Here is a 121,896-nt window from a genome sequence, read left to right on the forward strand (position 1 = left end):
TGGAGGGGGTACAGCGCAGATTCACCAGATTGTTACAAGAGCTTAAAGGGTTAAATTATGAGAACAGGTTGTATAAACTTGGCTTGTATACCCTTGAGTTTAGAAGGTTGAGGGATGATCTGATTGAGGTGTTTAAAATGATAAAAGAATTCGAAAGCTGATACAGAAACTATTTCCTCTGGTAGAGGAATCCAGAACAAGGGGGCACAATCTTAAAATTAGAGCTAGGTCAGAAAGGAGTGAAATCAGGAAGCACATTTTCACATAAAAGGCATTGGAAATCATAGTATCATAGTAGGAAGCCAATTGGCCCACCGTGCCTGTGCCGTCTCTTTGAAAGAGCTATCCAATTAGTCCCACTCCCCTGCTCTTTCCCCATAGCCCTGTATTTTTTTTCGCTTCAAGTATTTAAGTTACTATTGAATCTGCTTCCACCACCCTTTCAGGCAGTCCATTCCAGATCATCATAATTCATTGAGTAAAAAAATGTTTCCTCATGTCGCCTCTGGCTCTTTTGCCGATCACCTTAAATCTGTTTCCACTAGTTACTGACCCTTCTGCCGCTGGAAACAGTTTCTCCTTATTTACTTATCAAAACCGTTCATGATTTTGAACACCTCTACCAAATCGCCCCATAACCTTCTCTGTTCTATGGAAAACAACCCCAGCTTCTCCAGTCTCTCCACATAACTGAAGTCCCTCATCCCTGGCACCATTCTAGTAAATCTGGAATTTTTTCCCCCAAAAAGCTGTGGATAGTAGATCAATCGAAATTTTCCAAGACTAAGATTGAAATTTTTATTCGGTAAGAATATCAAGGGATATGGATTAAAGGCAGGTAAATGTAATTGAGGTACAGATCAGCCTTTGGAGCACTGGAACTGGACAGTAGGTTCTATGGTCTAGGAGCACTGGAACGGTTTGAGGATCTGGCAGTAGTAGGGGTGCTGGAGTGTGACGATTCTTTGAAAGAAAGGATTCCTGGGGGTAGTGATTCCTGGGGATTGTCCACATTGGAGGTTGGGGGGGGGGGGCAGTTCAAGAATGTCAAAAAAAGAAAGGTGGGTCTAGAATTACTGGGGTGGTCCGAGAATCTGAAAGCACTGGGTAAGTCTGAGAACTTTGGGAAGAGGTATCACAGTCGCAGTATTGTGAGCAAAGGGTCCTGGAGTGTAGCAGCAATGGTGGGGGGGGGGGATGATAGAATGTGGAGTACTGTGGGAGGGCAAGGGTGTAGCAGTAATGGAGGGTGTCTCAGTCATGCAGAGAGAGAGAGATACAAGGATACTGTGGAGCGGGGTTGTTGGATATGGATGTGCTGGGAGGGGGAGTACATGGTCCGAGATCACCGTTGGGTTTGTTTGTTCTGCTTTCAAAGAAAGCTGCACATAACCAAAAGCAGAAAATTTGCACTGGTGGCAGTCCAACCAACCTGCGATCCCTGCCTTGTTACAAGGAGCAGGTCCTCATACTTACCAAGGTGGAGGCCATTGAGGGAGTGGGCATAGGAGAACTTGCTGGCCTGGTGTCAGCCCAACCCAGTCGTCTTCTCTTCAACCTTTTTCCTCACCCTTTGAAATCAATCACAGGCAGGAACCTCTGCCCATCAGCAGCATGACATCACACTTGCTAAACCCAGAGGTAGCATTTAGGAGGAGCAGAATAGGAACTAGACAACACCCTACACCCTCATCAAGGGCAAGCGCTGAGAAAAGAAACATTAGAGCAGAGATATAACTTGTTTAGGATAAAAGAATGGTTGCACCTTCTTTGGAATCTGTGTAATTTTGTTGGCAGAAGGGAATTCTGATTGATGGTAGTGTGACAAACCTGGGTGATGAGGAATTAGACCAAAAAGAACAATAGGACTGTTACTGCAGAGCCATAAGAGAAGCTTTCAAGTGGAAGTATTGCCAATCAATGTTTGGCACATCTTCCTGGTTACATATCGGCATTACCCGTTTTCCTTTCCTCCTATTCCTCTGCCAAGACTCTAGATTCACTTTCTTGTTCATCCAGCTGAATGGGTTACCCTCCTTGTATGGGGAAACTATGCAGAACACAGCAGTCACGGATTATTTTGGATACATTCTCAGAGCTGTATAATAAAACCCTACCTGATGAGTCCAGACAGCCAAATCTCTGCTTCAGGATATCAATACTATATTCCCGTAAGAATTCGTGTGGAGGTATGAACCTTGTGTACTTACGCTTAGTTTTATAGTGGTGGCTTCTGTTTGGTAATAATATTAGTAGCTAGGGCTTCAGAGGATAACCCTGGTCTCTCAGCAGCTATCCATCCAGTAAGCTCACTCCTTGAAATAGCCCTGGCACTGTGGCTTGGTGCAAGATGAAAACATCATGGTTGCTACTGGGGTATCTTGCTGTCATCTGCGCTTTTCTGTTCTTCTGATTGAAGACCAGTTGGACATTAATGGAATGAAAGCCTTTCCTGATATATACCACAGTGTAATCAATGAGGTCTTGCTTGTTAGGGCAGCATGATTTCTGGCAAATTTGTCTGCCTGCTCAAGCTTTTGCTGTTTCCACTGCAAAACAAGGCATCTGTAACCTGCTTGATGCACTGGTGGACTGAATTCTGACTAATGAGGGTAATGTCACCAGTGGTGCCTTGAAAGGATCTAGTGTAAAAATGCAACATTGTGATGATTTTCACAAAAAAAGGGCAGATCCTGTAATAGATCTTGTCTGCAGGTCAGGATCCAGTAGATGGCACAATTATCACAGCCTCCCTAATAAATAGAGTCAAACTGGACTCCTCCAGAGGGTCGCTGCCCTCAGCTGGACATGTATGCTCAAGCTGTCAGGAAATGCGTCAATGCCAGATTCATCAGCCGCACTCAGAAGACAGTCCAGAATGTCACCCGAGCACAACGCAACGCCATCAACGCTCTCAAGACCAACCGCAACATCGTCATCAAACCAGCGGACAAAGGAGGAGCCATAGTCATACAGAACAGAACGGACTATTGCAAAGAAGCATACCGACAACTGGACAACCAGGAACACTACAGACGGTTACCCGCAGACCCGACCAAAGAACACACCCACCACCTCAACAAACTGATCAAGACCTTCGATCCAGACCTTCAAAGCATCTTACGCACTCTCATCCCACGTACTCCCCGCGTGGGAGACTTCTACTGCCTCCCAAAGATACACAAAGCCAACACACCCGGACGTCCTATCGTATCAGGCAACGGAACCCTGTGTGAGAACCTCTCTGGATACATCGAGGGCATCCTGAAACCCATCGTACAGGGAACCGCCAGCTTCTGTCGCGACACGACAGACTTCCTACAAAAACTCAGTACCCACGGACCAGTTGAACCAGGAACACTTCTCACCACGATGGACGTCTCGGCACTATACACCAGTATCCCCCACGATGACGGCATCGCTGCGACAGCATCAATACTCAACACCAACAACAGCCAATCTCCGGACGCCATCCTACAACTCATCCGCTTCATCCTGGATCACAATGTCTTCACCTTCAATAACCAGTTCTTTACCCAAACACACGGAACAGCCATGGGGACCAAATTCGCACCCCAATACGCCAACATTTTCATGCACAAGTTCGAGCAGGACTTCTTCACTGCACAAGACCTCCAACCAACACTATACACCAGATACATCGACGACATTTTCTTTCTATGGACCCACGGCGAAGAATCACTGAAGAGACTACACGATAACATCAACAAGTTCCATCCCACCATCAAGCTCATCATGGACTACTCCTCAGAATCAGTTTCTTTCTTGGACACACGAATCTCCATCAAAGACGGGCACCTCAGCACCTCACTCTACCGCAAGCCCACGGACAACCTCACGATGCTCCACTTTTCCAGCTTCCACCCTAACCACGTCAAAGAGGCCATCCCCTATGGACAGGCCCTGCGAATACACAGGGTCTGCTCAGACGAGGAGGAACGCGATGGACACCTACAGACGCTGAAAGACGCCCTAGTAAGAACGGGATATGACGCTCGACTCATCGATCGACAGTTCCGACGGGCCACAGCAAAAAATCGCATAGACCTCCTCAGGAGACTAACACGGGACGCAACCAACAGAGTACCCTTTGTCGTCCAGTACTTCCCCGGAGCGGAGAAACTACGCCATGTTCTCCGCAGCCTTCAACATGTCATCAATGACGACGAACACCTCGCTATGGCCATCCCCACACCTCCACTACTCGCCTTTAAACAGCCACCCAACCTCAAACAGACCATCGTTCGCAGCAAATTACCTAGCTTTCAAGAGAACAACGTCCACGACACCACACAACCCTGCCGCGGTAACCTCTGCAAGACATGCCAGATCATCGACACAGATACCACCATCACACGAGAGGACACCACCCACCAGGTGCATGGTTCATACTCCTGTGACTCGGCCAACGTTGTCTACCTCATACGTTGCAGGAAAGGATGCCCCAGAGCATGGTACATTGGCGAGACCATGCAGACACTGCGACAACGGATGAACGGACACCGCGCAACAATCGCCAAACAGGAGGGTTCCCTCCCAGTCGGGGAACACTTCAGCAGTCAAGGACATTCAGCCACCGACCTTCGGGTAAGCGTACTCCAAGGCGGCCTTCGAGACACACGACAACGCAAAATCGTCGAGCAGAAATTGATAGCCAAGTTCCGCACCCATGAGGACGGCCTCAACCGGGATCTTGGGGTCATGTCACGCTACACGTTACCCCACCAGCGAACAAATGTTATCTGTTTTTAATATAACGGGTCAGTTGCTGTCTTTTCTATGTTTCTACCTCTCTATCTCTGTTTTTTTTGTTTGTTGTTTTTTTTTGGTGATTTGTATATTTTGAGACCTGGCAGGTAACACCTGTCTGTCTGCACACTGATTGCCTTGGCAACGGGCAGTTGAAAAAACTGTCTGTAATCACCAAGCATTGTTCTGTGAATTATAAATGCGACTTCATTTCGAGGATTTCATTTCCACATCGTTCACCTGAGGAAGGAGGTAGCCTCCGAAAGCTTGTGAATTTAAAATAAAATTGCTGGACTATAACTTGGTGTTGTAAAATTGTTTACAATTCCCTAATAAACAGCAGAGACTAGTCTCCTCAGATGACATAAAGTAGGTGTGCCTGGGTCACAGAATATAGTACTTTGGCCGATGGCAGACAGACAGGCTGTAAACGCCAGAAGTGCAAGTGCACCTGACCTTACTCTACATGACCTCCTCTCCCTTCTCCAAATCTTGAACAGTCATTAGTGGACTCAAAGGAATGTCTCTGCTAAGTAGCCAGCATAAAAAGGAATCCAAAAGTCTTCTACAGGCATGTAAACAGTATATGGGTAGTAAGAGGAGGGGTAGGGCCAATTAGGGACCATAAAGGAGATCTTCTCATGGAGGCAGAGGGGATGGCCAAGGTACTAAATGAGTACTTTGCATCTGTCTTTACCAAAGAAAAAGATGCTGCCAGAGTCACAGTAAAGGAAGATATAGTTGAGATATTGGATGGGCTTAAAATTGATAAAGAGGTACTCGAAAGGTTATTTAAAGGTATTTAAAGTAGATAAGTCATCCGGTCCGGATGTGATGCATCCTAGGTTGCTGAGGGAAGTAATAGTGGAAATTGCGGAGGTACTGGCCATAATCTTCCAAACATCCAAAGATACGGGGGTGATGCCAGAGGACTGGAGAATTGCAAATGTTATACCCTTGTTCCAAAAAGGGTGTAAGGATAAACCCAGCAACTATAGGCCAGTCAGTTTAACCTCAGTGGTGGGGAAACTTTTAGAAACAATAATCTGGGACAGAATTAACAATCACTTGGACGAGGGTGGATTGATTATGGAAAGCCAGCATGGATTTGTTAAAGGCAAATCGTGTTTAACTAACCTGATAAGGGTTTTTGATGAGGTAACAGAGAGGGTAGATGAGGGCAATGCAGTTGATGTGGTGTATATGGACTTTCAAAAGGCGTTTGATAAAGTGCTGCATGGTAGGCTTATCATCAAGATTGCTGCCCATGGAATAAAGGGGGCAGTAGCAACATGGATACAGAATTGGCTAAGGGACAGGAAACAGAGTGTAGTGATGAACAGTTGTTTATCGGACTGGAAGGTGGTGTACAGTGGTGTCCTCCAGGGGTTAGTGCTGGGACCACTGTTTTTTTTAATATATATTAATGATTTGGACGTGGGTGTACAGGGCACAATTTCAAAATTTGCAGTTGACATAAAACTTGGAAGGGTAGTAAAAAGTGAGGAGGATAGTGATAGACTTCAAGAGGATATAGACAGGCTGGTGGCATGGGCGGACACATGGCTGATGAAATTTAATGCAGAAAAATGCGAAGTGATACATTTCGATAGGAAGAACGAGGAGAGGCAATATAAACTAGAGGGCATAACTCTAAAAGAGGCACAGGAACAGAGGGATTTGGGGGCATATGTGCACAAATCGTTGAAGGTGGCAGGGCAGATTGAGAAAGTGGTTAAAAAAGCATATGGGATCCTGGGCTTTATAAATTGCAGCATAGATTACAAAAATATGGAAGTCATGATGGACCTTTATAAAACACTGGTTTGGCCATAACTGGAGTATTGTGTCCAGTTCTGGGCACCGCACTTCAGGAAAGATGTGAAGACCTTAGAGAGGGTGCAGAAGAGATTTACTAGAACGATTCCAGGGATAAGGGACTTTCGTTACATGGATCGGCTGGAGAAGCTGGGGTTTTCTCCTTGGAGATTTGATAGAGGTATTCAAAATCATGAAGGGTCTAGACAGAGTAGATAGAGAGAAACTGTTCCCATTGGCAAATGGGTCAAGAACCAAAGGACACAGATTTAAGGTGACTGGCAAAAGAACCAAAGGCGACATGAGGAAAAACTTTTTTTTACACAGCGAGTGGTTAGGATCTGGAATGCACTGCCCGAGGGGGTGGTGGAGGCAGATTCAATCATGGCTCTCAAAAGGGAACTGGATAAGTACTTGAAAGGAAAAAAAATTGCAGGGCTATGGGGAAAGGGCGGGGGAGTGGGACTAGCTGGGTTGCTCTTGCTTTGCAGGCACAGACTCGATGGGCTGAACGGCCTCCTTCTGTGCTGTAACCTTTCTATGATTCTAGTGTGGTTGGCATTTGGTGGTTGCAGGTCTGTGCCTAAGAAGTCCCTAGATTGCAAAAATCCAGCCACAGAAAGTCCCAACGAATCCTGCACAAGCAATAATGAACAGAATGCCTACCAAAAGTTCCAAACATATCTGGTTCAGAAACAGTGTGATCCAGCTTTAAATTAGGCCTCTTTCCCATCTTGTTGAGTGAGGCCTCCCTGTTTTAAATGGGTGCACAGCTAGAGTTGCCAACTCTGGTTGGTTTATTCCTGGAGGTTCCATTGCATGACATCCTGCCTCCCACTGCCCCGCTTCCAACATGTCCATCCTTATTGCACGTCTTCCCGTGCCAATTGGAAAGCAATAACTCTTCATGACTCAATTGGATGATTTTTTACTGCCAAACAGCCTTTTTTTCCCCCAACTGCTACATTTTTATAACTAATAAATGAAAGTATTCAAGGAAAATGACAAAAACACACATTGTTTTTAATGCTCCTATGATTTTTCTCCTGGGTTGCTCGCAGCAATGTAGTGGAGATTAATGTTCAATTCCTGGAGAATCGAGGACAATCCTGGAGGGTTGGCAACCCTATGCACAGCAAAATAAGAGCAGAGCTGCAGCTAAAGAGGAATACATCGTGGGACTGACTTGGCAATCATTAATATAATTTTGGGAGCAGTAATGAGGCCACTGCATACATGCAGCACGGCCTCAACAAGATGTATGCTTCTGCACCAAGTGTGCTTAAGCCTACCTTCCAGAATCTAGGGCTTCATGCACTCCGAGCAAAACTGAGGAATGGGCCCTATTGTTTGCGCTTGCAAATAAGTTTTATTTGCAAGTGGTGGATGTTGGAAAATTGTGCCCGCTCAGACTGCACTGTGTAGTTGCTAATTCTCTTCACTTGTACTTGGTGTCTTTTAATACCTTCATTAAAGTGTTTACTTCAAGGCCTCAGCCTGTTTCAAAAGCCTGAGCTTCAATAGGATACTTGTACCTCAATACAGTTGCCCGAACCTTTCAACCACATCTATCCATTCTGAGCATGTGCAATTGATCAAACAAGTCGTGCATGACTTGCAGGGTAGAAAAGTATGTCACTTCATCTTCTGAGGATTTGGAAATTTGTTTTTTTCAAAAAGAATTTGAAAGAAATAAGAGATTGAATTCTCAAAGCTTTATTTCAGGCAAGTCTGCCGTTACTAATAAATGCTGTGATCTATTATGAACTGCTTAGACAGAAAACATCTCTGATGATCGACACCCACAAGTGTGGTTTCTTTGATGTGTTTTTTTTAAAAAGTGATTAATGAAAAAGGGATTTTTTTAGTCACACTCCCGTTTATTGATGTTGAAAATTCAGTTAGAAAAATCTCTCTTCTGAACCATTTTTGAGGATCAAAGAAATGTTTTTAAATACAAAACTTGGAAACCCCAATACCGCCAGATACCAGCAACTTCCAATACTCCAGAATTCCTTGGCCAATCCTGCTGGAGCCCAGGACCCCACTCCCAGATCCTGCTTGACTCCTTCCTCAGTGCTCAGAAACTCCTAGTTCACATTTCCAGTACATCTGATCGAAGAACCACCACTATTGCTTCCAGACTCCAGGGAACCACTCCCAGTGATCCCAGATCCTCCTGCTTTAGTATTCCCAGATCAAAGAGGCCACCTCCCAGTGCTCTCAAAGGGGCATCGTTAAAATGATACTAGACCCCACACACCTTTATAGATGCTCCCAGTTCCCAAGGGATGCCATAGGGTGAAATTCTGTGTATAGAATTCTGTATAATTTCATTAAATTGAAAGAACATGTATAATTATTCCAGCTTGTGATGCTGTTGCTTGTTGGGTTATTCTAATAGTCATGTGACATTTTTCATGCTACTGTTAAAAGGTGATATAACAAACTTATTGAGAAGAAAATACATGCGGGTGGCCCTCAAATTTCACCAAGTATCTCTGGGTTTCAACTAAAACATCCTCAGAGACTTTGTTGGAACTCCACGGACTTGCTCCCCCCCCACACACCACAACTTGACTGAGGCATAGCTGCTATCATCTAAGTACTATCACTTTCTGCATACCTATAAGTCTATTAGAGGGTACAGTGATATGTGACAACTCTGGTCAGCAACTAGTATATTTTTAGAGCCCTTTATGTCCACAGCAGAAATCCAGTTCACTTTCTCGCCATGTTCAATACTGAGTTTTGGTAAAATATGATTACTTTTATTTTCTTTGCAGTCTTTTGCACCACGGTCACTTCCTTTAAACCCGAGACCTTTCTTAGCAGTGGAGCCAACTTTTGATTTTTTCCCAGCTGATTTTGAAGGGCCTTTGCCATCAGTCAGGATTTGCTCACTGACATCCCACAGCATGACCATTGCATCATTCCCTCCAGAAATCAGCCAATAAGGATGGGAAACAGAGTTCAGAAAATGGACCTGAGAAACACCGAGACTGTGACCACGGAACCCATGTTCCAGATCAAACCTTGTTCCTGACACTCTGAATAAGCGTATTTTGCCGTCTTCGGCCCCGCAGGCAAATATGTTGCCACAGCTAGCAACTGTTGTGAAGTGAGCCAGTGGCGGATTGAAAAGCTGGCACCCAGCTTGCTGCTGCATCTCTTCCTCTTCTTCTTCTTCTTGTGCCAGGTCCTGAAGGTTCACAATCCAAATAGGACGAGCTTTCTGCAAGTTCCACAGCATCACCTTCCCGGAGAAATCAGAAAGCAAATCACTTTAGAAGTAAATGGCTGACAATTAGATTAACCGTTCTTACAACTTATCAACCAGGAGTGAACTAACTGAAAGGACATTAATGACTTTCATCACTTAGAGTCTTTTGGATGTAATTTATGTGTTGTTACTCCCATATACAGGAATACAATCTTAACAAATTGGTCTTTTTTCCCTCTAATTGACTGAAGTACGACAATATTAAGATTCTGATATTAGGAATCCAGGAAACTTTCGTATCTGGATTATCTACTTGGTAGTCATTAAGCCATACAGACCAGAGGTTACAGGTTGGGTCCCTGGTCTGTCATGAGTTGGCTGATCTCAGTCTGGGCAGCAATTGGGGAGTTATAATTGTCCTTAGGACCCTAGGCGAAGAAGAAAAAAGGAAGCCAAGATTTCCATTCCTGAGCATTATCTAGGAACCCCTGCTGGTAAGTGCATGCATGTGAATGTCCAGTGAGGACAAAATTAGCCTGGGCTGTGATGCCCCACATTCACTGTCTAGACTCACGCATGAAGAGTGGCTATCTATGGCAGTTACCAGAGGGCTACCACCACCTGTGGAATCTAACAAAAGTCAGCACCTTCAGAAGGAGAGAAGAAAAAAGAAAAATTGGGATTTAAAGAGACTCGATGTCCAATGTACAAGAGTCCAATATTGGATTAATAGTCTCAAAGTGGAGGAATCATACTGTATCCATGATGTCTTCTAGGTTTATAGTCTATTAGTATAAAGAACAGGAAATATTGCAGTTAAACCAATAAAATTTAAGGTTATGTGATATACTTGTGAGATAATTAATTACTTGAAATTACTCACACCACCAGTAACAGACCTGTAACCACCTGTATTTCACTCTAATGTTATACAGCACAAATGGTCATTACCCAAGTTTGGAAGGACAAAGGTTTTTCACAGTTCAACTGGAGATAGAATAAAATTTACACCCTGAAATTACAGATCCCCCCCCAATTATGCTTTACTGAAATTCTGATAACAACACTGAGCAGGCTTTGCAAGTTTGCTCTTAATCTTGCAAGTATATTTGCTAAGTATATAAGTATTTTTTAAAATCTTGTATAGAGTATGCACTTCTGGTCCACAAACCTTATTTCCAGTAGTTATGATTATTGGTTATGCTTTTCTGTCAACTTTTATCATTGTAAATTGCTATGCCAACATTTCCCTTTCAATTTTGCTATGTCAACTGTCATGATGTAGTTGTAGGCATTGGCCATTAGGTAGCTCTGTGGGGTGAATTTCTGATGTCCCTCTCCCAACTCCATCGCCACCTTGTGTGTGTATATTATAAATACCAACACACACACACATCAACTAACTGTGAGCAATGGCACTAGCAATTTACTAGTATGCTAGTAACATTAATTGCAGAACATCACTGCATGGATCTTTGTATTGATTGCATAAGCAGGTTACCCAATTTGAACACTTCTCATCCTTTCTACAATAGCTATTTAGAATGACATTTGGATATAAAACTGATTATTATTAAGTTTCAGATTTACTTCAACTTTCATTCATTGTAGAAAGTGTGTTAACTCTATTAACAACAAAAGCATATTAACACCAAAACGAAAACAGAACATTTTAAATTACTTGTTTTTTTTTCCCTTTTCTTTGCCAATACTGGAAAATGCAGGGCATTAATACAATGAGAAAGTTAGCTAACTCTAAATCCCAATAGCAGTGCTGAAATATTATCTGATCCTAAAGATTCGCATTACTATCTTGTCACCTGCTGAGGTAAAAATACAGGTCTGTTACTGGTAGTGTGAGCAATTTCAAGTAATTAATTATCTCACAAGTATATCACATAACCTTAAATTTTATTGGTTTAACTGCAATATTTCCTGTTCTTTATACTAATAGACTATAAACCTAGAAGACATCATGGATACAGTATGATTCCTCCACTTTGAGACGATTAATTCAATATTGGACTCTTGTACATTGGACATCAAGTCTTTTTAAATCCCAATTTTTCTTTTTTCTTCTCTCCTTCTGAAGGTGCTGACTTTTGTTAGATTCCACAGGTGGTGGTAGCCTTCTGGTAACTGCCATAGATGGCCACTCATAAGTAATGTTTTTTTTTAAAAAATACAATACACCATGAAATATTTTCCTGCACAGATAATCAGAGCTGAACGCATGAAAGTTTTATTAAAACTATCCCGTACACTAGTTACACACAGCATATGTGAAAGAAATGCCACCATCTTGCAAGTCTGCTGCTGACCCATGCTGATTGAATTTAGTTTTGTTTAAACATTCACCAGTGCACATTTCTACAGGTGCAGAAGTACAGGACAAGGTCCATTTAAGTTGTTTAAAAAAAACATTGTGTGATTAACTTTAAAAACCATTAGTGAGGGTGAAATTACTTTCGATGCAATACGCATTGACTTTTAAACTCTGGTATAAGTGGTATTAAAGCAGATGTGTTCAAATTATGGGCCCCAAGCGTAGGCCTACTTGAGTTTATATTTCTTATTTGCTGGTTTATTCCGTTTGAATTTTGTGGAGCTTTGTAAAATGCTATTTCTAGCACCGTTGCCTCACTGATGAATAAGTGCATCACAATACCAAGATCTGTTAGTGTCAGCAATTTGAGACCTATGCAAATGAATAGAACATGGATTGAACTTTATACATGGCCCCTGAAAGTTCACGGTATACAGCCCACAAAGACACGAAGTTCCTGTTTTAAGGCACTTTACACTGGTGCTCAGCAACAGGGGAGAATGGCACGCAAGCAGGGGTCCCTGACCACCAGAAGGCAGCCTCCATTTTTAGTGTACCTAGCTCTCTCCAGTCTCCACTGGAGAGCCAAGAGAAAGAAACACACCTTTTCTGTTTCCACTCTTGGGACCTAAAAAAATTGGGTCACAGGCAGCTATTAAAGGTGCAGACTGCCTTATTTGTTATCGAGTGCAATTGGTGCCAGGTGTGTTGTGCTCCAGTTGGCAACGAAAAGATAAAAAAAACTTGCATTTATATAGCGCCTTACACGACCTCATGGTGTCTCTGCACTTTACAGCCAAAGAAATACTTTTAAAGTGTAGTCACTGTGGTAATGTAAAAAACACAGCCAATTTGGCACAGCAAGGTCCCACAAACAGCAGTGAGATAACGTCCAGATAATCTGTTTCTTAGTGATGTTGGTTGAGGGATAAATATTGGCCGAGTGAAGCTCTTCTTCGAATAGTGCCATGGGATCTATTACGTCCACCTAAAAGGACAGACGAAGCCTCTCATCCAAAAGATGGCACCTGGCAGTGTAGCACTCCCTCAGAACTGTCAGCCTGGATTACGTGCTCAAGTCCCAGGAGTGGGACTTGAAATCACGACCCCCTGACTCAGAGGCAAGAGCTACCACTGAGCCACGGCTGACACCTAGTACAAGTCGTCTTTTTGAAAAGGTACATTTACTGGGTCAGTCAGAAATATTAACAAGCAATCTCCTCCTCCTTGGAAGATAAGAGTCTAAATGAGGTAGAGGCACAAAGGGATCTAGGGATACAGATTCACAAATCATTAAAAGTAGCAACATAGGTTAACAAAGCCACTAAAAGTGCAAATAAAGCACTGGGATTCATTTCTAGAAGAATAGAATTCAAAAGCAGAGAAGTTTTGTTAAACTTATATAGAACTTGGTTAGACCACAAGTAGAGTGATCAACAGATTTTAGTTTAGAACCCTGCATGGTATACACATGCTTGGATAAAAAAATAAACACTGGCCTCCTCTCACAGTTCCTTGAAGCTGTGTCAGAGCAGGAGTGCAGGAGGCCTGATCTGATGCAGGCCAACTGTCTAGCATCAGAGCCATGGATTGATAAACAAAGAGACTGATGCATGGGGACACCATAAGAGAAAGGGAAGAGGCTTCTCTTTCTGTCTCTCCAGTGAAATTTCTGCCCAATTACCTTTGTCCTTTTAACTATCACTTCAAAATTGAAGCCCAAAGGAATAATTTACAGGCGGAAATTATTTGTGTCTCACAAGGAGCTTCAGGTTCACTTTTCTTTCCTTTATACTCCAATCAATAAATGATTTCAACTCAGAATATTGATGGTGTGAAAGTGTTTAGATTACATAAGGCATCCAACATTTCATATAAAAAGGACATATTTTCTCCCAAAATAGATTCAAGATTTTTGCCTTCAGAGAACAAGCTGCTATGCTGTATGTTCTTGAACAGTCAGTACTAGGTGTTTCCAAACTGAAAACATCTGTCTGGTTATCAGCTGGAATAATGAAAAGTTGTCTCTAGAACTAGGATCCATTCTTTTCAATCTTTGTTGTGCCAAAGAAAAGACTGTTCAACTGAACTGAGGAAATTATTTCTGATCCTGTATTATGAAATCTTGCTTGAAAAACCACGCATTAAATGTCCTCCTGAACCTTTTCGAATTCATTATGTGACCACACAAGCAAGATGTTTAAAATACTATACACACCTGCATATCTAATCCACAGGAGAGTAAACTCTGTGGCCGGTGAGGTCGGAAGGTCACACAGGAGCAAATATTTGAATGTCTCCTCAGAGAGCGGCTGACCTTTTTGCTTGCCAAGTCTATGACCTTTATTGATCCGGAATCATCCGCAGCTGCAAGATGGCTGTCCGTTTCGTTAACGGACAAGCAGTTTATCTCGTCCTCATTCACGTGGAAGCGCTCAGTGGGTTCCTTAAGAGACCGAGTGTCCAGTACGCTTATTGCTTGGCCGTGAGATGCATACAGTGTGTTGGGACAAGTGTGCGAAAACGACACGCAGGTGACATCGTCGCCATCTCCTAGATTCAGGCAGCCGATGGCAGCGCCCTGGCTGTTCCAGACTGTAAGGGCTCCCTCCTCCGTCCCTGATGCCACAAGACCCTCACTGCTAACATCCAGGCACAGCACAGATGAATCCCCTGCAGTCCACTTGGTGGCCATACCTAAAAAAAAGTGCAAAAATAACATATAAGTGCCAACGTTTCCCTCACAGAAACCGCAGCAGATACTCAGACTTAGGGTGGCAGCAGATACTCAGACTTAGGGTGGCAGCAGATACTCAGACTTAGGGTGGCAGCAGATACTCAGACTTAGGGTGGCAGCAGATACTCAGACTTAGGGTGGCAGCAGATACTCAGACTTAGGGTGGCAGCAGATACTCAGACTTAGGGTGGCAGCAGGCAAGGGCCCAATCTGTAATTGTTAATCAGCAATAATGTACCCAGTGCTCCTCGCCAGGCCCAGCAACCTGCCTCCCTCTCCTCACCGTGCCCCACCCCACGGACCCAGTGTCCCCTCTCACTCTCGCCCCGCCTTCAGCCTATTCATTCCCCCCCACCGCAATTCGGCTCTCCAGTCCCGCTGTGCGGCCTAGGCCGGGCGCAGCGAGTCCGTCCGAAAATAAGATCCCTGCCCCTCCTCCTCCTCCTCCTTCGCATCTACCCGGCCCCGCGCGCGGATCCTACTCTTCGCCAACGGTCGCCTCGCCGCTCGCGATCGCCCAGACCGCGAGCCCGAGCCCGAGCCCGGCCCCGCGCGCACCCTCTACCTCACAGCAAGCAGCGCCACGCGACTGCGCGGGCACGGCACATGTGGCCCCCGGTAGCCTGTGCGTCGGAGCCGTTCTTCCATCTCATCTCCCCCCCCTCGGTCAGTAGTGGAGTCAGATGCGGGTGAGGAGAGGGAGTAAAGCTGAGAGAGTTTGGCTGACCTTACTACGCGTTCGGGTGCTATGGAACACACAAAAAAAATAAAGGCAATTGCACAGCCGGTGATAACTGTAATCCGTGATTCAGTTCCGGAAAGTTGTGTTGAGAAAACCCCCTCAGTCTGTGTGAGGCTTCAAAATGCCCGTGCGATGCTAGGGGTTAATCTCCCTCATGGAACGGACTCCCTGTGGTGGAAGGGGTATCCGTGATAGCTTTTAAAGGGGAGGGGGAGGAGGGGACAAATGTTTGATGAAGAAAAAGGAGAGGGTACAAATATTTGATGATGAAAAAATTTGAAAAGGGTATGAGGAAAAGGGCAGGGCAATGGGATGAAGTGGAGTGCTCTTTCAGAATTCTGTCGTTCCAAGTGAGGTCTTTCTCCTGATGAGACATTAAACCTGTGGGCCCATTCAGGTGGACGTTAAAGGCTCCAAAGGCACTATTTCAAGAAGAATCCAGGTCTGGACTGATTTTGATCACCTGTGGGAGTCTGAGTGGAATTTTCCAGATTTTTTCCCACCTTTTTGGCTTTGGGTTTCTATTTTTGTGTTTTTTGCCTCTCCCCAGGAGTGCTGGGGGATAGGAAGTACCTAGTTATGCTCCAGGCACCATGAGTGTGGGGCAGGCTCGATGGACCAGCTGGTCATTCCCTGCCTGTCATTTTCGTATATTCGTGAGAGCAGGGAGTGCTTCTGACATTCCTCCCTCAACCAACACCATCAGGAGCAGATCATTTGTCCAATGGCTGTTTGTGGGTTCTTGCAGTTGTCAAAATGGTGGTTGTATTTGCTTGCAAAGCAACAATTACTACACTTCAGAATAATTTTTTGTGCTTGTTATGTCCGATAAATGCTCAAGTTGGTGTGGTAATGTAATGGCTGCTTTTATTTCAGATTCACTGGAAAATTCCTCTGGCTGACATTCAATATAAGAGGAGACACTGGAGTGTAATTGCTGCAGTATTCTTGCTCCCAACAGGGGGCCCCTCTAGTGTTCAATATGCAGGTACAGTACATAACACTTTACCCTCTCAGAATTTTAAGATGACAATAACCTAAGAATGAGCCTGGTTAACAGCTTAAAAAACATTAAGTAAAGAAATTCAGCAACTACGCCACATAATTCAGTGATTAAAACAACCGTAGCACTCTCCCAGTAATACGCAGGAAAGATGAGTTGTGCCAACACTGGAACCCTGATGAAATCCTCTATGCTCTTCACCATCTACAAGTCCCAAAAATTTGGAAGTTTCCTTGACCGTTGAGGATATCTTCGAGTAGATTTGATAATGGGTGAGCTCGGATTACTAACAGGAGCAGTAGATGATAACGTCCTGGGAGGTGGTTGCTTTGTAACGCATGGGAATAGGAGAATCGTTCCCACAGCTACTTCCTGCTTTTTGTGGACAGGACATACCTGGGCAATTTTCCACATTGTCGGGTAGATGCCAGCGTTGTAGCTGTACTGGAACAGCTTGGCTAGAGGCGCAGCTAGTTCTGGAGCACAAGTCTTCAGCATTACAGCTGGGATGTTGTCGGGGCCCATAGCCTTTGCTGTATCCAGTGCACTCAGCCATTTCTTGATATCACGTGGAGTGAATCGAATAGACTTTAGTGGCGGGTCATGTGCAACACTATCATTTGGTAAATTAAAGGCAGTAGATCAGTGCAGTTCTCGTAATTGATCCTTATGACGCATCCACCGAAACTAATAATGTAACTGCTCCAATCTGCTGTTCAGTAACACCAACACTTCATTTTGGAATTGATATAATACTTTTTCTCACGCACGATATTGCTTTGAAGTTGGTGATCCAGCATTACAAAGCTTTCTTCTCAACACTGATGTTTCCAAGTCAGGTTTAAAAATAGCAAAATGGATATGCAACATTCTTCCAGTGACAAAGATCATCCAAGATGCTTTGAGTTTCTTGGAGACAGGCTAAAATTTTTTTAAATTCGTTCATGGGATGTGGGCGTCGCTGGCGAGGCCGGCATTTATTGCCCATCCCTAATTGCCCTTGAGAAGGTGGTGGTGAGCCGCCTTCTTGAACCGCTGCAGTCCGTGTGGTGACGGTTCTCCCACAGTGCTGTTAGGAAGGGAGTTCCAGGATTTTGACCCAGCGACGATGAAGGAACAGCGATATATTTTCAAGTTGGGATGGTGTGTGACTTGGAGGGGAACGTGCAGGTGGTGTTGTTCCCATGTGCCTGCTGCTCTTGTCCTTCTAGGTGGTAGAGGTCGCGGGTTTGGGAGGAGCTGTCGAAGAAGCCGTGGCGAGTTGCTGCAGTGCATCCTGTGGATGGTACACACTGCAGCCACTGTGTGCCGGTGGTGAAGGGAGTGAATGTTTAGGGTGGTGGATGTGGTGCCAATCAAGCGGGCTGCTTTGTCCTGGATGGCGTTGAGCTTCTTGAGTGTTGTTGGAGCTGCACTCATCCAAGCAAGTGGAGAGTATTCCATCACACTCCTGACTTGTGCCTTGTAGATGGTGGAAAGGCTTTGGGGAGTCAGGAGGTGAGTCACTCGCCGCAGAATACCCAGCCTCTGACCTGCTCTTGTAGCCACAGTATTTATATGGCTGGTCCAGTTAAGTTTCTGGTCAATGGTGACCCCCAGGATGTTCATGGTGGGGGATTCAGCGTTGGTAATGCCGTTGAATGTCAAGGGGAGGTGGTTATACTCTCTCGTTGGAGATGGTCATTGCCTGGCACTTATCTGGCACGAATGTTACTTGCCACTTATCAGCCCAAGCCTGGATGTTGTCCAGGTCTTGCTGCATGCGGGCTCGGACTGCTTCATTATTTGAGGGGTTGCGAATGGAACTGAACCACTGTGCAATCATCAGCGAACATCCCCATTTCTGACCTTATGATGGAGGGAAGGTCATTGATGAAGCAGCTGAAGATGGTTGGGCCAAGGACACTGCCCTGAGGAACTCCTGCATCAATGCCCTGGGGCTAGATGATTGTCCACCAACAACTACTACCATCTTCCTTTGTGCTAGGTATGACTCCAGCCACTGGAGAGTTTTCCCCCTGATTCCCATTGACTTCAATTTTACTAGGGCTCCTTGGTGCCACACTCGGTCAAATGCTGCCTTAATGTCAAGGGCAGTCACTCTCACCTCACCTCTGGAATTCAGCTCTCTTGTCCATGTTTGGACCAAGGCTGTAATGAGGTCTGAAGCCGAGTGGTCCTGGCGGAACCCAAACTGAGCATCGGTGAGCAGGTTATTGGTGAGTAAGTGCCGCTTGATAGCACTGTCGACGACACCTTCCATCACTTTGCTGATGATTGAGAGTAGACTGATGGGGCGGTAATTGGCCGGATTGGATTTGTCCTGCTTTTTGTGGACAGGACATACCTGGGCAATTTTCCACATTGTCGGGTAGATGCCAGCGTTGTAGCTGTACTGGAACAGCTTGGCTAGAGGCGCAGCTAGTTCTGGAGCACAAGTCTTCAGCATTACAGCTGGGATGTTGTCGGGGCCCATAGCCTTTGCTGTATCCAGTGCACTCAGCCATTTCTTGATATCACGTGGAGTGAATCGAATTGGCTGAAGACTGGCTTCTGTGATGGTGGGGATATCGGGAGGAGGCCGAGATGGATCATCCACTCGGCACTTCTGGCTGAAGATGGTTGCATACGTATCAGCCTTGTCTTTTGCACTCACATGCTGGACTCTGCCATTATTGAGGATGGGGATGTTTGCAGAGCCTCCTCCTCCCTTTAGATGTTTAATTGTCCACCGCCATTCACGACTGGATGTGGCAGGACTGCAGAGCTTTGACCTGATCCGTTGGTTGTGGAATCGCTTCGCTCTGTCTTTTGCATGTTGCTTCCGCTGTTTAGCATGCATGTAGTCCTGAGTTGTAGCTTCACCAGGTTGGCACCTCATTTTTAGGTACGCCTGGTGCTGTTCCTGGCATGCTCTTCTACACTCCTCATTGAACCAGGGTTAATCCCCTGGCTTGTTGGTAATGGTAGAGTGAGGAATATACCAGGCCATGAGGTTACAGATTGTGCTGGAATAAAATTCTCCTGCTGCTGATGGCCCACAGTGCCTCATGGATGCCCAGCTTTGTGCTGCTAGATCTGTTGTGAATCTATCCCATTTGGCATGGTGGTAGTACCACACAACACATTGGATGGTGTCCTCAGTGCGAAGACGGGACTTCATCTCCACGAGGACCGTGCGGTGGCCACTCCTACCAATACTGTCATGGACAGATGCATTTGCGACAGGGAGATTGGTGAGGACGAGGTCAAGTAAGTTTTTCCCTCGTGTTGGTTCGCCCACCACCTGCTGCAGGCCCAGTGTGGCAGCTATGTCCTTCAGGACTCGGCCAGCTTGGTCAGTAGTGGTGCTAGTGAGCCACTCTTGGTGATGGACATTGAAGTCCCCCACCCAGAGAACATTTTGTACCCTTGCTACCCTCAGTGCTTCCTCCAAGTGGTGCTCAACATGGAGGAGGACTGATTCATCAGCTGAGGGAGGACGATAGGTGGTAATCAGCAGGAGGTTTCCTTGCCCATGTTTGACCTGATGCCATGAGATTTCATGGGGTCCAGAGTCAATGTTGAGGACTCCCAGGGCCACTCCCTCCTGACTGTATATCACTGTACCGCCACCTCTGGTGGGTCTGTCCTGCCGGTGGGAGAGGACATACCCAGGGATGGTGATGGAAGAGTCTGGGACATTGGCTGAAAGATATGATTCTGAGAGTATGGCTATGTCAGGCTGTTGCTTGACTAGTCTGTGGGACAGCTCTCCCAATTTTGGCACAAGTCCCCAGATGTTAGTGAGGAGGACTTTGCAGGGTCGACTGGGCTTGGTTTGCCGTTGTCGTGTCCGGTGCCTAGTGGTCTGATGCCGGGTGGTCCGTCCGGTTTTATTCTTGACTTTTCGTAGCGAGATTTTACAACTGAGTGGCTTGCTAGGCCATTTCAGAGGGCAATTAAGAATCAACCACATTTTGGGTACGGTAGCATAGTGGTTATGTTACTGGACTAGTAATCCAGAGGCCTGGACTAATAATCCAGTCATGAGTTCAAATCCTGCCACGGCTGCTGGGGAATTTAAATTCAATTAATTAAATAAAAAAAAATCTGGAATTAAAATACTAGTATTAGTAATGGTGTCCATGAAACTACCGGATTGTCGTAAAAACCCATCTGGTTCACTCATGTCCTTTAGGGAAGGAAACCTGCCGTCCTTACCCGGTCTGCCCTTTCTGTGACTCCAGACCCACAGCAATGTGGTTGATTCTTAATTGCCCTCTTAAATGGCCTAGCAAGCCACTCAGTTGTAAAATCTCGCTAAAATTGTCGCCATCATTTTCTGAAACGTGGCTAGAGCCAATGCAATACCAAACTTCAGCCTTTTGTAACGATAAAGTCCTCAATGCATGTTTATTGTTGTCAAATTCTGACTTTCTTCAAGCTCCAATTTCAATTAAGCTTGGGAAAGATCTAATTTAGAAAATTGTTGGGTGACACTGAGATTAGTGAACAATTTTTCAGCACTGGACAGGGGATATTCATAAACATCTAAACTAGGGTTCACGCCTATATGACAGTCACCACAAATTCTTATACCATCGTCAGTTTTACTACATGCACGATTGGACTTGCCTAGTCGCTGTGGTTGATTTTCTCACTTACAACCTCACGCTCCATGCGACCTGTTTCCGCTGATATGCTTTTCTTTAGAGCGTAGGATACTGCTCAGGGCTTAAAGTTTTTTGGCTACACCCCTCCTTCACATTAAGATGTATTTGAATACCCTTTGCACTGTGCTTTTGATGACATAATAGTTACACCTATCCAGACAGGGACCATGATTTTACGTTGCCCCTTTCGTGTTATGGAATGTACAGGAAAACACATCTCTATCCGTATCACCTCATGGTACGCTTTGTTTCTTAGGTCGCTCGCGGAATCGATGGAATGGACTTTTGTTTTTTCCTCGCAGCGCAATGAAGTGATTTGGGGCCATCTTCTCCCTGACTCCAATCTAGCAGCACCTTCTGATTTCCACAATCTCTAGCTCGATTCCATGTAGTTACGGCATTCAACCTTAAAGAAACATCGGTCTGGATGATGATTATTTTTACCACACCTTCAACATGGTTGAGCGACTGTTCACTCCGGAGCTGTTGAACTCTGTGGGATGTAACTCACTAGTATGCCAGGCAGCAGTCTCCATCCCAAGTGCTATTTTGAGAGATCTAGCAGACTTGAGTTTGTCTTCCTCTGTGTCGACATTTTTCTCTAACATACAAAGTGGGCTCTTGTTGCGTCATCAAGGACCCCATCAAAGTCACATACTTTGGACAGTTTCCTTAGTTGTGCCATGAACCAAGAAACATTTTCAACATCTCTTTGCCTCTTCTGGTTAAACCTGAGCTTTTTCACAATAACGAGTGGATTCGGATGTTCTTTGACGACTTGGACTAACACCTCATATGTTTTGTCTTTAGGCTGGGCACGAGCGATCAGATTCTTAATCAATGTATATGCTTTGTAGATCGTAAGCAAAACTGCTGTCTTTTATGCATCCATTGTAAGTTGATTTCACTCAAAATAAAAATTAAGTGTTTCTACATTCTCACTCAAGCTAGACCCTGTTTGGTACTCTTTGATTTTTGCAGCTGTTGCTGATATGATAATAAAAATGGTAGTGACAAGGTTGACCATTAACTCTAACAAAGATGCTCAATGTTCGATCTCCATAACAATGTGTAGTCCGCTATCCTTGTCACTAATTGCTATGTCTGATAAACACTCAATTTGGTGTGGTAATGTAATGGCTGCTTTTATTTCTGGAAAATTCCATCTGGATAACATTCATTATAAGGGAAGACCCTGGAGAGTAATTGCTGCAGTATGCTTGCTCCCATCAGGGGGTCCCCTAGTGTTCAATTAACAATATGCAAGTACAAGGTGAGGATACCTTATCAAGGTGAGGGCTGCTAGTACTGGGGATTGGAAAAAATTCCATTTCAGGCATCCCGTGTCAGCACTAAGCATTTGCAGGTCAAGTGCAGTAGGATTTAGATGCAGAGTGAAGCTTCCCTACTCTGCACAAACAATGTGCCTCCGCCACAATCTCAGAAGAGCTTCCCACATGCTTCTAGTGTTTTTTTTTCATTTGCCACATAACCATCTTACAGCCATGCAGTAAGATTGCAAATTAGTGCTGAATTAGAGGGACTTTTGTGTTGTAGTCCCATGCTCCTTAGAAACTGGATTGAGACCGCAATTCTGAATAATTCATTGACTGAAATACTTTCAGATGTAATAAAGCAGTATATGAATATAGTCTCTTTCATTCTGTTGCTCCCTTTTGCATTTGAAGTATTTTTTAGCCACCTTCTATCATTTTTTAAGAAAAAATCTTGACACTCCCACCTCACCACCTAAGAATTTGTTTTTTTTTGGGCAACAATATTTTTGCACACTTGTCAGTGCCCAGATAATGTTGGCATGTTGTTTGTGATACACTTACTCTCCTTTTGGTTCAAGTTTCTTGAGCAAAAGAAGAAGCACAGATGTCAGCTTGGCTCAGTGGTGCCACTCTTCAAGCCCCACTCCAGGACTTGATCACAAAATCTAAGCTGATACTTCATTGCAGTGCTGAGGGAGTGCTGCATTGTTTGAGGTGCCAACTTTCAGAAGAGATGTTTAACCTGGGTTCTGTTTGCCAATTCAGGTGGGTGGAAAAGGTCCCATGGCATAATTTGAAGAAGAGCAGAAGAGTTCTGGCATCCTGGCTAACATTTTTCTTTCAGCCAACACCACTTAGTCAGATTAACTAGTCATTCATCTCATTTATTGTTTGTGGAACCTTGCTGTGAACAAATTGGCTGTAAGGTACGTTGGAATGCTCTGAAGGCGTGGCAGGTGCTATATAAATGCAAATTGTTTTTCTTTTTGCAACATGATTTTGTGCTTTGGGTTGTCCTAGATTCCAAGTGGCAATACTGAAATCATTGGCAGATGGCTCATTTCCTGTTGTTCAGTTGGCTCGTTTGTGTGAATTTAACTGACATCTAATGATCCCCTTCAGCTGTATTAACCCCAATTTGTTGTCAAAATAACCTTTAACTACCGCATGCTACAAAAGCTTGCTAAAGATGTCAAGAGTATGCCTCGCCTAAAAGAATGAAATTGGTGGGAAGTGGGGAGAGCAATCTTGCAGATATGTAAGTGTCTTATTGAAATGTCTGGCTAAATCTGGATATCCATGGGCATTAATCTAGTATATTTTCAGTCCCATTTAGAATATCATAGTTTGTGCATTGACCCAATGAAGTTGATTGAATTTATTGTAAGAAGCAGTGCCAAAGCTTTAGCATTTCTTCAAATCTGACTTTTTTAGGTACGTTTGAGCTTGTGACATTCTTTCTCAGTTGGAACTCCTTTTGCTAAGTAACATCCTTAGCTTGAAGGATGGGTGACGACGTTCTTCAAGGTCCCTGCCAACACAGTTCTGAAACTGACCACTAGCATGTGCTCAACAGTAATCCCAGGTGACTCACTTTCTACCCTCCTTCTTATGCAAAAGCATCTAGTTTCTGCTCACCAATCCCCGTACCTGTGCACTTGAGCCTGGCACTCAACTGCTGATAGAACAGGCCACAAAAGTGCATTTCACCATTCTGTGGTGAAATACAGCAATGTTCTGGGGTGCTGTGCCCTCCCCTCCTTCAATCACTTCCAAGGATGGTTCTGTTTTTACAGTATCATGGAAAGTTATGGCACAGACGGAGGCTATTCGGCTCATTGTGTCCATGCTGGCCGAAAAAGAGCTATCCAGCTTAATCCCACTTTTCAGCACTTGGTTCATAGCCCTGTAGGTTACGGCACTTCAAGTGCACATCCAAGTACTTTTTAAATGAGTTGAGGGTTTCTCCTTCTATCATCCTTTCAGGCAGTGAGTTCCAGATCCCTACCACCTGGGTGAAATTTTTTTTCCTCAGCTCCCCTCTAATCCTTCTACTAATTACTTTAAATCTATGCCCCCTGGTCACATCCTCGTAAATCTCCCCTGTACCCTCTCTAGTGCAATCACATCTTTCCTGTAATGTGACCAGAACTGTATGCAGTACTCAAGCTGTGGCCTAACCAATGTTTTATACAGTTCTAGCATAACCTCCCTGCTCTTATGTTCTGTGCCTCAGGTAATAAAGGAAAGTATCCCATATGCCTTTTTAACCACCTTATCTACCTGTTCTGCTACCTTTAGGAATCTGTGGACATGCACTCCAAAATCCCTTTGTTCCTCTACACCTCTCAGTATCCTCCCAATTATTGTGTACTCCCTTGCTTTGTTTGCCCTCCCCAAATGCATTACCTCACACTTCTCCGGATTGAATTCCATTTGCCACTTCTCTGCCCACCTGACCAATCCATTGATATTCTCCTGCAGTCTTCAGCTTTCCTCCTCACTATCAACCACAAATCCATATTCAAATCCAAATCATTAATATGTAGCACAAAAGGCAAGGGACCTAGTACTGAGCCTTGCGGGACCCCACTGGAAACAGCCTTCCAGTTGCAAAAACGCCCGTCAACCATTACCCTTTATTTTCTGCCACGGAGCCAATTTTGGATCCAACTAGCCACTTTCCCTTGGAACCCATGGGCTTTTACTTTTACTTTCACCTTTTCTTCTCACCACTTTCTATTCACTCACCCCTTTTACTTTGTGCTTTTACTTGTAGTGTGCTAAAATTTTGTCTTCTCCATTTTTTGATCATTAATCAAATGTTCCAGTCAGTTTCTCAATAGTTTTATTATCAGAGAGCAAACATTCTGTGATTGGACACAGGGTCATTGCCACTGAGGAAGGAACATTTTGAAACTGACTGTATTTCAAACATAATTTCCCATGGGGGGGGGGTAAGGAAGGGCATCCAAAGCTAGAGCTCCCTGGATGACTAAAGTTATAGAGATTAAAATGAATCAGAAAATGGAGGCTTATGATAAATGTCAGGTTTATAATGCATTAGAGAACCAAGCTGAATACAGAAAGTGCAGAGGAGAACCAAAAAAGGAAATAAGAGGGGCAAAGAGAGTGTATGAGAATAGATTAGCTGGTAATATAAAAGGGAATTCTAAAGTCTTTTATAAACATAAATAGTAATAGTCAAAGGAAGGGTGGGGCCGATTGGGGACCAAAAAAGAGATCTTGTGGAGACTGAGGTATGAATGAGTATTTTGCATCTGTCTTCACAAAAGAATTGTAAACAATTTTACAACACCAAGTTATAGTCCAGCAATTTTATTTTAAATTCACAAGCTTTCGGAGGCTACCTCCTTCCTCAGGTGAACGATGTGGAAATGAAGTCCTCGAAAGAAGTTCACAAAAGAAGAGGATGCTGCCAATGTCATAGTAAAGGAGGAGATAGAGAAATTGGATAGGATAAAAATAGATACAGGGGAATGACTTAAAAGATTCGCAGCACCCCAAGTAGAAAAGTCACCTGGTCTGGATGGGATGCATCCTAGGTTGCTGAGGGAAGTCAGGCTGGAAATAGTGGAGGCTCTGGCCACAATCTTCCAATCCTCCTTAGATATGGGAGTGGTGCCAGAGGACTGGAGGATTGCAAATGTTACACCCCCATTCAAAAAAAGGGAGAGAGATAAACCAGGTAACTACAGGCCAGTCAACCTAATGTTGATGGTGGGGAAACCTTTAGAAACAATAATCCGGGACAAAATTAATTGTCACTTGGAAAAACATGAGTTAATCACTATCAGGAAGTCAGTGGGAAATAAAGTGGTGACAGAAACAAAAGGCAGTAAGGGAGAGTGTACAGAACATGACCGGACAGATGGTCTGAGAAAGCAGGGCAAAGACCAAGGGAAGTCCAGATTAAACTGCATTTATTTCAATGCAAGAAGTCTGATGGGCAAGGCAGATGAACTCAGGGCATGGATGGGTACATGGGACTGGGATGTTATAGCTATTACTGAAACATGGCTAAGGGAGGGGCAGGACTGGCAGCTCAATGTTCCAGGGTACAGATGCTTTCGGAAAGATAGAGCAGGAGGTAAGAGAGGAGGGGGAGTTGCGTTCTTGATTAGGGAGAACATCACGGCAGTAGTGAGAGGGGATATATCCGAGGGTTCGCCCACTGAGTCTATATGGGTAGAACTCAAAAATAAGAAGGGAGAGATCACTTTGATAGGATTGTACTACAGACCCCCAAATAGTCAATGGGAAATTGAGGAGCAAATATGTAAGGAGATTACAGACAGCTGCAAGAAAAATAGGGTGGTAATAGTAGGGGACTTTAACTTTCCCAACATTGACTGGGACAGCCATAGCATTAGGGGCTTGGATGGAGAGAAATTTGTTGAGTGTATTCAGGAGGAATTTCTCATTCAGTATGTGGATGGCCCGACTAGAGAGGGGGCAAAACTTGACCTCCTCTTGGGAAATAAGGAAGGGCAGGTGACAGAAGTGTTAGTGAGGGATCACTTTGGGACCAGTGATCATAATTCCATTAGTTTCAAGATAGCTATGGAGAAGGATAGGTCTGGCCCAAAAGTTAAAATTCTAAATTGGGGAAAGGCCAATTTTGATGGTATTAGACAGGAACTTTCAGAAGTTGATTGGGAGAGTCTGTTGGCAGGCAAAGGGACGTTTGGTAAGTGGGAGGCTTTCAAAAGTGTGTTAACCAGGGTTCAGGGTAAGCACATTCCTTATAAAGTGAAGGGCAAGGCTGGTAGAAGTAGGGAACCTTGGATGACTCGGGAGATTGAGGCCCTAGTCAAAAAGAAGAAGGAGGCATATGACATGCATAGGCAGCTGGGATCAAGTGGATCCCTTGAAGAGTATAGAGATTGCCGGAGTAGAGTTAAGAGAGAAATCAGGAGGGCAAAAAGGGGACATGAGATTGCTTTGGCAGATAAGGCAAAGGAGAATCCAAAGAGCTTCTACAAATACATAAAGGGCAAAAGAGTAACTAGGGAGAGAGTAGGGCCTCTTAAGGATCAACAAGGTCATCTATGTGCGGAACCACAAGAGATGGGTGAGATCCTGAATGAATATTTCACATCGGTATTTACGGTTGAGAAAGGCATGGATGTTAGGGAACTTGGGGAAATAAATAGTGATGTCTTGAGGAGTGTACATATTACAGAGAGGGAGGTGCTGGAAGTCTTAACGCGCATCAAGGTAGATAAATCTCCGGGACCTGATGAAATTTATCCCAGGACGTTATGGGAGGTTAGGGAGGAAATTGCGGGTCCCCTAGCAGAGATATTTGAATCATCCACCGCTACAGGTGAGGTGCCTGAAGATTGGAGGGTAGCAAATGTTGTGCCTTTGTTTAAGAAGGGCGGCAGGGAAAAGCCTGGGAACTACAGACCGGTGAGCCTGACATCTGTAGTGGGTAAGTTGTTGGAGGGTATTCTGAGGGACAGGATCTACAGGCATTTGGAGAGGCAGGGACTAATTAGGAACAGTCAGCATGGTTTTGTGAGAGGAAAATCATGTCTCACGAATTTGATTGAGTTTTTTGAAGGGGTAACCAAGAAGATAGATGAGGGCTGTGCAGTAGATGTGGTCTACATGGACTTCAGCAAAGCCTTTGACAAGGTACCGCATATTAGGTTGTTACATAAGGTTAAATCTCACGGGATCCAAGGTGAGGTAGCCAATTGGATACAAAATTGGCTTGACGACAGAAGACAGAGGGTGGTTGTCGAGGGTTGTTTTTCAAACGGGATGCCTGTGTCCAGCGGTGTGCCTCAGGGATCGGTGCTGGGTCCGCTGTTATTTGTTATTTATATTAATGATTTGGATGAGAATTTAGGAGGCATGGTTAGTAAGTTTGCAGATGACACCAAGATTGGTGGCATTGTGGACAGTGAAGAAGGTTATCTAGGATTGCAACGGGATCTTGATAAATTGGGCCAGTGGGCCGATGAATGGCAGATGGAGTTTAATTTAGATAAATGTGAGGCGATGCATTTTGGTAGATCGAATCGGGCCAGGACCTTCTCCGTTAATGGTAGGGCGTTGGGGAGAGTTATAGAACAAAGAGATCTAGGAGTACAGGTTCATAGCTCCTTGAAAGTGGAGTCACAGGTGGATAGGGTGGTGAAGAAGGCATTCGGCATGCTTGGTTTCATTGGTCAGAACATTAAATGCAGGAGTTGGGATGTCTTGTTGAAGTTGTACAGGGCATTGGTGAGGCCACACTTGGAGTACTGTGTACAGTTCTGGTCACCCTATTATGGAAAGGATATTATTAAACTAGAAAGAGTGCAGAAAAGATTTACTAGGATGCTACCGGGACATGATGGTTTGACTTATAGGGAGAGGTTAGACAGACTGGGACTTTTTTCCCTGGAGAGTAGGAGGTTAAGGGGTGATCTTATAGAAGTCTATAAAATAATGAGGGGCATAGATAAGGTAGATAGTCAAAATCTTTTCCCAAAGGTAGGGGAGTCTATAACGAGGGGGCATAGATTTAAGGTGAGAGGGGAGAGATACAAAAGGGTCCAGAGGGGCAATTTTTTCACTCAAAGGGTGGTGAGTGTCTGGAACGAGCTGCCAGAGGCAGTAGTAGAGGCGGGTACAATTTTGTCTTTTAAAAAGCATTTGGACAGTTACATGGGTAAGATGGGTATCGAGGGATATGGGCCAAGTGCAGGCAATTGGGACTAGCTTAGTGGTATAAACTGGGCGACATGGACATGTTGGGCCGAAGGGCCTGTTTCCATGTTGTAACTTCTATGATTCTATGATTCTATGAATCAATGAGAGCCAACAAGGATTTGTTAAAGGCAAATTGTATTTGACTAACTTGATGAAGTAACGGAAAGGGTTGATGAAGGTAGTGCGGTTGATGTGTATATGGACTTTCTAAAGACGTTTGATAAAGTTTCACATAATAGACTTGTTAGCAAAATTGAAGCCCGTGGGATTAAAGGGGCAGTGGCAGTATGGATACGAAATTGACTAAGGAACAGAAAGCAGAGAGTAGTGGTGAACGGTTGTTTTTCAGACAGGAGGGAAGTATACAGTGGTGTCCCCCAGGGGTCAGTATTACGACCACTGCTCTTTTTGATATATATTAATGACCTGCGGTTGCATATACAAGGCATAATTTTGCAGGTGACACTCGGCAAAAATAGTAAACAGTGAGGAGGATAGGAGCAGACTTCAGGAGGACATAGACTGGTGAAATGGGCAGACACATGGCAGATGAAATTTAACGCAGAAAAGTGTGAAGTGATGCATTTGGAAGGAAGAATGAGGAAAGGCAATGTAAGCTAAATGTTACAATTTTAGAAGGGGTGCAGGATCAGAGAGACCTGGGGATGTATCATCTTTGAAGGTTGGAGGACAAGTTGAGAATGCTGTTTTCAAAACAAAACATACGGGATCCATGGCTTTATGCATAGAGTACAAAAGCAAGGAAGTTATACTAAACTTTCATAAATCACTGGTTAGGCCTCAGCTGGAATATTGTGTCCAATTCTGGGCACCACACTTTAGGAAGGATGTGAAGGCCTTGGAGAGGGTGCAGAGCAGATTTACTAGAATGGTGCCAGGGATGAGAGACTTCAGTTACGTGGAAAGACTAGAGAAGCTGGAATTTTGCTCCTTAGAGCAGGGAAGGTTAAGGGGAGAATTAATTGAGGTGTTCAAAATTATGATGGATTTTGATAGAGTAAATAAGGAGAAACTGTTTCCACTGCCAGAAGGGTCGGTAACCAGTCGACACAGATTTAAGGAATTGCCAAAGAGCCAGAGGTGAGATGAGAATTTTTTTTACGCAGCGAGTTATGATGATCTGGAATGCACTGCCTGAAAGGGTGGTGGAAGCAGATTCAGTAGTAACTTTGAAAAGGGAATTGGATAAATACATGAAGGGAGAAAATTTCAGGGCTATAGGGAGAGAGCAGAGGAGTGGGAGTAATTGGATAACTCTTTCAAAGAGCCAACACAGGCACGATGGGCTGAATGGCCTTCTTCTGTGCTGTAAGATGCTATGATTTCTTGCGTTGTTTGGTTGTGCACTCGGTTTAGGTTTTTGCTTCACACATTTCATCATGAGGTAATATTTTGGCCACGGCAGAGACTATTTGGTAAATTCACCAATCCTCTGCTTTCACCAGGGAGCCATGTTGTAAGGGAGCATGGTTCAGAAAATTGCCTTGCCATTACAGTGTTGTAGCTCTTACTTAGACTATGCTCCTTTTGAGCACAGCTTGCCACTGGTAGTGCGGGAGAGCTGAATTTACTCTGATAAACCACTTGTTTATGAGCTCACTTGAGTAGGCCTTAATCGTAAAGACCAAGAAGTAGGAATTGAGCGTCTAAAGCATTAAAGATGTGTTATAGTTTGATAAAGGCTCCAATGAGGATGGTGTGTTTCACCAAGCAAAATGGTTTTGGCTTTGCACCGCTGCTAAACTTGTGGAGTGTAAATCCAGAGGCATGGCCTGAACTGACTCTGAAGCAAAGTGTAATGAACTCCCTCTTCACTCTTGTGTCAGGTCGGGCACAGACTCCGTATTGAGGTTGTATTGGTTCAAAGTGGTTTCTCATGCTAGGGTTACAGCGTGAATGCCTTTTTACACAGGTCCTAATGCACTCCAGTCATTTCTGTTACGAGGTAGGATTTGGATGTTTCCTGTTGTGATATGTTGATCATTCTACTGTGCTGACAACTCAGGGACAGCCTTTTTTGTGTTACATGTCACAGAAACCAGTCAGAGTTCCTGAATGCACTGGAATAAACAAGTATGTTGAGTCCTTCCATGAGGTATCAAGTGAGATATTTTCATCAAAACCAGTGCTCGATCATACTTAAGGCCTGGTTGATGCATATGGTCCACAGTAAAGCAGCATGGTCATCCAGGATAGTGAACTAATGCCTGGCATCTGCTTCAAAGTGGCTAGTGATGCAATCCACCCCCCTCTACAGCTTTGAACTGTTGCACCAGGTAAAATAAAAAGCACATGGTTGTTATTGATGAATTTTAGTCCATGTTTACTGGCAGCACTGTGGGACAATTTAAGCTGTCATGCGGGGATGGTGCCACTTTGAAGTTATATCAAAACAATAAAATAATCACCCTGCATCACAACATTTCAAAAGTCAGTTTTAAGCCTGGAGATAATCATCTAATATGACGTAGCTTCCTCTCCCGTCATTTCAAAATATGCTTATGTAAACAGGGTGGGATCAGAAAGTTCAAGGATCTTTCCTGTCAAAAACCAATACAGCTGCAGTTGCATATCAGCAGGTGTTTGGAAAAAGATCAGCATTGTGTAGTAGCTGGATGGAAATTAATCACAAACTTACTAAAGCATTCAGCACATGATTATTCTCCTGTGAATTTCGGTACACTGTCACGTCCAGCTGCGGTTCTATGATGTTGGATAGACTCCTGACAAATCCTAGGTGTAAGAACCAAAAAACATAAATATGGTTAAAAGTAGCAAGCTGTGCCCATCATGCAGGTCACAGAGGTCAGCTTGTCTGTCAGAAATGTGGTAGATGAAATTTAATGCAGAGAAGTGTGAAGTGATACATTTTGGTAGGAAGAATGAGGAGAGGCAATATAAACTAAAGGGTCCAATTCTAAAGGGAGGGCAGGAACAGAGAGACCTGGGGGTATATGTACACAAATCTTTGAAAGTGGCAGGACAAGTTGAGAAGGCTGTTAAAAAAAGAATATGGGATCCTTGGCTTTATAAAAAGAGGCATAGAGTACAAAAGCAAGGAAGTTGTGCTAAACCTTTATAAAACACTGGTTAGGCCTCAGCTGGAGTATTGTGTTCAATTGTGGGCACCACACTTTAGGAAGAATGTCAAGGCTTTGGAGAGGGTGAAAAAGAGATTTACTAGAATGGTATTAGGGATGAGGATCTTCAGTTATGTGGGGAGACTGGAGAAGCTGGGGTTGTTCTCCTTAGAGCAGAGAAGGTTAAGAGGAGATTTGATAGGTGTTCAAAATCATGAACAGTTTTGATAGAGTAAATAGGGAGAAACTGTTTCCAGTGGCAGAAGGGTCGATAACTAGAGAACACAGATTTACAGTGATTGTCGAAAGAACCAGCGGCGACATGAGGAAACATTTTTTTACACAGAGAGCTGTTATGATCTGGAATGCACTGCTTGAAAGGGAGGTGGAAGCAGATTCAGTAGTAACTTTCAAAACAGAATTGGATAAATACTTGAAGGGAAAATATTTACAGGGCTATGGGGTAAGAGCAGGAAAGTGGGACTAATTGGATAACTCTTTCAAAGGGCCGGCACAGGCATGATGGGCCAAATGACCTCCTCCGGTGCTGTACTATACTATGATACAATTAAGTCACTTAGAGGGGATGGGCACCAGCCATAGCAGAAAGGAAACTTGTTCAGTCTAAGCACAGGATGATCTGGAGATTCATTTGCAGAGCACTCTTTCAGCACTACTCAGAGAAATCAGTAATAGTGATCAGGAGTGAAATCATTGATTTTCCTCTACATAGCTCAGTGATTCTGAGGCCAGTAGTTTTATTTGTTACTGGGATTTAGATGATGCTAGCAAGACCCTATTTTACTGCCGATCCCTAGTTGCCCTGAGAACTTGGTAGTGGGCCTTTTCCTTGACCTGTTGCAGTCCCCATTGTGATGGTGCTTTCACAGTGATGTTAGGTAGGAAATTCAGGATTTTGATCCAGTGACAATGAAGAAGCAGCAGTATATGTCCAGGTCAGGATGGTATGTGATTTTGAGGGGAACTTGCAGGTGATGGTGTTCCCATGATGTTGTCCTTCTCATTGGTAGATGTTGCGGAGCTGGGAGGCATTGTCGAAGCTAGCTTGGTGAGTTGCTGCAGGGCATCCATTAGATCGTACATACTGCAGTCACAGTGCACTGGTGATGGAAGGGGAGGATATTGATTTCAGTCACAAGGGTACTGACCAAGCAAACTACTTTGGCCTGGATGGTGTTGAGCTTCTTGAGTATTGTGGCTGCACCCATCTAGGTGAATGATGAGTATTCCATCACAATCCTGATTTGAGTTTTGAATATGGTGGACAGGGGTCAAGAGGTGAGCCATGGTGTTGATATGGCTATTGCATGAGATTCTGGTCAATGGTGACTGATTTGGTGATGGTCATGCCGTTGAAGGTCAGGGGCAGTAGTTGGGCCTTTTCTTGTTGGGGACAGAGATCCAGACTTCAAGGACTCAGGATTTAGAAAAATGATAATTTCTTTGCACCAGTAATTTCTGGAGGTATTAGACTGCCTGCCATGGTGATTCAAACACATTGGCTAGTTTGGTAGAGTCCACTACCTGCTTACTTGGGGTTCTCATGCGTGACATTGAAACTCTGCAGTGAACCATGTTACATGTGGTTACTTTGAGACCCTTTGCAACTGAGCTCCTACCCCGATGCCGGAGCTTGTGACACCAGTAATATCATCTCTCAGGGTTCTTATACTGGAGTCGTGCAGGCCCTGGACTCATTCACCTCCTCCAACTTCAATAGGGACTTTGCTCAGTTCAATAATCTCCTACAGTCTGCTCTCCTGCAGATCATTAGTATTGTTGACAAACAACAGGGACAGTCATGGAATGGAAATGGAAGATGGTGCTTTCTCTGATGATAACAAAACCTTTATAACCTTGTGACCCCTCAACCAATGCCTGTTCTGCTGCCAGAAGGTACGTTGGGCCAGCATGCCGTGGCATTTGCCAAGTTGTTGCAGGCTACAGCTGGGACCTCTCAGGCATGAGCTTACAGAGGCCACCAACCACAAACATCTCGAGCCATTTATTGAATCTTAGCAGCTTACCTCACTGCGAGAGGACCTTGAGTAAGCACCCGTAAAGGTAAAAGTGCACTGGCCGCACAGACTGGCCTGACAAAAAGTAGACAGGTCTTATTGTTAGTAACCCATAATGCTATTTGCATTAAGAACATAAGAACATAAGAAATAGGAGCAGGAGTAGGCCAATCGGCCCCTCGAGCCTGCTCCACCATTCAATAAGATCATGGCTGATCTGATCCTAACCTCAAATCTAAATTCATGTCCAATTTCCTGCCCGCTCCCCGTAACCCCTAATTCCCTTTACTTCTAGGAAACTGTCGATTTCTGTTTTAAATTTATTTAATGATGTAGCTTCCACAGCTTCCTGGGGCAGCAAATTCCACAGACCTACTACCCTCTGAGTGAAGAAGTTTCTCCTCATCTCAGCATTGTAGGATTAGTGTTCAGACAGTATGCTTGTACTGGCTTGTGACATTGGAATGTGATGTGGCATTATTAACAGTTTTGGTAGTTGGGCAGTTGTTATTGCCTGTCATGTGGAAGCACTGGGACAAGTTTGAAGTGATGTTAATGCAGGAGAGCAGGGATTCTTCAGCTGAAGTTTTCTTTAGTCAGCAGCTGACAAAGAGCTCTGACAGCAGACAGCTACTGGACCCCCTCCATTTCCTCAGTATTCTCCAAGCTGTCAGCATCTTAAGGCTGAAGGTCCTCATTCAGTGGTAGCTCCGTGTCCTCGTTACACAGCAAAGTTATGCAGCATATATCGCACCATGATAACATGGGACACTTTAAGCGGGCTGTATTGGGGGAAGCCAGTAGACCTGTTCAGGCAGCTGAATTGTTGACTCAGCACTCCAATGGTCTGCTCAATGAGGACTTTTATCCAAGTATGGATCCGATTGCATCAGAGTTCCACAACAGAGTAAAGATTTCTCGGAGGTGTCATCAGCCAGGTATGCAGGGGATGGCCGTTGTCTCCAAGGAGCCAGCCTTGGACCTGCTGTGCAGGGTCAAACAATGGGGGAATGGATGATGTGCTGCTGGTCATCACACATCAGTTGAACCTTTATCCTTTGTAATGTATGAAGATGGCAGCATTGTGGGCAGGAGTATACAGGGTGACGTGCTAGACCTTGGGTGAGTCCTGTATTCTTAGCAAACCCCAGAGCCTTATACTGTTGCTTTTGGATGGGAAAGGTCATGAATGTGTTATCTGTAGCAAACAAGGCATCAGTGATTTGTTCAATATTAATGTGGACTGCAGATTGGCTGACGTTACTGATATCTCTAGCATCCTGGAAAGAGCTGGAGGCAAAAAAGTTCAAAGTTCAGTGATCTCAACTACAACAGAGTGCCGTGTTTACTCTGGCAGTTGGCTGTATGTCTTCTTGCAGGATGTGACACAATTCTGTTACTGCCTCGCTGAAGAAGCAAAGTGACTTCGTACATTGTTCCTCAGATAACTGCAGTATGTTCTACTGAGCCTAGACATTCGGGAGCGAAGGATTTCTGTGAGCACACCTACTTCTACTTGCTGGCCTTCCAGATGCAGCACTGTCTCCTCCTTCCTCCTTTTCTTTTAAATCCTACTTTGAGGTATAACTACACCTGTGAAGAAATCGGGTTGTGATGTAACTTTCTAAAATCTGACAACTTGAATACTGAAACCTCCTTTACAGTACAGAGCCTATAATATCAAGTAATACACCTGCAGGAATTGTAAGGGAAATTAATAATCAAGCTACATAAAGCAGTACCTGAAAGCAGCTCCTGATCCCTTTAAATACCATTCGAAAATACATGGCTCGGATCTTCTACCGTCCATAGTTTGTTGACAGTATCATGTCGTGGTGTTATTGATGTGAGAAGGTCAGGAAATCATAGCTGAAGTACGCCATGTGATCCTGATTTGCATCCATTCATGATGCTCTTGCCTGTTTAGGTTGGGTGCTTTGCATGTCCAAAAATCTCCCTCAAAAATTGAGTGGCCCCCGAAACCAGCAACACATGGTCGGGACCAAATCCTACTCCGCAATCCGAACACTTCTGCCACTTTCCCGGCGTAAATGGGGTGTAAGAAGACCAAAATTGACCCTGCCATACAGTAAGGCTTTCCACACTTCACTCAGGATGTCACTTCTTCGAAAAGTCAAGAAGATTAGTCAAGGATTTTCCTGTTCTGCCAATGTGTTGGTTTACTTCTGTGGTAAGCTAGCAATCAAGTTTGCTCCAGATAATCAATTCCATTATATTACCAGTTATTGATGTCATATTAATGGGTTGCTAGTTGTCTATGTTTTATCACTTTTTTTAAACTGGGTACTGATTCTAATGTTGGTTCCAACTTGGCAGGACTTACCCAGTGTCCATTGATTCCCTCATGATCACTGTCAGCATCTCAAGAATCTCTTAATCCTCTGGAATAAACCCATGCAGATGAAGCCCGGCCATCAAAATGGTTTGGGCCTCTCGCCAAGGACATTGGGCATGTGTTTTTTTTATTAGTTCATGGGATGTGGGCGTCGCTGGCAAGGCCAGCATTTATTGCCCATCCCTAATTGCCCTTTAGAAGGTGGTGGTGAGCCGCCTTCTTGAACCGCTGCTGTCCGTGTGGTGAAGGTTCTCCCACTGTGCTGTTAGGGAGTTCCAGGATTTTGATCCAGCGACGATGAAGGAACGGCGATATATTTCCAAGTCGGGATGGTGTGTGACTTGGAGGGGAACGTGCAGGTGGTGTTGTTCCCATGTGCCTGCTGCTCTTGTCCTTCTAGGTGGTAGAGGTCGTGGGTTTGGGAGGTGCTGTCGAAGAAGCCGTGGTGAGTTGCTGCAGTGCATCCTGTGGATGGTACACACTGCAGCCACTGTGCGCCGGTAGTGAAGGGAGTGAATGTTTAGGGTGGTGGATGGGGTGCCAGTCAAGCGGGCAGCTTTGTCCTGGATGGTGTCGAGCTTCTTGAGTGTTGTTGGAGCTGCACTCATCCAAGCAAGTGGAAAGTATTCCATCACACTCCTGACTTGTGCCTTGTAGATGGTGGAAAGGCTTTGGGGAGTCAGGAGGTGAGTCATTCACCACAGAATACCCAGCCTCTGACCTGCTCTTGTAGCCACAGTATTTATATGGCTGGTCCAGTTAAGTTTCTGGTCAATGGTGACCCCCAGGATGTTGATGGTGGGGGATTCGGCGATGGTAATGCTGTTGAATGTCAAGGGGAGGTGGTTAGACTCTCTCTTGTTGGAGATGGTCATTGTGGCACGATTGCACTGTCTTCTCCCCGGCCGATATTGGCCCGATATCAAAATCGCTTCTGTGCCATTATTATTGTAAATGGAGCTCAATTTATAGGTTGAATTGGAGGGTTAAGCTTTTCAAATAAATTCAGTTAATACTGATGAACAAATGAAATGTCCTGTGTTGGATGACAAGATTTATGGATAACTTTATAGATAAAGTGAACTTGATGGCTTGGGCTTTCCAGGGCATGTCTGTCTAGTGGAACGAAGGACAAAGGGATTTATTCTCTTTGGTCTTGTAGCCAGTTACATTAAGGTTTGTACAGATAAAAGTTAACTCAACAAATACAAGCAAAAGTCTTTATTCTCCTGGTTGTGACTGATAACAGACTGTGGTTAAATCAACAAAACAAAGTAAAATGAAGGTTTTACACGAATATTTCAGAATCTAGTTTTTCAGACACATCGGTCCCGATATTTACAGGGAGACGGGGAGGGAGTGGGGGTGGGTTGTAGCGGCTGGGAAACCCGGAAATGCGGGTAACATGGAGGTCCTGATGATTTTAATGGCAGGTCCTCGTTTCAATTTTTTTTCTCCTTTTCCCAACTGGCAACCAGCCAGATTGAGAGGCTGGCTGGCTGCCAGGCAGAAAGGCCTGAGCTGTTGGCCACAGCTGGGAAGTGGAGCGGAGAGGAAGGAGGGAGGGAGGGAGAGATCGTGGAGGCCGGGGTGGAGATTGTGGAGGCCAGGGTAAGTCGGGGTGAGATCGTGGATGGAAGGTCGGGACTGATTGGAGGTCGGGGTGAGATCGTGGATCGGAGATCGTGAGGAGAGATCGTGAATGGAAGGTTGGGAGTGATTGGAGGTCGAAGGTGAGGTCGGGAGAGATCGGAGATTGAGAGGAGAGATCGTGGATGGAAGTTCGGAGGTGAGATCATGGATGGAAGGTTGGGAGAGATTAGAGGTCAGAGGTAAGATCGTGGATGGAAGGTCAGGAGAGATTGGAGTTCAGAGGTGAAATTGTGGATGGAAGGTCGGGGGAGAGATAGTGGATGGAAGATCGGGAGAGATCGGAGAGTGGGAGGTGAGATTGTGGATAGAAGGTCGGGAGAGATTAGAGATCAGAATGAGAGTTCGTGAATGGAAGATCAGGAGAGATCGTGGATGGAAGTTCGGGGGAGAGTTGGTGGATGGAAGGTTGGGAGAGATTGGGAGGAGAGATCGTGGATGGAAGGTTGGGAGAGATTAGAGGTCAGAGGTGAGATTGTGGATGGAAGGTCAGGAGAGATCGTGGATGGAAGGTCGGGAGAGATCGTGGATGGAAGGTTGGGAGAGATTAGAGGTCAGAGGTGAGATTGTGGATGGAAGGTCAGGAGTGATCGTGGATGGAAGGTCGGGAGAGATCGTGCATCGGTGGAGAGATTGTGGGGGGCATCGGATCATGAGGAGGGAGGCCAATCGTGGGGGAGGAGCATCAGATAGCAGGTTGGGAATGAAGCAGGTTTGTTTGGGACGCTGGCGGGGAGCACTTCTGATCATCCTGGAGCACAAACAGTGCAGGAAAGGCACTTAACTGCTGGTTCCGGTTGTTCTCATCCCCCTTCAGCTGCCGGGTTTCCAAGTTCTGGGAAACCCAGCCCGCAACCATTAAATTTAAAAGGGAAGTAAAATTTGAGGCATGCAGCCTCATTAAAATATTTAAATTACGGACCAGCCTATGGAGAGCAGGTTAGCCGCACATCCCCCAACCCGCCTCCGTTAAAACTGAAGTGTATGCGTTGGGGTCGGGGTCACTATTTTTGAATTTTTAACCCCCTCCCCACCCCTCTCCTATCAGTCCTGGTGGGGGGGGGGGGTGGTTAAAGTTCCCCCCGTTCTCTCCAGTAGAATTGTCTCTTTAAAAATGATTGACAGGACCTTTATTTGCTATGATTGGTCCAATAGCCTGACGTGTTGCTCCATTATAATATCTTAAAATACTTAGAACTCAATATCACTCACCTAAGTTGAAGAAGATTTTTGGGAAGGCTTTTAAGAGCTGGTTTTGGAGCATCAAAAGAAGTCTTGAAGATTTTGAAAGATGTACATTACCAAGCGTAAAGACACTGAAACAGTTTGACAAAATCCACATTAATGCCTTATGGAAACTGGCTGAACTGTTTGACACTCCAGCTAATCTGCAACTACATAAAAGAGGTTAAATCGTTTGTAATTAATATCAAAGTTGGAGACAACTTGAAAGCACACTAGTGCTACTTTGCACTTTGAACTCTGTCAAGCATATATCGTAACCTTGAAAACTGAATTTTAATACGAGTTTTGGGTTAAACCTAACTAATGCTATGATGTTGTACCATTTGGATTCTGGAGATTATTAGTAACATTTGGTATGGTCAATAATACTGAAACTTATAATGGTCACAGTAATACTATTATAGGAATAGTTAAATTAACAAGTTGTTAGTGGTACATTGAGCTTTGTGTCTTAAGTGGGAAGAGTTAATGATAAATTGAATGCAGTTCTGCAAAGATTTATGTTAACAATTGAGCCAAACAGAATCACAGTCAGTTCTTCCTACGTTATTATTTTAGATCAAATGCCGTACTAAGAGATCTACAGTTCCACAAAATGTACAGGTTTGCCGTAACTATATCAAAGACCTGAAAAAGACAAAAATAAAAGTGGAAGACCAGCGGCGCAAATCACAACAAAGAGGCTATGAAGCACCAAATACAGACTAAATTAGCCTGAATTTGTCATTCGTAATGCTTCGAATTTCTGGATGAGGAAGCCAATACCTTATCAGAGAAAGGTCATCTGGTTGTTGTGGGGTACTTTTTTAAAACATGTCCCCTACAGTAGAAGTAGTGTGAAAAGATTGGGGCGGATTTGGAATTCGACCATTCTGGGAAGCAGTAGAGGAAGCCACGGAGAGTATGATTGTTCTCACAATCTCTGCAAACCCAGGCCTGTGCCTATTGGACCTGCCTACTGGAAAACAACACCTCCTGCCATACACGGGCTAATGCAGCTGTCACTACTAGCTAGAAAAAGATGCATTCCTCCACTGTGGAAAAACAACAGCTCTTCCCAGAACAAATACACAGGTGAAACCTCTGTGCCAATAGGAGTGTATAGTGTATGGACTTTGCCCGGAACTCGAGAGGTACCATACAGTCTTTTCCTGGCAGCCCATACATGTCAGACCACCTCCAAAGTTCATAATGGGACCACAAACTAATGACTGCCTTCCAGAACTCTACAAAGGGATGCAACCTTTCACTGCAGGTAAGGAGGACCCTTGATATCCTCCTAAAGTAAACCTCAGCCAACTCCAGGGACTCAAAACAATCCCATACACCAAACAATATGCAGTTCCCAACTTAAGCACACCCTAAACATGCCAGCATGTTGCCCTGTATGTACTGTGTGACAAAATATATGTATGTATCTTTTTAAATAAAAAAAATGGAAGACAGGAGAAAAGCAACAGTTAACATGCTCAATTTTCTGTCAGAAATGGCATCATCTGTCAGGATTGTGGCAGCCACTTGGAAAACACTGAAGCAATTTCTCACTTGGTCACAAATGCCTTTTATGTTAAGGGATCAAGGAGTCCAAACGATGGAGATAAAGAAAACAAGGACATGGAGGACTGAAAATAGATTGGATTATGTTTAACTTGAAGTAAATAATTAATCAATAGGCAGCTTCTGGCGACTAGTAAAGATCCTGAAAGTAAATGGCACAGAGGCTGGGAGATCAAATGGATATGGCCTTCACTCGCTTGGCTGGTCTCCTACCGTCTGCTTTCCTGCATATCAGCAGGAATGTTGATCTGCAGCCTAGTAGCAGGGGCATGTTGTTCATAGGAAATGGAAAATGATTCCATCTCTCATTATATCAACACTTTGTACACTTATGACCCCTGATCCGATGCCTGGTTCCTGTTCTGGTGGCAGAATGCAAGCTTGGGCAGACTGCTTCAACAGATGTTGAGTTGTTGTAGTCTCCAGCAGGACCACCTCAGACCCAAGCTCTAGAGGTCGCCAACCACGAGCATCTCATGAGCCCTTGAATGAGCCACAGCAGTATGCATCCTCCCATTTTCTAGACGCTAAGGGCCTCGCAGAAGGACAAGAATAGGTAAAAGAGCACTGGGGTGACAAATACTATGTAGGTCTTTAAAGGCCATTAAAACCACAGTGCTGTTTGATACCTGTTTGCAGAGAGGTTGGACATGACTGTTAATGCAAGCGAGCTGAGATTGTTGAGCTAAAGTTCTCTTCAGCGAGCTGCTGCCAAACAGCTCCTACTGCAGGTAACAGATGGACCCCTCCCATCCTCTATCTCATCAGTGTCCTCTCCTTTATCGTGCTGAAGGCCCTCAACCAATAGTGGCTCCCTGTGCAGTCGTCATTGCAGAGCAAAGCTATACAGCAGACATCACACTACAATCACACAGGATACTCTTTCTGGGCATTGCAGGAAGCCACCAGACCTGTACAGCCATCTGAATTGTTGTTTCAAGACTCCAATGGTCTGCTCAATAAGGGTTTTGATTGACCTTATTGCAATCTGATTTTAGTGGAATTCTGCTGCTGATCTTGGGATTCCTAAGAAGCATCATAAACGAGATGGATAGCCCTTGTCTTCAAGCAGCTGCCTTTAATGTGTTGTACAGGGATGAACAGCAGGGGATTGGATGACTGATGCAATATAAAAACGTCATGGCAGCTACCAGGAAAGCAGGCACATGATATGCTCCTGGTCATCACAGACCAGCTGAACAGCTGTGCACCTGGCTTATGACACCTCTTAGGATCCCAAGGTCAGCAGCAAAACTCCACTACAATCAGATCCACGGATCAACTAGAGTGATACTCTTTGCGATTTATAAAGGTGGTTGTGTTGTATGAAGGAGCTGAAGGGCAATATGGGTACAGCCAATGACACCCTGGACTTGGGGAATTCCTATGTTTTCTGAAAATCCCAGAGACCTATCCTGCTGCTTCTGGATATTCATGGGGAAAGTGACGAATATGTTTGCTCTAGCAAACAAGACATCAATAATCCATTCAATGCAAGCATTGACTGCAGATTGATTGATGTTGCTGATATCCTTATGGTAACCTGGAAGGAGGCTAAGACGTTCAGAGGTGCAGTCACCTGGACTGCAACAGGCTGTGGTGTGCTAGCTATAGCAGTTGGCTGTAGGTCTTGCAGGATGTGACACAACTCCGTCACTGTTTCCCTGGAGAATCAAAGCCTCCTCATGCCCTGTTTCTCAGGGAATGTCAGGTGTGTTCCTCTGAGCCTATAAATACTTTTGGGAGGGTAAGGAGTTCTCAGGGTGCCTCCTACTTTTTGCTAGCTTTCCAGTTGCAGCTCTATTTACTCTTTTCTCCTGCTCTGGCTCTTCTCTCTGAGTGCAATTCCTAGAAGTACCCCCATTATGAAACAAAAAATCCACACTTGCGAGCAGCTGAGGATCTCTTTAATACTATTTGAAATGGCCACCTCAGAATTTGCACTGCCCATAGTTTATGGGCATGAGCAGGAAGTGCCATTAGTCAGGTAGTAAGATTGTAAAATTATGTTGGTGTTATAATTACATCATGCAACATGATTTGCATGTATTCATGAGACTCCCCCTGTTTCAGGTGAGAGCTCTGACCACCAGGAATTATCCCCCTTGGAAAATCAGGACAGTTCTATAGCATTAACTGGGTGGGAGGAACTGACTCTTTGTCTGCATCTTTGAGTGCAAACAGGGCAATAAGGAGACCAAAATCACCTCCATCGTCTGTGGAACCAGGCCAGGTTGATCTGGAAATTACTCAGAACATAGTGGCTTTTTTTTGGGTGCTAATTAAATTATGCATAGTCAGATCATTAGCAGGTATGTGAGACCTTGATGACATTCAATTACTTATATACAATTCCCTTATCAATGCATTATTAATCTGGGATGACAAGTCTAATTTTAGAGGATTTTGGATTGTTTAGGTCTGCGAAATACCCCATAGGCTTTAGGACTAGCTGGAATTCCAAAATGCATGACTAGCCTGGAAATTTGCATGATCTATGTACAACATTGCATCATGAAGGTCTACAGAAGACTGTTTCATCCAAAAGTCCTAATGCTTATCAAACTGTAAGAAATATGTTCTAAACAATGATATGTAACCCTTTGTGGACTGATGCTAATTTTATTGTTTTTAACTTTGTACTCTGGAATTTAACGTGGAAAAGACATGCATCCTAGAATGCTGTGAGAAGTTGGAGTGAAAATAGCAGAGGCTCTTACCACAATTTTAAATAAATCTGTTGGACTATAACCTGGTGTTGTAAGACTCCTTGCACAATCTTTCAAACATCCTTGGATATGGAGTTGCCATCTGATCAAGAAGAAAGAAAAGGATAAACTAGGTAACTATAGACCAGTCAGCCTAACATTGGCTGTAGATAAAATTAATATTCACTTGGAAAGGTATGGGTTAATTAGGGACAGTCAGCATGGATTTGTAAAAGCAAGACATATCTGATAAATTTAATACAGTTCTTTCAGGAATTAACAGAATATAAATGGTGTTTTGTGAGGTTCCACTTAAGAGGCGTGTTGATATAATTAAGGAACATGGTATTAAAGGAAATGTGGCAGCACGGAAAGGAACTAAGCTAATGAACAGAAAACAGAGATTAGCAGTTAATGGATATTTTTTGGACTGGAGGGATGTAGACACTGGTGTTCCCCTAGGGATCAGTGTTAGGATCATTGCTTTTCTTAGTCCAGATCATTTATATATTTTACAACGGTATGGGAGTATAATATCAAAACTAAAATTGGGAACATGATTAACTGTGAACAGGACCGTAAGTGACTTTAGGAGGATATAAAAAGGTTAGTAGATTGGGTAAATAGATGTCAGATGAAATTTAATGCGGAGAAATGTGTGGATGATTTAGGTGTAAGAATAAGGAGAGGACATATACACTAAATTGTAAAACTTTGAAAGGAGTAGAAGCGCAGAGAGATTTAGGGATTCAGATATATAAATCTTTAATTGTATCTTTAAGTGCAAGTTGATAAAACTGGTTTTAGAAAAATAGGGGCATTGAGTACAAAAACAAAGATGTAATGCAAATCATTGGTTAGACTACAGTTAGAATATTGGGGTAGAAATTGGACCTCATTGGGCCCATTTTAAGCCTGTAAAACGGGCACATCAAGGCCCAATCCTGGGGGAGCAAAGTCCTGTGCCCCAAGGATACCTGAAAAATGTCTGACACATTTTTTGCCTGATGACACCAAGTTAGGTGGCACAGTAAATATTGTAGATGGAAGCACAAAGTTACAAAGGGACATTGGTAAATTAAGTGAGTGGGCAAAACTGTGGCAGATGGAGTTCAATGTTGAGGTCATCCACTTTGGACCTAAGAAAGATAGATCAGAGTATATTCTAAATGGTGAGATGCTATGAACTGAAGGAGCAGAGAGATTTAGGGATCCAAGTACAGACAACACCAAAAGCTAGTGGGCAGGTACAAAAAATAATTAAAAAGGTTAACGGAATGTTGGCCTTTATCTCAAGGGAGCTGGAATACAAAGGGGTGGAAGTTATGTAAAAGTTATATAAAGCTCTGGTTAGACCCCATTTAGAGTACTATGTTCAGTTCTGGGCACGGCACCTCAGGAAGGATATATTGGCATTCAAAAGGCATTTGATAAAGTACCATATAACAGACTTATTTGGAAAATAGAAGCACACGGTATTAAAGGGACGGTGGTAACTTGGGTTCATTATTGGCTATGTGATAGGAAGCAGAGAGTAGAGTTGAAATATGCAGTGGGGTCCCCCAGAGGTTGGTATTAGGATCCATTTCTTTTCTTGTTATATATAAATGACCTGGACTAGGGTATAGGGAGTAGAATTTTAAAGTTTGTGGATGATACAAAGCTTGGCAATGTGGTAAATAGTGAGCAGGATAGTAGCAGACTTCAGGAGAACATAGGCAGACTGGTGAAATAGGCAAACACATGGCAAATGCAATTTAATGCAGATACGTGTGAAGAGATGCACTTTGGGAGGAAGAACATGGAGAGGCAGTATAATCTAAATGGTACTATTTTGAGGGGGGTGCGAGAGCAGAGGGACCTGGGGTACATATTCACAAATCTTTGAAGGTGACAGGATAAGTTGATAAAGTGGTTATGAAAGCGTATGGGATATTTGGCTTTGTGAATAGGGGCATTGAATACAAAAACAAGGAAGTCATGCTAAACATTTACAAATCACTGGTTAGGCCTCAGCTGGAGTATTGTGTACAATTCTGAGCACCACACTTTAGGAAGGATGTCAAGGCCTTGGAGAGGGTACAGAGGAGGTTTACCAGGATGATATCAGGGATGCGGGACTTTAGTTATGTGGAGAGACTGGAGATGCTGTGATTGTTCTCCTTAGAGCAGAGAAGATTAAGATGAGACCTAATAGAGTTATTCAGAATTAAGGAACCAAGTAGATGGAGTTAAGATATATATCGGCCATGATCTAATTGAATGGCAAAACAGGCTGAATGGCTTATGTTATTATGACTTGAAATTAAGTTGGGTGATTTTGTAGGCATCCCTGGCAGCTGTGTAAAATATATATATAAATGAGGGGCCTAATGCCTGTTTTAGGCCCACTTACAGAAATTTGATATCGCAGGTGCCGAGCCTGTGTCACTCTGGATTCTTTAGCGGCTGCTGCGGCCTAAGCGGTGGCTGCCAACAAAATGTAAGACTTAAAAAAAATTGTAAAAAAAGTTGCTGTGGAGCCAGGAGTAGCAGGAGTGTCCCCCTACTCCACAGTGTCCTGATCTGTACTGTAAAATTCTATGATTCTATCTTGCTGTGTCTCACTGCTTCTCTATTATTTTGCCTGTAAATAAATCTTACTATTAGTTTCAGCCTGTACACATTGGTCTGATGGCATGGCTTTTTCTACCTTTAGAAAGAGTCAGGGGAATATGTTGGGTGTCCCATGTGATCTCCAGTGTTTGATACCACAGGTGGGGGTAATTGTTAATCCGAAGATTGCCATCTTCTTCACATCATGTATAGGGTTGCACTGTATTGGAAGCTTTACTTTGTGTCCAACCCATGCTGTACCTGACCTGAAAATGCTTGATGGAACAGAGTAAAGGGAGCTTTACTCTTTCAATAACTTGTGCTGTATTGATTTGGTAGTGTTTTGTGCAACATTGGAATCCTTTACCCTGGTGAGACAAAAAGTTTAAATAAAAATGTACTGACTCAGTCCATTAGAGCCTTGCTGTAATGTGCAATGTGGTGATTAGTTGTAGATTTGTCTTGGTAGCTACATATACCATAACTAACTCAGCACAGACTAAGGATCGATCCTGTATATCTTAGTTACACATTGTCTTTTTCTACAGAAAGTGGAGCAGGTTAATGTTAATTTTTGCCTGTAAAATGTAAATAGCTGATGGTCTCTGTCACACATACACTCCACAATCACACGATTACTGCAGAACTTTAAAAAAGAGAAAATAACCATTCTTTGATTCACCTCCCACAAGCACGAGAAATTAAAATAACAAAAAAGCCTTGGGCTAAATAAAGCTAGACTCAATGAACGGGAAGGGTTGAATCATGAAGTTAATGCTGATTAGCAAATACTTACTGATACAATACAGCTCCATGTTTTCTGGTTTTGCAATATTTAATTGAGAATATATTGACCTTGTGGCAGCTGGGAAGTTGCGATAACCTGTGATTTTCTAGATTTCTCTTTCTGATTTTTGCAATCACTTTGCAGGTCATGCTACAATCAGATATTAACCATTAGTTTCCTCATTGTTTTGAAAATGTTTTAAATATTGCTTATATTTTTATTTGAATAACTGGAAGTTTTAAATTTTGGACCTGTGTGTCAACATCAAGCACTCACAGGTCAGTACGGCATGCATTAGAAACTGAATGTGCTCCATCTACATTGGATTACGTTAGATGCAGACTAAAGCTGCCCCCTCAAGCACTCCTAAATCAGGTACAGTGCCCCATTATTCACTCCTAGATCAGGTACAACAATGTATGATGTAGGGTAAAGCTTTCTCTACACTGTCCGATCAAATATTCTCGTCAGGTATGACACAGATTTGATGAAGAATAAAACCCCCTCTACTCTGACCTCAACAGTAACTCCTTTACCCTAGCTTAGAAGGGCATTCCAATACACCAGTGTGATTTTTCCATTTCCCACATCAGCTGATTTATCACCACTGTGAGAGAAGTTGCTGATTTGGTGTGGATTGACGTCTGTTGGCACTGGACAGAGATTGCTCCAAACTTACATTGTACTCGGATAGTTGGTAGCAAGAGTAGTGTTTCTTCTCCGTGATATGGGCTCAATTGGAACCCATGTCCCAAATGTAAAAGGACACCTCATCCTTACTGAATTATTTTTATAATGTGTAGCCAAGTTGTACTATTCCTGTCTGCCAAATACCTTTAAATGTAAAACATTTAGCTGATTGATTGAAACATTTAATACAGATTAATACAGATGTGGAAGAGCATTGGCAAATCCATAGCAACCTGATTGATGATTGCCTTTATTACCTGGAAGTCAATTCCATGTGTTGATCACACTTTATATGAAGAACTTCCTCACATCAGTCTTTAAATTGCCATTGACTAGTTTGAACCTGTGCTCTTTGTTTCACTGTCAGTTTAAGTTGAAGTAATGTTTAAAATTAATTTTTTTATACCATTACACATCTCTATGAAGTTTGAATTTTGAGCATGATTTCCCCTGTTTATTTTTCCATATTAAATTCATCTGCCAATGTTCCCCCTCCTGCAATTTAATATTGTCTGAGAATGTAACTGTTCTGGGGTCCCAACACTGATCACTGGGGCATTCCGCTCAGCATTCCCCCCCCCCCCCACTGCTCTAATATGGCTAATACCAACTGTTTTCTATCCTTTAGTCAATTTCCTATGACACCAATTGAATCCTGAGCTCTTCATTGATTTATAATGTGAACAATTTTTGTCAATGGAAAAATTAGGAAAGGGAAAACTATTAGAGGAAAAAAAGTCTGCTTTGCTGTTAGCTCAGTGGGTGAATGCACTGTGTGATGTACTGAGCTATTCAAAAACTGGTTAGCTGAGTTGGTCGTGAGGCTTTAATACCCCCAATGTAGGAAATGGAAAAAAAAACAGTCAGGGTTTCACACACTCTAAATGCTTTTCAGTGACTCAGGCTGGAAGTACATGTTTGTAGATGTATGAGGAATAGCAGAAGAGCTAGAATGCCCCATGATTGAATGGCAACACCCACTGACCAGCCTCATCCATGAGGACCAACTGTAGAATGGTTCCCTTCCCTTAGTATGAATTACCACCTTCAATAAGTCCAGAAAAGAGAAGCAAAGAGATGGAAACAAGAGGAAAAGAAGGAAGGAAAGAAGGAATTGTGGCGAACATGAGAAAAATCTGACCACAAAATAGATTTGTGAAAGGAAAGAAAATTATATAAATAGAAAGAATTAAAAAAAAAATCAAAAATCAGCAAAAACTGGAAAAAGATTAGTCAGAAGCATCAAAGGGAAAATAATCGAGAGAGGGGGAATAGATAAGAATAAGCTGAAAGAGCACATCGATAAAAGACAGAGCTACACAAGAGAAATTAAACAAGACGGAGTGATGGGACCGTGAAAGGACAAGAAGAGCCTCTCCCCAACTAAGTAAAGAATAGAGAGACCCTCTATATGTGAAGTATTTAAAGAATCCATTTCCACCCCAATACAAAAGATCCGAGCCTAGAAATTATATCACTTTGCTATTTAACGGCAGTGTCAAGATGCCTGTTTTACATATTAACACGTCCGTTAAAATAATGAACAAAGAGTTGTTGCACAAATATGTGATGGGTTTGCGCACCAGTGTCGCACACAAGCATTTCTAAACTCCGAATTAAGTGAACCTAATTTAACCTAATTTAAATGATTGAAGACACAGGAAAATAAGGAAATCTATGAATAAAAAGAATAATTGAATAAATTAAACACATAAAACCCTTTAAAGCCAAGAAGAGTACACACCAAAAGAAAAATTGGAAAATGACAAAATACATAAAACCAAATGAAAGAGAATAATTCTTTGAATGCCCAAACAATACTATCTTTATTTACCATCTGACTTGGCTAATTCCAAGAAGAAGTAAGTAATCCCCTTCTAGCCCCCTCTGAGATGTCACACTGTTCCCTCTCTGCAATCCTGCTAGGTTAAATAAAGGTTTATTTAAATATTATCAGAAGTAGGCTGAGTATCAGTAAGTCCTCTTGTGAAATATAACCCAAATGCCAACGTCAGTCTTATCTCTTGTTCTGCTAACGTAGTCAATTCTAGACTTTATAAAGGAGAGAGGGAGAACAGAAGTTCACTCACAAGCCTGCCTCACAGCTGGTTTGTGACAGAAGCCCCACTACTCTGTTCCTTCAATCCACAGTTTGGCAAGATGACGTTACTCTGCGCTGTTATGCTCTCGGGAATTATTTGTGAGTATTAAACTTATTTGTTTTGAAGGAATTTATCTGAAAGTATTTTTCCAGATGTATCATTCATTGCTAGATATATTTATTTATCTTAACCTTTCAGTTCTTTACATGAACAAAGAAAAACATTTGCTCCAATAGTGCAGGATCAATACCTTACAGGTTTTTTTTATCATAGAAGAAAGATCCAGAATAAATTCACTGGGAATTTTTAAATGTACCATCACCTATAAAAGAACAGATTGTAACTGACACGTTAAGGGTTAGAAATGAATGTTTAACAGTTCAGTCGGAAGGAGAAAAGGCGTAAAATAGGCTCCTTTCTCTAGTTTTAACTCTCTTGACAGTGAGTCTCAGGAAACAAATATTTAGGGAATAAATTTTGCAGATTGAGACTGAAATTCTGTACAATGCAAATAGAATGTGAACCAACCAGAGCAGCGAGTGACCATGTTAGTAGAGTGATAAGATCAAAAACCATTGTTTATTCAGTGTCAGTATTTTCTCACACTTAGTGAGATAATATTGAACAATATGCCCTTGATTTATCCTATACAATAGAGTTACATAAAGAAATACACTCACAGAGATGTGCAGTTACAGACAGACAAAGAGATACCGAAATACAGAGAGAAACATACAGAGGCTTAGGTTTTCCTTCTCACTGCTGATTTTTCAACAGATGATGTGTTTGGAGGCATGCTCCAACATGTTCCTACCTCCTTGCTCCACCTTTGCCCAGGTTCCCGGATGTTCTGGCCTGTTGGTAGAATGTGTGCCCATCCATATGGGTGAGTGTAGGCCAATGACATGCAAAATGGGGAAGTACATGCTCTGACATATTTCCCGCAATTTTGTGACAGTTGAATGCTGGATGCAGGGACTGCCTTTAAGGCCCAGGTGCCTAGTGTTCTCCCGATGACAGTGGAGACATGGGTTTTTTTGTACTCTAGGCTTGTGCAAGTACTTAGGGAGCATGGCCTTAAGAGGACATCCCATCATGTTTTTAATATAACATAGGTTAGTTTATGGCAGGCAGCATGGAGGTTGCCAGGATTCCCATGCTAAACTCCGCCCTCATTTCAGCAGAGACCTGTCGACTGTCCCTCATATTTAAATGACGTTGAGGCCGGAAAGTTGGCTGGCGTCATGGGTAACACTCCAAGGTGGGTGAAGTCCTGTACCCCAGTCAATAGGGCCACATAAGGCCGAGGCCAGAGTTAAAGACAAAGGCCAAGGTTTTTTGCTTCTGCACTCAACAGCCCATGGTTTTTTCCCCATGAAAGTGAATGGCCAGATGAATGCAGGCTTCCAAATGCAGAAGTGGAAAACAGTTGCCTGAGACACACAGGGTTGGCTGCCCTAGCGTAAAACTGGCATTGCAGATTGGCTACCCATAATAGAAACTACCTAGTTTTAATTTCCATCGATTTCAATGGAAATGAAAAGTGGGCGATTTCTATCATGGATCCACATTGCCAGTTTTATGCCTGGGTGATAAATTCAAAATCTAACCCACAGTATTAAAGAGAGAGATGGAGGGAGAGAAAGAGAGACAGATGCTGAGAAGTTTGATAGCGTTGCACCCCTTTTTTGGGGGCTAAACGGATGCATAAGCCTTCCAATATGGTGGGCAGGGAGCGCGTGCTCATTACGAGGCGGATGTGCGCCACCCGCCATATTGGTACAGTCAAAGAAAGAGGTGTCTGGGGTCAGCGCCTGAAACAGGCGTTGGGCCTTTTGCATATGCAAATAAGGGGCCTAATGCTTGTTTGAAGCCCCCTGTATAAGATTGGATTGGCATGAACGCAGCTGGCACCGGGCTGGCTGTGTTCAGGAAAACCAAGTCTACATGTGGTCTAACCGGCAGTTCTTAAGGGGTCCGCTATGGGCTTCCAGCAAAAAGTTAAGCTTTTAAAAAATACTTACCTGGCTGTGGAGCCAGAAGGTGCAGGAGTGCTCCTTGCGGCTCCACATATAAACAACGGGCCGCTGCTGGCAACAGCTCACCACATCCCCGCGATCAACGCCTCCACTCTCCTCCTGATCGCCACTTTCCTGATCATCCATTCCTTTCTCCCAGCCTCCTCCCCTGTCCCAGTCACCCCTCTCCTGGTCGCCCTTCTTTCCTGATCGCCTCCTTCCCGATTGCCCCCCCCTCCCGGTTTCCGTCTTCTCCTGGTTGCCCCTATCCCGGTCACCCCCTCTTCTGGTCACCACTCTCCCGGTCACCCCCCAACCCCTGTTGTCCCCCCTCTCCCGATCTCCTTCCCTTGCCCTTCAAGCACTTACCCGAGAGCCACTCCAGCGACGCAGCAGCTCGAAATTCCAAGCCTCTTCGCCAGCGAGCTGCCAGGGGATGCCCAGCAGGTGTCAGCAGCTTGCCGGTGCCATTTAAATGAGGCTTGAGGCCCAATATCTAGTTGCCTCAGGCCTACCAGATTTGATGCAGGGATCGATTCATGTTCCCAGTTCGCGCTGGCGGGAACGAATTTCTAGGCCAGAGAGAGAGACCTGGACGGAGAAATGCATGCCCACAGATACACAGAAAGCTAGAAATTGTTTTTGGTGATAATCACTTGATACAATCATGGCATTCCTCTGTCTGCTTTTTAACAGGTTCTATTAAAATAGCAAAGTAAAATCAAACGTGTTAAGTATTCATTTGCTATGATAGGCAGTGGTAATTTCTAGCCAAAATGAGAGACAGTAAGAGAGAAAGACAGATACTAACACACATATACAAGTTAGAGACGCACAGAGAGACAGATAGAGAAAAGTATGATCAATGTGAAACAATTAAATATTTTTAACTTCTGTCAACTTCGTGTAACTAGGAAATGTACTTTTAATGGCCGTTGATTGGTGTCACAGATTAAGTGGTTGTAAACTGCATGTTCCTTTCTACATTTATTCCTGTATTTGATGCCACCAATTGGCCTGGTATTGTGCAGCGTAACCTGGCTAATACCTCTAGAACAGAAATTTCAGCCTGAGGCACTTTTTCTCTCTCTGCTGTATAATTCATGTTACTTCGCTCCCGATTTCTCCTTTATAATTAATATCCTCTGTCTCTCCTGTATAATTATTGTCTTCTCTTTCCCTGTATAGTTGCTATCCTCTATCTCTCATAATTGCTGACCATTTTCTGTCCTGTATAATTACTGTTTTCTTTCCCTCTCCTTCACCTAGATAATCACTGTCCTCAATCTATCTCTCTCATGTATTGTTGTGCTCTGTCACTCTCTCCTGTATAATCACTGTTCTCTTTCTCACTTTCCTGTAGATGCACTGGCCTCTCTCCCCCACATGATCACTGTGCTTTCTATCTCTGAATAATCACTATCCTCCTTCTCTCTGTCTCTAGCCTATGTGTCTTCCTCACCTGTAATGTATATTGCTGTCCTTTCTCTCCCCTGTCTAATCACAATGCACTCTCTGTACAATCACTGTCCCATTCTCTCCATCTCTTGTATATACACTGGTACATTGCTGTCCACTTCCCTTGTATGATCACTGTGATCTCTCTTTTTCTGTCTTCTGCATAATCACTGTGTTTTCTTTTTCCCGCTCCTGTATAATTGCTGTCCACATACACTCTCTTTACAGTCAGTCACACTTATCCATTGTATAACCAGCGCAATCTTGCTGTCGTCCCCATATAATCATTGCTGTCTCCCCTGTATAATCACTGGCCTCTCTCTCTCTCCTCTATATAATTAGTGTTCTCTCTCTTATACAACCACTGTGCTGTATCTTCTATATAACACTGTGCTCTCTCCCCGGTATCATCACTGTGCTCTCTCCCCGGTATCATCACGGTGCTCTCTCCCCTGTTCAATCACTGTGCTCTCTCCCCGGTACCATCACGGTGCTCTCTCCCCTGTTCAATCACTGTGCTCTCTCCCCGGTACCATCACGGTGCTCTCTCCCCTGTTCAATCACTGTGCTCTCTCCCCGGTATCATCACGGTGCTCTCTCCCCGGTATCATCACGGTGCTCTCTCCCCGGTATCATCACGGTGCTATCTCCCCGGTACCATCACTGTGCTCTCTCCCCGGTATCATCACGGTGCTCTCTCCCCGGTATCATCACTGTGCTCTCTCCCCGGTATCATCACGGTGCTCTCTCCCCGGTATCATCACGGTGCTCTCTCCCCGGTATCATCACGGTGCTCTCTCCCCGGTATCATCACTGTGCTCTCTCCCCGGTATCATCACTGTGCTCTCTCCCCGGTATCATCACGGTGCTCTCTCCCCGGTATCATCACGGTGCTCTCTCCCCGGTATCATCACGGTGCTCTCTCCCCGGTACCATCACGGTGCTCTCTCCCCGGTACCATCACTGTGCTCTCTCCCCGGTATCATCACGGTGCTCTCTCCCCTGTTCGATCACTGTGCTCTCTCCCCGGTACCATCACTGTGCTCTCTCCCCGGTACCATCACGGTGCTCTCTCCCCGGTACCATCACGGTGCTCTCTCCCCGGTATCATCACGGTGCTCTCTCCCCGGTATCATCACTGTGCTCTCTCCCTGGTACCATCACTGTGCTCTCTCCCCGGTACCATCACTGTGCTCTCTCCCCGGTACCATCACTGTGCTCTCTCCCCGGTACCATCACTGTGCTCTCTCCCCGGTACCATCACGGTGCTCTCTCCCCGGTACCATCACGGTGCTCTCTCCCCGGTATCATCACTGTGCTCTCTCCCCGGTACCATCACTGTGCTCTCTCCCCGGTACCATCACGGTGCTCTCTCCCCGGTATCATCACTGTGCTCTCTCCCCGGTATCATCACTGTGCTCTCTCCCCGGTACCATCACGGTGCTCTCTCCCCGGTACCATCACGGTGCTCTCTCCCCGGTATCATCACTGTGCTCTCTCCCCTGTTCGATCACGGTGCTCTCTCCCCGGTATCATCACGGTGCTCTCTCCCCGGTACCATCACGGTGCTCTCTCCCCGGTATCATCACTGTGCTCTCTCCCCTGTTCAATCACGGTGCTCTCTCCCTGGTACCATCACGGTGCTCTCTCCCCGGTACCATCACGGTGCTGTCTCCCCGGTACCATCACGGTGCTCTCTCCCCTGTTCAATCACTGTGCTCTCTCCCCTGTTCGATCACTGTGCTCTCTCCCCGGTACCATCACTGTGCTCTCTCCCCTGTTCAATCACGGTGCTCTCTCCCCTGTTCAATCACGGTGCTCTCTCCCCTGTTCAATCACGGTGCTCTCTCCCCTGTTCAATCACGGTGCGCTCTCCCCTGTTCAATCACGGAGCGCTCTCCCCTGTTCAATCACGGTGCGCTCTCCCCTGTTCAATCACGGTGCGCTCTCCCCTGTTCAATCACGGTGCTCTCTCCCCTGTTCAATCACGGTGCTCTCTCCCCTGTTCAATCACGGTGCTCTCTCCCCTGTTCAATCACGGTGCGCTCTCCCCTGTTCAATCACGGAGCGCTCTCCCCTGTTCAATCACGGTGCGCTCTCCCCTGTTCAATCACGGTGCGCTCTCCCCTGTTCAATCACGGAGCGCTCTCCCCTGTTCAATCACGGTGCGCTCTCCCCTGTTCAATCACGCTGCTCTCTCCCCTGTTCAATCACGGTGCGCTCTCCCCTGTTCAATCACGGAGCGCTCTCCCCTGTTCAATCACGGTGCGCTCTCCCCTGTTCAATCACGGTGCGCTCTCCCCTGTTCAATCACGGAGCGCTCTCCCCTGTTCAATCACGGTGCGCTCTCCCCTGTTCAATCACGCTGCTCTCTCCCCTGTTCAATCACGGTGCGCTCTCCCCCGTTCAATCACGGTGCTCTCTCCCCTGTTCAATCACGCTGCTCTCTCCCCTGTTCAATCACGGAGCGCTCTCCCCTGTTCAATCACGCTGCGCTCTCCCCTGTTCAATCACGGTGCTCTCTCTGCTGTTCAATCACGGTGCTCTCTCCCCTGTTCAATCACGGTGCGCTCTCTCCTGTTCAATCACGGTGCGCTCTCCCCTGTTCAATCACGGTGCGCTCTCCCCTGTTCAATCACGGTGCGCTCTCCCCTGTTCAATCACGGTGCGCTCTCCCCTGTTCGATCACTGTGCTCTCTCCCCTGTTCAATCACTGTGCTCTCTCCCCTGTTCGATCACTGTGCTCTCTCCCCGGTACCATCACTGTGCTCTCTCCCCTGTTCAATCACGGTGCTCTCTCCCCTGTTCAATCACGATGCTCTCTCCCCTGTTCAATCACGGTGCGCTCTCCCCTGTTCAATCACGGTGCGCTCTCCCCTGTTCAATCACGGAGCGCTCTCCCCTGTTCAATCACGGTGCTCTCTCCCCTGTTCAATCACGCTGCTCTCTCCCCTGTTCAATCACGGAGCGCTCTCCCCTGTTCAATCACGGTGCGCTCTCCCCTGTTCAATCACGGTGCTCTCTCTCCTGTTCAATCACGGTGCTCTCTCCCCTGTTCAATCACGGTGCGCTCTCTCCTGTTCAATCACGGTGCGCTCTCCCCTGTTCAATCACGGTGCGCTCTCCCCTGTTCAATCACGGTGCGCTCTCCCCTGTTCAATCACGGTGCTCTCTCTCCTGTTCAATCACGGTGCTCTCTCCCCTGTTCAATCACGGTGCTCTCTCCCCTGTTCAATCACGGTGCGCTCTCCCCTGTTCAATCACGGTGCGCTCTCCCCATACAACAACTAGTTGCATTTATATAGCGCCTTTATTGTGGCAAAACATCCCGAGGTGCTTCACAGGAGCATTATCAAACAAAATAAATAAATAAATTTAAAACAGAAATAGACAGATTCCTAGAAGTAAAGGGAATTAGGGGTTAAGGGGAGCTGGCAGGAAATTGGACATGAATTTAACTTTGAGGTTAGGATCAGATCAGCCATGATCTTATTGAATGGCAGAGCAGGCTCGAGTGACCGATTGGCCTACTCCTGCTCCTATTTCTTATGTTCTTAAAATTTGACACCGAGCCACGTAAAGAGATATTAGGACGTGGCCAAAAGCTTAATCAAAGGAGGTAGGTTATAAGGAGCGTCTTAAAGGAGGAGAGAGAGGTAGAGAGGTAGAGAGGTTTGGGAATTCTAGAGCTTAGGGCTAAGGTTGCTGAAGGCATGTCTACCAATGGTGCAGCAATAAAAATTGGGGAAGTGCAAGAGGCCAGAATTGGAGGGTTGTAGGGCTGGAGGAGGTTACAGAGATAGGGAGGGACAAGGCCATGAAGGGATTTGAAAACAAGGATGAGAATTTTAGGATCGAGGTGTTGCCGGACCAGGAGCTAATGTAGGTCAGCGTGCACGGGAGATGGGTGAACGAGACTTGGTACGAGTTAGGATACGGGCAGCAGAAATTTGGATGAGCTCAAGTTTAGGGTGCAAGTTGGGATGCTGGCCAGAAAAGCATTGTAATAGACGAGTCTCGGGGTTACAAAGGCCTGGATAAGGGTTTCAGCAGCACATGGGCTGAGGCAGGGGCGGAGGTGGGCGATGTTACAATGTTACAATCACTGTGCTCCCTCCCCTATCCAATCACTGTGCTCCCTCCCCTATCCAATCACTGTGCTCCCTCCCCTATCCAATTACTGTGCTCCCTCCCCTATCCAATCACTGTGCTCCCTCCCCTATCCAATCACTGTGCTCCCTCCCCTATCCAATCACTGTGCTCCCTCCCCTATCCAATCACTGTGCTCCCTCCCCAATCCAATCACTGTGCTCCCCCCCCTATCCAATTACTGTGCTCCCTCCCCTATCCAATCACTGTGCTCCCTCCCCTATCCAATCACTGTGCTCCCTCCCCTATCCAATCACTGTGCTCCCTCCCCTATCCAATCACTGTGCTCCCTCCCCTATCCAATTACTGTGCTCCCTCCCCTATCCAATCACTGTGCTCCCTCCCCTATCCAATCACTGTGCTCCCTCCCCTATCCAATCACTGTGCTCCCTCCCCTATCCAATCACTGTGCTCCCTCCCCTATGCGGTCGCTGCGCTCCCTCCCCAATCCAATCACTGTGCTCCCTCCCCTATCCAATCACTGTGCTCCCTCCCCTATCCAATCACTGTGCTCCCTCCCCTATCCAATCACTGTGCTCCCTCCCCTATCCAATCACTGTGCTCCCTCCCCTATCCAATCACTGTGCTCCCTCCCCAATCCAATCACTGTGCTCCCTCCCCTATCCAATCACTGTGCTCCCTCCCCTATCCAATCACTGTGCTCCCTCCCCTATCCAATCACTGTGCTCCCTCCCCTATCCAATCACTGTGCTCCCTCCCCTATCCAATCACTGTGCTCCCTCCCCTATCCAATCACTGTGCTCCCTCCCCAATCCAATCACTGTGCTCCCTCCCCTATCCAATCACTGTGCTCCCTCCCCTATCCAATCACTGTGCTCCCTCCCCTATCCAATCACTGTGCTCCCTCCCCTATCCAATCACTGTGCTCCCTCCCCTATCCAATCACTGTGCTCCCTCCCCTATCCAATCACTGTGCTCCCTCCCCTATCCAATCACTGTGCTCCCTCCCCTATCCAATCACTGTGCTCCCTTCCCTATGCGGTTGCTGCGCGCCCTTGCCCTGGTATATCTACACCCCTTTATCTCTTCGTTACATAATTTTTATGCTTTCCCTCTCCCCTGTATTATCACTGCTTTTTCTTTCTCTGCTGTAGAATCATTGCCCTCTCTCTCCCTCCATGTAATCATTGTGTTCTCTCTCTCTCCTGTACAATGCCAGTGCTCTCTCCCCTGCATAAAATTACTGTCCAGTATCTGTATCTCTCTCTCCTGTATAATTACTGTACCTTCTCTCTCATAATTGCTGTGCTATTTTTCAACACTGTACAATTGCTGTCTGACATTTTAAATTTTTTTTCCCCAGCCCTTTCATTTGCTGCTACTCCAGTTATCAAATGGTGTACAGTCTCTGTACAAGAAAATTTAAAATGCAACGATTTGCAAAAAGAAATGGAAAATGAAAACTTCAACTTCCAATGTGTAATGAAGGGCAGTGTTGCAAACTGTTTGGCTGCTATCAAGGTAGGGCTTTATTTTATTCAGCCATATTTAGACATATTCAGACATTGTTATTTAGACAATTGTCGTCCAATTCTTTTCTTACAGGGTTGTCAGGATGATCTGAATAATTAACCAGATGTATCTAAGTAATTAGAAACATTAGCAATCCCAGCAAAATTGGGTTTGCACACAACCATTGTGCAGTTGCATCCACAGCATGTGGTTTGCCAAATTTTGCTATGGGGGTCTTGCTCTCTAATTTGACTGGGCTACTGGCATAGGCAAAGCTTGCTTACAGAGCTTGTCCTATAGAACATTTGGCTGGAACGAGCAAAATCTGGCAAGGCAGCGGCAGCTGTGAAAGGGCTGTGGATTGTCATAATTGGGGAAGTTGAGGTGGTAACAGAAAGTTGGACTAATTGTTCACAATGGCACAGCATGGACATGTGGACAACACTGCTCTCTCTGGTGTTGAGGAGTTGGAGATCTGGTTCAAGGAGATGCACCAAAGAAGGGTGGTCCTATTGGGACCTTTTGCACACACTCTGGCATTGTGCCTAAGCTGCATGATATTTGAAGGTGGGAGTGTCAGCAGATGATCAACAATAACTTGCACTTAAGCGCCTTTAATGTAGAAAAAGTCCCAAGGTGCTTCACAGAGGCATAAAGAAAACAATGGATGGCGAGCCAAAGGAGATGTTAGGAGAAGGACCACAAACTTGGTCAAAGAGGTGGGTTTTAAGGAGTATCTTAAAGGAAGAGAGAGAGGGAGAGAGTTGGAAGGGTGAAGGGCTTTAAGGGGGGAGTTTCCTAGATGGTTGGAGACATGGTCATCAATAATTTGGTGATGTTGGTTGAGGAGTGAATGTTGGCCAGGACACCATAGAATCATACAGGAGAACTGTTTATTTTATTATAGCGTGAGAGCAACTGAAAACACCGCAGGTGCGTGCAGTGCCACTGCACCTGGATGGCATTATTAACCCACAGCGTTACAGTTAGAAAAGAGGACAAATGGGATTCTGTGTTTTGTAAATAGGGACATTGAATGCAAAAGTGATGTTGAACTTATACAAGACAGGTCGCAGTTGGAGTATGGCATGCAGTTCTGGGCACCCCATTATAGGAAGGATATTTGAGCCATAGGAAGGGTACAGTGAGGATTTACTAGAATGCTACCAGGAGTTCTGGTCAACTGGTGTGGCTGCTTCTTCAGAGGGGTCCTACAGTCTTGAAAAATAATCCAGCGGATGCTGATGAACGGCAACAGATTAAAAGTGGGTGATAGACTCCTTTGGCAGCTTTCAATGTTTGAAGGTCAAGTTTAATAAAGAAATTCAAAAATGGAGTTGTGCTTCATCCTAGGAGAACCCTCAGAGCAGCATGAGGTAGCAGCGGAATCCGATTAATTTAAAAAGAGGATCTAAACAGAGGAAAATTTAAAAGGGGAGCAGCTAAAACAAGTAAAATTAAAAGATGGGGGGCGGAGATGGTGAGGCGTAAGTAAAGTGGAATGAGAGCAGAGATTAAGAGCTGTATTTACTATGGGGTGTTTATGTACAACAAAATGGGTAGAATAGATGGGGAAGACATATGGAAATTGTCTGTTATGGCCTAAGAGAGAACTCAAAGAAGCAGCCAAAAGCAAGGGGATTATTCAGGGAAAGTGGAAGTACTAGTCAATCAGTAGAAATCAGTGAAAAGGACAAGCTAGTAAAGACTTGAGAGTGAGTTATTGGGCATATAAGGAGGAGACCAGTACAACCATGTACAGGGTTACTGGTAAGAAGAGAAAAATACCGAGGGAACCCAAGAAAATGAGGGCAGTGGAAAGACAAGGGCTAATGGCACAGAAGAAAATGAGGTAGTAGATGGATTACGGTTGGAAAGGGTAATAGAAAAGGTGAGAAGGCTTGTGAAGTTGCTCAGAGATTACAGGGACGAGCAGATACCAGGCCTTGTCCAATAATTCAGAAGAAAATCAGGTCACAGAAATAGTAGTAGCTAAAAAAACGGAGAAGATCGTTGGGACAAAAATGCCGGCTGAAAGGCATATGGAAGTTATAGTTGCAGGAAAGGTGGCCATCCATGTGTGTCATGAGGACAATACCGATAGAATGGTGAGCCGATTACGTGAAGCAGAGCAGTGCACATTGAAGAAAGTTGGAAGGGTTACTGAAGAGGCCCCGATATTTCTGTGGAGGTGGGTAGGGAGCGGGGGCATCTGTCAGTGGAAATACCGGGAAGGTGGAGGTCCTGCCGAATATAACAGCAGGACCTTGTTAGAATTTTTTAACTCCGTTTCCCGCCTGGCAGCTACCTTCTACAGTAGGTAGCAGTTAGCAACTGCTGGGGATGGTCCTCGGCAATCAGGAAGATTGGGAGTCATGGAGGGGCTTGGAGCGCGGCAGCGAGGAGGACGGGAGAGATCGCGGGCGGGAGACGTCGCTGGGAGGGGAGTCATCGTTGGGAGGGAGACGTCGCTTGGGGAGGAGACATTGATCGGGGTGGGGAGGGGAGACATCGTCACTCGGGGCGGGGTGGGGGGTGGTGGAGACATCATCGTCTGGGGGGAAGAGACATCGCTGGGGGGAAAGATTGAGGGGGGGAGACATCGCGCTGGGGCGGGGGGGGGGGGGGGTCAATGGTGGGCCGATCGTGGGAAGGGTGGGACCATAGCAGTAGGTTTGCTTGAGGGGCGGGAGAGTGGTGGGGAAGTACTCCTGCTCCTCCTGGCCCTCAAGCAGTGCTGGAAAAGCACTTACCTGCTGGAACTGGCAACTCCCACCCCCCCTTCAGCTGATGGGTTTCCCGAGCCCTGGGAAACCCGGCTGGCCAGCGTTAAATTTAAATGGCTCCCAAAATCTGAGGAAGGCAGCCTCATTTAAATTTTATAATCACAGAGCGGGTTATTCAGCCGCCCCCAACCCACCGCGGTTAAACAGGAAGTAGGTGCATTCGCAGCGGGTTGGGGTCGGGTTTCCCATTTTTAGCAATTTAACACCCTCCCGACACGCCTCTCCCCCCCACACCGGTCGTATAGGGCCTTAAAAGTTACACGTGAGAATCAACTCAAAACTCACAGATAGGATATTCAAAGTGAAGTTCTGTGGTATACTTCCAGTATTTGGGAAAGGAAAGGAGTTCACCTAGAAAATTGAGGATGAAAATAAGTGACTGGCAACATGGCTTGAATTAAATGATGTCACTTTCATAAGTAACTGGGAACATTTTCAGGAGAAAAAGGACTGGTGCAGGAGAAATAAGCTACATTTAAAGAATCATGAACAGTGATAATTGTAAAGAACAAAGAGCTGGCTATAGAGGATCATTTAAACTTGATTGCTTGGGGGGAGGAAAATGGATCCCAAAAGAGTTGAAGGTAACAGGTGGGCATGAAGACAGTAACTTGGAGATATAAAGGAGGCACTTACCAGTAACAGGCAGATGCAGGGAACTGAGAAAGGAGGCAACTCTACAAGAAAAAATATGAACATTAGAAACAAGGCTGCTTTGACAGCAAGGAACTGTGATGTGTTAGGAAGACCAGATGCATGGCTGACCCCTGAGGATAGTAACAAATGAAACGTACTGGAGTATAAAGTATTCAATAAAGATACAGTGGACAGAAAAAGAGATAACAAAGCCCTATTTGACAGAGGTTACAGACATTGGTGATGGGTGGATAGTTACAAAATTAACTACTCTTTAATGCGAAAAAGGTAAAGCTAACACTAGGGGTATATTACAGACCTACCAGGGTCAGAATAAGAAGGAAAACAGTTTGCTCTATTAAGAGACAAAAAGGCTATGTGAAAGCTGGAAGCTCATTTTAATGGGGACTTCAATCAACCAATTATAAATTGGGAATACTAATGCTGTTTGAAGTCCAAGTTAGTAAATGTGATGCCTGGCTGCTTCGTGACCAAGTGCGTCAGGGAAGTAATGAGAGGTAGGGCACGTTTTGACTTGGCAATTGTAAGTGACGCAGACAACCTACAGAGAATGGAAGTTGTGGTAGCCTCACCGGATCATGATCACAGAAGAGTGATATCAGGGTAGGGGGAGGTACTGAACACCCCAAGGGAATCTCTACTGTTTCTAATTTACATTAGCAACTTGGATTCTGAAACTCAAAGAAAATTGATCAAATTTTCAGATAATACCAAAATAAGAAGGACAATTAATTCTGAGCAAACAGCTCAGGAAATACAAAATGAGTTGGGCAAAATATGTAAGTAAGAAGACGACTGCATATACAAACAAAAAATGGGTGACTTAAAGTGCAGCATGAATGGTGTTGAAATGGCTGAGGATGAAGTTGAAAGATTCAATGGTCAATATATCCAACCACTGTAGAACAGTGAACGGAAATAGAATGCTGAACTATATAGCTAAAACAGTGGAGTACAAGTCAGAGGAAGTTTTGCTCAACCTGCATACTGCTCAAGTCAGACCACACCTTGAGAACCAAGTTCAGTTCTGGTCACCAAGGAAATGGGTTTGGAGTAGATAACTCTTAGCTAGCACTGACGCTGTCATGAAAGGCCAATTGGCCACCTCCTGTACTGTAATTTCTGTGATTATGTGTCTTTGTCTAAAAGTTGGAAATTTTTCACTGCCTTAACACAACTCTCATATATCAATGTTTCAGATTGGAGTGTGTGTATGTTGCTTATTTCATTAAACCTAGATCTTGTTGGGGATTTCAGAAAATGAGGGGAGAAAATTAGAGAGAATAACAGATGATGTCCTCAGTAATTGCATGGATTGGAAAGAAGGGACCCGCTCTAAGTTAATAACATGTGTTTTTCTCAGTCTCAGATTGGAGAAGCAGATGCCATAACTGTGGATGGTGGAGATATATATAAGGGAGGCCTCTTGCCTGGACCACGCCTGAAACCAATCATAGCTGAAAATATCACAGGTAATCACTTATGAAATGCTGACAACAAAACTGTTATACACGTTATTTATAATGGGCCTGATACCTGCAGTTGCTCAATAGCACCCACTGCTCACTCTGTTGTGAGTTTGTCACCCAGATCTGTCCAATACACTGCCCTGACAAAGCTCAACATATCGTCACTGGCTGGTTAGACAAGAAATGGTGACATTTTGAGACAAATATTTTGCATATCTGTCAGTAAGAAAGATTCTGATAGGATTGTCCATCATTTGGTTTGTCACATAACTGTTATATGTGGAAACGATTCTATTAAAATATTTCAACAGGATATAGATTCTCAAGTGAAGTGCATAGCTCCCTTTCCCAGCCCTAATCTCTCACTCTATTAAAAACTCTCATATTCTAGATTGATTGATTTGGGTGAGAGCTCCCTTAAAGATCTGTACATCTGTACATCTTCCAAACGTTTGATTCATCTCAGCCCGTGTCCTTAGAATGGTGACCTGTTTTTGGCTCTAGCATGGACTTCTTCAGTTCAAGCCAGCTCACAGGTTTCTGGCTGTGGCCATTCTAAGAGCTTCAATCGGTACATTGGAAAGAGTAGGCTTCGATTTGGTAGCCCAATTTCTTTAAGGATCTCTCATGATACAATCTTTGCGCCCACAGAATAAGTGCACCTATACAATTCATTAAGACATTGGCTGGTAGGATTACAAAGAATGCCGCATAGCAAATACTTTTCAAATTGATTAGCTGCCCACTAATTAGACTTAAGATGCTGACACTTTTCAATGTGTGAAATAAGACCCTTTATATTACAGGAGTTAATTCAGACTAGCCTCTATAGTGTAACCCTGATTCACTTCCATAAATGAAACATGATTAGCTGCTCACAGCGTCTAAATTGGACATACATATGAACAAATTTCACAAACTACTGGACCCACTAAAAGAGCTGTCTCCAAAAGATCTGAAAAAGAACATTAACCATAATTGCCTTTTCCTAAATAATCTCAACAGTTCGGTTGCTTTTCAGAATTAACTTTCAAAATTGTAGTTCCGTGTGCATAGGAACCTCTAACACCTTTGAAAGAATAGCAGGAACACAAGACCTTGTCTACAGCGATCTCAATAACCTGGGATAGACCCCTCTCTACAGTGATCTCAATAACCTGTCAGAGATTCCTCTCCACAACGATCTCAGTAACCTGTGAGAGACCCCTCTGTACAGTGATCTCAATAATCTGCTATAGACCCCTCACTATAGCGATCTCAATAACTTGCAATAGACATATTTCCACAGCTATCTCAGTAGGAACATAGGAATATAGGAACAGGAGCAGGCCATTCAGCCCCTCGTGCCTGCTCCGCCATTTGATAAGATCATGGCTGATCTGTGATCTAACTCCATATACCTGCCTTTGGCCCATATCCCTTAATACCTTTGGTTGCCAAAAAGCTATCTATCTCACATTTAAATTTAGCAATTGAGCTAGTATCAATTGCCGTTTGCGGAAGAGAGTTCCAAACTTCTACCACCCTTTGTGTGTAGAAATATTTTCTAAGCTCACTCCTGAAAGGTCTGGCTCTAATTTTTAGACTGTGCCCCCAACTCCTAGAATCCCTAACCAGCGAAATAGTTTCTCTCTATCCACCCTATCCGTTCCCCTTAATATCTTATAAACTTCGATCAGATCACCCCTTAACCTTCGAAACTCTAGAGAATACAACTCCAATTTGTGTAATCGCTCCTCGTAACTTAACCCTTGAAGTCCGGGTATCATTCTAGTAAACCTACGCTGCACTCCCTCCAAGGCCAATATGTCCTTCCAAAGGTGCGGTGCCCAGAACTGCTCACAGTACTCCAGGTGCGGTCTAACCAGGGTTTTGTATAGCTAACACTTGAGTCATATTCTGCTTTCCATTATTTAAGACTTTCGAGAAGCATTATCACTTAAAATGTGTTTCCAGAACCTTCTGCAGAATTTTCACAAGAATTTTACTTTATTCCATCACCAGAACAACATGGAAAATTAAACCAATTTATGTGAATACATCGAGTATGAACTGGAAATGAGATTTCTGATGGTTCTAATGATTCAGACATGACTGACGGTGCATTGTGTGTTACAGGGGAGTCTTGCTACTATGCTGTAGCAGTGGTAAAGTCAACAAGCAACTTTAGGTTCAATGAGTTGAGGGGTAAGAAATCCTGCCACACTGGCCTGGGTAAATCTGCTGGCTGGATCATCCCAGTGGGAACTATTCTGGAGCACAATCTAGGAACGTGGAACAGAGAGGACCCCGTTGAAAAATGTAACGTCTGTCTTGCTTTCTTTTATCAGAAATTTTACAGTGGTTGTGCTCAAACTGGGTCAGTGAAAATAACAAAGCTATTAATAAAAAATGAACTGGAAAAAGATTGCTAATACCAGGCAGACCAGATCTGTCTGGAGGGAGGCAGATGCCAGGGGAATTTGAGAGGAGACCGGCAGCAGACCTGGAATACTTTTGTGGGGCACAGAGGAGCATTCCTGGTCCCACAAAAATATTTTTTAAAAAAACCTCCAGCGATCTTTTTGGAGAGGCCTCCAGCGATCATTTTCAGGGTTGCCGTTTAGACCTGGAGAAATGGGACTGTCCTGTGCTGTGTATGGTCCGCCTATTTCTCTTTCAAAATTGCAATCGGGTCCTACAACAGGCATAGGAACCCCTCCCCCATTTGTATAATTAAACAGCCTCCTGCCTGTTTTGGGCTGGAGTGTCCTTTTAAAGCCTGCGTGAAAGTTGATTTAGGCTGACATATGGGTGCAAAAGGTTCCCGACAGACCGTCAACTTGCAGTCGCCTGCTTTTCAGTTTAGAGATGGATAGCCAGCAGTTAAACATCTCTCCCATAGTTCCTATATTTAAAATGGGTGGCAAATGTGACCCAGCCAACTACAGGCCCATTAATCCAATATCTGTAACAGGTGAAATAATGGAAATCAGAGCTGGGAACAGGAGTTACAAATAAAGCAGATAGAGAAATTCTCTACAGTGCAATTTATTTGATCATTCAGAAAGCTTTTGACCAAATTTTAGATGAAAAACTTCTAAAACTAAAAGCCATGGGAATCTAGATTAGAATACGATATAGGAGAAGAAGTTGATTAAAAGAAAGGAAATGGAGAGTACTTATGCAAAGAGTATGTCAGACTGGGGGCCAGATGCTCAGTGGAGTCCTTGGACCCCTCTGAGTTTCTAATCTACACAAATGGCTTGTAAGCTCATCACATTTGCAGTTGACACTAAAATAGGGAGAACAGTAGAGATAGAATATGCATTTCATGTTCTGTGGAGGGATTTAGATCAGTCATGCAGTTGGGTAGATGGCAAATTAAATTTAATTCTGATGAATGTGAAATGTTACACATTGGCAAACATATAATGAATGGAATAGAATTAGCAAAAGGAGATGCAGAAAGAGACCTGGAAGTGACAGTACACCTGTCATTTGCAATATGTAGATAATATGGCAGAGCAATTGTAAAACTAATGGAAGTCTAGGATGAGTAGCCAGAACAGTACAGTGCAGGGGTAATTTTACAAACCTGCACTGAAGGGAAGGGAGCCTTGCTGGCTGGCAGGTCATATCAGAAATTTGGGCATACATGATTTTGTGACCAAAATAGTTTGAAAATTGGGGGCAGCGTGCTCCTGAATTTCCAGTATGCCCTGTCGATATTCTGATTTTATATACTGTCTCCCGCTTTCTTTTCTATATCTCTCTCTGTTCCTTTTGTTTCTCCCCATTTCCTTCTGTTTCCCTTCTGTATGTCTCTATCAATCACTTTCCATCTTGTGTGTGTCTCTCATTTTACCTTTTGTATCTGTCTCTTCTTCCTTTACTTTCTCCCTTTCTCTTCTCTCCCCTCTTCTTCCCCCTCCATCCACTTTCCCCTCCTTCCTTTCTTCCTCTCCCTCTTTCCTTTCCACTTTTCTGTTTTCTTCTGCCTCTCTTTCTCCCTTCCCTTTCTCTCCCCTCCACTCTCTCTTTCCTTTCCTTCTGTGTTTGTGTCTCTTTCTCTTTCCTCTCTGTATATCCCTCTTTTCTCTTGCTGTATCCTTCCATCTCCCTGTTTTTCTTTTTCTCCTATTCTGTTTCTTCTGCTCACCTCTTCTGTCTGTCAGTCTGTCTCTCCCTCCCTCCTCTCCTCTTCTATTTCTCTTCCTTTCTCCTCTGCTTTCCTGGTTCTCTTTTTAGGTTCTCTTCTGGTTCATTTGCCATGTCTCTTTTCTGGTTCAATCACTCTCCTTTTCTGCTTCTTTCCTCTCTTATGCTTCTCTCTCTTTATCTTTTCCTTCTCTCTTCTTTTGCCCCAACTTCTATTTCTTACTTCTGTCTCTTTGTATTTGTCTCTTGTGTTTAATTGTTTGTGTGGAGGCTACGGGATTTGAAAAAAGTGGGTTCCTGAACCAGAAGTAGGTCTGATGGGACCAGGATGGGACTGCTGACTAAGAAGACCAGAGGGTGGGCTGGATCTCTACAGCAGCAGTTCGAATGGGCCGGATCAACTGGGGCTATTGCAACAGTAGTAGGAGCAGGAGGGATTGGAGTGGGGCTGTTAGAGTAACAATGGGAGCAGGAGAGATTGGATCAGTGCAGTTACAACAGCAGTGGGAGTGGATGGGATCAGACAGGGACTGTTACAGCAGCAGTGGGAGTGGGAGGGATCAGACTGGGGCTGTTACAGCATCAGTGAGAGTGGGAGGAATCGGACTGGGGCTGTTACAGCAGCAGTGGGAGTGGGAATGGGAGGAATCGGACTGGGGCTGTTACAGCAGCAGTGAGAGTGGGAGGAATCGGACAGGGACTGTTACAGCATCAGTGAGAGTGGGAGGAATCGGACTGGGACTGTGACAGCATCAGTGAGAGTGGGAGGAATCGGACTGGGACTGTGACAGCATCAGTGAGAGTGGGAGGAATCGGACTGGGACTGTGACAGCATCAGTGAGAGTGGGAGGAATCGGACTGGGACTGTTACAGCATCAGTGAGAGTGGGAGGAATCGGACTGGGACTGTTACAGCATCAGTGAGAGTGGGAGGAATCGGACTGGGACTGTTACAGCATCAGTGAGAGTGGGAGGAATCGGACTGGGGCTGTTACAGCATCAGTGAGAGTGGGAGGAATCGGACTGGGACTGTTACAGCATCAGTGGGAGTGGGAGGAATCGGACTGGGGCTGTTACAGCATCAGTGGGAGTGGGAGGAATCGGACTGGGACTGTTACAGCATCAGTGGGAGTGGGAGGAATCGGACTGGGACTGTTACAGCATCAGTGAGAGTGGGAGGAATCGGACTGGGGCTGTTACAGCATCAGTGAGAGTGGGAGGAATCGGACTGGGACTGTTACAGCATCAGTGAGAGTGGGAGGAATCGGACTGGGACTGTTACAGCATCAGTGGGAGTGGGAGGAATCGGACTGGGACTGTTACAGCATCAGTGAGAGTGGGAGGAATCGGACTGGGGCTGTTACAGCATCAGTGGGAGTGGGAGGAATCGGACTGGGACTGTTACAGCATCAGTGGGAGTGGGAGGAATCGGACTGGGACTGTTACAGCATCAGTGGGAGTGGGAATGGGAGGAATCGGACTGGGACTGTTACAGCATCAGTGGGAGTGGGAGGAATCGGACTGGGACTGTTACAGCATCAGTGAGAGTGGGAGGAATCGGACTGGGACTGTTACAGCATCAGTGGGAGTGGGAATGGGAGGAATCGGACTGGGACTGTTACAGCATCAGTGAGAGTGGGAGGAATCGGACTGGGACTGTTACAGCATCAGTGAGAGTGGGAGGAATCGGACTGGGACTGTGACAGCATCAGTGAGAGTGGGAGGAATCGGACTGGGGCTGTTACAGCATCAGTGGGAGTGGGAATGGGAGGAATCGGACTGGGACTGTTACAGCATCAGTGAGAGTGGGAGGAATCGGACTGGGACTGTTACAGCATCAGTGAGAGTGGGAGGAATCGGACTGGGACTGTTACAGCATCAGTGAGAGTGGGAGGAATCGGACTGGGACTGTTACAGCATCAGTGAGAGTGGGAGGAATCGGACTGGGACTGTTACAGCATCAGTGAGAGTGGGAGGAATCGGACTGGGGCTGTTACAGCATCAGTGAGAGTGGGAGGAATCGGACTGGGACTGTTACAGCATCAGTGGGAGTGGGAATGGGAGGAATCGGACTGGGACTGTTACAGCATCAGTGGGAGTGGGAATGGGAGGAATCGGACTGGGACTGTTACAGCATCAGTGAGAGTGGGAGGAATCGGACTGGGACTGTTACAGCATCAGTGAGAGTGGGAGATGGGACAGGGAGCTGGACCCCAGTTAAAATTCTGTGGGAAGAAGAAATCAAACCTGCATGGCAGTGCTGAGAGGAAGCGGGGCAGGGGGAGGTGCTGTAACTGACTTGATCAGTCAATGGGAAAGACCCCGTGCAGCCCCTCCCCAATACCCGCATCATTCAAATTCTGTTTATTTTTAAACAGCCCTCATCAAATTGCAAAAAATTTGAATTTGTGACGGGATATGTACACTTCCAAAGCTTTATAATGCACTGGTCAAACCTGGAGTCTGGTCTTCAGTTTTGGTTATCATGTTACAAAAAGGGTGTAGAGGGATTGAAGAAGGTGCAGAGAAGAGCAATAAGAATGATTCACAGTGTAAAGGCGATGAACTGTGAGGAATGATTGGAGAAACTGAAGCTCCACAGTTTAGAAAGGAGGCTAAAGTGGCATCTCATTGAATTATATAAAATATTAAATGGTATAGATAAGGTAAACCTTGAATATTATTACAGAGTAACTCATGAATTCCAAGTTTCTCTTGGGCAGACTGGAGCCACCTATTTTTACAACATTGTCTTTACATACAGAAAAATATTGAAGTTTCAGAACTGACACAGTGTTCAGTTCCATTCGCAACCCCTCAGATAATGAAGCAGTCCGTGCCCGCATGCAGCAAGACCTGGACAACATCCAGGCTTGGGCTGATAAGTGGCAAGTAACATTCGCGCCAGACATGTGCCAGGCAATGACCATCTCAAACAAGAGAGAGTCTAACCACCTCCCCTTGACATTCAATGGCATAACCATCGCCGAATCCCCTACCATCAACATCCTGGGGGTCACCATTGACCAGAAACTTAACTGGACCAGCCACATGAATACTGTGGCTACAAGAGCAGGTCAGAGGCTGGGTATTCTGCGGCAAGTGACTCACCTCCTGACTCCCCAAAACCTTTCCATCATCTACAAGGCACAAGTCAGGAGTGTGATGGAATTCTCTCCACTTGCCTGGATGAGTGCAGCTCCAACAACATTCAAGAAGCTCGACACCATCCAGGACAAAGCAGCCAGCTTGATTGGCACCCCGTCCACCACCCTAAACATTCACTCCCTTCACCACCGGCGCACAGTGGCTGCAGTGTGTACCATCCACAGGATGCACTGCAGCAACTCGTCACGGCTTCTTCGACAGCACCTCCCAAATCCGTGACCTCTACCACCTAGAAGGACAAGGGCAGCAGGCACATGGGAACAACACCACCTGCACGTTCCCCTCCAAGTCACACACCATCCCGACTTGGAAATATATCGCTGTTCCTTCATCGTTGCTGGGTCAGAATCCTGGAACTCCCTTCCCAACAGCACTGTGGGAGAACCTTCACCACACGGACTGCAGCGGTTCAAGAAGGCGGCTCATCACCACCTTCTCAAGGGCAATTAGGGATGGGCAATAAATGCCGGCCTCGCCAGCGACGCCCACATCCCATGAACGAATAAAAAAAAAACTGACGAAGGGTTATGCCTGAAACATCAACATTTTTCCTTTCTTTACCGATGCTGCCTGACTGAATATTTCTAGTATTTTCTGTTCTTGATTCAGATTTGCAGCAACTACAGTATTTTGTTGTTTGTCTTTACATACCTTTTAATCTCATTATATGGTAGTTCCTCTTCTCTTATTGTGACATATACATCATCCCATTTACTGTTAAAAAAGAAGGAATTCATAGCAATACATAAAGTGCTCTTACAGAAGTAACCCATGGTGTAATTTCAGCGCCTTTGTGTTTATTTTGCTGAAGTTACTTTCTCCTTTGTAATTCTATCTTTCATTGACCAATCTCTGAGCTCTTCCTATCTACTGATAAAGGGAGATTTTGCTGGGGTTTGTGCCCAGGCACACTGGATCGTTTGGGCGCAGCAAATATTAGAAAATTGGGCACATCAGAGCCCGTGCCTATAAAGGAATCTGCCTGATTACCCTTCAATTAATTTCAATGGGAAAAAAAATCAAGCGATTTCCTTTACAGGCATACGCTCCCAACATGCCTAATTTTTCGATATTCGCTGTGCCCAAGTAATCCAGTGCTATTGGATGCAGTCTCAGGAAAATCTCCCTTGAGGAGTCTCCTCCTTCACTTATTGCATATTAATTTCCACTTTTTTTCCAGTTGTGGCACAGTTCTTTTCCTCCAGCTGTGTCCCAGGTGCCCCTGCTACTTTGCCTAAGCTGTGTGCGCTATGTAAAGGAAAAGGAAAAAATCACTGCCATCGATCACACGTTGAGCCCTACTATGATTATTCAGGAGCATTTCAGTAGGTATTCCTTGTTTCTGAAGCCTGAAATCATCAAATTTTTACATAAGACAGCACGTTCCACTCCTCTGGTGATTGGATGCGGTTTAGTTGTAGACAAATTTGAATCTTTCCTTCCTATTGGTTAATATTAATGACGCATCATTTATTTATGATGCTGTGGTGGGTTTGTTTATGGTACAGCGGAGGGTTTGTCTATGATAATGGGCTTTGGATCTGCTGCAGTGTGAAGTTTTGAAATCATGATTTAAATTTTTTTATTTTTCTATTTCTTTGGAATTAAATATAAAAAGGTGTAATAGCAGATTAAATTTCTTGATTGCATGTTGTTCTATGTCGAAACCCGCTGGAGATTCTTGTAAAAGATTTATCCGGTGACAAAGCCCCTGTGACATTCTAAATTGGGGGATGAGACTTGTTCTTTATGGTAAACTGATTGGAGTGGTTATTTCTTTCTAGGTGTTTGAAGGATGATGCTGGAGAAGTGGCCTTTGTGAAACATACCACAGTGCCAGGTAGGTGAATCTGTACAAACTTTCTGGATCTCAGCAAAAATCTTAGTTTTGCACATACGTCCTGTCTACAAAACTTTTGTTCCTTTTGCCACGTTTTGTCACACTTTTGAGTCAACTTTGTCAACATTTATAATGAGTTGTGCCTTTCTAAATCCGTCACTCTGTAATTATACAATCTGGCCACTGGGTGACTTTTCTCCACAAATTGCTTAAAATGCTCTCTGAAAGTTTTTTATTTGAAAATTTTTCAGCAGCTGTTAAGGGATATGGGGCTAAGGCATGTATATGGAGTTAGGTCACAGATCAACCATGATCTTATTAAATGGCGGAACAGGCTAGAGGGTCTAAATTTCCTACTCCAGTTCCTATCTTCCTATGTTCCTATAATAAAGTTTCAGTACTCTACAGGGAGTGGGTGGGCTGGCTAGCTGGCAGGCATCAGCAAGGGCACTGACGGAGTGGCAGGGGTGGGACAGGAATGCTGTCATCCTGAGAGAGGACAGCAGGTTCAAGTTCCATGGAGCCACTGCCACTTGCTGCCTCTTGTTATGCGCCACCTTCTCCTGCAAGAAAGCGGGATGTTTGTCGATGAGTGTTCTGCAAGATGTTTGGGTGATGTGGCTGTCATGGTTGAATAGTGCCAGTGTGTGTGACCTGTGAGTTGTGGGTGTGTGGCTTGTAACAGTGGTAATGTGTGAGGGTGAGAGGAAGCATCTGATTGGAAGAGTTGAGTGCTGATTGAAAGAGTTTGTTGGTATGTGGGTGATGGGGGGGCGTAGTACTTGCAGCAGTGGATGCGGCTAGTGGTGCAGTTGGTAGGAGATGCCACGTGACAATTGACCTCACTCACCTTGACCACTTGTGTCAAAGCATTGAACTTCTTCCTGCACTGAATCCATGTCCGTGGTGCTATCCGCCTGGCATTGACTTCGTCCCCAACTGCCTCCCACTGCCTCAGGAGCATATGTCTGGAGGGACTCTTGGCCCCCCTGTGGATATAGGATTCCCATTCCTTCTGATTACCTCTAGCGCCAAGGCCTCTAATGCATCAGCAGAGTACCTTAGTGCACGCTCTCTTGCAGGCCTGGTATAAACTCAGATTGGTGATTGGATGATGTGGGATTTAGTAGTGCACAGCCTTTATTCAATGTTTTAATATAACTCAACAGTTTGTAAACGTTGGGACGGGACCTGCATCTGTGTTTTACATGTGCGATGTCTGATCTCCGTTCAGACTCCGTGCGGACCCATATCTTATATTTTGCAAATATCAGAATCCTGCAAATGTTGAGCAGCCCAGTTGTTGGTCTTTAAAAATTCCGGAGGTCCCATCATCACCATGCTGCACTACATTGAAGCACATATTCACTTCCTAATTGACTCCTACCACTTCCTGCAGCCACAGTGCACCTCCCCTTTAAGAGGTGCAGGCTGCCTTAAAGTGATGCTAGCCACTCGTGATATCTAGGCCCCCTGCTGATGAGCAGCCACTCAACAGCACAGGTAGCCCTGGCTGAACACAGCAATCAAGTAAATCACCAGGCAGCACGAATGTTATGTCAATGAGCGGGCGCGGGCTAATCGCGCACCGCAACTCCCACGCCCGGTTTTGGGGGTTATCTAATATAACCCCCACAATGTCCAAAATAAGGGATTAAACAATTTTTTTTAATTCACAGAATTACTTATTTCACAGTAACATGATTTAATTTATTCATAGAGTTGTTCATTGTGTCTTTTAATGTCTTTGTTAAAGTTTTTACTTGAAGGCCTCAGTCTCTCTCAAAAGCCTGGGGTTTGGACTTGATATTTTTGCCCAGAGCTGCGATGTTGTGAACTGAATTTGGATTGTGCAGTGTCAGCATGTGCAATGTATCTAATGTTTCCAGGGTGCTTCAACGCCATTCAGTCGGATGTGCTGATGAAGTATTTTTCTTCAGCTTCTGGTAGCTTTTGCTCATTGGTTTTTCTTCAGATAATTTTGAAAAATAACTGGACAGATTTCATAAACTTTATTAAGGTAAAATTTATACTGAATGCTTTTTTAACAGAGAAGCTCTGCGTGTGTGTGAGAAAAAAAAATTCTGTGTAGACACCTGTTGTAACTTTTGTCTTATGTTCTATAAACCTCAGAAAGTGTAGTAAACTGAGAGAGAGAGGCTGGGGTCAGGGAGAGTGATTGATAGAGAAGGGAGACAGGAAGCAAGAGTGAATCTCTCCATTTTAATGCTAGTTTCAATTTTTAAAACACACTGGGTGAATTATGAACATATGGAAATGTCAGGCAGAAAAGACCAGCTGGTCCATCTAGCCTATCCCACAGAGTCGTCATGCCTTATGCATCACAATAGAGACACTCCCTTCCCAACCGGAACCATGTAATCTCCTGGGAGAGGCAGAAAAACAGATTAAAAACCCAGGCCAATTAGGGGGAAAAAAATGGCAAATTCCTCTCTGACCCTCTAGGCGATCAAAACTAGTCCAGGAGATCACATTGACACTGACTATATTACGGGGTACCCACCACTTATACGACATGATCTCCGGCCCAGACAGAAACAGGTCCAGCTCGCTCTTGAAGACATAAAATGAATCAACGGTCACCACACGAGCTGGCAATCTGTTCCACTGGTTTACTATTCTCTGGGAAAAGAAGAACCGCTTAACATCCAACCTAGTTTTGTCCTTATGTAACTTGTAAGTGTGACCCCTGGACCTCCCTAACCTATCCAGTGGAAATGATTTGTTTACACCAACACATTAGTCCCTTCATTATATTGTAAACCTTGAATTTTAAAGCCAACTAATTATCTCACCTGTGTTGTTGACAGTTAGAAAAGTTAATTTCTTACAGCTGTGAAACAGAAATTTTAATTGCCACCACCTATGAGACAGAGAAAAAGAGACATACAGATAGAAAGAGGCAGACAGGCAATGTCTTTCTTCATTCTAATTTGTTTTCTTTTTTAAAGGAACTAAAGTTTTTGGGGAAATAGATAGGAAGGGGAGGGTTGGAAGGGAAGGGCAGGACGGAAATATATTGAGAGTCAGAGGGCCTCAGGCCTCTCGCCATCTGCCCTTGGTGGAACAAGTGAGAGTGAGTGGGAAGTGAATAGAAGCTAACTATGAGGTACATGATAGTGGAACAATGGGGAGGGGAAGTTACAGTGATTGTAACGGATAGTTCAAAGGGGAAGAAGTAGGGGTAGTGATGGGAATTGAGTGAATGGGATGGTGGAAAGATGAAGGAGTGGAGGATATGATGGGAGAAAGGAGATGGGGGGAAGCTGGAGTGATTGAGGGGAGGGGTCTGGAAGGGAGCTGCTGAGGTTAATATTTTCCCCATAATCCCTATCCTGAATGCAGATTGCAGCCGTTGGTGGTTCCTTTCCCTGCCACACTAGCCTCTCACCTGAAAGGAAAGAAGAGAGGAAGATTAAAAAAAAACAGAGAGTAAAGCAAAAGAGGATAGAGAGAGAAGCAAAAAAGCTAGGGAGAGCGATGCAGAAAAAAAGAGAAAGTGAGAGTTAGAAGCAGAACAGAAGAACATAAGAAATAGGAACAGGAGTAGGCCAAATGGCCCCTCGAGCCTGCTCCATAATTGAATAAGATCATGGTTGGTCTTCTAACTCAACTCCACTTTCCTGCTCCATATCCCTTGATTCCCTTAGTGTCCTAATATCCATCGACCTCAGTCTTGAGTATACTCAACAACTGAGCATCCACAGCCCTTAGGGGCAGAGAATTCCAAAGATTCACAACTTTCTGAGTGAAGAAATTTTTCCTCATCTTTGTCCTAAATGACTGACCTCTTATCTTGAGACTATGACGTCTAGTTCTAGACTCTCCAGCTAAAGGAAACTGCCTCTCAGCACCTACTCTGTCAAGCCCTTTAAGAATGTTATACGTTTCAATGAGATCACCTCTCATTCTTCTGAACTCCAGGGAATATAGGCCCATTCTACTCAATTTCTCTTCATAGGACAACCCTCTCATCCCAGGAATCAATCTAGTGAACCTTTGTTGCACCCCCTCTAAGGCAAATATATCCTTCCTCTGTTTTCTCTCTCCCTTCTTTCTTGAATAGCGGGGTTATATTGATGTGGGTGGGGCTGATTTGGGACTAAAAAGGAGATCTACACATGGAGGCAGCAGGCATGGCTGAGGTACTAAATGAGCACTTTGCATCTGCCTTTACCAAGGAAGATGTGCTGCCAAAGTCACAGTAAAAGAGGAGATAGTTGAGATATTGGATGGACTGAAAATTGATAAAGAGGAGGCACTATAAAGGCCGGCTGTACTTAGAGTAGATAAGTCCAGGTCCGGATGTGATGCATTCTAGGTTACTGAGGGAAGTAAGGGTGGAAATTGCAGAGATACTAGCCATAATCTTCCAATCATCCTTAGATACGGGGGTGGTGCCAGAGGACTAGAAAATTGCAAATGTTACACCATTGTTCAAAAAAGGGTGTAAGGATAAACCCAGCAACTACAGGCCAGTCAGTTTAACCTCAGTGGTGGAGAAACTTTTAGAATGCGATAACCTGGGACAAAATTAACAGTCACTTGGACAAGTGTGGATTAATTAAGGAAAGCCAGCATGGATTAACAAAGGCAAATCGTGTTTAACTAACCTGATTGAGTTTTTTGATGAGGTAACAGTGAGGGTTGATGAGGGCAATGCAGTTGATATTGTGTATATGGACTTCCAAAAGATGTTTGATAAAGTGCCACATAATGGGCTTGTCAGCAAAGATGAAGCCCATGGAATAAAAGGGGCAGTGGCAGCATGGATACAAAATTGACTAAGTGACAGGAAACTGAGAGTAGTGGTGAACAGTTGTTTTTCGGACTGGAGGAAGGTATACAGTGGTGTTCTCCAGGGGTTAGTGCTGGGACCACTGCTTTTTTTGATATATATTAATGATTTGGACTTGGTTGTACAAGGCACAATTACAAAATTTGCAGATGACACAAAACTTGGAAGTGTAGTGAACAGTGAGGAGGATAGTAACAGACTTCAAGAGGACATAGACAGGCTGGTACAATGGCGGACACGTGACAGATGAAGTTTAATGCAGAAAAGTGTGAAGTGATACATTTTGATAGGAAGAACGAGGAGTGGCAATATAAACTAAATAGTACAATTCAAAAAGGGGTGCAGGAACAAAGAGACCTGGGGGTATATGTGCACAAATCTTTGAAGTTGGCAGGACAGATTGAGAAAGCAGTTAAAAAAGCATACGGGATCCTGGCCTGTATAAATAGAGGCATAGAGTACAAAAGCAGGAAAGTTATGATGAACCTTTATAAAACACTGGTTCAGACGTAACTGGAGTATTGTGTCCAGTTCTGGGCACCGCACTTTAGGAAGTATGTGAAGGCTTTAGACAGGGTGCAGAAAAGATTTACTAGAATGGTGGTAGGGATGAGGGACTTCAGTTACGTGGATAGACTGGAGAAGCTGGGATTGTTCTCCTTAGAGCAGAGAAGGTTGAGAGGAGATTTGATAGAAGTGTTCAAAATCATGAGGGGTCTAGACAGAGTAGATAGAGAGAAGCTGTTCCCATTGGCAGAAGGGTCGAGAACCAGAGGACACAGATTTAAGATAATTAGCAAAAGAACCAAAGGCGACATGAGTAAAAACTTCTTTACAAAGTGAGTGGTTATGATCTGGAATGCACTGACTGAAAGGGTGGTGGAGGTGGATTCAATCGTGGCTTTCAAAAGGGAATTGGATAAGTACTTGAAGGGAAAAATTTGCAGGGCTACAAGGAAAGGGCGAGGGAGTGGGACTATCTGGATTGCTCTTGCAGAGAGCCAGCATGGGCTCAATGGGCCGAATGGCCTCCGTCTGTGCTGTAACCATTCTATGATTCTATATTTGCCACCTTCCAATCCACGGGGACCATTCTAGAATCTAGGGAATGCTGGAAGATCAAAACCAATGCATCCACTATCTCTGCAGCCACCTCTTTTAAAAACCTAGGATGTAGGCCGTCAAGTCCACGGGATTTGTCGGCTTTTAGTCCCATTAATTTCTCCAGCACTTTTTCTTTACTAATCTTAATTGCTTTGAATTCCTCACTCTCATTGGGCCCTTGGTTCCCCACTATTTCCAGCATGTTTTTTGTGCCTGCTACTGTGAAGACAGATACAAAATATTTGTTTAACGTCTCTGCCATTTCCTTATTCCCACTATAATTTCTCCTGTCCCTGCCTCTAAGGGACCCATGTTTACTTTGGCTAATCTCTTCCTTTTTACATACTTGTAGAAGACTCTTACAATCTGTTTTGATATTTCTTGCAAGTTTACTCTCATATTGAATTTTCTCCCTCTTTATCAATTTCATCCTTTGCTGATTTCTGAAACCCTCCCAATCCTCAGGCTTACTACTCTTTTTGGCAACACTGTAGGCTTCTTTTAATACTACTTTTAACTTCTCTAGTTAGCTACAGATGGATCATTTTTCCCGTGGAGTTTTCATTTCTCAAGGGGAGCAGGAGAGAAACAGCAACATAAAGACAAGAGTCACATCTATCTGCTCAGAAGGGACCCACTTTAATGGCAGGCACTTCAACTTCACCATCTCTCACTTCCTGAGATGAATTGGTGCCCAGCATCTCCATAGCCTTCTCTTCGTGGGGACTTCACTCACAGATGCTCCCTAGTCCTCCGCCTATAGCCCTTTGTTTGCAGCATTGTGGGCATTCTTCTCCCACATGAGGAGGGTATGGTTTCAACGCTGTGTTACATTCTCCTACCCTTCCTTTTCCATTTGTGTTAACGTTCACCTTCTGAAATGCAAGAATGGCAAATGTATGAGAACATTGAAATGATAGATGAAAAACGTGTACATGTGGGGAAGGATGATGGAGTGGTTCAGGTGAGAAAGTAATTTCTTTCTCAATTACAGCCAAGGGATTAGTACTTGAACACTTATGACATGAAATATACATTTGTCGTTGTGATTTGTGATTCCATGGTTATTGATCAGTGTTCAGGCTGGAGAACCCTTTTCAGGTCCTTCAACCTCTTTCTGCATTGCAGAGGTGTCCTAGGTGGTCAGCAAGATTCGACTAACAGCTACTGCCCCTTCTTTCCAGGTTGCTTCAATACAGTTTTTAGTCTTTTTCCCTTTATCACCCTTCTCAGCCTTATCTTACTTAAGAAACACTCTAACTCACTGTCTGTAAAATTAGCTGCCTCTTCTCTTCCTGCCACTTGCTCCTGCCAGTTTAGGAATGAGGCCACTCACCTTTAGGAGCAGGCTGCCTTTAGATTATGTCACACTCTGCCATCCTTTGACTCCCGCCCCATGTTTTCTGGGCCTTCGTTGGCGCTTCTGCACTATTACTTGTGGGATTCATGACCATGACCTGCCCAGCATTATTCAGATGAGCTGAGCCTGGAATTTTTGGTGGGGTCACTTCCGGCTCGCAGAACTCAGAATATCACAGCCATAGTGTCAGGACTGTGCTATACTGTGCTTACATGTTGCATCTGTAATACTGTGTCAGTTAGGTTGGGTCTGTGATACACTGTACCAATGTGTTGGGTCCATGATACACTATGCGAGCAAAAGACAGCAAAAAGTAACTAAAGGATTGATTAAGAAAGGGAAGATAGATTATGAAAATAAATTAGCAAAAAATATAAAAACAGATAGCAAGAGTTTCTATAGTTATATAAAAAGAAAAAGGGTGGCTAAGGCAAACGTAGGTCCCTTAGAGGATGAGACCGGGAAATTAATGGTGGGAAACATGGAGATGGCAAAAATGCTGAACAAATATTTTGTTTCAGTCTTTACGGTAGAGGACACTAAGAATATCCCAACACTGGACAAACAGGGGGCTCTAGTGGGGGAGGAGCTTAATACGATTAAAATCACTAAGGAATTGGTACTCAGTAAATTAATGGGACTCAAGGCGGATAAATCCCCTGGACCTGATGGCTTACATCCTAGGGTCTTGAGGGAAGTGGCAGTAGGGATTGTGGATGCTTTGGTAATAATTTTCCAAAATTCTCTGGACTCGGCAAAGGTCCCAGCAGATTGGAAAACTGCTAATGTAACACCCTTATTTAAAAAGGGTAGTAGGCAGAAGGCTGGAAATTATAGACCAGTAAGCCTAACGTCTGTGGTGGGTAAAATTTTGGAGTCTATTATTAAGGAGACAGTAGCGGAACATTTGGATAAACATAATTTAATTGGACAAAGTCAGCATGGCTTTACGAAGGGGATGTCATGTCTGACAAATTTGCTTGAGTTCTTTGAGGACATAACGTACAGGGTGGATAAAGGGGAACCAGTGGACGTAGTGTATTTAGACTTCCAGAAGGCATTCGACAAGGTGCCACATAAAAGATTATTGCTCAAGATAAAGAATCATTGGATTGGGGGTAATATTCTGGCATGGGTGAAGGATTGGTTATCTAACAGGAAGCAGAGAGTTGGGATAAATGGTTCATTCTCTGACTGGCAACCAGTAGCCAGTGGTGTTCCGCAGGGGTCAGTGCTGGGTCCCCAACTCTTTACAATCTATATTAACGATTTGGACGAGGGGACCGAGTGTAACATATCAAAGTTTGCAGATGATACAAAGATGGGAGGGAAAGTAGAGAGTGAGGAGGACATAAAAAACCTACAAGGGGATATAGACAGGCTGGGTGAGTGGGCGGAGATTTGGCAGATGCAATATAATATTGGAAAATGTGAGGTTATGCACTTTGGCAGGAAAAATCAGAGAGCAAGTTATTATCTTAATGGCGAGAAACTGGAAAGTACTGCAGTTCAAAGGGATCTGGGGGTCCTAGTGCAAGAACATCAAAAAGTTAGTATGCAGGTGCAGCAGGTGATCAAGAAGGCCAACGGAATGTTGGCTTTTATTGCTAGGGGGATAGAATATAAAAACAGTGAGGTATTGCTGCAGTTATATAAGGTATTGGTGAGACCGCACCTGGAATACTGCATACAGTTTTGGTGTCCATACTTAAGAAAAGACATACTTGCTCTCGAGGCAGTACAAAGAAGGTTCACTCGGTTAATCCCGGGGATGAGGAGAGGTTGAGTAGATTGGGACTCTACTCATTGGAGTTCAGAAGACTGAGAGGAGATCTTATTGAAACATATAAGATTGTGAAGGGGCTTGATCGGGTGGATGCGGTAAGGATGTTCCCAAGGATGGGTGAAACTAGAACTAGGGGGCATAATCTTAGAATAAGGGGCTGCTCTTTCAAAACTGAGATGAGGAGAAACTTCTTCACTCAGAGGGTGGTAGGTCTGTGGAATTTGCTGCCCCAGGAAGCTGTGGAAGCTACATCATTAAATAAATTTAAAACAGAAATAGACAGTTTCCCAGAAGTAAAGGGAATTAGGGGTTACGGGAAGCGGGCAGGAAATTGGACATGAATTTAGATTTGAGGTTAGGATCAGATCAGCCATGATCTTATTGAATGGCGGAGCAGGCTCAAGGGGCCGATTGGCCTACTCCTGCTCCTATTTCTTATGTTCTTTTGTTCTTATGTTGGGTCTTTGATGCACTGTGAGAACATGTGGGGTCTGTGATACACTGAGGTAGATTTTAGTCTTTACTGCCTGGGCATTAAGCATTACCTGGGTGTGATTTGGCTACCTGATTTTCCTTTCTGCATTTCACCTTGGCAGTGCTTGATGCCCAGGTGGTAAGGATGAAAATCTACCCAACTGAGTCAGCATGTGAGGTTTGTGATAAACTAACCTGAATTTCTCTGAATCCACCCCTACAGAGTTGGGGTATAACCTCCGCCATGACCCCTGCAGTTTCCTGGGTCAGGGGTCATTATGTATCCACAGCGGCTTCCCAGTGGGAAATCAATGGGATGAAAATCGGGTGGGTTCTATAACGGGGTGGGGGGGGGGGTGGGGCTGTGGTGGGGTGAACGTGCTGGGGGAGATCTGCTCCACTAGATTATTGCCCTGGTAGTGAAGATCTACCCCAATGTGTCGGGCCTGTGTCTTTCATACACTGTCAGCGTGTTGGGTCTCTGATATACTTTCAGTGAGTTGGGCCTGTAATATACTGTGCCACCACCACAGATAATTACATAGACACTGTAATTTTATATTTACAAAACCCTGATATATAACTTGTAGTATCTGAGCTGAGACGGGAACAGAGGGTGGGAAGAGTGCACAAGTCTGACTGATGATATTTTTTTTTGCATTGTTCTTAGCTGCTGAGAAGCAAAACTATAAGCTCCTGTGCACAGATAATACCAGAAAGAACATTGATGATTATAAGGACTGTCACTGGGCAAGAGTGCCAGCTCATGCAGTGGTGGTGAGAAGCGATGAAGTTGATGATGAGAAGAATCAGGCAATTTGGAGATTCCTTTCAATAGCTCAGGTATGCTAGCATCTGCAGACTGGAACCTTTCGCCCATCACTCAGTGTCAACACTAAACACTCTTAGCTTGGATGTGATACATGGGACTCCAGAAAGAAAGATTTGTAACATGTACTGCCTTATAAAATCTCTCAGAAACATCCCGATTTACTTTACATGGAATAAAATGCAGTGATAGGCAAATATGGTAGCCAATTTGCACATGACAAGATCCCACAGATAATAATTGGATGAATAGCCAGTTAACCTGTCATCAGTAGTGTTGGTTGGGGGATGAATGTTGACCAGGATACCAGAAGAACTCCCTGCTCTTTGAACAGTGCCATGGGACATTTAAGCCCATCTGAACGGGTAGTCGGTTTAACATCTCATCCAAAGGACAGCACCTCCTGCAACCTAGATTATGTACTCAAGTCCTGGAATGTGGTTGGATTTCACAATCTCTAACTCAGAGGCTAGGGTGCTACCACTGAACCAAACTGACAGTGGTCTCTTTATTACTCTGTTTTGCTGACTGCGTTAACCTTCATTCTATCCTCCTCAGACAGCACAATAGGTTTCCACAATATGTTTAGAGAGCTGGGTCTTTTTTACTTTAGAAAAGTGTAGACTGTGTGGAGATTTGATTGAGGTCTTTAAAATAATGAAGGGATTAGACTCTTGTCCCCATGGATAACTACTTGAGTCAGATAGGTTTGGGAGGACAGGGCATATGCAAAAGAATAGAATTAGGTTAGATGTTAGGAAGCTTTTCTTTTCGCAGAGGGTCACTGACCTTTGGAACAAGATGCCAGTTCGCACACTAAGGATTCAAAAGGGAGTTGGACGAGTTCCTAAGTATGGCCAATAACAGAGTTTTTACGATATGTAGGTGGGGCATTGAGTGATGTGCCTCATGATCACTGGTTTCCTGAATCATGTTTTGCTTACCTTTGGGGGTTGGAGAGGAATTTCCCACAGTTTTACCCCCTGAATTGGTCTAGGGCTCTTTCTCTGTTTTTTCGCTTCTCTCAGACCATGTGGGTGGGTGGGAGGCAATGGAGGTCATGATGCTCAGTTGCACCATGATGATATGGAACAGCCTTAATGGACCAGCTGCTGTTTACCTGACTGCTATTTTTGTATGCATGCATGCTGAGATAAAATATCACTCAAAATCCATAGGACAAATATCACTCAAAATTCACAGATCAAATATCATTCAGAATGTACTGAGATCAAGTATAAGGTCCTTGCCCAGAATTCTCTCTTTGCATCTTGTGGTTATTTCTGTAGGTTTACTTTTAAGGACATGAGAAAAAGATATATCCCACCCAATGTAACTTGTTGGCTTTGCTTTCTGTAACTTATGGGCAGTTTATGCTATGGACATACACCCACCATGAACTGGGTTGAAACTGCCCTGGGTCATTTCATTTAACCCTCTTATAGGCTTCAGAGAGAGGCGATTTTCATCTCCTTAGTGTAGGCTGGATCAGAACCCAGGTCCCCAGAGCTGAAAAGACATTGCTGTCACTCACTGGCCCATCCACTGTTCCCTAAACAAAGCAATGCCTGTTCACCTGAAGCTGTAACAAGAAACCAGTTAGATATCTTGACTTCTAGTTAGAAACTAAGGCATTGAGCTTTCTATTTAATTTCACACTGATGTTCCCTACTGGGCAGTCACTTTTAGATTTTTGTAAGCTGTTTACTAACACGACTAGAAATAGCAATGTAAAAGAACTACTCCACGGTGAGCTTGTGGGAGTTGGTCTAGGTCAGTTGCTCTCTTTTTCAGAGCTTCAAATAGTTTCTGAAAGTTTGTTAAGAGTTTGCTGCGCTTGTTGCAGACATCAGAAAATGCTCTCCTCAAGCAGGCGTGAGTCAGGATTGTCTGCTTTCAGCCAGGGAGCATTCAGATCTTGGTTCAGGGCCTAGTTTGTAGTAGAGACTTAATAGAGAGCCAGGTACCTCTAAGTGCTGGTGCCAAATTAAAATATTGAAAATGTGGCTGGATGAAGTGTTCCTGCTGCCATTGATGGGTGAGATCATGTTCGGACACTCCAGGCAAGTTATTAACTGAATGATAATTGATGGTTTTTAGTTTAAAAAGTTTTTGTTTAATACTTGAGTTTTAAGAGGATTCATATAAACACCACTGGGTTTCCGAATGTTGTGTTTTACAGAAAAGATTTGGACCAAAGAGCAAGGGAACATTTAAACTCTTCAGTTCAATAAAATATGGACGGCACGACTTAATGTTTAAAGACTCAACGGAAGAGCTGATTCAGCTTCCCAAAGAAACAAATTACCTTCTGTATCTCGGCAATGAATATGCAAATGCTATAAAGGCTATTAGGAAAGGTAGGAGTTTGCTTTGGTGAGAATTAAAAGTAACTGATGCTTTGTTTGCACTGGAATTACCTTTGTTCATCTTGGTTCCACTCCAGATCAGAAATTGTTATGTTATGTTTGAGAGCTTTCAGTAGTGGACTGTTGGATGCTGATTCAGAGGGCCCAAGATCAAATCCCAGCCTCAAGTGACGTTTGATTTTGATTAAACTCTGTGGGCATGATCTATAGCTTTTCCATGAACTCATACATCACAAAAAAGATGTGACGTTATAGCTCTCTCACCCTAATGAACAGAGATGCTGGCACAGAGTGATGGGGAGAGCGGAGTGGAATCCAAAACACAAAGCATGACCAGTACAATGGCCACTCCTCTGTTACCTGACACAAGTGCCACAAATCAAAGGTGGATTGGACTCCAGACATGATCTTGGAGTCACACTGGCTGATGAGGTGAGTAAGTGACCGAGTGGATATGTGGAGTGTTAACTCTGAGTTGAATTACACAACACCTTATACTCTGGAGTTGAATTCTACTTCAGAATAAAAGTAGTAATGTGGTAACTCAAAGTGAGTGTGTACAAGAAATTCTGTGCTCAATTCTGTGCTCAATTCCTTGTGTATTCACGTGCTCCAAACCAGCAGCTAAATTTGTTAGCAACACACTGAAGGGCATACTCTCCCAATTGTATCATATTGAGAAGGCTATCGCTGGTTAACCAACAATGCCTGACCAGTTATATACTTAGGGTTATTAAAACCAGGTTTCAACCATCGCCACTGATAAATTCTTGCAATTTTTTCAAAACTGATTCCCCCTCCCGCCCCGAATTTCTCATTGTTTTCTTACCAAAAAATGGGGTCGAGAGATGAACGGGCATCTGTGCTGTGTGCTGAAAACCACTCGACTCAAATTTTTTGGTAGGCAAGAAATGAAAACTGTTCAATTTGGATTTTTTAAGGAGACCCGGATCATCTTTAGGTACTGCAGTGAGGACAGTATTCTTTATACTGCAGAAAATAGTCTTTCATTCATAGTTAGATAAAGAGCAAGGACAGCAGAGCACTGATACAGTTACCACATTGATAGTGCCCAGAAGACTGAGGTCACCAATCACACACCAACTGTTCCCCTGTGCATAACCTCCAACAGTTTTTATGATACCATCATCATAGTGGCAGGTAAGTGGCTGGATCTATAACAGTAAATACTGATTCTTCAGTTTTACTTTTAATTTTTTTTAAAACACTCCAAGGGCTTAAATGCAAGTCTGATGATGAGACCCACAAAAGTGGTGTCTATGAATTGTGTAAATAATTATGGATTGTAATTCAGCTTGATTATACCTTTTCTCAGTCTCTTGCTTGCTTCTGAGTTTTAGTGATTTTCCAAGTAGTAATTGTTTTGTTGTACTATATTTTTCTAAATTTACCCATATTTTTGGGGGTTCAGTTTTTTTTTCCTTACTGATTTTTCCCATTTCTTTACATTGAAAATAAAAGCTGAAAATGTTTGGGGAAAAGACTGGATTTTTAAAATTGACTTTAATGATCCTTATATACACTTAATAGAAAACTGCCCTCAGTTTATATTCACAGTCTTTACCCTCTTTGTGCTTTTTAAGTTGTGCCTCATTCTCTGAGTGAGGGGACTGTAAGAATACTTTTTCGCCAGTCACATTTCAATCTCATCCTGCACCACTGACAGGAGATATAAAAGAGCAGCTCATGCCAACACTCTCTCTGACTATAAAGGGTGAGGACAATACAAAGGATCTAAAAAGCAAGATGTTTTACCCTGTGTGAAATACAATGCAGTGTCCTACTCTAGTTGCTGTCCTCTGTATAACATGCCCCAGCCTGTCCACTATCCTGTGTACAGCACATACCAGCTTGTAAATATCACACATGAGCTTGTATGCCATCCTGCATATAACATACACCAGGCTGTAACACACTGTGGATTGTATGTAATCCCATTGTAACATGGCTGCACTAGGTCCCAGTGTACCATTGTTAGTTGATGGTGAACACACAGTCGACACAGGTAACCTTGACATTGGGTCTATCCTGACAGCACGCAGCAAACTCAATGCAAGAAGAAAAGGAGCTGCATGTACTTACTGGGTAGCTGCTGCCTGTATGGCTGGCAGGATTTCCAGGTGTAATCTCATTCTGTAATTCAGACGATGGTTACAACTTACTCATGGTTTGGTCTTGTAGTTTATGGTGCCATGTTCAATTACTCCCAGATATCTGTTAAACTTTAAGACCTAATTAATTCATCATCCCCTCTCCAATGGGTATTATATTTACAATGAAGAAAATACAACGTGAATTATCCACCAACATTTTGATTTTTTTTGTTGCTGGTTTTCTCCCCTCCTCTCCTGATTCCTTGCTGGGATCTGATTCCATAGGCTGTGCAGTCTCTGGTCTCTCACCTAAAAGGCCATTTTTCATTTGTGAGTCCAGATACCGAGGGGGTTAATTTCCACAAGGATTCTCCCGCTCATCGGCCTTAACTTTGGCCGAAGAGCCACAGAAACCCCGTAAAAACAACATATATGCTGGTCCGCTGTTTTTGCAGTATTTCTGCGGCTCTTCTGCCGAAGTTACGGCAGGCCAGCAGGACAACCCTTGTGGAAACTGACCCCCTTGAGTGTATTCAGGCTCTTCAATTGTTGAGGGTTTAGCAGCCTAGCCCGATCCTGTCTTCACATGATGTCCACACCAGGACACTTTCTGACAGGGGTCACTGGTGAGAGATTCAGTGTGGACCTGGCTAGTTTTTCACCTGCCTAGTCCAGGGGTGCTGAAGTCAGTCTACTGTCCACACTGAGTGAGATCTGCTAACTCAGCATAGTGAAACCTGGGATCTTATACATTTTATAATCTAGTTTCACAGTTGGGGGTGCCTTTACCAATGGGGCCATTGGGAGACGATGCAGTTCACTGTTCCTTTGCTGTGCTGTAGGATGCTTGATCTCTGAGGTTGTCCAATTCATGCAGTATTACCAGACTGTTTATACAGGGACTCACCGATTGAAACGCTGCTCCAGTCTGTAAATTATAGTTTATCAGAGGAGGATAACAAACCCATTCAAAATGTTTGTGTTGTAGATGACAGCAGTACCTTGAGTCGTGACAAGATACGCTGGTGTACCATTGGTGATCTTGAAAAACGGAAATGTGACAGATGGACGGCAGTAAATTGCGTCACGGGCCTCAACGCTGAGGACTGCATCAAACAGATTATGGTAAATGACAGCAATGTTTTACAAAACATTTTTCATGTTTATCAAGTTAATGTTAACAAATGGAACAGTTTTCCATTTTTTTTGACCCTAGGTCAAGTACAGCTTGGGATAGCTATAGAGTAAAGCTCCCTCTACACTGTCCCATTAAGCACTCCCAGGTCAGATACAGCACAGGTTAGATGCAGAATATATTCCCTACACACTGTCTCATCAAGCACTCCCAGGTCAAGTACAGCATGGATTAGATACAGAGTAAAGCTCCCTCTACACTGTCCCATCAAACACTCCCACCTCAGGTATAGTATGGATTAGATACTAAGTAAAACTTGCTCTGCAGTGTCTTTGTCACGTCTGGGTTTTTCCACTGTTGGTGACAAAGGACATAGAAATACATCTGCCCTAACATGGGCGAGCGTATTCCAAAGACATGTAAATGCTGGGTATATATCATTTGCAACTCTGGGTGTTCAAAATGCTGGTGCATTCCTGTTATCAGTGGTGCTGGTGGATCTTTTAAACTTTAAAGGGTCATCCTAGCCTGTGCAATTGATTGAAGGTGATTGATTATATAGGCTAAAGTGTTTGGAGCAATTTTTTTAAAAGGAAGAAACTTTGAGGTGGGGCCCTGGGCTGTTGGTCATGCTACGTTACACCGATGCCCATCGCAGCTACTTTGTGTCGTGGCCCCCATAAACGAGAATCCCGCCGCCGTGAGCCTCCCTGAAGAATTGATCAAGCCTTTCCGAAAGGTGCAACTCCCACCCCACCGAAGTTGCAGTGGATTCCGTAAAAGGGAAAAATCCCAGCCAGTATTTCCAAGATCACGGGATCTGAGAATGTTGATAATACTGTGCATGGTTCCCATTGACAACGACATAAAAAACAGCCTACCCATAACAAGAAAACCACCTCTCACATAACATAAACAAAACAACCTCCCCATATATAAAAAATGAAACTCCCCATACATATATAATCCACCTCAACCCATACGCAAAAAATTCAAACCACCACACACACAAAATCCAACATCCAGACCCAAAGAATTCAACTTGTACATAAAAAATCCAACCCCCCATATATAAAAAGATCCACTCCCATACACACAAATCTAACCCCTCTATTCACAAAAATCTAAAACTCCCCATACGCAAAAAATCCAAAATACAAACTCCACATTCACACAAACTCAGACCCCCACATGAGCAAAAACTTAGCCTCATGCCCAAAAATCTAGACCTTTTCACACACAAAACCCTGGACCTTCTCATACACAAAGATCCCAACCTGCCCATATACAGAAATTCGGCACTCCCAGCAGAGAAGACTGCAGGTCAGAGAATTGGTGCTACAATATGGTAGCGCTATCTCCAACCCAGTCTTCCTTCAAGCAAGGCTTCCCTGTCGGGTATGTGGAATCACTGAATCTAGGCTGAAGAGTCTACACTCTCCCATCAAGAGGTGAAGTAAAGTGGAATGAGGGTCTGTGGCTCACACCACTGAATTTCCCCCATTCAAGACTCTGGAGGACCCCAATGCTCATTTTACATAGGCATATATGGACATGGTACATACAAGGAGAGAAATGAAATTTATTACAGTAGAACAACACAACATAATGACTGTATTCTACCTATAGCAGCAGAGCAAGCCTCACTCAAATACCTTAATTAACACAATGTACAGCTAACAGTTTATACATCTAAAAGTTCTACCACATTATAAGCAAGCACATGTTATAATGGCTATTGCAATGGCAGAGGCAGACCAGCAAGGATGCCATTCCAGCTGCAGGGAAATAGCAGGCAAGGGGGCCATCCCAATCTAGAGACAGATAGAATGTAGGTGACTCTGTGATCCAAATGACAGAGACAGAGGGGTTAATTTTAATCTTCCCACCTGGCGGGAAAAGTGCGTGGGAGGGGTTAAAATCATCTAACTCCACTTACTGATCTGAGGCCGCCCCATTCTCATCAGCAGCATTTTATCTTCACTGACTTTGAAGTCGGCCGACGCTCCTATATTACAACAAAAGTGTCTCGTTGGCTGTAAAGCGCTATGTGATTTCCTGAGGTCGTGAAAGGCGCTATGTAACTGCAAGTCTTTTTTTTCTTGGCACAGCTCCATGCACGACTACTCTGTTTTCTTTGATGCAGCCAATTGTCAATCCACTTCATTAACTGCACACGTATTCTGTGCTTTTCTACTTTATGGATCAACCTCTTATACAACACTGTATCCCAAGCCTTACTGAAGTCTAGATAAACAATGTCCACAGAGCTTCCTTTATCCACAAGATCTGATATGTCTTAAAAGAATTCTAGCGGGTTTATCAAGCATGAGATTCCTCCTGTAAAGCCGTGCCAACTTTCCCAGATTGCATCACACTGGCTAGGTGTTTCATTATTTCCTTCTTCAGGATAGCCTTTAAAATCTTACGCATGACAGCTGTCTGGCTCACTGGTAATTTCCAAGACAATTCTTTTGCCCTTTTCAAAGATAAGCGTTACATTCCCTTCTGTCCAACCCTTTGATACAACTTCAGATTCTAATGATTTCCTTAAGATCCCCACCAGAACTTGACCAGTTTCCTCAGCTATTTCCTTAAGTGCCCTTGTGTGCAGGCCTTGTGGTCCTAGGTTTTTTTTTCTCTCTGCTTTCAGAGCCTTAAACGTTTCTGTTGCTTCTTTACCAGTAATTACTAATGTTACTAAAATTTCTTCCTCATTTCCCAGAAACTCAACCCTCACTTGGGTGTATAGTTAATACTAAGGAGGGCTGTGACAAAATACAGGAAGACATTAATAAACTTTCAGAATGGGTATGTAATTGGCAAATGTATTTCAATATAGCTAAGTGTGAGGTGGTACATTTTGGTAGGAAGAATAAGGAGGCCACATACTCCTTAGAAAATAAGAGTCTAAATGGGGTGGTGGAGCAGAGGGATCTGAGGGTACAGATACACAAATCACTAAAACTAGCGACGTAGGTTAATAAGGCCATTAAAAAAACCAAAAAGCACTAGGGTTCATTTCTAGAGGGATAGAATTGAAAAGCAGGGAAGTTATGTTAGACTTGTATAGAACCTTGGTTAGATCACACGTGGAGTACTGTGAACAGTTCTGGTCTCCATATTATAAAAAGGGTATAGAGGTACTGGAGATGGTGCAAAAAAGATTTACTAGGATGATACCAGAACTGAGAGGTTATACCTATCAAGAAAAATTGAACAGGAATCTTTTCTCCAGAAAAGAGAAGACTGTGGGGTGACCTGATTGAGGTCTTTAAGATTATGAAAGGATTTTTTTTTATATTCGTTCATGGGATGTGGGCAACACTGGCAAGGCCAGCATTTATTGCCCATCCCTAATTGCCCTTGAAAAGGGTTTGATAGGGTAGATGAAACAAAATGTTTCCACTTGTGGGGGAGACCAGAACTAGGGGCCATAAATATAAGATAGTCACTAATAAATCCATTAGGGAATTTAGGAGAAACTTCTTTACCCAGAGAGTGTTTAGAATGTGGAACTCGCTACCACAAGGCGTAATTGAGGCGACTAGCATAGATGCATTTAAGGAGAAGCTAGATAAACACATGAGGTAGAAAGGAATAGAAAGGTATGTTGATGGAGTTAGATGAAAAAGGGTGGGAGGAGGCCCGTGAGGAGAATAAACACTGACATGGGCCTGTATCTGTGATATACATTCTATGTAACTCGGAGAGTCAGCAGTTTTCTTCATGAACAATATTACAAGGAAGTTGTTCAGGATATCCATCAATTACTGGTTGCACATAACAACCTCTTTTGTTCATTTCTTCACTCTCTGTTGATTGCGGATGTACTTAAAGAAACCTTTAACATTGTTTTTAAGTTCACTGCAATCCTAACCTCATTGTCTATATTTGCCTATCTAACCAGTTTTTTAAACAGTCTTTGCCCTATTTTTATGAATGTCTTCCCCTGAAGCTCAAGGTCTATATTTGAGAAACACCCTCTTTGTTTATTCCTTGCATTACTTCCTTTGTTGCCCACATAGGTTTCCTCTTATTCCGATTGTGTTTCTTCCCCAGTGATATAAATTAATTCCTACATTGTGCATTTAAAAATATACCATTTCTCTCCAAGCTCCATTAACTGCTTCCTCACTCCTCCAAAATTAACAACCTCTATCGTACTTCCTCATCCACAGTAAGTCTGACACCAAACTCAGTTATGTTATGGTCATGGTTTCCAAGATGGTCCCTAACCGTAACTTGTTCAATCATTTCTTGTTTGTTACAAAAGCACCTTGTAGAATTTAACGGTACCCCTGAAAACTCTGCTTCTGTGGAGGGCTCAGAATAGTCTCAGCAGCTGATAGCCAAGAAAAATCAAGAGACCTCTTGGCAAATCTAGAAAAGGCATGATCCCTAGTTACAGCTGGAGCATTAATGCAGGAGGGAGAGAGCTGGAATTTTTCCTAACTGTCCACACTGAATGATTGGTACAAGTATGGAAGGAAACATATGAGTTTATGCTCTGGGAGGAAAGGTGAGAGAGACAGAGAGGGACACACACACACTAAATAAATCCTGTGGTTGCAGTTTGGTGACGCTGATGCAATAAGTCTTGATGGTGGACAAGTCTATGTTGGAGGAAAGTGTGGCCTCGTTCCAGTCATGGCAGAGTATTATGACAAATGTAAGTGTCCTGCACAAAGTTTTAAATTGCTATCCTCACTGCATGAATCTGGGGTTTAAATAACAAATGGCATGGATCCTTGTGTGGAGATAAGGACACTGGGACCTCAGTTACTCCGCTCAAACAGTCCAGCCCAAGCTCATTCCCTTTGAGAACCCTCTGCTTTTGAAAAAGAGAAATAATTCCCATGCATGATTGTTGAATTGGAAGGATGTGACCCGTAATAGGTTGTTCTGATATCACTGTACTGTGGGCTTGGGCGTATTCTTCAAACCCTTCAGCTGAGTCCTCCACGCCCTAAATAACTTCCTTCCCTCATTATGTATTCTTCACATCATGCTTAGGGCTGTAAGGTTTATACACTCTTCATTTTTTTCATAGAATTTTTGAAGTTCTGCAAAGTCAGTGGATCTGAGGTGTTTCACAGAATTCTTTGTAGAGCAATTGTATGAGATTGTTCAGATGGCTCTATAGAGCTTCAGGAACGCCACAAAACAGTGCACTCCATTTAAAACATAGAGCCACAATTCATATTATAGTCCAAAGCATTTATCTAAAAATGAGAGGCTGTAGGAGTGTAAAGTTAAGGAATTGGACAGGTTTGCCTCAAATAGTATCTTAATCCATGTGTCTACAGTATGATTGGGACTGGAAGTCCTTTACTCATTCCTTGTGTGTATTGTGTGAATGGGACTGGAGGTCCATGACTCAATCTATGTGTGTACAGTTTGATTGGGACTGGGAGTGCATGACTCCTCCTATGTGGGTGCAATGTGACTGGAGCTGAGGGCTCAGCGACTCACTCCGTGCCTGTGTGTACATAGTATGGAGCTGGTGAGGTTTAATTATAAGTGCTGCAGACCATTAGCTTGTCATTGATTTTTAAATATATGCTTCTTCCTTTCTCTGTGCAGCCAATCTTGAACCATGCAAACCCACAGCAGTAAACACCAAGATACGTAAGTGTTAAAACTTTTATTTCCCAGACAAATCTCACTGACTCTATGTAGTCACTGGTAATAAGCTCCACATACCTTCCACATTAAAACACTGTCACACTGTTATCTGGTAATGAGCCCCGCATACAGTGAACATTAAGACAGCTGTTCTTGGAAAAGTGTCATGGGATCTTTAATGATCACTGGAACAGGTAGGTGAAGACTTGGTTAAACTTCTCTGGTGATAGACGGCCCCTCCTACATCTAAGTATTGCCTGGGATAGATTGTCCTCTCTCTCTCTCTGGCAATGTTTCGGTGGAACTTGGGTAGGAAGTGTGTAGTGGACCCATTCCGTCGTTTTTACACCTCTCTGATTTCCACTGGGATGTAGCGGGTGGTATACAATAAGTCTGCACGCATATGGGTGGGCATGTTGCAATATCCATGTGATGGAAATATGTCATCCAACATATATTCTGTCACAGCAGTGCCAGATGCAAGGGATGCCTGTTCATTCCTGGGTTCCAGCATTGCTATGGGCAGCAGAGGAGTGGTGGGGGTGGGGGGGGCGACATTTACATTTTAAAGGGCCAAAATGTCCATGCAATCGATTGTACCAATTTTGAAACTGTAATATATTTTTTGAAGAGGTTTTACCAGCAGCACAGAGTCTGCAGGTCATCTTATGCAATCCAATCTTTGCCCACCCCTCCGGACAGACTTGCCAGCAACCCACTCCTGCAGCCTGCCAATACTCTGCTTCTCCAGGCCCTGCTGGCCAAGTCAGAAGCACCCAAATTATTTAAAGTACCCCGAGGCCAGAGCTCATATTATGGGCAGAAATCCTAACCATGGAAAAGATGCAATCCGATTCTGCAATAGCAATAAATCTAGCCCCTGAGTACTGCACCAGAGGGTCAAACTAGATTATGTGCTCAAGATTGGGATTGGAGCTTGAACCTAAACCTTCTGGCTCAGAGGAAAAGAGTGCTGCTAAGACTTGGCATTGATAGAACTATAGAACATAGAAGTTTACAGCACAGAAAGATGTCATCCAGCCCATCAGGTCACTGGCAGCTGGTGCAATCCAAAACGAATCCCACTGCCGTTCTCTCTCCCCATAGCCTTGTATCCCGCTGTGCCTTAAATATTTATTCACTTTTCCATTAGGACTGTTAAACATGTTTGCGTTCTTCTCACAGCCTCTTACTATGCCGTGGCCGTTGTAAAGGACCCAGCGCTGAACTGGAATAAGCTGCGCGGGAAGAAGTCCTGTCACACAGCTGTCGGGCGTACTGCTGGGTGGAACGTTCCCATGGGAACCCTGATTGAAAAGGGAAAAATTGGTGCTTGTGACATTTATAATTGTAAGTGTGGTTCCACATTTCGCTCCCCTGGTGAAATTTTTAACAGCTCGAGCTAGTGCATCTCCTGTGGAGTTTCTCAAGGGCAAAATTAAAAATAAACATTCACTCTCCATGATAATGTCTGTCTCTTGCTCTCATCTCTTTACTTTGTCTTTCTGTTTCTCATCTCTTTTCCTTTGATTCCTGGGATGGCAGGATTGTCGTATGAGGAGAGATTGAGTAGACTAGGCCTGTATTCTCTAGGGTTTAGAAGAATGAGAGGTGATCGCATTGAAACATACAAAATTCTTACAGAGCTCGACAGGGTAGATGCAGGGAGGATGTTTCCCTTGGCTGGGGACTCTAGAACCAGGGGTCACAGTCTCAGAATAAAGGGTAGGCCATTTAGGACTGAGATGAGGAGAAATTTATTCACTCAGAGGGTGGTGAATCTTTGGAATTCTCTACCCTAGAGGGCTGCGGAGGCTCAGTCATTGAGTACATTCGAAACAGAAATCGATAGATTTCTAGATATTAAAGGCATCAAGTGATATGGGGATAGTGCAGGAAAATGGTGTTGAGGTAGAAGATCAGCCATGATCTTGTTGAATGGCGGAGCAGGTTCGAGGGGCCAGATGTTCTACTCCTGCTCCTATTTCTTATGTTCTTATGTTCTTTCTGTATGTGTCTCACACACTTTCTCTCCTTGTGATCTCTGCATATTGTCTTTGCCTCTGATTCTTTTTCCCACACTGTAAGTTTGCCTTTTTCTTTTTCTTCTCCTTCTCCTGTATGCTTCCTACTGTCTGCATCTCATACGTGCTCCTTTATCGAATCTGTATCTTTTACAATTCTAAAACGCAGTAAGGTGACGGTCAAAATGAATCTGATCAGGGAGTAGAGCTTTTATAATGCTGACCTCTTGGTGTTTGGGGAGCAAGGATGCTTTCCAAGTGTCCAAGCTGGAGGCACAGTAGGGCATTGCTGTGGATTAACATCAGGAGGTTTAAGAGGTTTCACAGGCTCACTTAATATTGGGACCAGCAGGGCTACTGATTTCCCAAGTTACAATCCTCCTGCTTGTCTGCTTTAATCTTTAGTGCAGCAGGAGCAGCTCTCAACACATGCCTGGCCCAAACTTGATTCAGCCTGTCCACCTGCTCAAAACTTACCCTCTGGCCTTCAGCAGCATCCTACCGAGCTGCTGACCTGGAGAGCAAGACTGGAAGAAGAAGAATGCAGTGGGCAGCAGGGCCTGGGGCTGTGGGGAGTGGGACACTTCCCCAGAAGGGGAGAACAGCTGGAGCACTCAGAATGGCCCTGGACGGTGCTGCAGCAGAGGCTGGGAGAGTTTTTTGGTAGGGAGCAGATGCTAAGCAGAGTGGGTTAAATGCCCAAGGTAGAGGATTAATGGAGGGTGTAACTAGGAACTAACATGATGATTAAAAAGAATAGGTTGCAATTTTTTGCTCAAAATCTGATTGTTCGTGGTGGAGTAGTTAGCATAGCCCAGTGTTGGGATCCGATTGGACCTTGGTAACTATGTGATCCCACAAACCAATCAGCGATATTAGAGGCTCCCTATAGTATCACGGTACAGGCATAAAACTTTTAATAAGTCAGATTAGATTCAAGGATGATTCATAAAAATGATATAATTAAACATGGCAGACTGCTCCAGGTTGAAGTGGTTGGGCCAGAAATAATTCCAGGATCACTGATCTGCTGGTGGAACGGGACTCCCGGCCATCTTCAGCCAAAGATGTGGATCTCGTCCCAAATTGCAGACTGGGTCATTTCCATAGTTAGACCAAGTCCCCCGCTCCTGGGTGGATGCAACAAAGGCATCCACCTTAATGAGATGGCAGAACTGAGAATGGCACCTTGCTGCTCTAGAAGAGTGGTCAAGGCCCAAAAAGAGCCAGTAAGAGAGCCAAGTCAGCCATCAGCAGGCATAGGGCCCATTGGGCTTACTGGGTGGAATTCGTGGGATAGCTCAGGAACGTTCCTCGGCACGTCCCCGGTGAAAAGGGGAAACCGGAATTTGGTCTGCTGCATACATGGTGTGGAGACCTGGTTAATCTGGGTTCCTCCCCAATTTGGAGCTCCCACCATGGTCGATCTGCCTGCTTTCCAACCCCACCAGAACTTTGGGCCCTCTTTCCCCTCTCAGCTGAATATTGCTGCCTGATTTTACAACACAGTCTGGAGACAGGACTGTCAGCAGAGAGGAAAGTGTGCAGTTATAAAATGATTATATTGACTAGGAAAATTAAACCTTTTTTTCTTTTTGAACAAAGCGACATATTTCAGTGAAAGCTGTGCCCCCGGGGCGAATAAGGTTCTGCACCCCAAACTGTGCTCCCTGTGTATCGGTAAAAAAGCCACAATGGAATCAATATTCAAGTGTGTGGCCAACAGCAATGAGAGGTACTTCAGCTACAGCGGAGCCTTCAGGTACAGCACTGAATCCTCACATGTCTTAAATTGAGCTGTCCGATATTAGCAACAATGAGTTACCGTGTTCATGTGAAATTCCTCCGACTGCTGTTTTAACAAAACCATTCCATGATTGTTTTAACTAATGACCAGAACAAATGTTTAAATTTTGATCTGTTTACACTTCTAGAATTGCCTTTGTCTTTCTGCGTCTCAATCTTTCCATCCCACCCTCTCTTTGTCTTACTCTTTCATTCTCACTCTTTTTCTCTCTCATGTTCTCCCTGTCTCACTCTCTCTCCATCTCACCCTCTCTCCGTCTCAATCTCTCATTCTCACCTCTCTGTCTCATGTTCTCCCTGTCTCACTCACTCTCAATCTCATTCACTCCCAGTACCCTCTCTCCATCTCATCCTACCTCTGTTTCCATCCCCTCTTACATGTGAATGTGCTGAACATTCATCCAGTAATGTTCGAAGTACCGAATTTCAAGGCTTTTTGTTTCTCTCTTTTTTCTAACACTGCCTCTAACTCCAGACTTCTTTTTGCATCGTTTTGTCTCAGCTTTTGCCAAAATAATCCTATACCTTCCTCTCTTGTACACATTACTTGTTACTCGGTGTTGCATGAACATTAGCTGTATTTTTCTTTGTCAAAGCTGATCTACATGACTGGTAAAACTATCAGGAAGCCTGTGAGACCCTCCAAGATAAGTTTAAAAAAAAAATCTCTCCATAGTGGGGCCAGGAGGAACAGGGCCCCGTAATAAAAGTCTGCGCCTTTGCTCTCCAGGCATCTCCCCATCTCAGCCGCAGGACCCTCGCAACAATCCTCCTCCTGGACTTACTCTGCTGTCGGTGGCCTTTTCTAGGTGCCGATGCTCAATCTTCACTCCACTCCCGCCCCACGCCAGCTGCTGCTTTCTGCCTGAAACAGACGAACATCTGACTCCGGCATTCAAAAGAGGCCCAGCAGTTCAAACATGCTGGGCCTCTGTTGAAGACTCCCATAGAGGAATGCCATCCACTCCCGCCGGGAGTTAAATGACCCTCTGATCTCAGCCACGGTGATAGTAGGAAAGGTACAATGAGAAGGGTTCCTGCTTCTGATCGGTAGCCCGTGCTCCTGCTGGAATGTGCATGCATGGATGGGGCTGAGGGTAAGATCAGGCTTAGCCGTGACACCCTCCATAGTTAAATAGTCTGCTGACACCCACTGTCTAGGCTCACATATGTGGGCGGGGTATTGGAGGATTGCCGACGATTGTGGATCCATGCCCCACCGACAATCAATGCCTTCAGGAGGGGGGTGGGGGGGCAATTGGAGAAGAAGGGAAATAATGAGTGCAGTTATTTTTGTAATTTTGATTTCTGAATGAACTTGCTTAAATCTCCTTCAGGTGCCTGGTGGAAGCGGGTGACGTGGCTTTCGTTAAACATACGACCGTGCCTGAGAACACTGACGGTATGTGTAACTTTCTTGAATTGTGCAGTCCTGGGCCATACATGTCAGAAGTTTCCAAGTTGAATTCCTGCTCTGTGCTGAGCTAGCTGATTTCAGCTAGAGTAGCAGTCCCTGAGCACCATGGGGGCTTGAGGGGTGTTTGTTCTGCTTTAGAATATTGGATTTGAGCATAAGGAGAGGAGAGAGTCCTCAGTATATGGCTGGTACAGGAATGGATGCTGGGGCCTATGCTTCTTGAGGGAGGAACCTTTCTCTAACAATTAAAATGACAGAGACATTTTACCAAGTATCCAATGCAGGCACATTCCACCTTAAGCTCTCCTACTGATCTAAAGAGGAGACATGTCTGGAGATGGTTCTGTTCATTTGTAGATGAATTTGGATTGACCTCTCTCTGGTGCCAGAGTATGAATGGTTTGATATGTACTGGTAGTCCATATAAAACAGTTATCCCCTGTTACTAAGGCACGATGGTTAAGGTGGAAATACCTTTAATGTTTGTAAACAATTTTACAACACCAAGTTATAGTCCAACAATTTTATTTTAAAATCCACAAGCTTTCGGAGGCTTCCTCCTTCCTCAGGTGAATGTACATGAGGAGGCTCTGCTTTCTGAGGGAATCCATTGGTTATTTGTGCTGTTTGCTGCCACGGGACCAGCAGATGATGTCCAACACATCCACTGCACAGCTAGTGGCTGTAAAAGTAACTACTGCACTGAAATTTTATGCCCCAGCCTCATTCCATCTTGCTTCAAGGGATATTTTTAACATTTCTCAGTTGGCTGCCCACAGTTACATCAGGCAGGACATTGAGACTATGTTTGCATGAGCAAGCCAGTTCATCAACTTCCCCATGGATGCCTAGCATCTACATGGGAGGGTCATGCAATTTTATCCAGTGGCTGGATTCCCCAAGGTCCAAGGTGCCATAGATGAGCTCCGTATGGCCATACATGCTTCCTTCATCAATTCTAATTGCTTAATGCAACCTGAAAGGCTACCATTCTCTTAATGTCAGTTCATCTGTGACTGTCGACAACGCACCGTGTACTTGAATGTTTGTTTTCCTGGAAGTTGCTCTGAATCCTTTATACTGAATCAGCCCATGGTGCCACCACTCTTTCAAACCAAAAGATATGTCTGGCTGAATCCTGGGAGATAAATTAGCCATGATAATTATTAGAATAATTTTCACTCTTAGGGGATGGACAGCTCGACTGGAATCGGAATCTGGTCTCTTCTGATTACCACCTCTTGTGCAAAGATGGCACCACAGCCCCAATTGATCAATTCTTGAACTGCCACTTGGCTGATGTCCCAGCGCATGCTGTTATGACACGACCAGAGAAGAGAGCTGAAGTTCTCAAACTGCTGAAACGTGAACAGGTGAGTGTGTGAACACATTTTATTGTTGAGCTCTACAAAATTGAGACGGGCCATTCTAAACTTCATTGGTGATTTGTAGCAAGTTAGGAAGCACCAGAGGTTGATTCCTCCAAACAACAATTCACAGCTCATCCAAATTTCCAAGCCTACAACAAAGCTCTGCCTCCATTTTTTTCCCAGAACCCAACAGTTGACCTGTTTAGTGCTGGCAATCCAACACACTGTTTGCTAATAATTACATTTCAGTTGAATTGTCCACCTCATATTATCACACCTGTGGGATCAGATTCCAAAAATAATAATAGACTTATGTATAAAAATAATTCACCGCAACTCAATTACTGAACCATGTTTCCCCTAATATGTTTTTCATTTCCGTACATTTTTACAACATTTTGTGTGTCGAATTTCCCTCTTTCTGATTGGTTAAGTGTCTGACCTCTACAGAAAGAAAGAGAGGGAGGGTGAGAGACAAAGGCTGACCTCTGACCCCTTCCTTAGGTCAGTGTGTCGATAACTGGTTCACTGAGCTGGCAATCAAAGTTATCTCCTTGAATAAGAACTCCCCCTTTCTGATGTGGGAGCTCACAGCAACTACTATGTCTGTTTAGCTAAGCCCCCCTGTTGGGGGTGTTGAATGGAAACCCATTCTAATCCCATGGTGTAAATTGCACTGGGATATGCTCAATAAACTCCCATTGCCTCATTTTGATGGCTCTTCCCCCGGTAACCTAGTAACAGTTTCAGGCAGGAGAAGAACTTTGCTTCATCTAGCCCACCTATCCATAGTACTCCCTTGGTGCATTTCCAGTAATCTTGGATCCCATTTGTTCACAAGAACCCATCTAGTTCCTTCTTAAAACAAGTAAGGATTCTTATTCCACCACCTGTGCCAGTAATCTGTTCCACATACTCGCACCATTTAGGTAAAATAGTTCCTCTTGCATTTCCCACTTACTTCTATTGCCCTTGATTTTTAAATATGACTCCTTCTGCTTACATTCTGTACACAGCAGAAAAGCTTACTTGGATCCAATTTATCTAAATCGTTCATAATTTCTATCATATCCCTTTCAGTCTTCTCTTTTGGATGAGACGTTAAACCTGCCCTCTCAGGTGGACGTAAAAGATCCCATTGCACTATTTTGAAGAAGAGCAAGGGAGTTCTCCCCAGTGTCCTGGCCAATATTTATCCCTCGACCAACACCTAAAAACAGATTATTTGGTCATTATCACATTGCAGTTTGTGGGACCTTGCTGTTTGCAAATTGGCTGTCTTGTTTCCTACATTACAACAGTGACTACACTTCAAAAGTAATGGGACATCCTGAGGTCATGAAAGGCACCATATGAATGCAAGCCTTTCTTTTTCTTTTCAAGAGAAAAAAGACCAAGGGAAGTCAATCTTTCCTCATGCATCATTCCCTTAAGTTCTGGGATCAACCATGTAGCCCTTCTTTGTATCCCATCCAATAAAGAATATCCTTTTTGAAATAGGGAGACCCAAACTGCATGCAAACAGGTTTCCTTGTGGGCTCCAGAGGAGCACTCCTTCTCCTCTTGGCCTACAAGGAAAGTTTTTTAAAAAAAAGTGAAAAACTTTCCCTGTTTGGGCCAGTTTTGGCCCCGGGACCTCTTCCTTGTTGTCTTCATCTGGTGGGAAACCCACTGCAGGTTCCTGCTCAGGCTGCTGAGTTAAAGTTGCAGTTGGCTCCTGATGACATCATCAGGACCCGATGTGCATATGTAAAAAAAGAAGGACCCCACTGGCTTTAGGTAGGCATCCTTGCCGCCTGCTCAGTAGAGCAGGTTAAAATTGGAAACTGTCAGTTCCAGCATGGGCAAGTGACCTGGTCGACTTTAACTGTCCACCCACCCAGTTTCTACCGGGCATGTAGGGTTAAAATTGCCTCACCAGAGCCAATTACAATTTTATAATGATCTCTCTAGATTTATATGTTTTACCCCTTACTGTGCATCCCAACATTCTGTTTGTTTTATTTTTAAACAGCTTGGGAACACTCAGCTAATAGTTTTAGTGGCTTGTCCATTAAAACCCCAAGCTCTTTCTCCTGCGCCAATACATCAAGTACATTCCCATTTAGCATATAACCCATATCAATCTTCCCTCTGCCAAATTTCATAACTTTACATTTCCCTGCAACTGTCATTTCTCCACCCACTGATTGAGCTTGTCAAGATTCTTTTGAATTTGTGCATATTGATATTCATGATGTGCCACTGCTCCCAGTTTGGTATCATCTGCAAATTTGGACACATTACCTTCCTCTAAATCATTTATAAAAATTATAAGTAATAGTGGCCCCGACACTGAATCTTGTGGCACTCCAACCAGATACCTACCCATACACTACTACTCAGTGTTGTTTACCAACTAGCCATTTGCCAATCCATTTTAATACTTCCCCATCTATCTCATGAGCATGGACCTTATCCACAAACGGACTCATAATCGTTTGAGCCAATTCCTTCAGAACACTGGCATGAAAGTTATCAGAACCAGGAGCTTTATCTATCTTGAGCTTCAACAACCTCCCCAATATGTTGTCTCTTCTGATTTTTAAAAAATTCAGTCTCCATTCACTGTTAAATTGTAACTCCACTTCCGGCATTTCTCCCCCCCCCCCCCCCCCCGCCATTTCTTTTGTGAAGATTGTTGAAAAATAACGGTTAAGTACTTTAGTAATTTCTCTATCTCGGACATCACTTACCCATTGTCGTTTGTTAGTGGGCCAACCCTTTTTTGCACCCAAAAAAGAAAGTACTATAGATAATCTGAAACAAAAATAGAAAGTGCTGGAAACACTCAGCAAGTCAGGCGTAGCATCTGTTGAAAGAAGTGGACTTAACATTTCAGGCATATTGCCCTTTATCAGAACCAGAAAATATTACAGATATACAACTTATAACAAAGAGCAGAGCAAGGGACAGGGGTGGGGGAGAAAGCATACACAAGAAAATAAAAAGGTGCGCTGTCAATTCTTCAGTGGAGGACAGGAGATGATTAACTGACAGATGTAATTATAGCATCAGATAAAAGGAGCCACGATGAGAGAAATTAGGAAGATAAAAGACAGAGACTGTGTGAATAGTTAAAGAAGGTTAATTAAGTTGGAGGAGGGGAGGATGAAAACCTGGCAAAGTGGAGCACGCTCCAGTGAACCAGGAGTCTGGAGGAATAAATAGACAAGTCAACATGAAGGGTGAAGATCACCCCACTTCAGTGTACCAAAAGAGATCGCCACCCCAAGCACCCAACTGCTCCCTCCCCCATCCCTGGAAATGCTGGTACACCCACTCCACTTTACCAGCGTCTACTGCCAGAGAGAAAATGGGAGCTGTGATTAAGGTTTGAAGTTGTTAAGGCCAGTAAAGTGCCTAGCAGAAAGATGAGGTACTTGTTCTAAACCGGATAGCCAGGTGGTGAAGGATAGAATACTAGAGCCAGGTCTTCAGTTGCTTCCAAACCTTTATTCACAGAGATCCACATTACACCAGCCCCATACCCTAGATCAGCTCTCTTATAAATGGATACAAGAGAGTTTCCAATTGATATGCACTACTTGATTACAATTAACACTATTGATATAAATCACATGGATACAGTTAACAGTGCTGTTCCTTGAGCTTCACTGGAACAGTGTAGAAGGCCAAGGACAGAGAGGTCAGAGTGGGACTGAGACACAGAATTAAAGTGGCAAGCAACAAGGAGGTCAGGTCCATTCTTGTGAACAGTACGGAGGTGTAATGGAGGTCATTGGGCCTGAAAAGTTAACTCCACTTCTCTCCACAGATGCTGTGCCTGACTTGCTGAGTGTTTTCACCACTTTCTGTTTTTGTTCCCTCTGCACCCTTTGTTTACTCCTGCCATACTTAAAGAATGGCTTTACTATTCTGCTTTATGTTTACAATTCTGTTTTTCTCGTGATCTCTCTTTGCAGCCCGTATCAATTCCTTGGCATTCCTTAGTCTATCTTTGTAGATCTACCTATCCTGTTCTTTTCCTCAACATTTAACAATTTTGTATGCTCTGACTTTATATCTAAAGCCATTCACAACTTTGATCGTAAGCCGAACTGGTCTTACGCTTTTATTCTGTCCTTGACCTATTTCGAGAATAAATTCCTTTTGCATCTTAAAAACTGTCCCTCTGAAACTATTCCCTTTCCTTTTCCTATTGGTATCTCTTCCCATTTTACCATTCCCATACATTCTCTCATACCCTTAAAATCAGTTTGTTTAAAATTTAGCTTTTTAATTGGCTTCCTTCTGTTTTCTACCCTCATGCCTACCCTGAATGTCAGAACATTATGGCCATTAAATCCCAATTGTCCCCTTGCTTCTACTTTGCTTATTCTTTCCTCCTCATTTATTAGAACTAAATCCAATATTGCATTACTCCTTGTGGGTTCTTCAAGACTTATCTTTCGTATCATTACCCACAAAATTGCATCAGCTTCCCTTTGACTAATGGTAGCCTGTAGCATATTCCTGTTCAGAACTTTTTCCCGTTACTGTCTTTTAATTCCATCCAAAGTGACTCAGTACCACTTCCAACATTCGACTCTGTTGAAACTAGACCCTCTCTAACAAAAATGCCACCCCACCTCTTACCTTATCTTCCCACACCTTCCTAAACACACACAAAATACTGCAGGTTAGCTACCCAATCATCATTTGGTTTCAACCAGGTTTCAGTTACTCCTGCAGCATCTATTTCCTCTCTATCTAACAACACTTACAGCTCACTCATTTTATTCCTTACACGCCTTGCATTCATATAAGCATAATTCAGGTTACCCTTTAATATCCTTACTCCCTCTTTGCTAATTATTCTTAGCCTGCAGTCTGTTCTGCTTTCCTCTCCCCCTTGCTATACTAGTACTGTACCTTACTGTCCTAATCAACATTGTAAGTGGCATGTCTATGTCTGGAAGTTAAAACTTTGTCAGTTGAACCTGACCTTGTATCAAGTGCATAATATAAATCATACCAAAATCCCTTCCAGGCCAAATAGATAAACCTTCAAAATTTTAACAACAGCCAATCACATTCTACAAAAAAAGTGGCCAATCATATTCTGCAAGAAAGAAAGCAACTGAAAAAAAGATCTAGCAACATGTCAGTTCCTTACCCGACTAAGTCTTAACCCAAAAATGAGAGACGGCCACCAGGCCATCCTGTCAGTCCTGGTGTCATACTCTCTGACAGAGCTCAGCATTGGCCACCAGCAGTCAAAGATAACATAGAATTAAATTATATTGAATTTATAGCACAGAAACAGGCCATTTAGCACTACAGGTCTGTGCTGGTGTTTATGCTCCACACCAGCCTCCTCCCACCCTACTTCATCTAACCCTATCAACATATCCTATTCCTTTCTCCCTCATGTACTTCACCAACTTCCCCTTAAATGCATCTATGCTATTTGCCTCAGCTACTCCTTGTGGTAACAAGTTCCACATTCTAACCACTCTCTGGGTCAAGAAAATAACAGCATGTCCTGTATAAATCTGAGCAACAGCTTGGGAGATAAAACTGATATGTTTTAATAATTTAAACTAAGTGTTTCTATTGAAACCCATGGTATAAGGACAGAACATGAGGAACATCACTGGATACAGTATTTATCTGATGTACAGACGAAGCATTGCTCTAAAATCCTGGCCCTGAAATCCCACGTAAACAGTCATTTTCAGCTGTTGATGTTGTTTCCCTGGGGGTTCCACTGGCCTTATGGCGGGAGATGGGTCGGAGTTACGGTGGAGACTAGTAGAACTCCCATGGAATTCAGGGCCACTTTGTCTGGTTTCAATAGATGATAGAATTCAAACACTGCTGTAATTCACAGAACTTGAGTGCTTCAAATAAAACTCAGTGAGTCCTGGACTGCCACAGAAAAATGCAACTAATTAAAACTGGATTATTCAGGCTGGTATACTTTCAGCACACTTCAGTGGCACACTTTCAGCATGCGGCAGCTGCAATAGATTGATACTGAGACAGTACTGACTGGGCTTTATAATAAACACATAGCGCATTGCATAGGCAGGGCTGTATTACCAGGCGTAGTGCATTCCAAGGTTTAATGTCATAAACAATCCAACAGAGCTTGAAGAGGTTATAGAAACAGAGAAAATAGGAGCAGGAGTAGGCCATTCGGCCCTTCGAGCCTGCTCCGCCATTCAATATGATCATGGTTGATCCTCTATCTCAATATCATATTCCCGCTCTCTCCCCGTTCCCATTGATGCCTGTTGTGTCTAGAAATCTATCTTGCTCCTTCTTAAACATATTCAGTGACTTGGCCTCCACAGCCTTCTGTGGTAGAGAATTCCACAGGTTCACCACCCTCTGAGTGAAGAAATTTCTCCTCATCTCAGTCCTAAATATCCTACCCCATATCCTGACCCCTTGTTCTGGACCCCCAGCCAGGGGAAACATCCTCCCTGCATCCAGTCTGTCGAGCCCTGTCAGAACTTTATATGTTTCAATGCGATCCCCTCTCATTCTTCTAAACTCGAGTGAATACAGGCCTAGCCGACCCAATCTCTCCTCATACGACAGTCCTGCCATCCCAGGAATCAGTCTGGTGAACCTTCGCTACACTCCCTCTATGGCAAGTATATCCTTTCTTAGGTAAGGAGACCAAAACTGCACACAATACTCCAGGTGTGGTCTCACCAAGGCCCTGTATAACTGCAGTAAGACATCCTTGCTCCTGTACTCAAATCCTCTTGCAATGAAGGCCAACATACCATTTGCCTTCCTAACTGCTTGCTGCATCTGCATGTTTGCTTTCAGTGACTGGTGTACAAGGTCCCTTTGTACATCAACATTTCCCAATCTATCACCATTTAAATAATACCCTGCCTTTCTGTTTTTCCTTCCGAAGTGGATAACTTCACATTTATCCACATTATACTGCATCTGCCAAGTATTTGCCCACTCACTCAACTTGTCTAAATCGCCTTGAAGCCTCTTTGCATCCTCCTCACAACTCACGATCCCACCTAGTTTTGTGTCGTCAGCAAACTTGAAAATATTACATTGGGTTCCCTCATCCAAATCATTGATATATATTGTGAATAGCTGGGGCCCAAGCACTGATCCCTGTGGTACCCCACTAGTCACTGCCTGCCACCCTGAAAAGAACCATTTATTCCTACTCTCTGTTTCCTGTCTGTTAACCAATTTTCAATCCAAGCCAGTATATTACCACCAATCCCATGTGCTTTAATTTTGCACACTAACCTCTTATGTGGGACTTTATCAAAGGCCTTCTGAAAATCCAAATAAACCACATCCACTGGTTCTCCCTTATCTATTCTACCAGTTACATCCTCAACAAACTCCAGTAGGTTTGTCAAACATGATTTCCCTTTCATAAATTCATGTTGACTTTGTCTAATCCCATTGATATTTTCTAAGTGTCCTGTTATCACATCCTTTATAATAGACTCTAGCATTTTCCCTACTACTGATGTTAGGCTAACTGGTCTGTAGTTCTCTGCTTTCCCTCTCCCTTTTTAAATAGTAGGGTTACGTTTGCCATCTTCTAATCTGTAGGAACTGTTCCATAATGTATAGAATTTTGGAAGATGACAACCAATGCATCCACTATTTCCATGGCTACCTCTTTTACTACTCTGGGATGCAGATTATCAGGCCCTGGGGATTTATTGGCTTTCAGTCCTATTAATTTCTCCAACACTATTTTTTTACTAATACTAGTTTCTTTTAATTCCTCCTTCTCACTGGTCCCTTGGTTCCCTAGTATTTCTGGGAAGTTATTTGTGTCCTCTTCTGTGAAGACAGAACCAAAGTATTTGTTTAATTGCTCTACCATTTCCTTGTTCCCCATTATAAATTCTCCCGTTTCTGACTGTAAGGGACCTAATTTGTCTTCACTAATCTTTTTCTTTTTACATACTTGTAGAAGCTTTTACAATCCACTTTTATGTTCCTTGCAAGTTTACTCTCATACTCTATTTTTCCCCTCTTAATCAATCTCTTGGTCCTTTTTTGCTGAATTCTAAACTGCTCCAAATCCTCAGGCTTGCTACTTTTTCTGGCAACTTTATATGACTCCTCTTTGGATCTAATACTTAATTTCTTTTGTTAGCCGCTTTTCCTTTTGTGTTTTTGCACCAGAAAGGAATGTGTAATTGTTGCAATTCATGCATTTGTTCCTTAAATGTTAGCCATTGCCTATCCACCATCATGCCTTTTAATGAAGCTTCCCAATTATAAAGTGAATTCCTGTAAACAAATTATGATTTGAACTGAAGTGATATTATACTTTTTATTCTGAAGTGTAGTAAATAGGGCAGTAGAAGACCATCCATATACAGGGCAATATATCGCCGTTCCTTCATCGTCGCTGGGTCAAAATCCTGGAACTCCCTACCTAACAGCACTGTGGGAGAACCTTCGCCACACGGACTGCAGCAGTTCAAGAAGGCGGCTCACCACCACCTTCTCGAGGGCAATTAGGGATGGGCAATAAATGTTGGCCTTCCCAGTGACGCCCACATCCCATGAATGAATAAAATAAAAAGCAGCTCCTCCATGTATTACAGTGCATTAGTGGTATACAGGATACAAGCAGACTCGATACGTATTACAGTCCATTAGTGCAGTATATTAAAGTCATACAGGGAAATAGGAACAGGGTAATAATGAAGAGCTCTAGCAAAACTGAGGTCCATTGGAAAACTCTCCATTGGCTGGAGTCATACCTGACACGGTGGAAGTTTGTTGTGATTGTCAGATTGTGTGACTGGCATTATCGCAGCCCCAGAATCTTGCTGTCGGAGTTACTTTGGGCAGTGACATTGGCCCAATCATTTTCAGCTGATTCATCAATGACCTTCCCTCCGACATAAAGTCAGGAGTGGGGGTTCGCTGATGATTTCAGTGTTCAGCTCCATTCACAACTATTCTGATAATGAAGCAGCCCACGCTAGCCTACAGCATGACCTGGACAACATCCAGACTTGAACTCACAAGTGGCAGGTAAGATTGACACTACATAAGTGCCAGGCAATGACCATCTCCAACAAGAGAAGGTCCACTACCTCCCCGACCATCAATTGGCCCACCATCACCGAGTCCCCCACCATTAACATCCTGGGGTCATCACTGACCAGAAGCTTAACTACACCAACCATATTAACACTGTAGCAACGAGCATGGCAGAAGTTGGGTACTCTGCAACGAGTGGCTCACCTCCTGACCCCCCATCTACAAAGCTTGTCAGGAGTGTGATGGAATACTCACCACTCACCTGGATGGGTACAGCTGCAGTAACATTCAAGAACATTGCTGCCATCTAGACTAAAGCCGACCGCTTGATCAGTGCCTCTGCCACTGGACTCAATATCAACCCTCCACGGCCACCAGTGCATTGTGGCTGTAGTGAATACAATCTATAGGATGCACTATATCAACTTGCCAAGCTTGCCTTGGCAGCACCTTCCAACTGCCTGACCTCTACCACCAAGGAGGACAAAAGAAGCTATATCATGGGAACACCATCACCTCCAAGTTGCCCTCCAAGTCTCCTTGAACAGATACCGCCCATCAATCCTTCATCATCTCTGGCTCAAAATCCTAGAATTTCCTTCCTATCACCAACATGGGAGGACCATCATGAGAACTATAGTGGTTCAGGGACCCCTTCTGAAGGCAACTAGGGATGGGCAATAACTGTGACTTTGCCAGCATCACCCACATCCCAAAAACACACTAAAAAACCTATATGTGTCACAGTACATTAGTGATATACAGAATAATAGCAGGCCCAGTATATATCATAGTATATTCGAGGTATTTGGCATACTAACAGACCCTGCATGTAATGTGACAACAATAATGGGTTTGATGCCTGTCCCCTTAAAACTGAGTCAATGTACAGATGTAGGGTTAAACAGCTAGCTAAAGTCAAAGTCTTACGTCAGGCCTGTCCCAGCACAATGTTGCAGGTTTTGCTGTTGTAGTCTCCCTGGCAACAGGCTTGAGAAGGAGTCAAACGAACAATTGTGAAATGGCTATAGATTTCATGATTGGTTCAGTTTGTATTTGACTACAATTCCCTTTTGAATTTGAGTGGCTAGTTTTGTAATTCTTCTCTACAATATAAAAATGAGAGTATAGGGGCAGTTGGAACATCCTATAAGTAAAGCTGTTCTTGAAACCTTAGAGAAACAACTAGTGCTGGTTTGAAAAGGATTGACAGTTTGAAATTCCTATTTTAAACTTTAAATAAAGCCTCATACGATGTTCTGCCACTTTTATACACTGAAGTGGGATCTTACGGAGTCATAAGATAATCCGATACCTACTAACAATCACCAAACAAAGTTTGCTCCTCTTTTACCCAGGTGGGTTACTGAAAGTTTACCTAGATCTCAAGGCAAGGATAGATGCTGTCAAAGGTTGGGTAATTGGAACTCGCCTCTGAGAGCGATCTAAGACATGAGAATGGAATTAACCTAGGGTAAGAAAGTTATGAGAGATCCAAAAATATAATGGGTATATAGGGCAATAGCAGACTGCATACATCAGTAAACTGGGCAATAGTAGATCCAGCATATGTAGGGACTAGCCTGGGTGGTACTGGATCTATCAGTCAGGGACAGTTGGTGCTGTCCAGTTTTCTTCCCTTAGTCCTTTGCACTCTTGCTTATATTAGGCAATCGAGAAGGAATGAGCACCTAGATGAAGGGCTGGAGGGTGGTCAGTGCCCGTGAAACCGGATCCTAAAGTTCACTGGCTTCAATAGAGAATGGGAGAAAATTGGGGAAGGGTGGTAATGGGAGTTTTTCTGTTGGAGAGTTAAGAGATGGTGTCATCACTTTAATTCCATGAGCACTTACAACAGAGAAGGCGAGCTCTGAACATTGAAATGTATTAGACTTCTTTCTGTTACAAATTGAGTGAAAATTAAAGATGGCCTCAGTTTAGAGACTCTGTGCGGCATTTTCAGCCTTGTTAGTTCTCCATCCTCACGAAGGAGACATGTTCGAAGATGACAGACAGAGAGATGCTGTGGAAAGGTCAAATCACAAATAATGTGCGAATATAGGAATGGCATACAGTAGGGGATCCTCTATGTAATTCATTGTTTGTTAGATATCATTGTGCGTCAATGTCTCTACACATCCTCGAGATAAAACATAATTCACATGCAGACCATGAGTGTGTGTTTGCTGTCACCACCAGTAATACGTTTGTTTCTTAATGCAGTTGAAACATGGTCGTACTGGATCTCAGAAAAACATATTTGATATGTTCAACTCGACCTATTCGGGGATGGACCAGGCCAACTCAGGGAAGGACCTCCTTTTCAAGGATTCCACACAGTGTCTGATTGAAGCTCCTTCCCAAGATTACAAAAGCTTCCTGGGAGAGAATTACATTGGAATAATGGAAAAGCTCCAGTCCTGTGAACCTCCTGGTAAATATTATTGAAATATGGATTTCAATCAGCATGTTTTTTCTTTAACATTTTTGAACTTTTTTTGTGTGTTTCAAGCAGGGGATGCCAGGGTTCTGATCAAGCACTCCCAGGTCATGCTACTTTCTGCATGAATAATAATGGTGCTTGGTGGACTGCTGGATGCTGGTATCTCCTTGCTGTTCTTAATGTGTGAAAGGAATAGAGAGGTCTGTGAGGCTAGTCATGGCCCTTGTGAATGCCAGTCCCACTATCCAAAGAAGAACTGTTGAGATTGATGGAGTTTGTGTGGGGCATGGTTCATTCAATGTATGATTTTCAGTGGCCCATTATATTCTGGTGGGTTTTAAGGTTGTGAGGCCCCCACTCATCCTGATTCCACTTTGTGGCTTCCAAGTCTCACTCCCAAGAGTTTTGTAACTTCACTGAATGCAGCCTTTTACACCCCTGTGGATCAGGTGGGCCAGTGCTTGGCAATCATCTTAATGGTCATTGGAGTGGGAGTTCAGCTAATTATTGCTGTCTCCTGCAGGGACACCATGCAGTGTGGAAATCTCCCATTGATCTTGGTGACATTACTGGAGAGTTTGATGTCTGCTTTTCAATTGCTGCAATGGCCCTGCTCTGCACTTGATGGTACCCCATGCAATGTGCAGCTTCCCATACTTGTCCATCTGTAAATAATTACAGTATTTCTCCAGTCTCCTGAAGTAAGATCCGGCTCTTGTTTAGTGTATGTCAGGGAATTTTACCAAAACATACTAAAATTTATAAATACAGTATATATAGATCTCTCTCTTGTGAAACAACATATTATGGAAAGGTGCAACATGACACTTCGAAGCGAAAGGATCCTTAACCCATTTTCTATCACGACCCTGAGGACTGCTTCAGCATATTCCCAATGCATTAACTGGGAGCACCTATTGACTCAGTGCAGCTTGGGAATAATTGGAAACAATTCATTTTAAAATATTTGTAATAATGTTATCAGTTTAATACAGGGGGAGGAGAGAACTGGGTTATGCTGTGTTTTAGATATTGGCCTTTCACCAGTGGGATCTTTCAAATACAGCCCAGACTGATGGGATGAATGGCTCCTGCGCCTACTAGCTGTAGGGATTCTATGGAAGATAGCAGTCTCAACCTAGTTCCCAGTTGGCTTGGGTCCATAGCACAAACTGGTCTTGCTTGCCACTAACTGACAACCCCATTCAGAGAGGCCACAGGCTGGCTAATATGGGAAATAGTTAAAATGTCACACTACTGTAGTAGGAGGTATTCTGCTGAGGTTGGAGCTGTCATGTTATTGGGACAGTGTAGAGGGAGCTTTACTCTGTATCTAACCCATGCTGTACCTGACCTGGGAGTGGTTGATGGAACAGTGTAGAGGGAGCTTTACTCTGTATCTAACCCATGCTTTTCCTGACCTGGGAGTGTTTGATGGAACAGTGTAGAAAGAGCTTTACTCTGTATGTAACCCGTGCTGTACCTGACCTGGGAGTGATTGATTGGGACAGTGTAGAGGGAGCTTCACTCCGCATCCAACCAGCTGTACCTGACCTGGAGGTTTTTGATGATAACACTACATACCTGAAATGGAAGTATTGTACTCCTCACCACTGATGTCCCTCAACTGGATGAGCATAAAAGTTCACAAAAGAAACTACAGCTCGGAAAATCCACAGAACTTTGACCCAACTTTAATGTTGTGATCTGCATGAATTGCCTGTAACACCTGAAGGTGGTGCTGTAATAGAACATTCCCACCTTAGTGGGCCTGGGGAACATTCTTCGTGATGCTCTGCAGCTCAACTATTGGAAAAGAAGCTGGTGTGAGTCTACACGTGGTAGTAGGCTCTGGCCACTGGGTGATTCTACCAAGTGTTTATTTTATATTTTGCAAAGTGCACTCTTGGCCATGTTTTCCCCCCAGCTGATTCAGATATATGACATTATTAATATTTATTATATTATTAGTCGGTTACTTATTACTTTATTACTGTCACTTCTTTATTTTTAGATAAGATATTATGTTCTCTTCCCCCCACACCTGGTCATCCTCGAGCCCTAATTCATTTTGTATGCCCCCTGCCCCCCAACCATCCTTAGCTGACTCCCAGCCATCATCTGCTGGCCAGTTCTGGGATTGTGCTCCTCTTATCCACCCACTAGCTGCTCCACACTGTTGTTCTGGTTCTTTCTTCCTCTCTTTCTCCTCCTCCTTCCCTTTCTCCAAACCCTCTCCCCTTTTCTCCTCCTCACCCCCTGTCCCCACTCCTCCATCCCCATCCCCTATCCCCCTCTTACTCCCCATCTTCTTCGCCCATTGCTCCCAGCTCCACTGCCACCTGGTATTACTGGTTGTAGCAGTGCATTTGCTTCCTCAATACTCCAGCCACACTCTGACAATTTCTGTGACCTTTAATTCTCTCGCCCCACCCCTCAGGCTTCTCTAACTCTCTTCTGCCTCTTATTATTCTCTACATTCCTGTAATCCCCTCAGCCTCTAACCCCACTCTAAATTCCCCCTACCCCAGCATCTAACCTTACTCTAACTTCCCCCGACCCCTGCCTCTAACCCTACTCTAAATTCCCCCTACCCCAGTTCCTAACCTTACTCTAAATTCCCCCTACCCCAGCATCTAACCCTACTCTAAATTCCCCCTACCCCAGCATCTAACCCCACTCTAAATTCCCCCTACCCCAGCATCTAACCCCACTCTAAATTCCCCCTACCCCTGCCTCTAACCCCACTCTAACTTCCCCCTACCCCAGCATCTAACCCTACTCTAAATTCCCCCTACCCCAGCATCTAACCCCACTCTAAATTCCCCCTACCCCAGCATCTAACCCTACTCTAACTTCCCCCTACCCCAGCATCTAACCCCACTCTAAATTCCCCCTACCCCAGCATCTAACCCCACTCTAAATTCCCCCTACCCCTGCCTCTAACCCCACTCTAACTTCCCCCTACCCCAGCATCTAACCCTACTCTAAATTCCCCCTACCCCAGCCTCTAACCCTACTCTAAATTCCCCCTACCCCAGCATCTAACCCCACTCTAAATTCCCCCTACCCCAGCATCTAACCCTACTCTAACTTCCCCCTACCCCTGCCTCTAACCCTACTCTAAATTCCCCCTACCCCAGTTCCTAACCCTACTCTAAATTCCCTCTACCCCAGCATCTAACCCCACTCTAAATTCCCCCTACCCCAGCATCTAACCTTACTCTAAATTCCCCCTACCCCTGCCTCTAACCCTACTCTAAATTCCCCCTACCCCAGCATCTAACCTTACTCTAAATTCCCCCTACCCCTGCCTCTAACCCTACTCTAACTTCCCCCTACCCCAGCATCTAACCCTACTCTAAATTCCCCCTACCCCAGCCTCTAACCTTACTCTAACTTCCCCCTACCCCAGCATCTAACCCTACTCTAAATTCCCCCTACCCCAGCCTCTAACCTTACTCTAACTTCCCCCTACCCCAGCCTCTAACCCTACTCTAAATTTCCCCTATACCAGGCCTCTAACTCTGCTCTGTCTTCCCCTTCTCCTTCCACCCCACCCCCCACTCCAGCCTGTGTCTCTGCTCTACATTTCCCTTCCCCAGACTTTAACCCTGCTCCTGGTTTCTAACCTTGCTTTTTCTTCCACCCACCCCCCCCCCCAATATTTAACCATTCTTTAACTTTCCCCCTTTGTGCCCCTGTGCCCCTGTAACCCTCCTCTACAGTCTCATGCAGTGTTTAACCCTGCTTTACCTTTCCCCTTGCCCCACCAATCTTACTCTTCCACCCCTATCTCCCATTCTCCTCTACTTTCTCTCTTTGACCTCTTGTGGCATCTATCGTTGCAGTCCTCTCTCAGCCCTGGTCCATTTATTCCCCGTCCTCTGCTCCTGCTTGACCTGAAGATTGCTTACCCTTGTATAGCACCTCGGCCGGTAAACTTAAAAACTCGATTACTATAGGGGACATTTAGAGTGAGAACCATTGCAGCCATGTTCTAAGCATCTGTTTCTATCTATTTCAGAGCTCCTGGCAGCTTGTTCCTTTGATAAATGCTGAACCCCACAATGGTTACCTGCCTAGGATTTGAATACCAGCTGATCCGGAATGTTCCATTCTCTCCATCTGATACCTGTCTGAATACAATGATATCCACACTGTGCCTTCCTGCATTTAACTTGTTTACCACAGACATGCTGAGCGATGTATCTCACCACTGTAGAAATGGAGGAGCTGGGTCTTGATTCTGTTTCTGTAACACAAAATAAATTCTTCCTTCTTCAGTAATTTCAGGTTTTCTGAGGTTTTTTTTCTAACAATGGTAGTATCTCGATGATCAGTAATTCAGCAGTTATGAAGGAAATTTAATCAAGTTTTTAAAAGTTATAAAGGGTTTTGATAGGGTGAATAGGAAAAGAATATTTGCTCGGGATGAGATTGAGTGGTGACAGGTTATCAATTTAATGTCCTCACCAAGAGAGTGAAGAAAGAGGGTTGGGAAAAATGTCTTTATGCAGAGAGTTGTTATAGCATGGAATGCTGTGCCCCAGGGAAAACTTGAGACAGACACCATTGTATCTTTTAAGGAAAGCGTAAATAACTATTTGCAGCAGGAGGATGCAGAGCGATGGAGAGAGAGCAGGGCAATGGAATTAGTTTTGGATTGCTTTGGAAAAGAGCTATTACAGATACAATGGGCCAAATAGCCTTCTGTACTGTAAATTTCTATGATTATGGGCAGAGAAGCCTTGGTGTAGATAGTACACACTGCAGCAAAGGTACGCCAATGGAGGAGGGGGTGGATGTTTAAGCTGGTGCATGGGGTGCCAATCAATTGGACTGGTTTGTTCTGGGTAGTGTCGAGCATCTTCTGTCTTCTTGCAGTTGCCCCCTTCCAGGCAAGTGAAAAGTATTCCATCACATTCCTGACTTGTGCCTTGTAGGTGGTGGAGAGGCTTTGGGGAGTCAGGAGATGAGCCACTCGCCGCAGAATACCCAGCCTCTGACCTGCTCTAGTAGCTGCAGCATTTATGTGACTGGTCCAGTTGAGTCTCTGGTCAATGGTGATCCTCAGGATGTTGATGGTAATGTCCCTGATTGTCAAGGGGAGGTGGTTAGGCTCTCTCGTGTTGGAGATGGTCATTGCCTGGCACCTGGTGCAAATGTTACTTGCCAGTTATCAGGCCAAGCCTGTATGTTATCAAGGTATTGCTGCATGTGGGCATGAACACTGTGCAATCAGCAGCAAACTGATCAGAAGTTCACTTCTGAACTTAAGGTGGAGGGACGGTCATTGATGAAGCTGTTGAAGATACTTGGGCCCAGGACACTGCCCTGAGGAACTCCAGCAGCGGTATCCTGGGGCTGAGATGATTGGCCTCCACCAGCACAGCCACTTTACCTTGTACCAAGTATGACTCCAGCCACTGGAGAGTTTTCCCCCTGATCCCAATTGACTTCAGTTTTACTAGGGTTGATTGATGCCACACTTGGTCAAATGCTGCCTTGATGTCAAGGGCAGTCACTCTCACCTCATCTCTGGAATTCAGCTCTTGTATCCATATTTGGTCCAACACTGTAATAAGGTCTAGAGCTGAGTGGTCCTGGCGGAACCCACACTGAGCATCGGTGAGTAGGTTATTGGTGAGTGCCGCTCGATAGCACTGTCGATGACTCCTTTCATCACTTTGCTGATGATTGGGAGTAGACTGATAGGATGGTAATTGGCTGTGTCGGATTTGTCCTGCTTCTTGTGGACAGGACATACCTGGGTAATTTTCTACATTATCGGGTAAATGCCACTGGAACAGCTTGGCTAGAAGTTCAGCTAGTACTGGAGCACAGGTACCACCTGACTACAGCAGGGATATTGTCAGGGCTTGTACACTTTGCTATGTCTAGTGCATTCAGCTGTTTCTTGATGTCATGTCGAGTAAATCGAATTGGCTAAAGACTGGCATCTGTGGTAGTGGAGATGTCAGGCAGAGGCCGAGATGGACATCCATTCAGCACTTCTGGCTGAAGATGGTTTCAAACATTTCAGCATTGTATTTTGCACTCAGGTGCTGGGCTCAGCCATCATTGAGGATAGAGATGTTCATGGAGCCTCCTCCTCCTGTTGGTTGCTTAGTTGTCCACCACCATTCGTGACTTGATGTGGCAGGACTGCAGAGTTTTGACCTAACCTGTTGGTTGTGGGATTACTTAGCATTATATTCCATGTTGCTTCCGCATGTTTAGTATGCATGTGGTCCTGTGTTGTAGCTTCATCAGGTTGGCACCTCATTTTCAGGTATGCCTGGTGCTGCTCCTGGCATATTCTTCTACACTTCTCATTGAACCAGGATTGGCCTCTGGCTCGACGGTGATGGAGGCCTGTGCGATATGCCGAGAGATAAGGTTGCAGATTGTGGTGGACTACAATTCTGCTGCTGCTGTTGGACCTCACAGGTGTCCAGATTTGAGCTGCTAGATCTGTTCTTAATCTATCCAATTTAGCTCAATGGTAGTGTCATACAAAATGATTAAGGGTGCACAGGTGCAAAAAGTAAAGAAGGAAAGATTTGTATTTGCATAATGCCTTTTGCAACCTCAGGACATCCCAAAGTGCATCACAGACAAATAATAAAAAAAATAATGGAATGTTGTCAGTCATCTCAAGCGGGCTGGAATACAAAGGGGTACAACTTATGTTAGTTATATAAAGGTCTGGTTAGACCCCATTTGGAGTACTGCATTCAATTTTGGGCACCAAACCTCAGGAAGAGTATATTGGCCTTGGAGGGGGTAGCGCAGAGTCACCAGAATTATACTAGGGCTTAAAGGATTAAATTACAAGGACAGGTTGCATAAATTTGGCTTGTATTCCTTGAGTTCAGAGAATTGAGGGGCGATCTAATCGAGGTGTTAAAATGATAAAAGGATTCGACAGAGTAAATACTGAGAAACTATTTCCTCTGATGGGGGAATCCAGAACAAGGGGTTAGAGTTACAATCTTAAAATTAGAGCTAGGCCATTTAGGAGTGAAATCAGGAAGCACTTTTTCTCACAACTTCTGTTGGTAAAGCCAATGTATAACTGAGGCACACAGACTGAGATGGTCCCAGGATCAAGCCCCAGTCTCTGTTGAGTTGGCTACAGTGTAGGCAGCCAGTGGGATGAACCAACAATTAATTCTTGTGTAGCACAATACAGGGGGGTTCTAACGGATTATTCATTTTTGACACGGTTCCTTTTCTTGGTCAACATTCTGGGGTCGATTTTAACCCACCCTGCCTGGAGGGAATGGGGCAGGGCCTTCAAAATGGAGCGTTGTGACTTACTGCCACAGGCCGCCATTTTAACTGCTCACTGCAGTCAGGTGGCTGAGGTTCCCACTGGAGCAGGCGGGAGCCTCGTGAATTTATGCAAATTGGCAACCTATTACGTTAGTGGGACCCCGACTACACTGTAACTGGACCCGGAGTGGGGAAGCTGACGCAGGTTTTCCACCAGTCTGAAGCAGGTCTGCTGCTGAAGACAGAAGAAGCCGTCCAAGGTAGGTGAAAAACATTCCCTTGTGGAACTAAAGAGGAGCACGAGCATTCCTCCGGGCCCCACAAGGAAAGTCACGGCCTCCCCTGCCCTGGACTCCTCCTCATCCCGCCCGTGAGACCCTTCCAAAACCCCCTCCCCATGAGTTACCCGCTGGCTGGCGAGCCTTCCTTTGGTGCCGGCAGGCGGTGTCCATCTGCCTGAACTTCCCCTCCTGCCCGTCGGCCAGCCGCTGCTTTCCACCTCTTTCATGTGGGCAGCTGACCGGCAGCATTCAGAGGAGGCCCGAGAGTTCAAATACCCTGGGCCTCAAACTTAGGCCAGTGTGCGCAATTTGCACTTGCCCTGGTTCCCCGCCTGTCTAAAGCCCACTGTGAGATAAAATTGACCCCTTTGCCTTACCAAAGAAAAGGGTTCCAATGCTGCATGAAACATTATCAAATCAATTAGCAGAATAAAGCTTCCAAATATTGTCCCATCAAACACTCCTAAGTGAGATTCAGCCGAATAAAGCTCTCTCTACACTCCCCATCAAGCACTCCCAGACCAAGTACACTTCAGTTAGATACAGCATAAAGCTCCCTCTACTTTGTCTATTCAAAGGTCAGGTGTAGGTGATCTTATAAATAAGAGTAAAGCTTCCTGTACACTGTCGAATCAAGCACTCCCAGGTCAGATGCAACACTGTTGAGACCGAAACATGCTAGGAAATAGTGCTTAACTACAACTTCAGAAAAGCACGCTATGCTGCACCAGTATGCTATTTACCACTTCCACATTTTCCATGTCCATTGGCCTCTCTGAGTGACAATGTTAACCTGGCCAGTTAGTGCTGCACTAAGGTCCGTTTGTGTTGTGGATTGACACCAATGAGGAAATAGTTTGAGACCATCCCAAAGCTCATTTCCAGTGTTGTCAACTAATAATTTCATTAGCAATGATTTTGCGAGGTGGTTTCAATATTAATTCAATTGTATGGACTAAAAGCTGATAAATCCCCTGGACCTGATGGTCTACATCCTAGGGTTCTAAAAGAGGTGGCTTCAGAGATAATGAATGCATTGGTTATGATCTTCCAAAATTCCCTAGATACTAGAATGGGCCCAGCGGATTGGAAGGTAGCAAATGTAACCCGGCTATTCAAGAAAGGAGGGAGAGAGAAAACAAGGAACTACAGGCCAGTTAGCCTGACTTCAGTTAAAATTAAGGAAGTGGTAACAGGGCACTTAGAAAATCATAACATAATTGGGCAGAGTCAACATGGTTTTATAAAAGGAAAATCACGTTTGACAAATTTATTAGAGCATTTTGAGGATGTAACTAGCAGGGTAGATAAAGGGGAATCAGTGAATGTAGTATATTT

The 121,896-nt window shown here is 44.2% G+C and overlaps 2 protein-coding genes and 1 long non-coding RNA gene across 8 annotated transcripts; 2 read left to right on the forward strand and 1 right to left on the reverse strand.

The window, feature by feature from the left end:
* Window positions 1-8,288: 8,288 nt before the first annotated feature.
* On the reverse strand, window positions 8,289-39,751 carry wdr53 (WD repeat domain 53). 6 transcript variants are annotated; one of them, XM_067995555.1, is made up of 4 exons: window positions 39,639-39,751; window positions 31,940-32,034; window positions 14,356-14,834; window positions 8,289-9,844 (listed from the first exon to the last, which is right to left on the reverse strand). In XM_067995555.1, the coding sequence occupies exons 3-4, from the start codon at window positions 14,830-14,832 to the stop codon at window positions 9,215-9,217; spliced, it is 1,107 nt and encodes a 368-aa protein (XP_067851656.1). In that variant the 5' UTR covers window positions 14,833-14,834; window positions 31,940-32,034; window positions 39,639-39,751; the 3' UTR covers window positions 8,289-9,214. The 6 variants fall into 6 exon arrangements, with proteins under 6 accessions (XP_067851656.1, XP_067851657.1, XP_067851655.1 ...); XM_067995556.1 differs by lacking the exons at window positions 31,940-32,034; window positions 39,639-39,751 and adding an exon at window positions 15,602-15,707; XM_067995554.1 differs by lacking the exons at window positions 31,940-32,034; window positions 39,639-39,751 and adding an exon at window positions 15,440-15,555.
* LOC137331630 (uncharacterized) lies at window positions 15,144-22,245 on the forward strand. The gene is made up of 3 exons (XR_010965529.1): window positions 15,144-15,563; window positions 16,493-16,604; window positions 21,531-22,245. It is a non-coding gene; the product is annotated as an uncharacterized lncRNA (long non-coding RNA).
* A 10,340-nt stretch (window positions 39,752-50,091) lies between the features above and the next one.
* On the forward strand, window positions 50,092-117,286 carry LOC137331631 (serotransferrin-B-like). The gene is made up of 17 exons (XM_067995558.1): window positions 50,092-50,208; window positions 59,060-59,217; window positions 64,015-64,123; window positions 66,239-66,421; window positions 72,608-72,752; window positions 73,212-73,267; window positions 83,481-83,653; window positions 85,822-85,999; window positions 89,111-89,247; window positions 93,833-93,929; window positions 94,844-94,888; window positions 96,071-96,235; window positions 98,515-98,671; window positions 100,053-100,117; window positions 101,321-101,505; window positions 112,777-112,987; window positions 117,024-117,286. Exons 1-17 carry the CDS (start codon window positions 50,169-50,171, stop codon window positions 117,056-117,058), a joined length of 2,139 nt encoding a protein of 712 aa, XP_067851659.1. The 5' UTR covers window positions 50,092-50,168; the 3' UTR covers window positions 117,059-117,286.
* The last annotated feature ends 4,610 nt before the right edge of the window (window positions 117,287-121,896 follow it).

This window comes from Heptranchias perlo, chromosome 13 (genome assembly GCF_035084215.1).
Source record: "Heptranchias perlo isolate sHepPer1 chromosome 13, sHepPer1.hap1, whole genome shotgun sequence".
Taxonomy (NCBI): domain Eukaryota; kingdom Metazoa; phylum Chordata; class Chondrichthyes; order Hexanchiformes; family Hexanchidae; genus Heptranchias; species Heptranchias perlo.

Bases quoted from the DNA above. Each gene is read 5' to 3' on its own strand.
- wdr53 (XM_067995551.1), bottom strand. From the start codon at position 14,859: ATGTTATTTTTGCACTTTTTTTTAGGTATGGCCACCAAGTGGACTGCA. The intron at 9,845-14,355 runs GTGTGTATAGTA...TTCTCCGGGAAG, and splicing joins CCTGTGGATTAGATATGCAG to GTGATGCTGTGGAACTTGCA.
- LOC137331631 (XM_067995558.1), top strand. From the start codon at position 50,169: ATGACGTTACTCTGCGCTGTTATGCTCTCGGGAATTATTT. The intron at 72,753-73,211 runs GTAGGTATTCCT...ATTTCTTTCTAG, and splicing joins GATTATTCAGGAGCATTTCA to GTGTTTGAAGGATGATGCTG. The intron at 83,654-85,821 runs GTATGCTAGCAT...TGTGTTTTACAG, and splicing joins GATTCCTTTCAATAGCTCAG to AAAAGATTTGGACCAAAGAG.